Genomic DNA, 138,642 nt, shown 5'->3' with positions numbered 1-138,642 from the left:
ACCAAAAATTTGGATGATTTCGACTTTAGTCACCATCGTTGACAAAGCCCCAAAAAAGTTTTGTCCTTCAATTCCTAAGAAAATAATGCATCATTTGGTCATTTTACTTAACTTTACGGGTGAATTACAGATAACCTCCTTATACTTTTGCATAATTCCATATCAATATCCTTCTAAAGTTTCAAAATATCTACATAATTCCTTTGTAATTGCGTGTAAAGTGGAATTTGATGACAAATAACCTCCGTGACACGTTAATTGATAGGGATGGCAAAGAGGCGGGATTGGGGCAGGGAAGAGGCCCCCGCCCCCCATCTCGCTGCCCATTAATTCCCCCTGCTCCCGCCCTACCTCCCGTCCCCTGTTTCCCCGCCCCGCCTTGCTTCTTCACGGGATTAATAAAAATTTGTTATATAATTTTATTATAGTTAAATTTTAACAAATAATCAAGTACTAAAATATCAATACATTACAAAGTTATTATCCATTGTAATTTCACAATTGAAACTTATAAAAACAATCAAATAAAAGTTATTTGAATATAATCCAACATGACAAAACCAATACAACTAAAGTAGTTAAGTTTTTACTTTTGATACAAACACAATCACTAAATCATTATTTTTTTTTGAGAAAAAAGTGTTATTGTGTCGAGTGTACTTAGGAATTTAGTATAAATGTATTAGTAAATTTATTATAACTAATTAATAATTTATATTAGTAGACATGTATAATTATTAGTATAATTGATAATATCAATTATATTATATATACTAATATAAAATATATAATACATATAACTAATAATATTATTATTATAAGTTTGTAACTAATTAAGTTAAATATTATATACATATATATATTTATTAATTTTTTTAAACGGATGGCGGGGCGGGAATGGGGCGAGGGTATACTCCCCCACCCCAACCCCAGCCCCATTAGCCCCAATTGCCATCCCTATTAATTGAAGTGGATGTTTATGCAAAAATCATAAGGGAGTTAAGTGAATATTATAATATTATCACAGGCACTTTTGGAGTGCATCTCAATCAATCCTAGTAAGCAAAGATGCTTTCCATTTATTTTCCATCCTACATGAAATTATAGGGGTTACATGGATATTTTCAAACTTTAGAGGGGTCATGTAGTATAATGCAAAAAATACGGGGAGATCATGAACAATTTACCCTAACTTTGATGTGTCCAATATTGATCTTCCATTTCCTATATTACACATTTCATTAGTGCGCAATTGTATGTCGCACAAGAAGACTCAAATGCATTGCATACAGCTACTATCAATCCAGGAAAAAAAGGCAGTACATGAACATATCCACCATGCGCCCTGGAACGGCAGACCGAGTCCTACAAAACGGGACAAAAACTAATTCAATATATATATATATATTTTCACTGGTTTTAACGTAATGATTTCATCCTTGCATTTCGATTTTCGTGGTGTTGACATAGAAGAAGAAATACACACCTTCAAAGAGATATTGACAACTGACCAAGAAGAGCATGAGCTGAAAGCAAATAAATTGACCTATAAGCACTAGCTCAGTTCTAAGCAGTTCGAACCATGCAAAGTGAACAAATCAGATCAGAAACCAAAAGCAATTGGCCGTTTAATTGTGCTAACCGCATGATTAATGCAGAATCAACTATCCACAAAAGTGCAATAAAGTTTTTACTGCTGGCATGGGCTTCTGAACCGAATCATATGATTGGTGTAAAAAACAACCAATTTTACTTAAAGGGATCCTATATAGTGTTGTATGTGGAATACGTTGCTGCTAACGCTGTGATATCAATAGGAATTAGTTTCCATAGAGCTAGAAATTCAAGCGAATCCACTTTTCTATGAAGAAACAGAAGCAATGGTGCTTGTATAAGGTGGTATTTCTTGGTAGTATTTGTGGTCATTAGCAGGACAAAAAATATGTCAAGAATCTCTCTTGAAGTTATGCCGTGTTAGCGAAACAAGCATGGCGCTTGCTTGTTGATCCCCCACTCCCTATTGCACAAGATCCTTCATGCTAAATATTTTTCAGATTCTGATTTTCTTCATGCACAGTTGAGCAGCAGACCCTCATTTACCTGGCGCAGCATTCTTGAAGGCAGGAAAGTCCTCAAACAGTGTGGGCACGGGTGAATCGATTTGTATATGGAGAGATCCATTGTTACCAAAACGAAAACTTTCTATGTCTGTTCTCCACCTTCTGTCCATCATCGGAATGCCAAGGTTAGTGGCTTAATTGATGATTCCCACAACTGGAATTCCCTCTTGGTTGATAGCTTATTTTGGAAAGAAGAAGCTGAGATTATTAAATATTAAGCGCATCCCTTTATCCCGAACTGGTGGCAAGGACCGTAAGTTTTGGCACTACTCAAAAAGTGGCCGTTTCACTTTTTCTAGTTCAGTAGTGATCTTCATAGTGGCTTTAGTAGGGGTAAAGACAAAGTCTGGAAAAAACTTGGGGGCCTCAACATTCCCGGAAAAGTGAAGCATTTTTTATGGAGACTTTGCTACAACTCTCTGCCACACCCGAAAATCTCCAACGGCGAGACTTAGAAGTTGACTACACCTGTCCCAAATGTTCCGCACCCAGGAGAATCTTCTCCACATACTTTTTCAATGTCCTTCATCTATTCAAATTTGGTTACTGTCTTTTCACCCTAACAGCGTATTTATTAGATACCAGACTCCTAGTGCTTCTCTTTGGGTCAAAGAATTGATTTGATCATGGTGAGATATGCAACTTTTCCTACATATTTTGCTAAATTATTTTGATATCAAACATAATCTAGCAAAATATGTAGGAAAAGTTGCATATCTCAACACTCCTCCTTACCACTTTTGCTGCAGAATTTCTTACAAAAGTCTCGTCAAAAACAAGATTCAAAGATTTGAGAAGACAATTCAAAATCTGCAGCAAAAGTGGCAAGGAGGAGTGTTGAGATATGCAACTTTTCCTACATATTTTGCTAGATTATGTTTGATATCAAAATAATTTAGTTATTAGAAAAATAAGGATATTTGTTAACAAAAGATCATGTTGGTTTGTTAACAGATATTTTAGATAAGATTTGCTAGTAGAAGGAGATTATATTTTGTTGAGATTTCTAGGATAATTGTTAGTTGGATATTTTGCTAGTTTGTTTCATGTAATCACTATAAATAGTGAGTTGATGAATGTAGAACAATAAGCTCATTTTCTACCTTCAATACAAGTCTCTTATAAGCTTTTTTTTTTTTTTTTTTTTTTACAACAAAGTGGTATCAAGAGCCTATATCTTAAGGGCCTGAGTCTTCTTTTTTTTTTTAGAGTGAGTGCATTGGTGAGGATCCTTTATAAGTTCAAAGCCATGACAGGAAAGAACTTTTTGTCAAATATTTCAACTTTTAGTGGTGAAACTTACCAAATTTGGGCCATAAAATTTTGGACTTATTTGGTAGTCAATGATCTACGGGATATGGTGGAGACGAATTTTGTTTCATCAGCATTTGAAGAGCTGATGGATACACAAATTAGAGACCACAGAGTTGCAGTTAGACAGAGATCCAAGGCCAGCATTCACATATCAGTTTTTGATGCCGTTTTCACAAAGAAAATGGCTGATGATTTGATTGAGAATAAATTATTCTCAATTAAAATAGAAAGGAGAAGTTTCACTATGAATTGGTCAGATTTTGACAATTCTAAAGTGGAACATGATGATGAAATCAAGAATCCAGATCCTGAAAAAATTCAGGAGGAGATCATTGATAAGTCAGGAGATATCAGATTGATTCCTGATATTTATCAAGATTATAACATTTCTGTTTTTGGGTCTACAGATTTTGATGGTGATGGCAAAATGAAGAATCATGCAAAATTTCATATTTTCTATATAGGTTCAAACATCGTCAAAAGATGTTCCATTTTAAACCTATGAGAAGGTTATTTGGAAACATTAAAAAAAAATCATCTTTTATGTGGAGTTTGGCATGAGAAGACAAAAGAAGAAGTTCATTGCAAGGCTAATCATCAATTGCAGAATTTCTTACAAAAGTCTCGTCAAAAACAAGATTCAAAGATTTGAGAAGACAATTCAAAATCTGCAGCAAAAGTGGCAAGGAGGAGTGTTGAGATATGCAACTTTTCCTACATATTTTGCTAGATTATGTTTGATATCAAAATAATTTAGTTATTAGAAAAATAAGGATATTTGTTAACAAAAGATCATGTTGGTTTGTTAACAGATATTTTAGATAAGATTTGCTAGTAGAAGGAGATTATATTTTGTTGAGATTTCTAGGATAATTGTTAGTTGGATATTTTGCTAGTTTGTTTCATGTAATCATTATAAATAGTGAGTTGATGAATGTAGAACAATAAGCTCATTTTCTACCTTCAATACAAGTCTCTTATAAGTTTTTTTTGCAACACTAAGGTGTTGTTTCTTAGTTTATGCCCCAAAAAACCAACAGATCACTACCCACCAAGGAATGCCAGCTCTTTACAATCTTGAGCTATGCAATTTGGAGCTCACGAATACTAAAGTGATCAAAGGTGGGGATCGTGATCGATGACCCAAGTAAATGTTGCCATAGCTCTTTTGAATTCTTTTATCGATGCAAATGCTTGTCCAGAAACCTTCGTACTGGTCTGCTCCTCCCATGAACGTCTTCAAACGGGTTCGTCTCAAAGTTAAAGAATACTTCTGATGTGGGAGTAGTTATACGTAACCATACAGGAGAATTTATTTCCACCAAAAAAAAAAAAAAATACAGGAGAATTTATTGTGGGCTTGGCTAAACAATTTTCGGGGACTTTAGATGCTGAGTTAATTGAGGCTATTGCAGCCAGAGAAGCTATTTTACTTGCTGAGCTTCTCGAGATTCCATCTTTCATAATTGAAGGTAATTCAAGGATAGTCATTGACCTTCCGCTCAACAAGAAAGAAGGTTTTAGTTGTATTGGCCTAGTTGTTGATGATAGTAGAATTGCTATGGTGGTTTCATATGTTGCTAATATCAATTGGTGTCCCAAAGAATCGAACAAGGTGACTCATAAATTAGCATCTTTTGCTAAATCAGGAGTTAACACTCATTCTCTCTGACGCCATCCCCTGGATTTTGTAAAACAATCTTCCTTTTCCCCCGAATTGTCATTAATAAAATCTTCCTTTTTCTTATCAAAAAAAAAAAGAAGTGACTGGCTATCAGTGGCTAATAACAATGATCAATTGAAGAGTTGGAAAACTTAAAAAGAATTTGAGTAGGTATTGGGAGAATTGCTCTGTTTTTAGATTATCAAGATAGGTGATTTAACAATGTATGCAGGTACGCGGTATATCCCTGTTTTGTTGCATAATTCTGTTCTTACCTGAAAGTTATTAGCTTTCCAGTCCCATAAGTCACACACCCCAATCAGTAGCTATAGACCTCCCAGGTTTTTCTGCTTTACTAGTGTGCATGGTTAGCAAAATCGGCCGATTCCGATACAAATCGGCCGAGTCGTAACTGGAACGAAGGAAATTGTTACGATACCGATTTCTAAATCGCGGATATTACTATATCCTCAACGACTCACTCTGACTCGGCCAATATTAGCCGATTCGAATCCATGATGCATGGTATCGATCGATATATCCAAGTTAATTCGGAGTTGATTTGGATATTTTTTCAGATTGTACATTTTTTTGATATTTTCTAATTTTAGTGATTTTTTCAGATTTTAAAAAAAATTTTATGTGTTATAATGTGCGTATCACCCGATATTCAACTGATATACCGCGGTGAATGTGGAACAATCGAGATCGCGATGCGACCGCGACACGACCATGACTCGCGATGGCAAACCATGCTAGTATATAAGTAGAACATTCTTGGATGGAGTTATCTTTTTTAACTATTGTCCCCCCAACGTTAAAACCAGTGAAAACGAATACTAATCATATATACAAGCAACTACGGTTAAGTTGCATTAATCATGCATTATCCCTCAATGAAGGATCTGTCTATCATCATGATCAACAGCCACTATTTCTAAATTTAGCTATGTTTTCAATGTGATTAAGAAGAGCCATCTGGCGAGGTGAACACTGATCATCCTGATCTTTTCTGGTTGGAAGATATTTTAAGTGCTGGATCCTTGGTGTCTTTCTCTGCAAGTCTAGGTAGGCATTCCTTGAATCTGGAGCATCTGCAAGAAAGACCTCACCAGTAGGGCGGGGTTAATGACTCCAAAACGGAACCATTGAGTTGCAACCTTTCTGGATGGGAAATCAATCTTCTCCTTCACCAAAACCGCCCCATGATCCTCACATCACAATCCTCCTCCAAGATCCACAATGTGATGCCATTTTGATGTGTCCAATTATGTAAATTCACCAGATGCCTCAAAAATACACTATTAACACCTAAAAGTGTTTTTCTTTTTAATCAAAAGCGCCACTACTAATTAGGGATGGTGTTCAACAAACGTTTTAAAAGTACTTTTAACACCTAAAAATAATAATTTTTTTTTTATCAAAAACACCGCAATCTCAAATAGGGCTTAATATGTATATACCCGCATAGGTATTAGAAAGTCAACAGGCTGGTCCCTTGGTCAGTAACCTCGGAGTCGTTTGTTTTTTGATGTGTACAGAAGCGCAGCCCTCTTTGATTCATAGAAGAAGAAATTTCTTTTGCCTATTACTCAAAGTCTTGTAAATTTTTTTCCATGGTTTCATATTTGTTTATCTATTTGGGTCCATAATAGTCAGCAATCTAAAGAGAAACAATCAAAGAGGTTTTCTGTCTCCCAAAGACTATGAAGCGATTAATGTTCAAAGCCATCCTTAATTGGGACAAAATGGCATTTGCCATTTGAGAGCCTTGAATGACATGTCAATCCAATGCTGCTGTATCTTGTTATTTTAGGGTTACTTTCGCCACTTTGGCATCCCTTCCTCTCCTGCAAAAGATGTTATGCCATCCTCCACCTCCTACGTTAAAATCTATGGCATGGAATTTTTACTCGGAAGCTGCAGCAGCAAATGCAATCAACTCATTTTATAGTAATCTGTACATGTATACATAGACTATAATAAACATAAACAGCATTTTTTTACTAGCCACACGATTAATCCACCCATCATTTATGTCGACTTCTTCTTTTTTGTTTTCTTATTTTTGCTATATTGTAATTATAAAACTTTTGTCACACAGCAGCAGTCATATAATTTTTTGTTGGACCTTTTCATTTTCGTCTTTTCTCGTTTATGACAAATGTCAATTACTATTCATCGGGTGCTTTGCTTTGAGATCCCTAACAAAACCCCTAGGATACTGCTTTGAAGGATTGATGTTCTCTACTTACTCTTAATGTTGGATTGGACAACGGATTACTCCAAGTATCGTTTAAAAAATTGGCGTCTTTTCACCTTCTATCCGCAAATAGGATGGTAGGGAATCGGGTACCTTAAAAAATCCTTTTTACCAAATCCTAACTTGTTACCAAACCCTATCGAGTAATCCTACGGAGTTTAATTCCCATTACTAAACCCTCTTGCTCGTGAATTCGGATTGCCCATCAAATATCCTCTACCCACTATGTTGAATAGTTCAAAAAAGGAAAATTAAGTTTTATCAAACTAAAATCCATACATACATCATGTTAATTAACAAACCATGTTGAGTTTTAAACTTGAGTAAAACCACAGAACTTGCATGAGAAAAATCTAACATTCAGTGAAGGATTAAATCTACATTCTTCTATTTCTTAGAGTTATATGTTATCGAGTTACAAAATTAAGAAACATGTTATTGGACTCTAAAATTAGAATCTATATTGAGTTACCCGTTGATAATCTCTCATCAATACCAAACCCTAATGAATAACCCATCGATCATCTAATCGGGTTAATCATCAAGTCGGGTTTTATGCTACCCATTGCCATCTCTATCTCCATTTTCCAGGGACTCAGGTGATGACTAGGAAATTCTGTTTCTTTATTATTACCCATGGCTAATTCTCAATGGTACACTATAATAATGTAAAGCCTTATGAAGTGTAGTTCCATTTGTTCAAGCAGATCCAGCCAGATAGATTTTTGCAAAAGGGGTTGACTAGGACATGCTGGAGGCAGGAGAGAAGAAGGAAAACAAGGAAACGAAGCAAGTGTTTACAATAAAATTGTCAGATTAATTTACAATAGCTCGAGGATAGGTGCAAAAGCACCTGGAAAACTATTATGGGAAACTTTTGGCGAGTAAATAACATATTCATTAACCTATACTCTACATGCACTAATGGGTTTCAATGTACCAATTCCAAAAGAAATCCATTTCTACCATGGTCCTCGACTATCATTTTCCAAAAAGGAAACAGCCTCAGTTGTCCAGAACTCCATTTTCTCCTGCATCCCCAGCATCTGAGTACTCTCATCATCACCCAAACCATCTACAGTTACAAAACCATCATCAGATTCAAATAAATCATCCAAACTCTCACCATAATCATCATAGTCATCATCCTCTTCAGCATCCCAATTATGATGATCATGTTTATCAACAATTTTATCATTCTCAATGCAACTCCTCCTCTTGTCTCTCCTCACTCTTTTCCCTTCATTAACTAGTTCCATCAATTGATCTTTGATCACTAATATTTCATCCTTATTCAGAAGCAAGCCCCTATCATTGTATCCCTCCACAAGAAAAACAGAGTCTCTCTGCCCCTTTAGACTTACATAAAACAACTCAGGATGCCTCACCAGCATCCCTCTCAACTTGTTGGGCAACCCAAACTCCTTCCTGAAATGTGTCAGATGATCCACCAAAGTCCTCTTCTCAACAGTCATCCCCAAGACCTCTCTCACCAAAGCACAAGCTCTCTTCTCTGCCTCAATCGATTCTTTCTGCAAGTCCTCCACTTTGGTTTTATAAGGGCACACATCTGCTAACTCCTGAAACTTTATCAAATAATCCTGATGACGTCTCTTAAGATTTTGCCCCTTCCTAAGCTTCAGATGCTTAAACTTTAAGGGCCTGTCCACTATCAAATCAAGCTTAGCCTCAGACTTTGGTAAAACATTAGCCAAATCAGGGTCCCACTGGACAAGCTCAAGGGCACGGCCATAAGAAGTATCCACAATCTTAAACCTATCTGGATACTCGTTGCAAAGCCAGGAATGAAAGTTCAGAGGCAAACCAAGGTCAGGGGCAAGGTGAACAAGATTAGATAGCAGAAGCCTGTTGTGTGAAGCAAGCATCAAGAGTTTCTGTAACTTAATTACCAATGTCTCTGCCATTGCCCTCTTAAGGTCAATTTCTTTACGCGCAAGTGCAGCTGCAGCCGGTGTGAGGCGAATGCAGGTCTGCGAGAGCCACTTTGCAGCATTCATAGGTATAGGTGGTGCTGGGATAGTGAAGACCTCAAAAATAGTGGGGTACCGACGGACCATTGAAAGAATGGGCCGAGGCTTAGGTAAAGATAAGTAGGATCTACACTTGTACAAAATGTGCAGTGGCATGAAGTGTTTTGGCTTGGAGAGTAGCAAAGTTTTGAGCTTCTGAACGAAGCGGATTTTATTCTGCTTCACTACATGCTTATCCAACGACGGGTCTCGTCGTAGTTTAAGAGGATTTGAGGTGCACTTTATTGAAGTGAAGGAAATGTTTTTTCTGGGGTTGCATTTAAAGACACTGCCATAGCAAAGACTATGATGTGATGTTGGATCAATGTGAATTGGCGGGAGGAATTGGGAGTGAAGTGAGACAAGGGATTTGTCATTCAGGGGTTGAGGTTGTGCAGGTAGAGTTAACATCATATGAAAAAAAAAAACTCGTATCCTGAGAGCCTAGTTTAATAGGTACTGCTTACCAAAGTGGTATAAGGAACTTCAAATTCGGTTGGGTATTTCGTCAAACAGTTGGCGTGCAGTCTCCTCAACAGGGAAATGCACGGATGACATTTATCCTGGGTGAGAGATCAGATAGTTGAAATGCATCCCACAAAGATTGATGCTCAAAGTAGAGAATGAATTATCTTTGTAAAGAACTCAAGGAGAAAGTAAATTTTACAGAGCCTTCTTTTTTTTTTTTCCCAATTGATAGTTAGTTAAATTGGTGGCGGGAAGGAATGGGCAATGGCAACGAATTTCGGATTGGTAGGCTGAGAAAGCTACAGAATCGAGCAAACGGTGATAAGTCTTTTTTAATTATTTGAAATTTTGACAATATCAAATGGTAAAAAGAAATAGTGTTTTTTTTTTTTTTTGGCTCTGACTTTTCAAAAGAGTGGAAGATATATATATGGCAAAAATAAAGTCATTCTTTTTTTAATAGTATGATAGACTGAATTGGTGTTTTCATGTATATTAAATTATCCAAATTAGACAGATGAATAAGCGGACCTATCAATTTTTTTTTTTTTTCTAGTTGACAGATAGGGACCAGTTTTGTCACTAGATTGTAAATGTCACTATCACTTTTTGTCAATCCTAGTGTATAATTAACAACAAATTATTGGATTCCAAAATCAGGTAACCAAAAGTTTAAAAACTTGTTCTAAAAACAATTGTTTCAACATTTTGGAAAAGATATCGAGAATTAGGAAATGGATTTACAAACTCCCTCAAGAATATAATGACGGTGAAAAAACAAATACTAAACCATCGGACCCTAGTCACTTTTTCTTTCTTTCTTTCTTTCTTTTTGTTTTTTGGATCAAATTACAAGAACCCATAATGATGAGAGTAATATAATAAACAAACTGGTCACAAGTGGTGGAAATCAAAACTTATTATTACTATAAATAAACCTTCAAATAGTAAGAGAAGAAAGTATAGACGATTTTTTTAGATATTTCACTATTGCAGTTATTTAGAGATCCAGAATTCTATAATTACAATCACGATTATAGAGTGCAATTACTAATAGAAAATAGTTTGATATAAAATCGAATGAATGAAATTAACTGTGAGACTCAATTTACAGCAAATGATAAAATTTATCGTGTTTTTTCACGTCGTTGTTTTAATATTTACGAGCTTCATTTTACATTTTTTGACATACACTTCTATAGAAGGCTTACTTTTTGCAGTAGGACACAGTCAAACAATTAGTCTGCAACCTCTTTTAGACAGACAAATGTGATCAAGATCAAAACCTGGAGGGCAAATTGAATCGATTGGAATTTGAATTTAGTTTAAATGACCAAATAGAAAAAAGAGTTATCTTTTGCCATTTTTTGGGATGTAATTTGTGCAATTTGAGGAAGATGAGAAGGTGTAGGACAGGGGAAGTTGACTTGCTGTCTTTTTCAAAAGTTAGTTACATTTGGTGGCGGGAAGTGGCAACGGATTAGGCGGCTATTTAGTAGCAGATGTGAACAGGTGGAGCCAATGCCTCGAGTTTACAATGAGGTCCCTCAAGAAGAATCTATTTCAATTTAATTGCACCAAACCTCTCAAGCTCCAAGAGTACTATGGCTTTCGTCCCATAAGTTTTTTCTGCTTGTCTTTGACATAAATGTTCTTTTAGACATTATATGTGCCGGTGCTTTTGGCTAGAGGTGGCAATTTGGATTGAGATCCATTTATCCATCCATATAATCCATAATTAAATGAATTTGGATTATCCATTTATGATATTGGTTTTAAATGGTTGATCAAAGTAAAATCATTAAATTAAATGGATTTATATGGATTATCCACAAAAATCACATATATCCATTTATTTTAAAACCAAATAAAAGTAGCCAATCATGATCAAAACTTGCAAGCAAGAAATATATGACAGTGTAGTCCTCCATGCTCCCCAATCATGCGGCGGACCGCATCAACGAACTCAATTTGGGAACATCCCCCCCGCCCCCCCTTTTTGGTCCCCCACCATAACCTTCCCTCCTATTCCTAGCTGGGTTCCCTCATTGTTTCTTTAATTTAAACCCAGAAAATTTTCCAATCACTGGTTGTATTTGAAAGAATATTATAAATTTTTTGTGACATGACGTGTATGAGATAAAAAAAATTAAAAATTATATTTATGATATAGGTTAAATAACATTTGAAAATTTTATTTAAAATTACGGTAACCAAATTAGACCAATTGTTCTTAAATTAGACCAAAATACTACCTAAATTCTTAAATGAAAAATCTAAGTATTTTGCCATCTTTCTCATCCAACTACACCTAAAATTTACGAGTACATAAAAAAGTATACATAAAAAAGTATCTTCATATTACAAGAAATGGTAATACAAAAAAAAGTAACCAAAATATTTAAATGGATTATAAATGGATAATTGGATTTTATTTAATCCATTTAGATCCATCCATTTAAATCCATTTATTAAATGGATTTAAATGGATTGGATAAATTTCATCCACCATCCATTAAGTCAAAACCAATTATGAACCATTTATCCATATTGACACCTCTACTTTTGGCACACCCTAGGCGTGTGCTTATTTTAAGAAAATATATTATTATTCTTTTTCATCTTAAGTTATACATTATGGTAGATATATATATATATATATATTTATCTTTAAAAAAAACTAGTTACTACTTTAGAGGAAGTTACTGTATTTAAAAAATCATGGAGAAAAAAGTGTGGATGTGAGGGAATTAATGTGAGGGAGTTGTAATTCGATCTCAAAGAGATAACCCTTTGCTGATTATGGGGAGTTTTTTTTTTTCCTAGAATATATTAGGACCAATTTGCTCGTATAATCAAGGATATATTAGAAATTTTAAAAAGTGACACAGCATGTTTACCTTCAAATGTTGGAGTCATAACCGCGATTTGATTTGAGGTTCAAATTGCATTATTATATGAAGGTTTTTCTATAAGATAATAAAGAACGGATTCTTTCTATGTTGATGTAGCTTTGACAATTGAGGCCCTGTTTGGCACTTGAGTTTTTTGCCAAGTTTATCTGCTACAGTAATCTCAAAAACTTCTCAAAAATTTTAAATTATATACTTGAAACTATTAAAAAATTTACACAATTCAAAATTTTTTTTAAAAGCTTTTATAGTAAACTACAGTAAAGTTTTAGATAAATACCCAAAAAACTCACTTGCAAAATGGGCTCTGAATCACGTAAAATTTTGTATGTCACTTAAATTTTGTGTGTGTAATTTTAAGTTGGTTTCAGAGGCTTAAATGCAAAAAGCAATTGATGGTAAGTTAATGAAACTACTAGGTCTGACACTTGACTTTATTATCTCATACTATTAAATATGCTAATTAATGTGGCAAGATATATTGGTAGGTTAAATGCAATAAAATATTAACACAAGCATTAGGAGTATTGATATTCAAATGGTTTGGTAAACACTTTTGCTTCATTCCCGCGTAGAAATACATGCAATGCAGTGTCATCAACTTGGTACAATAGAATAGTCTCTATGATTTTCAACCATACCAATATTTGTCTACCACGATTTCCAGTAACAACAACTATTACAATTGTTGATGAATCAGAAGTCAAATACTAGTTAATGTAAATGATATCCGCGTTGTTTGGATTGTAATTTTCTGCCAAACAAAAAAGAAAAATTTACGTCTTGGGCGAACATACATTTCCAATCACCTTTTTATCTCGCATACATCAAATCGTTACAGTATACTTTTTTTTTATATATAAAAACTCCTAAAAATAGCAATTCAAACGGGCATGATTGAGTTTTTCCACTAATTGCGACGTTAATTTGCTTAAGAGTTCTTTTGTATGAAAACAGATATGACATTCCACAAAAGTCCTGGCTACACCACACCAGTTGAACAGAGAAAATATGGAATCCCTTCAACGCGTAGAAGTAATCATGGTCGAGCAGACTGGCTTAAGCCAACCCCAAGGATGCTGGCAAAGGAGTCTATGTTCTTTTGAACCCTTTAATAACAGCTAACAAGCATGTTACACATGCAAATCCATAGAATTGGTAGTTCTAATTCCAATTTCCAACTCACAAAAATCCTCTTTCATGAGGTGAAAGACCAGGAAAAGTCAGAAGAGTTGATTGGTCTTGGGATTCCTTTTCCCTGCATCCCTTTCAAGCTACAGCCTATGTAACATAAAATGGGGTCAGCTCAAATTCTCATATCTCAGATCAACTAAAAAAAAAATTTATTTTTTGGGTTAAAACACATATAGATTTTCTTTCATATCATTTTTTATCATATTATTTTTGTTTATCACTTTTTTCTTTCAGTAAAAGAAGAGGATCAACAATAATTCATCACCCAACCCGTTAAATGACTCGAACCCATGACCTGTGCTGTCGATTACAAGTGAAGCGTTTTACTTTACCGTATTATTCTTCTTTTTCACTTGAAAGGTGCATGATGCATCACGAGTTCATGGCAAAAATGAATTTTCTATTGGGTAAGCTTAAGAGGTCCATCTGATTTTTTTCGCCATTTGCCAATTGGGTGGGTACGACTTGGCTGGATTTTGTTTCCTGGATGGATCAACCTCCAAGGACTTTTTTACACAAAAAAATTAATAATAACAATAAATTAGAATTCTGAAAATGCTACTTTGGCTTCAAATATTGTTTGCCTCCTTCCTGACCCTATTAAGATACAAAAGAAAAAAAAACGTTTAAAAGGAAAATGTAAATGAGAATAATAAGGGATGCTAAAGCAGTGTCAAAATCGGATGAGTACATGATAGGATATGAAGCTACATCCACTTCTTTTGCCCCCATAACCTCCCATTTAACACTCTATAGGCGAAAATGACAATTACACATCAACCATCCTTAATTTGCCAAATATGAAAAAAAATCTGTTCTTTCCAAGTATGAGAAACTATAAAAAAAGGATAACTATTAGTGTGAATTGCCATGAAAGCTCTACAATTTGTTGGTGTCATCATGACTACATAGAAGGGAAAAAGTATATACCCATAGAAAAGGGAAAATTTTAATGGGTTCAAGAAAAATGTGTAAATATGATGATCTCTTGAGGCTGAGTTTATAATTAGCAAGTAAAGTGGAAACTGAAAGTGGAAGAGAAATGGACCAGAGTGTCAATGCCAACCAACCATGGCCTTATTCTCAAAGATTAATATTCAAACCAGCCAGTGGTCCTTTTATGTTCTAGACAACAATAATGAGAGAGTTATTGACTTAGAACTATTAAAAATCAAAGCCAAGCTGCTGTGGAAACGCACTTCCCTACCATTTCCTTCCCCACAAATTCTCCGAAAACGTCGGTTTCTTTCTCACATCTTCGACAGACTAAACACACGCACACACTCCATCACACACACACGAGGAATAACGTTTTGATCAACACCTGAAACAAAATTAAACAGCGTTTGTTACTTTTGGCTCTACCTTGAAGACATATAAATATGTATCTGTTATATACAAGTTCTTGAGAGGTGATGGAGATGAATACATATTTCCATTTCAGTTATTCATTTCCTTAATTTTCATGTCGTTTCTTAGTTATTATGGATGTGATCTAATCATTTATTCCCCTTGCAAATACTTTTTGTATAGGAAGACCAGAAGTGCAGGTGCAGTTGAAGTATCTGTTAGTTTATAGTCTACATACATGTTGGTCGTTCATGGAAAGACGAAGCCCTCAAGCATCTACGTAAGTTTGTTGTTTTTCCTCCACATATGGTTGTGTAAACTTGTAAACCTTTGACGGGTAGTTTAAACTTCAAAGGCATTCATTGATTACTGCTTGCTAATTGATATCCTGTTTCTGAAGATACCTGGTTCATTAGTTTTCCGGGATGTTGTTGCCTTTTTTATAAAAAAAAATTAGATTGCATAAAAGCAGTAAAGATTTTAATATTTGAAGAGGGGTGTAAAAGATGTTTAATTTTTTCCTCATTTTATGATTTACAGCTTCTCTTTTGCTGTCGAGGGATGGCCGTATTGGATGATACATTCTCAAATTTGAATTTCTGCTGATGTTTATTCTAATAAAGAAAGGAAGAGGACAGCTTCTGTTGAATTTTAGTTCTGTCTTTGTTATGTGGGGTAATGGAGCTTTCTCTGTTTTCGGACACTTAGTAGTCAGTCCATTAGAAGGATTTTCTGACTTGAGAATTTTCATTGGTTATATGAACTTAAAGTTTGTCTTACTAGAAGCATGATCAATTGGCCTTGGTGTCTCCATAAGCTGCTTGTTGGCGGGTGGTGAGTGATTACGACCTGATCTGCAAGGATCATTGGTTACTAGGGAAAACCACATCAGCCTATTATAATGATCACAAAAAGATGTTGATTACTTGTTATATGAGAAAAGTGTGTGTGTGTGTGTGTGGACTTATATAAGTTCAATTATCAGAAGTATATTTTGGTGCTGAGTACAAAGTTTGGAGTATATAAAATTTCACCAGCTGCTCTATGCTTGTTTAATGTTGTAGCAAAGTTGCAGAAAGTTCTCATGTTTCAAGATCATGTTTTTTCTGTGTACGAAAAAATACCTTATTCTGCAGTATCTGATACTATAACATATATATTCCACTTTACCACAGTACTGGGCGTATTTTGCTTTGTTCAAGTGTTGTTTGAATTCTTTCCACAAAATATAAAATTTATAGGATGTGCCTGTCCTCGACAGACTACAAATTTACAATGATGAGCAATTTCAGTGATCAATCTATAACCAAGAGGAGCATGCCGCAGTTCAGTGCATGTGCCTTTGTTCAACGGTACCTTAAACAGATATGTGCTGATATAGTACAAGTTTTTTCGTGCCATTAGAAGAGCGTATAGCTCTACCACACAATGTATGGCTCCCAAATAGGTTGTGTTGCAATAGAGGGCCATAAGACAAAGCAATGAAATAGCAGTGCAAGGCAGAAAATTGCTGGCTATCCTTTTTTAGCCATAAGTGTTTTGCTAATGAATTTTGTCATTTCGTTTGTGTACTACACTTCTAGTATTGGGGTTAATGTTACAGTTTGAAGATCATTCCTCGCATTCAGATATGAGCTAAGTTTGAAATATATAGGTAGATTTAAGACCATAGTTTCTCTGAGTTCATATGAAATATGAGCTGTCTTCCTATAAAAAGTGTGCATCACTGGTGTGCAGGCTTTAGCACTAAAGGATACAAATTTTCCTTCCATAGTACTGCTGCTTAATGCCCAAATTTAAACGAACTGACTTTGAAATCTCACTGGCATGTCAAGACTTTGAGTTTCTAGGCTTCATTTAATTGCCTGTGCCTGTAATACATGAACTGGCAAGTGCAATTAATGAACTTTGACCTGCTGCTTTATCCTGCCTAAAATGCTCAGATTTTGCCTGACTGTCAATGGGAGAGATGCCCTCATACTGTGTAGGAAATGCAGAAAGATAACTTTGCCTCTCATGTTGAAATGCGGAGCTATTGGGACAGGCTGAGAAGATTTAGTGCTGAATGTCTCTTTATGTCTGATACATACATAACGTTTTCTTTTGCAGAAGACAAAGGATAATCTGAGGCATTTATATCTTATTTCCCTTAAATCTCATGGTATTTGATACAACAATACCCACTCATTTATCTGCAAATTTATACCCTGGAATTTTTAGATTGTAGATGGCACATGCATGATCTTATAAAATTGTCCTAATGCTACTGAAATATGTTATCTCTTAAGTTCATACCTGTTCTTCATGCTGAGAATTCTGTTCTAATGCATTTTACCTTCTATAGGGATTTTTGCTCGCTTCACTTTATGTACTCGCTTTTCTCGTACTCTAATCCTGTGTGTCTCTGTTTTTCTACTGGTTTACTTAAATTATAAGAGATAAGTCCTCCAAGATATATAAATCTTTGCTAGAGTCTTGGAACACTAAAAAGAAAGAAAAAGAAAACTTTGAAGAACTTCTTTAGACTTCATTATAACGCTTTCAATTTTGAAAACATCATTTAGGTTCTGATATCCTGCTTTACATAGGGATTGATGCTGAGAGAACCTAAACATAGGAGATCATACTTGTGCAGCTTCTTTCCTACAGCTTCTCTGTTGTTTCTGGCAGTCTTAGTCGGAAGTATATATACGGCGCTCCAATACAAAGAGGTTTCCGTTATGCATTCTGTATTCAATCTATTATTTGGTATCTGGTATATTAGCTTTCCAGGAATATTTTTAATTCATTTGGATGAAAGTCTTATGTTTGGAAGATGAACTTGAAATCTTGTATAAGCAGATAACTTAGATATCTTTTCTGCAGAAAATTTTGAATTGGAAGTTGGAGGAAAATCTTCTGCGTACATGTGAGGTTTGTTTTTCTTTGTTTGAAATGTGAGCAAATTTTAGCATTCAGGTGGTAATTTCTGCAATTTCAGGTTGTAATTTGTTTCATATGCTTTAGAACCACTGTAGGCCTCCTGGAAGTAAGCCATTGCCCAAAGGTATTGTTGCCAAGACTTCTAACCTGGAAAGAAGACCATTATGGGGTTTGCCAAAGGTATGGTACAATCATAGACGAATCCTAATCCAAACCCTTGACTTTTAGAAACTAGAGTTCCAATTTTTGCTTGGATAATATCATTGCCTACTACACAGCCTCTTTTTTAACAATGGATTATTATCTAATGGTTGATCAACGAACCCTGAAGTATGTTCGTTACCAGGAATTAATAGATTTAGCTATCAAATATGCAATGCAACTCTCCTTTTTCTTTTCTGTCCGTGATGTTTCATTCATTTGAAGCTAAAAGAAAAGGTGGACTGACCTGAATAGTGTCAATACAGACACTAATAACTGCCAGATGGGAGTAAACGAGGACAGTTGATCTCAAAAATGGTCATCAATGGGTTAAGGGGCCAGTATGAAATGGCTTATTTTGAAGAGTAGTACATTTTGGATTCAAAGTGAGCAGAAGAATTTTTTGGATAACAATGCTTAGTTCCACAAAATCTTTGGAAGCGGCTGACTAAATAAGCTGTAACCATTATGGATTCTGGTCCACTTCATGGTTTTTAGTGTTATATGCTAATTCATGAAGCTATCATTTTGAAGTGCTTGGTTTTTGCATGTACCAAAGTCTTCAGATATTGCCAGAATCTGCACTTCCCTCTTGTTAGGAGTGTTAAAGAATTATTATGTCTAATTACCAGATGAGAATATAGCTGTCAATGTAACCTTGTTGAACTTGTCATTGTATAAGTACTTGATTGCTATCCTAATTGGGTATCTAAGCATCCCATTCTACACCCTTGCCTTTGGCTTTGATGGAAGACATGTCTCTACAATTTTGGTGCCACTTAGTAAAAAACTGGACTAACTCCATGAAGCTATATGGCATTTCCTTTTTGGACGAGCTGTAGCGGTTCTTAATCCATTTCATTATCACTTTTCATTGTTACCAAAACTCATCCAGTGTTTTTTCCGTTTTATTTGCTTTACCTTTTAATCCTTTTCTTTTTTCTAATAGTGCACCTCGTCATTTAGTCTTAACATTGAGGACTTTCGTCCCTTCATTTCAATCCAAGAATGGGATGTGTTGTTCATGACTTTATTTTGCGAGTCGATAAGGATCATTCCAGTAACTGTAACTCATTAAGTTAGAAAAGCAAAGAGTTTCCAGCACTTCCTGGCTTGGATCCGATCAGAAAACTTGAGTTAAATCTGGAGTGCAGCATAAATTTTCTTTTCTTTCTTTGACAAGTATGCCAAGAGATCATGAACTTTATGTTTTTCCAAACAGAAATCGAACTCTTCAAGGAGCTTGTTCGCTATGGCTGTTGGGTTAAAACAAAAAGAAGCAGTAGATCAGATGGTCAGAAAGGTGAAAGCTTAAAGTTCTAGGCTTTATCTTATGGCCATTTATCCAACTTCTAACAATCATAAATGATTTAATTCCCTTTGCAGTTTCTGTCGAGTAATTTTGTTGTGATGCTTTTTCATTATGATGGTGTCGTGGATGGATGGAAGGATTTAGAGTGGTCTGAAAGTGTGATACATGTATCTGCTTTGCATCAAACAAAATGGTATGTTGTCAATAATAACCTTCAAATTTGGTACTTCAACTGCTTTCAATTTTAGAAGCTAGATGTACTTGAGCTTATATTTTCAACTCATGCTTCAAGTAGGTGCTGCGTAACTTGCAAAATCTTCTGGTAACTCCTTAACATTCCGGTGCATGGTTTTAACCAGGTGGTTCGCTAAACGATTTCTACATCCAGATATAATTGCAGAATATGATTACGTTTTCCTATGGGATGAAGACCTTGGAGTAGAAAACTTCAACCCTGAGCGGTACGTCAAAGCTCCTACTTTGACAACCTAGGAAAGCACCACGAAAATGGAGGGGAAGATTAGAACTAGGAAAACACATATCTATACTCATGAAACAGTTCAGTTCTATTCATGCTTCGTTTATTTGTTGAACTGTTCTGTCAATTTGGTTGTGACTTCATCATTTGTTGGGAAACAGTTTTTACTCAATCAGAAAATCATCACGATCATTGCTCATAGGGCTTAAAAGAACTCTGCTGTATACTCTCATGTTGGTGCCATATGCACAACAGTTTTACATTTTTTCCAGTCTGCAATGTACCAATTACTTCATCAAATGTAGTGTTAGTTATATAACAAGTTTTAATCTGTGCAGATATCTATCAATTGTGAAGGATGAAGGACTTGAGATATCACAGCCAGCACTTGATATTGGGCAATCAGAGGTGCATCATCAAATTACTGCACGTGGGAGAAAATCGAATGTGCACAGGTTTCTTCTGTTCCTGTGTTTAATGGTCTTCCTTTTTCAGTTTTTAACTTGTATTAGACACAGAGGCAATACTTCGATCTGTTGTACCCAATATACACAAAATAATTCTAGGTGAACTTCTCCTACACTGTAAGTTGTTCTTCGCTAACATGCATCTGCTGGATCCTATACACATACAATACATCTGATTTTCTCAAGCTTTAGGGATGAAATATGAATATTCCAAAATGTAACTTCAACTTTCTTTCTCTTTTCTCATTTTGCTCCTAAAATGGTGTTTGAGTAATCCATAAAATGATTTACAGTTGATTGGCTCCACTTTTTCAGGTTTCTCAACCTCAATGTATTTTTGTCGCATGTCTTGAACAGGAGACCACTATTAGTTGGCTTGGGAACTACTCTGTAAACTAGACTGCTATTGACGTTATTTCCCCTCAAAACTGAAATTTCAACCATGGATTTATCAGCTATGTCCTAGATTTCTTTACTTTGCTACACGTAATCTGACTTATTTCTTTAAATTATCCTGCTATGTGACAGGAGGACATACAAGCCTGGTGGGAAGGGAATTGGATGTGATGGAAATAGTACGGCTCCTCCTTGTACAGGGTAGATATTTACTTGAACTTGCATCATTGCACAGCCATGCATAAGATGTGCTTATGCAGTAGAAAAACATCGAGTGTTCGACTTCATTGAAATGATCTTCATGTTGTGCTACCAAAGTTCTCTGAAATTTGCCGTCTAATATATTGTGGTTCATTTTGGAATTGATTTGAAGAATTAGGGAATCTGTATGTGTTTTACAGGTGGATAGAAGTAATGGCTCCAGTTTTTTCAAGAGCAGCCTGGCGCTGTGTATGGTATTTGATCCAGGTTCGTCATTGCCATTTGGATTGGTCGTGTTAATTGTTTTAATTAGCACATTGTGATTGTTCTTAAAGGATAAGATTGCTTTTGCCAATGCAATAAGGCACAAGAGAAATTCATAGGCATGGTGCTCATATAGAATATATGAAACAATTTGTGATCACTTAAAATTTGCAACTTAGAGTGGATCTGTTTTTTACCTGATTACTCTGTTAAACATGGCTTGAAATCATGCGATCATTCGAATTGTTAGGAATTCTGGGTGTGGTATTGTAGCAGTAATTTAAGTACTGCTGATTCTCTTGTATGTTCATAACCTGCAATATCACAAAGAGCAAACGATAAAGGTGGGGAATAAGTAAAAGATGCAATAACTGATCCTTAGAAGCGTTAAAACAATACCAATATTTCGATTCTCTTCCTTTCACATCACAGCTTTAAGATTTTAATAGCATATGAACTGTGCTAATTTGCATAGAATCTCATTTTTAACAGTTTCTTTCTGATATTCCTCACAGAATGATTTGATCCATGCGTGGGGCTTAGATATGCATCTTGGCTACTGTGCACAGGCAAGCTATCGATATTTCTTTTGCATCTCTCTCTCTCTCTCTCTCTCTCTCATGCCCTTGTAACATTCCTTTCAAAAGGGAGATCGAACTCAAAATATTGGTGTGGTTGATGCTGAATACATTGTCCATTATGGCCTCCCAACGCTCGGAGAGCATGAGAAAAAGGTACCCTTTTATGTCATTCTTGTTGCTGAAGCATACTAATGCAGGAATTGATGCATATGTCAATCTTCTTTCATCTGCTACACTTTCTCCCCTCGCTAGCAGAAGGGAAAGAACAATGTGTAGGTATTTGATGGGAAAAGAAAAAAGGAACAAAAAATGAATGAGAGAACTTGGAAGGGAGTCCAAAGGAAGAGATGCGCTCAGATGGATTAAAGACCTATACTCTGATATAATTAAAATTTCTTAATCAAATTTCATCAACAAACAATTCTTTTTTTTCTTCCTTATTCTTCTATAAACCTATCCAAAGAGAGGTGCATAATTTATTGTATGGCAAAACTAGAGTGCCACCTCTCTGTGGCATATGCCTTGGTTTTTCCAGAGTTCCAAGTGCAGGTTATACTCTTCTGGTTTGAGTACATTTGCAAACAGAGGCAATTGCAAATTTTTGCATAGACAATCCTCCCTCTATGAACACTACCATTAGCACCAAAACCTAAAATGCACCAAGAAAGACCTAAGATATGCATATAATGGCTTTATGAGCTTTTTACCATGTTACTGGGAACCTCGATGAAGAGTACTCCCCTCCTTTTTTTCTGTCTAAAAATAAATTTGTACAATAACATGCAATTCCCAGCAATACCGCAACATATTGGTTTTGGCTACGAGATAACAACGTAACTTTGGCGGGAAGAAGAAAAGGCATGCAGGGAATCAATCCAGATTATCTGTCGCAGAAAGAGTGCAAGAGAATCAAGTTTTGAAAGTTGGTGAAGCTACTTGGTGTGTAGCCACATCTAAAGAATGAATACCCTCAAAGAAAGAAATGATGTAGCATGTATTCTCATTCTTTGTCCAACAGAATATGCCTTTTCACAATAATTTTTGTTGACAGTGCTGTTGCAAAGAAGAATATGCTGTTGGTTTTTCTGCTCTAGATGTCACTAATCTTTTGTTATCACTAATATTCGTTACATGTCATGGTTTTATGTTTCACATACTAATTTGTGATCATTGTGCAGACAAATACTTCTGAATCCAAAAACTTGACCGATTCGGAAACACATGTAATCATCTTGAATCTATAGTGCTTGTTTGTGGTCATAATATACTGAATTTTGGCCCCAGTTTGAATGTCTATTGCTTATGGATTGCAGGTAGAGAGCCCGTCTAACCCAATCAACTCCAGAGTTGAAGTAAGTTCAAAATAAGCTTTTTCATACAAATTGTCTACGCTTTTCCTGTGTGTGTGTGTGTGTGTATATATATTGTCAAATAACACTTTTCGTTTACTTTATCTGAGAAGTTTTCTCACTGATTGCTTCTAGTTTCTGCATAGTGCATGCTGATCCATTAGAAGCATTGCAGTATATCTAGTCATTTCTGCATTGTCGGTTCTTTGGATCGGTATGCAAACGCAATTTCATATTCATCTACTAATAAATGAAAACGGGGATAAGTTTAAAGCAAACAAAGTAAATCCCACGTTGGCCATCAACAGGTAAAGTTGATCAAAAGAAGTATCACATTTTGACAGATTTAACTAACAAATGCAGCAAAAATAGCATCAACAGGAGGAGGATTAACTGATGCATCTCTACTCAACTAGTATAGAATAAATTTTTACACCTTGGCGGGCAGTAAACTTTGAACTATAAAAGGTTATTCTGCTTCGGATTACTGGATATTTTTATCCCTTTTCAGGTAAGAAGACAGTCGTTTAACGAGTACAAGATATTCAGAAGGCGATGGAAGAAAGCTGTTGAGGAGGATCGGTGTTGGACTGATCCATACACAGAGCCAATAAAGGAGATCACCATCTAAATGGAGTCTTCTTTCTTTTCTTTTTTTTTTTTTCTTTGGGAGGGTGTGTTCTTCCAAGGTTGTATTCATTGATGTCATTTCGGCCAGTTGAAACCAAGCTTATCCACAACAGGCCATAGGACTCCCCTCTTTAGTTTTAAGTCTTGCCATTGGATAGTAGACTTCAACATTTGAAGAAACTAGAGACAGGTACAGAGACTAGAGTCAGGAAACATGCAGGTTGGACACCTTCTATCTATACAAGAGAAAAAACAAGAAAAAGATAGCGAGAAAAGCCATAGTATATATTGTATAGTCTATGGTTAAGAGCAAATAATTTTAGATTGAACCATTAAATTTCTTGATTTTCCTTCCCAGTTTTTCCTTTTCGCACACAATCTGTAATATAATTGTAAAGGAACTCTGATATCGTCAAAGTAAAGTTAACATGAATTTATTCACCTACATTAACTTGAAATGTATTACTCTCTCTCTCTCTCTTTGTTCTTATTGCATTGATGCAAATGTAATCTTACTTAATCCAGAACACGCAAAAGCTTTCCGGGCAGAGACTTTTGACCTTTGTGAGTTCACGGTTCATAACTACATCTAATTATTGCAGCAACCAAAGCTACAAGTTGCTCAGAGATTCTTGAATGTACAGTTGGTATCAACTGCTAGACGCTTTTGTTGCCCATTAAGTTGGCATAAAATGATGTTTCATGCCCATCCCGAGGCTGCAGCAAGTACTGGAACCAGGACGACAAGGGAAACTAACTCGGCACTGTTTCTTAAATTCCTCTTGAATTTGCAGCTCGTGACTTTTTAAGCCCACAAGTTATCAGTTTGTGATTTGTGAAAGGCAGGTTTTCCCCTTCCAGCTCTGTTTCTTGTTGATAACAAAAGGAGCATTAATTAAATCCTATCGTTTTCCACCATGATCACACAGCTTCAGCAACAAAAGGAACATTATTAAATCCAATCATTTTCAACCACAATCTCAGGGCTTCATCCCGAGTTCACTTTTGTAAAGGGAAAAACTTTTGGGTGAACCTAATCTGATCTATGACCTCACTTATGCATCCTGTGTATGTTTAAGTGCCAAAATCATGAATGTGATCACCATGTCTATGTAAACAAATTGCTTTCCTTCGTCACATGTTCTGAATCCATTTGGTATTCCTTTCTTCTTGGGGTTGATCTTGAAATTTCGCAGTCAAAAAAACCGTAGTTTGAGCTTTTGTTGAAGTAAAACTATGATCTCTTTTAAGTTTCATAGCGTGATAGATTGATTACATAAATGCTAATATTAAATAAACTTGCAAAATGTTCTTGAAGAAGAGACCATTGAAATCATCATATAAAAATGACATAGCACAAAATGAATCGAAAAAGTTGACAACCAAAGCCATGTTGTATGTGTAAACACCAGAAAAGATGCACACACAGTTGTGCCACAACTAGGCTATCACAACAGAAGTGTAATGTCTTTCTTTGGATTTCAGACTTTTCCTTTTCAATTGAATCTAGTGGTCAATGTGCAGATTAAAAATATACTAGCTTTGGGCACTAAGGGACGGATTATCCCTTGCAAAGTCACTTAACATCCAGCACTTACATATAGAATTGGATGCAAAAATCTTAGTTGATATGCTGCTTGCTAATAACTGTGAGTCTCACTATGCCTCCCCTCTTCTCTCTGATTGCAGGACCATTTTGGAGAGCTTCCAAACTTGTACCGTTAGACATGTCTTCCGTGAAGCTAACAGATGCGCGGAACTTTTGGCAAAATTGGGCACCGAATATTGCGAAGAATTTGTTTTGTACCCCAGTTCCCCCGTGCCCTTAATTAGTCTTTTGAATGCTGATTGTAGGGGTCTTTTCTTGCCCCGTCTTGTAAACGTTTAAGCTTTATTTATTATATATCCCTTTTCCTACCAATATATATATATATATATAAAATATATATATATACACTAGCTCAAAACTTAACATCAAGGGGCAAAAAGTGAAAAAGAAAAGGAGCTCGTAAGGTAGTAAATTGGAGTCCCAAGAGAGAAGTCTACAAGTTTATACCATCTGCAGTAATAGCACCATTGATCAGTTGGTCTAGCTTGGAATAGAAAAGGTAGTCTTGCCAATATCTTTTTACCATCAATATAGAAGAGTTTCAACAAGACTTCACAAGTTTCCTTGCCATCTGAAAAGACCGAAGGAATGAAGGGACAAAGAAAAGTAGACACAGAGATTATCATGAAAAGAGAGAGAAACTTGGCTTCAATCACGTTTAAGCATGGCCAGCAAGTCTTTTTTACAAGCCAAACTTGAGCTTGATCTCAAACTTATCAATCCTTGTACTATCTATCTTCTAATTGCAGATTTATTTGTAGAATTCTCAAGAATTCTTGATGCCAAGATACAATGGAAGATCGTCCACTCACTCTTAAGAGATAGCTTAGAACAAGAAGTACTCAATCAACATGGGATTTTTTTTTTCTTTTAAGAACTATATTCTAAGTAAAAAATGAGCTCAAGCTGAGTCTATTTTAAATGTTATTGGACAATAGAAGGATTGAGAGTACCAAATGTTGTACCCCTTTTCTGATCACAAAAGTGTTGAAAGTTGTCAAGCATCATCTTTGGGACTACTAAGTAAACAGGAAGCACATGGGGTGTTGGATATTATATACATCATTCCAGCAGGAGATCACACGCTTAGATTCTCCATGCACTCTGCTCAACACATCAACTTCAGATTTGGTTGTTTAGCCAAAGTATGTGTCCAGTCCAGTTATCTAATCTAACATGTAAAGCATGCACATATTCACTACAGACACAAAATGCATAATGCAAACCATTGACTTCAAGCCTTTCCAAGAAGAAAATTCAATTCCAATGGGCTAAACTGAGAAAGACAGGAGGGAGAATACACAGAGTCATAGTCTTCATCTCACATCATCTCTAACTAAAAGACAATCTGAAGAAACATAAACAAGAAATAGATAATCAAGACACCACCACCCAAATACCAAATAATTCTAGCCTTAAAAGTCAAGAAAATGCACCTAGATGAGTAACTAGCAGCATGTTTTGCAAGTAAACATAATGAATCATCTGTCTGTCCATAGTTTTGCTCATGTCCGTTGTTTGGAATTTGTAGGTAGGTAAGCCATTGATGATGTGATTTTCCACTACAAAAAACAAGATTATTACTGCAGTAAATGGTAGCTGCCTTTGATCGACCCGGGCAACTGCCACCAACCTAAGAGTTAGGAATTAGGTTTGTTCACACTTTGCATGCATTTTTAGCAAATCATTTTCTCCTCCATAGTAAAATAAAAAATCCTCAAAGTGCCCCTCTCACCCACTTAAGGTAGCTCTAGCTACAGCAACCTTATTAATAACTAGTCAACAAATTTAACAAATATAGCAGCAGATTGTCTTGATCATGAATCTATAGAAGTTCAACAAGATAGTGCCATTTTCCTGATGACATACTTCCACTTTCTTAACAAACATATCACCATTGCCCTTTTCTGGGCTGCATTGACCAAATAACGGTAGGTAACAAGGGAATATATTAGGAACACAGATGGAACACACAGTCTACATGGTTGAAATCTATATGTTACTGCCAGTATTAAGCAACTGAAGAAAAATAATTAATGCCCAAAGATTCAAATAACAATAATCATATCTAAATCTGACAAACCATTAAGTGTCATAAGATAGACATATGTTCTAAAAACAATATAAAAATTCTAAAATTGACAGGACCATCATCATTAATATGTACTAACATTTTGGCCCACTAGCTTCACTTGGAGAGGCAAAACTTTCCTCTCCCACACTCAATGTACCATAAGTACCAATCTACAGGACTACAACTGACTACAGTGCTTCTTCCAGCCAAGTGTCTGCTACTAAAATAAAAATTAAAATTAAAATTCTCGTTCTACAGTTCTACTCATGAGCTATGAGTAATTATCCAGCAAAAAGACAAATATGCCATCAAGTAGCAAAAACTTAGCTGGATGTAGCTGTCCCCCAAAATAATTATAAACAATTAATAAGCAGAACAGATATTCTTCCCCTTTCTCACTCCCAATACTATCAACTGGTATCAAAACCCAAAAATAAAAAATTTTTGGAGAAGTTTTGATTTTGCAGCTCAATAATACTCCTCTACTACTAGTCCTAGATATGGCATCCAAAGCAATTACAGGTCTTGGGAAGGAAGGAGCAGAAACCAAAGGGCCTGTTTGGGATGTTGCAGCTGATGGCATAGCAACAAGGAGTTGGCAGGCAGTAGCCTCCTCTAGCCCCACAGCAAGTGCACAATGCACAAATCTGGAAGCTTCCAAGCTTCCTCCTGCTCTCGTTTAGCATGAGCATCATTTCTTTTCCTGGCTCAATCATAGGAACCATCTCCTCCCCGACCACAGTCCCATTTTTCACTGCCTCCGGCAACCCATTTGCCTGCACAGTTGAAAGAACAGAAAGGAAACAAGAAAAAAGAGCAATCAGTCCCATATGAACACACTACCAAGAAATTGATATACGTGTACATCTCTTCCAATTCGGCTCCAAAGTTCCAATCTTTCAATCATGGAAATGAAGGGATATCAATCAAAGTTAAAATGAAACTAAAATTGGAGAAAATCAAGACTTTAACTATCCATTTGCGCAAGAAAAATGATTGGATCTATGAAAGTAAGAAAAGGGCTAATGGGGTTTAAAAAATACAAAAAGGCAAGTCGAGCTGAAGCAACTCACATGTGAATATGTGGGCAGATTGAAGAGGAAAACAATGATAATGAACATGGACAAGAGAACCCTTTTAACAATAGAGGGCATCTTTCAAGAAATGTGTATAATCTTAAAGTCTTCAGAGATGTATGCTATGCTATGTTACAAACAGTATTCGGGAAGCAAAAGGCAGGGCGGAATGATGAGTACAGGTGTATGAATGACACAAGCTACTACTAGTGCTACTGGTGAAATAGCATGTGAAGAACTGAAGAATGGGTGGAGGGGAGTGATACTTGGGGTTGGGGACTGGGGGTTGTATGTTTATGATGCTGGAGTTGTTTGTTGTTGAGGCCTTGATTTGGTATTATTATCTCATAAATAGAAGTGGTTTGAGCGGATAGGGGTGTGGGGTTTAGTGGCTCTGAACTGTCTAGGTGGTGTTAAATTGGGAGGGTTTTGAAGCAGACATGAATGTGAATGTGATTTCATACATATCTTTGGAGGAAATCAAATGAAAGTGAGGGAAACTGGGAAAGGAGAGTGAAGAAAATAAGGGATTGTTGTGGGCAGTGGGAAATACCCTTTGCGGGATTCCAAGGGTAACCAGGCAAAAGGCTCATTTGAGTCTGTGTGAAGGAGTGTGAATCTCATTATTACAAACCAATTATAGGATACAAAGCTGCCATCTTTTTTTTTTTTTTTTTTAAAGCTACAAAACTGCAAAGATTAGATTTTCATGAGGCCTGTGTGCCACGTAAATAAATTTGTATGAATGCACCTCCAAATTAGATAATTGTACTATCACATTTTCTGAATTTTTTGCACAAAGGAATCTCAATGCTTCTTTGTACTAAATTTGCTTTACCAAAAGTCGAAGGAATGCTCATATTCCTTGAACAAACTTGAAACCACCCCTACGGCATATAATGAACTAGAAAGGTGGCTCATCTATTTCAAGATAACTGGCTAATTAATTGCTCATAATTACTATTATTATTATTGGCATTATTATTGTCATTGTGCCTTTTTGATACCAAGATGAAAAAGAAGTAAGAATGAAATTGCTTGTAGAGTACTCCTAGAATTGTTCTTTTTGTTAAACTTGTCACCCTGAAAAGTTTTGATTTCATTCTCGTCTTCTTTTTCTTTTTGAGTATTTTTTCACTTTTTTCTCTTTTTGACTTGTTTCTAATTTTCTACTCTTGGGACTGCCTCGAAGGTGTTGCAACCGAGATTTGAGTTGGATTTTCAATGTGTTTGAAATTGGATAGGAGATTATCTAAAATATTGTTTGAAATAATTATTGTAACACTTTTTGTGATGTAGTGTATATGAGATAAAAATGTGATTGAAAAGACAAAAAATGTATTGAAAAATACAGTTGTAATGCAAACGATTTTTTTTTTGATAAATAATTACTATCCAAACACATTTATTTGCCAAAGCATACACAATTTTCAATGTGAAACTAATATGATGGGCATACAGAAAAAAGAATAATATCCTAGGCAGCATTTGTGAATCTATGTCTGTTGTGTGCTAATCTGTGCCTGCATAAGTTTTTTTCCCTCCCTGCATAATGTCTTTCTTGTATCCAGGCAAATAGGTAAACTTATGCTGTGAAGCCTATCTTAATCATACAATTCGGCCTATTTGGGTCCAATCATATATAAGGTATACTTTGTGCTTATGGGCATGGTAATGAGACTTGGCTGAAGGACATCAAATGAATACACAGTGGGATTAAAGCATGAGGGCTTAGTGAGATTTGATTGTACAATTATCCACCCTCTAATCTCAATTTTAGTTGCCTATTAGTTGCCTTTTTCGCAACGAAAATAATGAATGATATTAGTTGCTTCTACTTTTATTTTATGTTCAATAAATTCTCTCAAGGGCATAGAGTTTTCTTTCTCTTGATATTTACTAACTAGAGTTTTCCTCTCTCCTAAGTTTTTTTTTCTTCTCTCGTGGAATATCTTAGTAGGAGTTTGGTTTAGTTTTTTGTTGTTTCTTTATTAAATTTAAGAATTTTTTTCAAATCTATACGTTAGTAAATCTGATGGTATTGGCGTGCACAGATATTTATTGGGCTGCTTGTGATTTATCTGATCCGTTTGAATTGTTATGATTCAACAGTGTTGGCATGCATAGATATTCAATGGTTGCTTGTGATTTATCTGATCCGTTTTAATTTCAAAGTGTAATTTGTTTGTTATGTTTTAGATATCAGATTACTTATATATGTGACATGTTCAATATATTTTCTGAATGATAAAATGAGTCAAAATTTGTAAATTAGAGCAATAATCTCATCCATTATTCTCACCAATGTTGCATATACTTTGATCCTATCTTTTTTTTTTATGTAAGTGGAACTGTTCGAATTTGAAATCTTTCACTTACACATCCTTCTCTTAAACCCCTCAATTCATTCCTCTCCCGACTTTGATTCTACCTTATTACCTATCATAGCACTGGTGTATAAAAAAACAACTAACATTGATCATACCATCTTGTTCTTCTACAAGTGTTACAAAGAAAGCCCATTGTACTAATCCTCATTTATGAACTTTAACCTCTTTCAAAATTTTCAACCTCAAAAGTAACTAAATAGAAATAAAAACACATTGGGAACCCCAAAGAACTACATGTTTTTTTTTTTGTTATGTTCAAAAGAAATTGCTCCTGTAAAATGAATAATATTTCATAAAGTGCTGTGTTGGTCCATAAAATTTTTTAAGTTTGTCACTTTAATCCTTTAATTTTTGAATCATGAAATTGCAATTGGTTTAACCGGACATTGATGAGGCTTGAAATAAATAATACATGCTAAAGATATTGTAGACTTTCAAAAGTCAAAAAAAAAAAAAAAAGAAGCAAAGGCACCATTGAGGACTGAAATGAACTTTTAGAAAAAGTTAAGAATCACTAGAGCAATTTTCCCAAAATATTTATACTTAAATCTTGGTCGAGTTTTTCCTTCTTTTATTATTACGGGGAGTCATTTGATTTGACCGACTGCTGGATGATGGCGAAACAGCGAGTGGGAGGTGGAAGACGGGATTACAATGACTCGCCGTCGCTGTTGACTCGGGCCGTGAACTCAGTCTTCGCTTTCGTCCGGTTAGCTGAGTTCGAAATCCTCTTCGTCCTATTCTTCATCATCGCTTATCTCATCTTCAAAGATCTTGTAAGCCCTCCTCTTTTTCGATTCTATTTTTGTTTCTTTTTAGGTAGCCAATATCGGGTTTTCAATATCATAACGTTATACTTTGATTCGATTCGATGCCGGAGATGGGTTTTGCATTAAACACTCGGAATTCGAGATTTTGCGAAGAAATGTAAATGAAAGATGAGTTTTTTAAGCTTTTTTTTTTTTATTATTATTATTAGGTTAAGGGCGGTGAGAGTTAAATTTGCACTGATGGTCGAATAAGGAATGCTTCTTGGTAGTACTCCATTATGAACAGCCTGGTAATGATTGTTCCCTAGTTTAGAATGCTTATGATGTTGTTTAGGAAGGTGTGATTTCTGTGGATAATAGGATAGATTTTAGCTTTGTTAATGTTGTACCTTGGCCAATTTTAGAAGAAGATGATGAATTGTACACACACCTTCCCCCAACAAAAGAATGTCCCTTCTAAAGGGAAGATAACAAAACAGAGAGAGAGAGAGAGAGGAAAAAGAATGAAGAATTCCATCATGTTAGATGTGACTTAGTTTTTGCTCTTTTAGGATAAAGTAGTTTTTGGACTTTTTTTTTTTTTGGTCGGGATGATGATTAAGCCGTTTATTTGGGATTTTTGGAACAAATGAGCAAACATAGTGCACCTTTACCTCCAATCTAAGGCCCGGGAAGTGTAGTTTTCGCTATATTGTCCTTCTCAATTCTTTTTAGTGGACCTGTGATCTTGTAACTAAGCATGAAGCAAATAACATTACTGCTCCATTGACAATTACACAATTTGATTCACTTATATATTTCATGAGAGGGGGATCCTTTCTTTTTGGATGGTCAGCTCAAAAGAATTTCGAATGCTGTTTATGGTAATTGGACTTTTGGAGGTGTTGCTTGTGTAGATATTTGTGCGGGTTTAAATCTGGTAATGTTTTTGAAGCAAGTGTTCGGCTGATGGGTTTTCTAATCAGGTAGCGGAAATGAGATGGATTACACATGTCGAAATTTCATAGCTGAACTTCCTTTAAACTTGGATAACAGGATCTTAATGCAGCCGGTATCTAATATTGATGGTTGTTATTCTTCCCTCACATAATATGGTTGTCAACAAACTAAAGATTTTGATGCCCGTAAGTGATATGGATCCATCTTGGCCTTTGTTCAGTATGTTTATAAAATTTTGCTCCTTAACATAGTGATAGAGTGCCTAAAGTATGGATATACCAAAACAACCTAATTTCGTTAGGCATTCTGAGAAGTATAGGTGATTGAGACTATTTCATTGCGCTCTATTAGTAAATACCCTTAGGTTACTGCAACCTTCAGCCTGATTAAGTGGTAAGTGTTTTATGGAATCAATTGTTGCTTCTGGAAAGCACCTTATTTATCTTTCTTTTTTTTTTTTTATGTGGTTGAAATTGTGAGATGTCTTGTTCGATTTTACATTCTCTTTCTTATGCTGCCACTCTGCATTATCTCCAATGAAAGAGGTCAACCTTTAACCCTCACCTGTATAGTTGTATGTGAAAGCATAGTTAATCCTCATTTTGCTTTACATAATTGTGCATACTGCTTTTGCACCCTGAGTACATCATGGACATGAAAACCCAATTGATCCTTGATTGCTGCTTAACTGTACAGTTGTAAACATGGTTGATACTTTCTTTTACAGACCTCAAGACCCGAATACAATCAAATCCTTGTGAAGAAGCCTGGTGGACCTGATTGGTGGCCTTACTAGTACGCAACAAGCAGTGGAGTTTTCTCTGTCCTTGCTAGGCAGAATGTGTTTATAGGGTGCCCACTGCCTGTGTGCGTCCAGTTCTGATGATAAGGACCTTCTTTGTATTTTATGCCTAATATACATGTGAAGAGTAGGGGAAGGACTGTTAGCTGACAAAGCTTGAGTTCTGAGAGAGGAAGTTCTTTTGATTGCAGAATCTGCATTGAAAGTTGTAGAGTCACCTGTTTCACACTGGATGTGTCTTTTTGTGTTCCTAATTTGCTCAATCGTTATTTGAGGCTGTCATACGTTTACAATAACTCTTGGCAATCTCCTCTAATATCCGATTTTGAGAAAGCATGAAATGATAATTGAAGAGCTTTCAAGAGTGTAATTTGGTCACTTTTAGATTTATTTTTATCAGAAAAGACTAAACCAAAATCTTTTTAATACTTCTTTTGATCAGCTTCCGTTCTTTCTAGGAGTGGAGAAATGCTATTGCAGAGGTCGGTCTCGTATTTGCTCTTCAAGGCCAAAAAAGTAATAGTAATATATAGTAGTAAAGAATAAGATACTGCTGTTGCTCCAGCAAGAAAAATCTGATATTAATATAAATCTGCCAAAACAAAAGCTTGTTATTTCTTTTTCTTTTTTTTTAATTCACTGTTCTTGAATAAGTTTGCAAAAAGTTTTAATTTTTTTGATATATGATGTATATAAGATAAATTTGTGTTTGAGAAATGTATTGGTAAAATATTCCTATAAAATCCGAAAAAAAAAAAAAATTTTCCACGAACCCATCAACTCTAATGAGGCCGTGCCTCTACCATGTGTAAGCAAAAACAACTTTTTGAAATACATCTCTGTTTGGATTAGCTGTTTTTGAAGATGTTTTTGAAAAATTCTCTGTTTAGATTAGCTGTTTTTAGAGATGTTTTTGAAAAATTTTACTATAACAGAATTTTTATAGTATATTTTGAAATATTTTTTAAACATTAAAAAAAATTCAGACTACTTTTTAGAATACTTTTTTAAAATTCTAATAATATTTAAAAAATTAATTTTTGAATAACTCTTGAATCCAAACAAAAAATCCAAGAATGAGTGTTTGGATAACAAATTATTTACATTTTTATTTGCTTGCATCACAAATACATTTTCAACCACATTTTTATCTCACAGATGCTACATTAAAAAAGTGTCATAGTATTTTTTTTTCTTTTCAAAAACTAATCCCAAATAATCTCCTATCCAAATGCAGCAATACATTTTTTTTTCCTCTCAAAGAAGTAGGAGCAGAACCTTTGAGCAGAACTTGTTTCTGAGCTTTTTACATAATTCATAAGAGTAAAAATCTGGAACAATTCATATACTCTTATCTCCAGAAATTTCATGAACTTTGCCGTCACGGGGTCACAGCTAACCCAAGCCCCTAACATGTCAAAATTATAGAAAGATGCACTTGCCACCACCCTCTTGATCCATAACATGTCAAATTCACCAGACAGAATTGAAGGAGTTTGCCCAAATGTTCCAAACAGCAAATAGAATAGTCTTGACTGGTTACAGCTACAGGTAAAAAAGCTAAGCACCCTGTCGATTAGCCAAAGTCAACTGAAGTTGTGCTCATAAGAGGCAGAGAGAACAAACTTCCCAGTTATAGTCTTCCATGAATGGACCCTATAGCAATGACGGAATGGGGACAACCAAATGTAGAAGAAGTTTGTTGAATATCCTCAATCAATTAATAATGGAAAAACTGGTCACTTGCGTTGGATTATCCAAACTAGAAATTCAAGTAAATCCACCCAAGTGAACAGTAATCCGGATACAGGAGTGACTACATTGTCAGCCTCTAATGCTTTTTCAGCTTTAAGGGCTGTCCAAAACTTGATTTCATTTAGCTAGAAAAATGAAGGTCTGGCGCAAAAGTTCATGCAGCATTCAAGACATGACATGACTTCAGCAAGAATACATTGCCAATGGTAGAAGGTAGAGGAAAATGAGAGACAAAATCCGTTGATATCCGTAGCTTCAAGAAAAGCAATGATTAACCTCAAGAAACTGGAATGATGATTGTCCAACAACATAAGACGTTATAATGAATTAATGATAGAAACCGTTGTACTACAAAAAGATCCAGCTTTACCAAAACTGAACTTCATAGTTAAAAGAAACAAGAAATTAAAGTGTCAGCTGTGCTGTATAGTCAATATGCCGGGATGAATGCATCCATCATTCAGGTTTTGTCATCAACCAAAGGTATAACCAGAATATAATTGTCTTTAAACTTCGAAAAGTAAAACAAAAACATTCAACTTCAATCAACTAGATCATACAGAAAATCAAACCCAATAGAACAGGAACCAATAAGGAATGGCATTCAATACAGCTCCAGCAGTTCCAGCTTCTCAAAAAAAGAAGATTAAGAAGCCTAAGTGTTTGGTGCGGATCAATACATCCAGAACAAGACTGAAGACCTGCGGTAGAAGAACACAAGTGACGTCAGATAGCATAGCACTATGTTCAGCAAACGTTGATAATCAGAACCTCTTCACAGAGAAATTCAGAACAATGCGTAAGCATGTGAAACTAAAAGGCTGCTGAATATTTTTTAATTGTTTTAGTATACTTCAGATTAAAAGGTCTAGCTTACAATATTGAGGTTTATGGCAGTATTATGTCACACTCTTGTCTCATTACGGTAGGGGATGGTCCAATATGTATTCTCAAAGTCGTTTACAACTTCAATTTCCAGGTCCACTATCAGAGAGAATATGGTTGGATATACCCTAAATTGTTGAATGCGATAAGACATTCTGGCAGAATATGTGATTTGAGATTGAATATGTTATTTTCATTTACACCTTCTGTCAGCACACAGACTTCAATGTTCAGACTCCTCAAAAACCAAATGCATCCCCACACACGCGTGAGAGAGAGAGAGAGAGAGAGAGTCAGAAATAGTTGAAACCATTAAAAAAATTTATCATTCAATCTTTCGTCCGTTTTCCCAACATACAGAAGTCAAGTTCTGGAAGAAATCCTTAAAATGATAAGTGTGCTAAATCGCATAGTTTTTAGTTTGTGGACATGATTGGAACAATATGAGTCATGACATGACGTAAAACATAATTACATTTCCAAACGCTATTTTACAATAGCCATCCAAGGTTTCAAAAGAAGTCACAATGTTTGCTTAAACTACTGATTAAATAGTTGAAAGTGTGCACACGTTTGAACTAGTACATAGAAGAGAAGAAACTTAGGTCCAAGTTATGCATGCCACAGTTGTTTAAGATAGACCCACTGTACCTGGAAACAGGGAGGATCCAGTATATTGAGCAGTTGTCTTGTGTCCTGAATTGAATGACCACCATGAAGATCTCTTATCCATTGAACTAATCCACTCTCTTTACCAGCCCATAGATTGGGTTGAACAAGAGACAAAATGTAGATCGAGCCATCCTCTGAAATGGAAAGAGTATCAATGTGAATTTTCATATCTTTTTAAGGGTACTCAAGAAAATGGTAGAAGAGGTTGGCAAAAAATACTTACATTCAATTGCATCAGGTTTGATCACTCAGAATTATAAGATAGAACTTGTTTCAGGCAAGTGATTACCAAATTGTTGCCCATATTTTTGAGGTCATATATGAATAGCAACAGAAGCATTTGAGATTATCTAACAGAAGTTATGAAAAATTTTCAAATGATAAGAAGCACTAGACAAATTTTAGTATTCCTTGCCAAAGGCTTAAAAAGGTAATCATTTTACATAACAATTTTCAGCATGCATATCTTCTAAAGTACAAAATAATCAAGTGTACTTAAAAAAAAAAAAAAAAAGGAAAAAAGGAAAGCAATTTTGGAGAAAATAATGAACTGCACATATATATCTCTGTAAAAACACTATTCTGCACAACCTAATTTCATATATCCATAACATCCTAATTGAAGATGGCAAGCCGATAGCAACTAAAGTGACACATACGTATCATGCAAGTCCATCTCACAGGCAAAATTCACTGAAGAAAGAATAAGGTCCTTTGATTTCACTAGTTCATAGACTTGTTGATCAAGAGAAAGTGGCAGACGCATTCCTCCCATGATGCATTTATATGCCAAAGCAATGCAGCACCAAACATCCATAGAGAACAGAAGTCTGTTTAATCTGAACATCCAAAATAGCACCATTCAAGTCATGAAAATAAGCACCGCTATATTACGACACAGATGAAGATGTCTGCCAACGATCATATCATGAAAATTAGAGGAAGCATGACAATAATACCGTAGTGCGGGAAGAGGTGAATACAACACTTACAGTAACAGTCCTGTAAATTCAGAGATAGTCAGTGATGATTATGATCATGACAAAAGGAACAATAGATGTAACAAAGGTGGCAAACCAAGCACAACCATCCGAAATAGGTTGTATGGAACAGAGATGATCCTGCAACTAAAACTGGGACCACTACAGGAGCCACATGAAGCCATTGCAACAAAGAAAAGTTTAAAAAGAGGCTGGGGTTAACAAGATTCACAAAAACCAGAAAGAGGATTGGTGGACTTTATCTTAACTGTCACAATTGGTTTCACCAAAAGTGATACATATCTGCAGATTTATACAATGCAGCAAAATGAAGTTTAAATAAGTCAACCTAGTTCATTTCAGAAGAACAGTTTGACTTCAACTGATTTCTGTACATCTCCAGCAATGGAGAAAATTTACAGAGAAGCACTCTTGTCCTCTAAAAGATGGAAAATGCTTTTAACTGGATCATATCTGGAGGAACTAGTCATTCCTCTGGATCAATGCTAGTATCACCAGAGGGTTTTCTTGCCTCTGACAATGGCAATAGCCTGCTCTTAGTGGAGCTTGCTTCAACAAGACCTTCTGATGCCAATGTTAAGGGACCAGTTCCAGATGATGAACCCAATAACCGCCGCACAGTAGGAGGCTCAGTTGAAGATGATGAAACATTATATGTAAAGACACCCATCGGATGGTCAAACTTGCAACTTGGGCCAAATTTGCAGATTCCATATCGAGAGTAAAAAATGCACAAAGGTTCTCCCTGCATGTAACAGAGAAGAATAGACAGATAAATCTTGTAGTTCATTCATAAAATATATGTTAGGAGAAGAACAATAAGAAAGATACCAAAAACGGGACTTATTACCCTTTTCTCGGCATTCTTTGACTATTTGCCCTTTGCTTCAGCTTTAGTATTTTCAATTTATTGTTTTATGCATCTCTTCTAGATCCAAATTTCTCAAGAGCACACATGCCATAAACATCTTTAGTAATCTTAGAATGCAGGCCAACTCTATTAAGAGATCTATAGACGCCAAAGATATATAATATATCAAATTCCGCCCAGGAAAAATAAAATGAACTTTCTTTAAGACAATATAACAGGAAATACTCAGATTTATTTATATGCCTTAATTGGAAAAATTCCGTCTCAATTGCCATATTTATGAAGCGTGACCTCAGTAACCATCTCATAAAGATGGAAAAGACACTTTAACACCAACTAAAATACCTTATTAGGCTGTGCAGAATCCCTTGAAAAATACATGAACAAAGGAAAAAGCAAGATGGAAGTTCACACAAGGATGGAGACTCATAATATTATAAGGACAGAAGGAACTGCATAAAGTTCCTCCACGTGTTTCACGTTCAACATGCATGTGTACCTATGCTTGTCCCAGAAAGGAAAAGAACAAGAGTAAGTTTGATGTGAGTAAATGCAGCCAATAATAACTTATTTTCAAAAGAATTGAAGCAAAAATTGGTGAATTAGTAAGGAAGCTTTCTTTCTTTTTTTTTTTTTTTGGTTCCCATCAGCTCTCCCAGGTTATAATATAAATAACTAGAGACCTGGTGCTGGGAACAAGGAAAAGGAAGACCGAAAGTTATATTACAATTACCAAGTTGAGTATGTAGAGTCAGTGAACCCAATCATATCTCAAGCAAGACAGTATTGAGATTTCCTCAAACTTAGTTCAGCTACAACTCATGGAGAATAACGATATCTATTGTAGTATCTCTTCTTTTCCTTTTCCATAATTCCCTTCTATAAGTAGTTGTTTGAATGTGATAAGTGGAGTTTCTGGCAAACGACTTGATAGTCCATCACCCCTTATCAACACCCTGCCGTAAAATGTGATCTAGAATATTAAGGTGTTCACATTAACGTACTATGTGGCCAATAGACTGTTACATAAATCGAAGTCCCATACAAACCTAAAAAACAAGGGCATCAAAAAGGAAAAGCTAAGCCAATCCACCAGTTGGAAACAGTTGAGAAGCTGATTCAACTGTTCTTACACACAGATTATGATAATCAAGATCTGAAATACATAAATGTTAACTCACAGGACGCAATGGAAGTCCAATTGGACTCAAGCCACAGTCTGGAGCTGGAAGAATCCTCTCTCTTGGGTGATGGAACTTGCACACAGCACCAAATTTACAGTCTCCAGTCTTCATGTAAAATTGGCACTCAGGCTGTCCAGGCCTCTCAGGAAACACCGTCTCCCTCTGTAACTGTAATGCATAATACCCAATAGGTAAAGAAGAAGAGCTATAAGAAGAATGTATCCCTTGTGATCCCACATTTGCTGCTTCAGATTGGCCTACCATTCCATGAGTTTGGTCATTTCCTGCTGTTTGCTGCTGGCTCTCTGCCGAGGAACCTGAACCCAGCTGACCCTGAAAAATAAACCATCTTCAAAGGTTTGGATAGCTAAGTTCAGATTACACATTTTAAATGTTGCCATAAGTAAGTTATACTAAATCTAAGTATGCCGACAGAAAGCAGCTAAAATAGTAATCTTTAGTATGCATCAAAAGACAAGACTAAAAACTTGACAAGAAGTTTTGCTGCAGCTAAACAGGTGCATTTTTAACAGACACCTTTCCTAATTAAAGTCATTATGGAGTTGCAGGAATCCAGCATTCTAGCAATGCAACTATTAGAGATGGTAATGATCACATTCCATGAACCTTAACCAACCACAGATGATAAAAGCCCATGCACTCTAACCAGACTCCTCTTAACACATGAATGAAATTAATCCAGATGCCTATAATATGAGCAACCAATTGATTAATAGTTCTGAGGCCACTTGCTAGCCTAGATTTGAACTGATAGCACCAGGAAACATGTTTATTTCATATGCAACCCACGTCCAGCATCTAATTTATAGCTTCTTAAAAAATTGATTGCTAGGAAAAAAGATTAGCTTAATGCAGAAACTCTGCTGAATCTTTTGGTCCAGTATACACAAATAAAGACCTCGGAAACTGTGCATAGAAAGAACAGCAGATTGAATGGATCCCAACCCAAGGTGAATTCCTTCATTAGTTCGTTCTCTACTTGCAGTTTTATAGCAAACATGTTGCATTCTACATAGTATTCCTCATTTTTTATGTTTTGTATTTTGATCCTTTTGAAGTAAAGTCATTGCTCCAGATCTTTTCATTCTAACACAAATCATACAAGTTATTTCCTGAAGGCAGAGACCTGTGCACAGGATGATAAGGTACCCTATAGCATTCAGTAAAAGATTTTGACCGTCATAGAATTTTAAGAGCTGAAAACAGGGACAAAGTTCGAACATGCAAAAGCAATCAGTCAGAGCAATGGGAAGAAAAAGAAATTCTCCAAACAGCAAATTTGATTAAAACAAGAAAAAATCTACATTGTTTTTAAGAAAACGTCACAGGAGAGCTTACACTGTATGCATTCCATCCAGAGACTGAAACCATGCTCTGAGGAACAAGAACCGGAGCATAACTTGAAGGACCCTGCCAGCGTGGATTGGGAATAAAAGAAGCTCTTGACAAGGGATATGACAGTTGTCCAGGATTTGTCGGCGAATGAACAGAAGGATAAACAGGAGAACCACGAACAGAGACCATCATATTAGCTGGCTGAGGATGGTGAAACTTACAGGTGCTTCCAAACTTGCAATGTCCAGTTCTCAAATAATAAGCGCATTCAATCTCATTCTGGAAATTACAGTACAAGGCCAAAAGAAACTAAAATTATAATATAAAAACTATATCAAACCTCTGAACATAAATTTAATTGCATAAACAGCTTTATTTTCAACAAATCATAAACCAGAGAGTTGATTCACAAATAAAGTGAAGCTGTGTGTCCTAGTTTTAAATTTGACAACAAGTGCATGTCAAAAACTTAGCCTGACAGGATAAGGTTGTCAAAAATACTACTCCTGTCATGTCATGACCATGAAGAGCTTCTCATGTTTTAACTAGGCCAAATAACTCCCCCCTCCCTACCAAAACAAACAAGAAAAGGGGAACAGAAATATAAAGAAATGGCATGATTGTGGAGTTATGGAATCACAACTGACAGTGTAATTTACAGTGTTCCTAAGTGGCAGCTGTTACGTGGCGAACCTAGATAATGCTGTGAGATTTACTTCTGGTTAAACATTAGAGCAAGAGATTAGGACATAATATACGTGAATTGGAAGAAATTCTAGTTAAAACACATACACGCACATGTAAGTGCGTGTGTGTATAGGTACATGCAAATGTTTGTGATTTTATTTGTGTGTATTTCAACTCAACTAACTAATTTTATGTGGTAAACTAGAACATTAGAATGCAGACCGGGCGAAGTGGGTAGCCCAAGGCGTTTAAGGTAACTCTTCCAGCAATCCCAGCTTTTTCTCTAGGATGATGAAACTTGCACGTGGCGCCAAACTTGCAAGTTCCTGTCTTCAAGTAATACTGGAGAATAAGACAAAATCTGGCTCAGCATCAAACTAAGAAACATAACATCCGAAAAACTAGCTAGACATGAAATAATACGCAAATACCAAGACATGACAATATGAACATGGAATGTTTGATAAATCTAGTTAATATTTAAAGATAATCCAGATGAATATATTTAAGAAAAGAATGATGCAAGTCTTCAACTTTCAGGTAAGTTTGGGTGTCTGTAGAGCTAAATTTATATGCAACAAGTATCTAATATAGAACAATTTTCAACCTAGTGCAACGTACTATTTTGACCAATTGAAAGAGCATTACTAGCAGTATCTGTCACTAAGAAACGTAACTCCATGCAAGCTTCATATTTTGCTGGTAATGTGATTTTGAGTTGTTTCAAGTCATTTTAATTCCAATACAACCAGAACAATAAACACATATGAGTGCATAATATCTCCACAAACATAATCTGAACAATAAAACAAATTTAAATAGCAAAAAGGCACCTGACAACCAACCAAGAAATTATAGAAGTGCTACATGTCTAATGAGGATGGAGCAGTTTCAAGCACATAAACAGCATAGAAACACAAAACTTCTGGTTGCAAGGTATAAGCTGAAAAGAAATATGAGCTTGACCAACTAATACTACAATTCAGAAAAGAAAGAAATAAAGTTGACGATGTTCACCCACTAAATTTTGGCACTCTATTTGAAATCCAGATCATAAAAAACTTTTAAAATATCAAACCTAAGTGGAAAAAGTTGCAGTGAATAAATGGTCTTGTTTAGAATAATAGCAAAACGTATCAGAACTTTGGCTAATGAAACTTTCTTCAAGCCCACAATGTGGAAACTGGAAAGTTCTTCACCCAAATCTAAAATTTCTAAGAGGTGCAGAAGGCAAGTCCCCAAGAACATTATCAGGGAGTTGATGATGCATCAAATTTTACAATGATATAAGACCAGGCCTCAGTATCTATCACAGCTTGATAATTCAGAAGGATAATGAAGACGTTCATTTATCAATAGGTCATTCTAAGGCTAAGAACAGCTGTTGATGAATCATGTCATTTGTGATAAAGGAATTACAGGACTAACAACTGTTGATTAATCATGTCAATTGTGATCAAGGAATTACAGGACAAATCTGTACACGAACTATGAAAATGTTCCATCAATTTCAAAACAGTACCTCTCCAAACAAAGTACTCAAAAAGGAAAAAACAAAAACCAGCAGTATGAATCTTAGCTTCTAAGGTTTACATGTTCCACCAACTTAAACAAAATTACCATGCAATTATTTTTACAAAGTTAACTTGAGCTATGTCCTGCAAGTTCACACTAAGAGTATGAAAAAGAAAAGCTCCTTTGATCACATAATAAACACTGCATCCAGCAATGGACTGCTTATCTCCGTCAGAAATATCTGCCAAGGGAGCCCCTTCAGGACAATGCATATCATGCACTATAAATATACAAGAAAGTACAACCAATCCCACCTTCCATGAAAGTAACCATATGAAAACAAGAAGGAATCGACAAAAAAAAATTAAAGAACAAGGACCTCCAAGCATGCAGAAAATAAAGCACAAAAGATACATAGAGGAAAGTGAACAAAAGAAAAAGGAAGAGAACAGCTCAATATCAAAATATAAGTACACTAGAAAATTAATTCCCAACAATTCTGGACATTATGACATATGGCATATTTTCCTGATTGTAGGAATTGAACTTTGCAGTCCAATGAAGAAAGTTCAAAAGTGAGGAAACATGGAGTATCAGAAGCATAGTAACATACCTGACATTCTGGTTGTCCCATTCTTTCTGGATATTCTCCTCTCATCCTTGCTGTGGCAATAGCCTGTGGTTAATATAGTCAAAATGTGATTTCCAGTGATAGTAAGTGATACATAGATTTACGTGGACACACACACAGGTGAAGGTGAAGAAGCTATTGTTTTAAAATCAACTCCACGTCTCCACCTATTTCATGTACAAATGGCCAACGTTATGACAATCCTCTAAAGGTTCAGAGTTCATTTCTTCATATTATTAATTAACTTAAATCACATCCTAGTTGCATTCTAATATTCATGCATCCTGTGGCAAGCATTCCTGCGATTATGACTAAGTGCTCTAAGCTCAATAAGGCACAAACAATCTAAAGAACTGAAACAACCAAAACTAACACGAGGTTTTTTTACCAATTTTCTATTAGGAGGATGATTAAATCGGCATGTTGCACCATATCTGCATAGACCTGTTCTGATGTAGTAAGAACAATCTGGTTCACCTTCACGTACAGGATAAGTCCCAGCTTCCATTGGTTCCCTTGACCTCAAGTTAATTTGCCATAGAGCATCTAAGATGCCAAAATCAGCAGTCAGTTGAAAGTTTAAGCATAATTCACCAACCAACTGCAAACTAATTCTAACTCCTAAACGCATCCCCTCTTCAACAAATTTCGATTGTGGCGTCCTTTTGATTAAGTGTTTTTGAACTTGAAAAAAGAGCTCCCCAACAGAGACGAGTGCGAGAAAGCAAATTACAGCAAGATCCAATCTTTTAATATATATATTGTCCCCAGTCATCTATTTCTGCTCATACAACACCTCAATCACGTGGGTTGAAAAAACCCACTTCTAAACTTGCTAATTGCTATGCTCAAGAGGTCGACATTTTCAGTTTCCATATTTCTCAATGATGTGCTACAAAAGGCAGACTCTTCATCAACTGCTATCAGTTTATCCAATTCTGTTGATATTCGCCCCAAAAAAAAGGTAAAAGATAACTAGTTATTTTATCAAAACGACCAGCCAAAGAGAAACTCAAAACATTTAACCTAAAATAAACACAGCTATGCAATAAAATTATAATGTCAGTTTCAATACTAAGATAACAAGTTAAAAAACAGCTGACCCATCTCAATTTCCTGCTTTTATTTGTTGAAGCCAGCACAACTTTTTAAATACATGGACGAAAGAAAATTTAAAAAGGAAAAAAAGAGAGAACTTTAAGAATTTCTGATGATGATAGAAATACTGTATCACGTGCATGCAAACTTTGATCCCTTCTGCACCCGGCGAAGATATTCAAAACAAAATTCCACCAAGCAGAAATAATTAATAATTTCCTTTAGCTGCACGTGGGCCACATTGAAAAAAAAAAAATCTTTAGTCATGGTACTAGATTTTATTTAACAAATTATAAGATATATTCTTAAATTGAAATCATGCAGAGACAATAAACCTAAAAGAAAGAAAGAAGCAAATCCCAGAAAAATAGCAAATTCACGCATGATCGAGCCACGCAAAAAATGGAGGTCGTAAAGCTCAGAAATTTTCCCAAGATTTTCCTTCGAAATTGGGAAAGGAAGCAAGGAAAGGGCAGAAAGGGGGTGGACGGTACCTTGGTCGAGGGAGGAAGAACCTTCGGCGACGACAGATGCTCGGGAAATGGGAATTCCGGAATCGAAATCCATGCTGATTCTGCTTCTGCTGCTGATTTTAATTTTATTAATAATAATAATAATAATAATACTAATAATTTTAGAAGAATCGCTGTGACGATGATTTCCATCACCAACGGCTAACGCTGGCATCAACAATTCCTCCTAAAAGAAGAATTGCTGCTGCCGGAATTTCCATTTTGATTCGGGTCCCAGTCCTACCAACCCCCCACCCCCGCCTTCCCGCTCTCTCCCCCCCACCTCAATTTGACTAGACTAGCTTATTTATTTATGATATTTAGAAAATGGGATAGAAAAAGAATAAGAAAATGGAAATGCAGAGAGGAGGGGGAGAGAGAGAGAGAGAGAAAACGGGGGGAAGGGAAGGTGGAGAATGGGAGAATGAGAGAATGAGAGAATAGAAAGAAAAAGAAAGACAGAATAGGCCCTTCTGATATTTCCCCTCCACAAAAACAAAAAGAGAAAAAAAAAAGTGTGAGAGAGAGACAGAGAAAGAGAAAGAGGTGTGAGTTGGGAGCAATTGCAGTGTGTGAGTGTGTGAGAGAGAAAGGAAAGAGGAAGAGGGGAAAAGGGGAGGGGACGAATCAGAACCAACCAAACCATCAAATTCCCCTGTTGATACAGCAGCAGCGCTGTTGGCTTTTTGCCTTTCTTCTTCTTGTATTTTACTATTTTTATTATTTATTTTTTCCGTTTCATATTTTGTTTTCGCGAGTGCCGACTCGCGACACGAGTCAGGTGGCCCCGCGTTTCTTACATCATGCTGGAACCGACGACGCTTCCGCTTGTGTCGTCACCCACTCGCGCGCGTACTCCATTTTCCCGCTACTCCAACCACCCGCTAGTTTTATTTTCCTCTTGGAAGAACATTAATGGCTCTCTTTGGATTGAAGTATGTACTTTTCATTCATAGAGATAATGCGGTAATAACACACTTTAGTATAATTGTATTTTGTGCAATTTTATTCCTTTTTTATAAAATTTTAAATTTTTTATATAAAATTACATCATAATATTATACTGAATATATCTCAAATATTTTATTAATATGTATCGCTTTTATTTTAAATACAATAATATAATATAATTATTATATATCAAGTAATACATCTCAATCGCGCTAGTCCCTCTCCTACCAAAAACGCATAATCCATGGAGTTTCAAATACAACTTACAAAAACACAAACAAAAGAAATTTCTACTACCATTTTTTTCCACCCATCACCTACCACTCTCCTTCTCTTTCCTCCACTGTCACCGCCATCATCGCCTCTCACCTCCTTTCTTCACCCCCTTTTCCGTCTTCCTTCTTTCCCATCTCTTCCCCCCGCCCTCCTAGGCCCCTCCTCTGGCTTGGACCTATGCGAAAGGTCTCGATCAGGAGGGAGATGGGTCTGATGGGCAGGAAGCAGGAGGGGAAGGGAGGGAGAGAAGGGTTGGTGGCATAAGTGGTGGTGGGTTGGGCAAAAATTTTTTTAAAAATATTTCAATAGAATATTAAATTTTAAAAATACTCAAAAAATACAACTACAATGTACAATACTACAATGTATAGTGTTTCAAAAATACCCCTCCCCAAAAAAAATAGTTAATCTATAGAGTTTGTCCAGTTGAATTTCCTACCTTTCTTCAACAGATATAATCAAAGCCAACTAGTTTTTCTTTACTCCATCTTTTTTCTTTTTCATTCCTTTCTTCTGAATTCTTACAACATTATATAGATTAAAAAAATTGACCATGAAGCAAAAAACGCTGAATGTATATTAAGTAACTTAGATTAAAAGGATTCAAAGATTATACAATGAAGTCTCCAAATTGAGCAATATCATCCCTCATAATTAGGGATGGCAACGGGGCGGGGGACCCCTCCCCCGTCCCTCGCCCCGCTGCCTACAAACTCCCCTCGCCCCCGACCCGTCCTCTGCTCCGCCTGCCCCGCCCCACCAAGCTTTCCCCGCGGGGTTAATAAAAATTTGTTATATAATTTTATTATGGTTAAAATTTAGCAAATAATCAAGTACTAAAATATCAACACATCATCAAATTATTATTCATTGTAATTTTACAATTGAAACTTATAAAAACAATCAAATAAAAATTATTTGAATACAATTCAACATGATGAAATAAATATAACTAAAGTAGTCAAGTTTTCACTTTTGGCACAAATACAATCACTAATTCATTATTGTGCTTGTTTTAAGAAAAAAATGTTATTGTATTAAGTGTAATTAAGGATTTAGTATAAATGTATTAGTAAATTTAGTATAACCAATAATAATTTGTATTAGTACACATATATAATTATTAGTATAATTAATAATATCAATTATATTATATATACTAATAGACATTATATAATACATATAACTAATAATATCATTATCATAAGTTTGTAATTAATTAAATTATATAGTATATATATAATTATATACATATATATTTTATATATTTATTTTTTTAAAGCGGGTGGCGGGACGGGGGACTCCCCCGCCCCATTTCTAAGCAACCCCGCGGGGGTGGGTGATTGCGGTCCCCAAGCCCCATTGCCATCCCTACTCATAATAGATCCTCCACCAACAAGCGAATGCTCTACTTTCAATGCATGGGTTAGTCCCAAATGCATACAAAGGTTATTTAATTAGATACAATTAGGACAAACGACTAAAGGTGTGTTTGTTTGTTCAAAAAAAAATGTTAATAATTTACATGGATTGCATTTAAAAAAACTAGTTTTTTCAAATAATACAACTTAAAATGCACTACAAATATACCTAATAAACACTAGAGCTACAAGCACAAACAATGTAGGAAGAGAGGAGAGCAACGGGAAGGAAGGAGTAGGAAAAGTAGGAGTGGAGAAATAAGGAGGGAGGAAGCAAGGAGAAGGATGAGAGAGAAGAGAGATAGGGAGAGAAAGAGAGAGAAGGGAGAGAAAGAAAGGAAAAATAATGGAGGCGTTGGCGATGGCGCTCGTGAACTTGTCGCCAGCAGCGGAAGTAGAGATGGTAGGAGTAGCGGTGATAGCAACGAAGAAAAAGAAGAGGAAAAAAGAAGAAAAGAAAACAAAAGAAATAAAACATTTCAAGTTCTCCACAAAAACTCTACTCCATACAATTTTCCTACAAGTGTTACAGTATGTTAACACGAAACGCCTAAAAAACTCACCATCCAAACCAGCCACCACTCTCAACCTTTTCTGCAAAAATTGCACTTATAGCTCTCCAATTCCTCTTTTACCCCTCACGCGGACCATTATTGTAATTTGCGAGTGGCCGCCGGCCTCTCCAATTTTCAACTCCTTCCGAAACTTTTACTAAACTATTCTTTTGTTTGTTACCCGTACTTTTTAATCCTTTTAAGAAGCAAAAACTAGCACAAGATTTATGAATTAAAAAGAAAAAGCTGGTTAATAAATAAACATGAGCTCTCATATTCAAGCCAGGCTTAGGGGAGATCTTGCTGGATGCCAGAGTTCCCAGGGTCTCCTCTCCTCCTTCTCCTTCTTAGTGCTGGTTTAGATCTTATGAAGATTCCTCGTGGATCCCATTTCCCTTCTTGATTGTTATTAATATTTAACTCCTTTTATCGCTTCGACAAAAGGGGCCCCAAAAGAGCAAGCAGACCGTCCTTTTTCCTCCTCATTAGTCACAGCAGGACTTGGAATCCCAGATTCTCAGCTTCTGAATCCTACCCTCTTCAAGAAAGATGAAAAAAGTCATGGGTTTGTTATCAAACACCCGAAAAAGAATTCAATTTGTTTGTCTTCCATTGCTCTTCATTGTGCTCTTTGTTTTATTCGCTCCAATTTCTGCTCAGGTAAGTGTAAATACATACTTTTACAGGTCGGCAGAGTAGATTGCTTGCTTAATTACTGTATTGTTTTGTGTAATGATGTTATTACTTGTCTGGATTTAGGAATCTGAAAGAGAGGAGGCAACACGGGCTATTCGAGATCTAGGCCGGAAAAGTAAAGTGAGTATATGTACTGGTCTTATATCTATGCTTCTGGGTTTCAATGATTCGTGGAGAATTGCCTTCTTGAATAGTTCTTGTGCTTTAGTTGATTTAGTTATACAGATGGACAGGAAAAAAAAGGTAAATGGAAATTGAAATTCACAAAGAGAATGAACTAAATTGAAGGGAGAAAGGAAAAATTTTCTTGTAGGGGTTCATAAAACTGAAGCTTTGACCCTCCTTTTCCTATATTTTTGTGTGTCAGCAGCTAAACTGTGCCATTGTTAACACCATGAGATCACAAGTAGGATTAGAGATGTGCACGTTTTGAAAGGAAGAGAGGAACTTTGTTATTAGCTCTGCTGCCTGGTGTTTGCAACAAACTTAACCATTTCAGATCGTACAATGATTTATCTGCCCACTACTCATGGAGGAAAAAAAGAAGATTGGGAATTTTCTTGCTTCTCTGTGCCATCCTTTACTCCTATTGTATTTCCATGTCATTGATTCAGCAAACTGCAGCTTTAGGTATATCTGGGCTGTTAGTGTTGTAAAACTGAGAGTTATCAGAGGTGTTTGTACAGGTTTCTATGTGACTATTTACCATGGATTCATTGCCTAGAATGGGAGCAAGGTGATTAAGTTTGAAATTGGTTTTTTTGTTTGTTTGTTTGTTTATTTACTTGTTTTACGTGTTAGGAGATATAATGTGTCAGGAGAGAGCGTTAATGCATTATCGATATTAAATGGTGGGATTGTGATTACAGGTTTCTAAGGAGTTCAATCAGCAAATCATATTTATCTTCAGTGTTCTTTTTGTTTCACTTAAAAAACAGACCTTGATGGTTTTTTAAAACTTTGTTGACAGATTTTTGTGGACAAACTCAAGACTGGTATTACAAGGGATGGGTACAATTCTGGTTCTGTTGGTCTTGGTGTTGAATTGGAATCCGGTCTTGGGATTTTTGATGCATTTTTTGCAAGTTTTTCCATGATTCTTGTCAGTGAGGTTAGTGATTTCACTTAACAAACTTCATTCTTTCTTGTTTTCCCTTAACGGCAATTCTCTTTGCCCTTACAATTTTTTATTAACTTCTCACTAGATTGGAGATGAGACTTTCATAATAGCAGCTCTAATGGCGATGCGTCATCCCAAGTCCATTGTTTTATCTGGTGCACTAAGTGCCTTGTTTGTGATGACAGTAAGTTTGCTTATTTACCCTTTCAGTCATTACCTCTGCCGTGTGTTCATTTCATCCTACATTCTAGGTTCTCATTATGTTGCATTTAGTGCTGCAAAAAGTCACCTTGATGGCGTCTTGGTTAAGTGCAATGTTCAGTAGTTTATTTACTTTTGAGTGAATAATGAGATTGGATGTTTTATGCCCATGGTTAGGTACTTTCGACTGGACTTGGTAGGATTGTGCCAAACTTGATATCAAGGAAGCATACAAACAGTGCAGCCACAGGTTTGTAGTTTTCTGCTTTTGATTGTGTTGCTATGTCAACTGGAATTTTATATTTTCCCTTTCTGGGTGTATAATTCATTTTGCATGACAAATTTTCATTCGACTTCTTTGACATATGCATTCAATATTATTGGAAACATTAGATTGCATGGAAAGGATGAAGCTTTAAACTGTTCTACAGTTCTATTGTAAATTTAATTTCTAGCTTGGTCGAATTACAAGATATTGATGCAAATATTCTAGTGGATCTATCATATTACTTTTCATTATTCTAGGACCATTTTTTGATGTTAGTTTTTCTACTTGAACTCTTTTTTTGATATATCTGGCACAATGATTGTTAAGAGGAATTTGGCAATGATTCGATGACTTGGTAGGATATCGTTCTCTTGTTTCTTTGACTTTGCAATGGCACTTTTCCTTTTTAACTGCCATTTGGTTGTTCAATCTTTATACTGTATTTCATGCAGTTACATGTCTATTCGTGATAAAAGCGATAAATCAGAATGTTAGAAACCTCAAGACCTGATCATTTTGTTGTTGGGATGCTTGTCTTCTTTTCTTCTTTAATGTGAAGTTAGTAACCTAGTTTTGAATTTGAATTTTCAATGTTTGCATTTCAGTTCTTTATGCATTTTTTGGGCTGCGGTTACTCTATATTGCTTGGAGGTCGGGTTCAAAATCTTCACAGAAGAAGGAATTTGAGGAAGTATGTTTTTCTGATCATTGACTGCATATCTGATTGCGTTCTTTTCCACTTTGGACCAATATTCTCTGCATCTCTTTTTTTAAATTTTATTTTAAGATCCATGCAACACTCAAATCAGCCTGCTGATTGTTGATTAGTTAAACCGTTTTGGTCAGTTTAAAGTTTTGTTAGACATTGTTGAAATTATAAGATCTTCTGCTTTCATTAGGTTCATTGGATTCTCAAAATCCATGAGATTTTTAGTTCATCTTGCCAACAGATTCAGGGTAAATTTGCTCAAAATTGCCCCCTTTTGTTTCACTTGCTTATTTATTCTCTGCCAAAGTAAACTCACCGTCATACTTGAAAACTAGTTATTCAAGATGACAGTAAGTTAGCAAAGCCAATGTTTCAGCATTAATTGATCTATTTGGAGATTGAACTGAATAGAAGAATTAATGTTTTGCTGTTGAGTTACCTACTTTTGTGGTGACAAAAAAAAAGTTATCTACTTTTGCCGTGTCTAGATTGAAGTATGAGTAGGATTCCCCTTTTGATTCATGGAATTTGATCTGGAACACGATGGTTGTCTGCATGCCTCAGTAGTAAAGCAATCACCTGAGTTAGCAGAAGATTGCTTTATTACTGCTTCTAATGGTTTGTTCTATGGTGAACAATATTATCTGTCCAGTGTTTAGTCTGTGTTTAAATGACCCAATAGCCTTGTTGTCTTGATATGAAAGATCAGTTCTTTGAGCTGAATTACATGCTATGTCCCCTCCCACTGTTGAGGGAAATAACAATGAAGAGGAAAAGTGGAAATCAAACATTATTCTACCATGACTTTGATATTCCAGTTGCGTCATTAATTTTCTGTTGTTCCCTTGTAAATATCAACATGACTTTTGACAACCTAAAATATGTCAGGTGGAAGAGAAACTCGAATCTGGACAAGGCAAGACAGCAGTCCGGCGATTCTTTTCTAGATTCTGTACACCAATATTTTTGGAGGTTTGTCTTTGATCTAGCTTCTGATGTACTGAAGTGGATTCTATCTCGGCAGTTCAAAGTGAATATATGATTCAGATGAGTATTGCTTTGTTTAAGACTCTTTTCTTTGAAATTTTCTAAAATGTTTTTCTTTAAAGAGAAAAAAAACTAATATATCAAGCAACTGAGGATACTTGGATTACTTGCAAAAAGAAAAATGGAAAAGAATTGTAATGAATTTGGATTCCAGTCTCTGGAGTAGTTCTTTGCTTTGAATTAGGTTTCATCATTCTTACAACATAGTATTTTTTTAAATAACTGCTTCCCTGCTGTTTTTGCGCAGTCATTTATTTTGACCTTCTTGGCTGAATGGGGAGACCGCAGTCAGATAGCAACAATTGCTGTAAGATTTCTTCATTGTAATGCTGTTTTGGTCTATCAAGGAATTGAATTTGCTGCCATGTTGTATTTTTAACTCATTATGATTTTTGGTGAAAGCTGACCAGATAATTAATTCTTCATCATTAGATAAAATACCGAACAATCAGTTACACAGAGGCCAGTACCTTATATAATATGCAATTGAAATAACGTTTGTGTTTGTTGTCACATATTCACATGCTTCTAATTGTTGCTTGCTTGAGGTGCATCTGTGACTTAGTTTGCTGTAATATGTTGATTGTGTGCCATGGTCTTCCTGCGTTTGTGATTGTGTCTGGTTTGTGGAAGCTCATCATCTCCCTGCATGCCTGTTTCTTGAGCTGATGGTATTTTGAGCTCTTTTCCATTTCTAAATTACGCTAAGCTTCATGAAGGGAACAGCATCTAAGCTAGCTGTAATGTTAAATCATGATGCTTGGTGATGAAAAGATCTCTTTTGGTTGCTGCAGCTGGCCACACACAAAAATGCATTTGGGGTTGCTACAGGGGCTACCGTAGGACACACAATTTGTACATCGCTGGCAGTGATCGGGGGAAGCATGCTGGCTTCCAGGATCTCTCAGCGCTCAGTTGCAACAGTTGGTGGATTGCTGTTCCTTGGTTTTTCCCTGTCTTCATATTTCTATCCTCCGCTATGACCGCACGATTTTGTAGATTAACTCAACTCTTTAGGAGCATTGAACTCACAAATAGCTTTGACAATCTATTTCTATTACAGTACCGGCAAAGTCTAGTGCCTCTAGTTTTAAAATGTAATCATTGTTGTATACATATCAGCACACGCAACTATGTTCATATTTTTCTTCATTCTTGATATTGCGCAGCAACATTTTATCCAAATGTGAAAAGAACCTCTTATCAACATCTTGTGATGTCTGTTTCTTCAAGTTTTAGTTGGCTTAAATTTAGTCGGCTAGTCTAGAGGTTTCTTGGTTTCCTTCCTGCTTTGGATCTAATGTTAAGCAACATTATTGGTTTCTGTTTCTATGCAAGCAAAAGGTTAATAAATCATAAGATCAAGCAAGAAACGATTATGAAGTGCAGAAAGGCATTTCCAAACTCCCAAGGGGGCATTTTCAATAATGTTCGTTTGTAGGCGGGACTGTTGATCTTCTTCATTGAACTCACGCATCGTGCATTGAGCCCAGGATGGTCTCCGACATTTTCTAATCGAGGGGTGATTATTCACCTTTCATAAAAAACCTCGCCTTGATATAGGTCTCCTGGGTCCGTCCTCGTGTATTCCTAGAAGATTTTATAGAGCAGTAGCAACTACCGATTTTTGCCATTTGCAGACCAAATATTGCAAAATCTAGTACTTGTATAATGAGATGGAAAAATCATGCAGCCAGTGGCTGCTGTGTGTGTTTGAAAAAGAATCTCAACGCAGCCTCCAATTGCCCCTTAAGGAAGTGTATTAGTATTACAAATCCAACGCTGCTAAGTCTTCACCAATGTCATCAAAGTTGCAGCTACTCTACCCAACAATGCCTTCAATTACCCCGGGCTGATCTTGTTCATGCTAAAGCAATGAAGAATGGTACTTCCCAGTACTTGAATGTGGGTAATACAATCATGGATCTTTATGTGAAAAATCACTACTTGCGCAATGCCCAGAAGCTGTTTGATGAAATTCTTCAAAGGGATGTTCGATCTTGGACCATTTTAATATCGGGGTTTTCTCGATTTGGCAATTACAGAACTGGGTTGGATTACTTTGGCAAGATGATTAGCGAAGGCATTGTTGCTCCAAATCGGTTCACCTTGTCTTCGGTTTTGAAGTGCTGTTCTGGTGTTTCTAATGGGTTTTGGCTGGGAAAGGCCATTCATGGGTTGATAATAATTAATGGAATGAATTTAGATGTTGCCTTGGCGAATGCTATTCTTGACCTTTATGTGAAATGTGGAGCTTTTGATTATGCGGAAAGGTTCTTTGAGACTATGGATAATAAGGATAACTTTTCTTGGAATATAATGATGGCCTCTAGCTTAAGTAAAGGAGACATGGGCAAGTGTCTAGATTATTTCAAGAAGTTACCCGATAAAGTAGTCTCCAGTTGGAACACAGTAATTGATGGATTTTTGCAGCATGGGTATGAGGGAGTTGCATTGGAGCTGCTTTATGAGATGGTTAACTCTGGACATGCTTTTGACAAATATACTTTCTCCATATCACTGGCACTGTTGGCTTCTCTGAAAAATGTGGAACTAGGGAGGCAAGTTCATGGTCAACTTTTGAGGGTCGGAATCAGCGGAGATGCATTTGCTAAGACTTCACTTGTTGATATGTATTGTAAATGTGGGCAGATGGGGAAAGCTAAGCTAATTGTTCAAACTTCGCATCAAGATGTTATGAAAAGTCAATTTCTAACAATTTCTTCTCATGATCATAGAGCACTATCGATTTTGTGGAGTACAGTGCTTGCGGGTTATGTTAAATATGGGATGCTAATAGAGGCTTTGCAGAGTTTAAGATTCATGGTTCATGAAAAAATTTCTGTCAACATGGTAACTTTAACAAGCATTGTTACTGCTTCAGCCGATGCTGGACTTCTGGAGGTTGGTCAGCAAATCCATTCCCGTATTCTGAAATCTGGACATAAACCAGATGTTTTCTTCAGTTCGTCAATGGTTGACATGTATGCAAAGTGTGGAAAGTTAGATGATGCGTGGTCATTTTTCATTCAAGCTGAAACTCGCAATGTTGTGCTCTGGACTACTATGATATTTGCTTATGCAGTCCATGGGTATGGAGAAAAGGCTGTTCAGCTTTTTGACTTAATGAGAAATGACGGTATAACACCAAATGAAGTGACGTTTGTTGGAGTTCTAACTGGTTGTAGTCATGCGGGTTTGATACAAGAAGGCTGCAAGTATTTTAGAATGATGAAAGAAGTTTATGGTATCAAGCCTGCAGATGAACACTTCACTTCTATGGTGGATCTTTATGGTCGAGCTGGCAAGCTGAATGAGATCAAGGATTTTATTTTTAAGAATGATATCTCTCACATTGGTACAGTTTGGAATGCATTTTTATCGGCTTGCCATCTCCACAAGAATGTTGAGATGGCAAAATGGGTTCACGATAAACTGCTTGAACTTCAGCCCTCTGAACCTGGTCCTTATGTTCTCTTGTCAAATACATGTTCAGACAATTACATGTGGGACAAGGCATCTGCATTAAGGGGTTTGATGCAGAAGAGGGAAATTGAGAAACTCCCTGGTCAATCTTGGATTTAAGTAAAGAATGAACAGCACAGTTTTCCATTAGCAAGAATTATGTGCCAGGAGAAATCAAGATTAAGTTTTATTTGACAAGCACGTTGACGATTGTAAGCACATTGTGAGTATAGCAAATGACCAGCTGCTGCTATTTGCAGAAGAAGAAGAGCAAGGAAGGTATGTTGTTTTGTTTTTGCACCCCCGCAATGGTCGACTCCTAAAGACCTTGTGCAGTGCATCTCCTCCAAGCCAATGCAAAATATCAGATCCCTAAGTATGTCAGCTAGTAACAAAACCATTCATGACGGGGACACAGCATTGTTTGCTCCGAAATTTGATGCATTATCTGGAAACCAGTCACTGATGGCTTGTTCGGGCACCTCGTGCAAGGACAAGAGACTTCACAAGTGTCTCAGTTGAGATGTCAAAGTCAAAATGTATATGTTTAGGTATTGCTTCCGTAAAATAAACTGTATATGTTTAGGTATTCTTTGTTATGTGAGTGTCACAGATGGAAAGTAAAAAGGGGGAGCCATCACTCTTTTTTACAGATGGACACAAAAGATGCAGCGTAAGCTAATAAATACCATTCCATGAGCTTTTTTGTGTGCATTCCTTCTATGTTGCAGTTCTTTTGTCAAAACTGTCAGCCTTCTAGCTTCTGTCATTGAGGACTGAGAGCACGCATACAACCTAAGGTTGTATTGGACAACTTTACTAGGTCCTTGGGCATTTCAGCCTGAAACATTCGGGTTTGTGTTTTTCTGTCAAATTCCTGGGAGTTGGGAGATGAAACAATTAAACTTGGTTGGTTGGGGTGCATCAAATGATTGCAGCTAGGAGGTTATGGACGAGTCTTGCTGTAACATGCACTGAAACTTTGGCTGCTTTACTAACACATGCCCCTAAATGATTTGTACAGGAAGCTGCTCTGGCTAGCAAATGGATCAGGCCATGCACACTGACAAAGTTTGGCTTCTCAATTTGCTGGACTTTGCATTTGATACATAAATCAGCTAGGGCTGGTCACTGGTTACCGAGTAAGCATATTTAGCCAGGTTCCATCGGCAAGGTTTCATCCGAAGTCCAAACAGCTACAACTTGGTTATCCTTTGACACCCCTAATAACTGTGTACAGCAATTGGACTGGTTTTCCATCTTCCTGGGTCCTAGACGAAGAGGTGGAAGTTAAATTAAATTGGTTGGACTTCAAATTGAATCCGGGCCAGTTGGTCATTTTGAGCTGATGTGATCCTCATTCTAGACTTCACCGGATGCCGTAGTATGTTGTTCCCCTTGTCCGCTTGAGGAAATACTATCTGAATCTTGTGGGGTTGATAATTGATTCAACCGAATTCACTAATTTGCTCTCTTGCGAGAGAATGAGGATCGGAGGTTTTTGCTCTAACCTTGAAATTATCAGGAAAAGAAAAAAAAAGAATTTCGTTATTAACTATTTCGAGTAGCTAATGTATGCAGACTTTCTTAGCAGATTCAGCTTATGTTAAAGAAATTCCCTCCCTAAAAGAAGAAGATTGAATTGCCTCTTCTTAATTAAATACCTTCTGCAAATGATCATGTGTAGTTTGATTAGTTGCTGTTCGGATTTATTTTCTTCTAAGGGAACAAATTCCGTCCCTTGGTGAGCTTATGGACGTATTGACATATTTGCCCATGTCAAAATTGGTAATTTGGTGTTTCATTTTTTTTGGTATTTTTTCTAAAGGGAAAATTGTTCAAAACATTCATAACATTTTGCAAAATAACATTTTTCGTCCCTCACTTTTAAAAATGTAATTTTACGTCCTTTATAAATTCATATTGGTCAAATTTGATCCCTACTTAGGTTTCCGACTAGTTTTTTGTCGGAATTCACTACGTGTCTTGCATGTGATCATATTTTAAGGATAAAATTGTCAAATCAAATTTTATATAATTCGAATCATAACCCCTCACATTTCATAAAATACATTTTTTTCGTCCCTTACATTTCACAAAATGAATTTTTTCATCCTTCACATTTTTCAAAATGAATTTTTTCATCTTTTATTGATCATGTGTGTGAATAATTTTTTTTTAAATCCATGTATATATCTATTTGATTTCACCTGAACAGTACGAATAGCATGTGAAATCAAATAGATATATATTACATACTATTCGTTCTGCTCAAGTGAAATCAAATAGTTATGTACATGGGTTTAAAAAATTTGTTAGTTTTTCACTTATATTCATTTTCTTTTACTCGAAATTTGAAAATAAAAAAGACTTTTAATCCTAAATATTATCGAGTGTTTATATCGAATTAAATTTGGACAGAAAAAATAAACAAAAGAAAAGTATGACAAAAAAAAATAAGTGATTGGCATTTTCAAATTTTAAGACAATCATAAGGCAAGTAATTCAACTGTTGGTTTTAAAAGTGTTGAGTAGAAATTTCATATTTAAACTGAAATTTGTTAGTACAATTATAGAATTCGAATTAGGACCCATTAATTAGATGACCTTATTATACAATTCAATAAATAAATTATTACCAAAAGAGAAATGTCACAAATATTGAATAGGTTCAAATGGTGAAATCATGTAAATATATACATCGGTTTCAAACAAAATTATTAGTTTTAAACCCCTATATATATCTGTTGAATAGCATGTGTATAACTACGATTAGCATGTTTAGATGAAATCCAATAGAGATAAATTACATGTTATTCGTACTGTTCAGGTAAAATCAAATAGACATATACGTGGGTTTATAGAAAAAAAAGCTATTCATACACATGATCAATGAGGGATGAAAAAATTCATTTTGAAAAATGTGAGGAATGGAAAATTCATTTTTTGAAATGTGAGGAAAACAATTCATTTTGTAAAATATTAGGGACGAAAAAATTCATTTTGTGAAATGTGAAGGATTATGAATCAGATTATGTAAAAATTTGATTTGATAATTTTGCCCTTAAAAAATGATCACATACAAGTCACGTGGTGAATTCCGGCAAAAAACTAGTCAAAAACCTAGGTAGGGATCAAATTTGGTCAATGTGAATTTGTAAGGGACGTAAAATTATACTTTTGAAAGTGAGGGACGAAAAAAGTCATCTTGTAAAATGTGAGGAATATTTTGAACGATTTTGCCTTTCCTAAACTAAGTGGGGAGCAAAAACTTTTCTTGTGCTAGGGTACACAATAGCTAATATCCCCATAATAACACTTGGCCAAGATGTGCTCTTGCCCAGAATTTTCTATTGAATTTTAACAAGTTTTAAAGAATGAATGAGATATCTTAGCCTGTAAGTTTAAACCTCGTACACGGTCTGATTGGTTAGAATTCTGGTGAATATGTAAAAGAAACAAATATGGTACGAAATTTACCAATTCCGAGCATGAAAATCTTTTAAATCAAATGGTAGGAAACACATAGGAATGGTATGAGGATCAATTCTCGTCCAATAACGTTAATTTATTAACTTCATCATATAGCGTTTGAAAAACGATGAAGAGATACCTTCTGTTCATTAAATAATAAAAAATTAATCAAAAAAAAAAAACTTAAGGGTGGAATTTTTAAGCAGTTGAACAGGGGTAAAAATTGTGTACGACTTGTCCAAGTTATGTTGTTGACAGAAACAACTAATCAAATTTATCTATTTTATGTACCTAGTTTTTTTTTTTTTTTTTTAAAAAGAAGAATATATGCTTGATTTTGTTGAATTGCTGACTAAGCCGTTAAGGTGAATTTATTTTTTTTTTTTGTCGGTACGATAGAATTCCTATAACCTAAGTTAACCTATTCTGTGGGGGAGGGGGGACTCGATGTGAGTAAAAACTCCATCAAAATTGGTTAATGAAAATCATCACATATTGTGACTGTGACAATTTTTCTGAGAGGTAAAGTTCGAACCCTTGATCTCCCGCACCACCAAACCTAACAAGGTTTGGGATGACCGGCCGTTAAGGTGAACTGGGGAGCAAGGAACTTAGACCCCACTCCTAAGTTTCAGCACCTTCCTTATTCATGGGTCAATGCGGTTGGGACGCGGTTATTATACTTTTTATATTATTTGGGATATTATTACATTTATATTATTGCATTTATTCGGGGGTAAAAATAATGCACAAGAATAAAATACAAATATTTAATATATTTTTTGAGTAAAAAATATTTAAACATATACAAGACTGAACGGAACTGCACAAAACACAATTATACTGGGTACTTGTCTTCCCGAATCCTGTAGGGAATAGGAGAAGCCTAACCCGCAATTATATATATGATGGAAGCAACCACGTTTTCTCCGGTTTCCATATTCGTGTTCACACAATTATCTATGTTTGTCATGGTTCATCATTCAGCAGCACTGCACTTGACATTCTCGTTATTCTCTTTTCAACAAGAAGAAAGATAGGATTCAAGAAACCGCCATCAAGAGAACAAGGATGGATAATTTCATCGTATCCAATGTTGATCGTAGCAGAGAAGGTTGGACTGAAGAGGAGATGGCCTTTGATCCAAGAATTTTGGCAAGCCAGCGTCCGTTGTGGGATGCCTTGAAGAAAACCATCAACAGGCTCGTGAACAAAGTCACGGTATCCAACGTTAGGAATGTTGCAAAAGAATTGCTGTCCGAAAACTTGATATGGGGTAGAGGTTTGTTTTGCTCTGCAATTCTCAAGACCTCCATAGCATCCCATACTTTCACACCTGTTTTCGCGGCCTTGGTTGCAGCGATCAACTCAAGATACCCTGATGTTGGGTACCTTCTGATCAAAAGAATTGTGGAACAGTTCAAGATAGGTTGCAAGCAAAACGATAAGCACCAATTAGTGCCGCTTGTGAAGCTCTTGGCTCATTTAGTCAACCAAGGAGTTGTACATGAATTGCTGGCAGTTGAGTTTCTGTTTGTTCTTTTACAAGACGCTACAGAGGATAATATAGAAGTTGCTGCTATCTTGGTTCGACAGTGCGGTTCTACAATCCTTGAATCCAATCCAAGAGGGCTCGCTGCTGTTTTCGAGAGGTTCAGAGAAATACTTCAGGATGGGGATATGGATAAGCGTGCTGAATCCTTAATTGAGAGCTTGTTTGCTATCAGAAGTTCCAGGTTTTCTAGTTACCCTGCCATGCGCCCTGAGCTGGATATTGCTGAATCGGCTGATCAAGTCATCCATGAAATCTCTCTTTGCAACGACTTGGATCCAGAGATGTACCTTGACGTGTTTCACCTTGATCCTCAGGTTCTGATGAGCGATGAAGAGAGGTATAAAATGCTCAAAGCAATTGTGCTTGGAGAAGAGGACTATGAGAAGCATGCGGATGATGGAGCAGCTAAATCCAACCAAGGTATATCTGAGGAGGATTCAAGCATTGAAGACAAGACTGAGACTGATGTTGAGAACCTTAAAAAGACCATCTTTCTCACTATGATGTCAGGTATTGATTTTGAGGATGCTGGACACAAGCTCCTTGCCATTCCATTGCGCCAACATCAGGAGATGGTAATCTGCAACATGCTGCTAGACTGCTGCTCCCACCAGAAGACGTACAGCAGATACTTCACACTGTTGGCACAGCAACTTTGCCTGCTCAAAGAGGTATATCGTGAGAATTTTGAGAACTGCTTTCTCCTGCAGTACTCCATTGTTGACAGCCTTAAGACACACAAGCTGCACAATGTTGCCAAATTTTTTGCCCATCTTCTGTCCAGTGATTCCCTGACATGGCATATATTAGGCTGCATTCGCCTCACAGAGGAGAATACTGCTGCTACTACTTCATCATCAGGGATGTTCATCAAAATCTTATTCCAGGAGTTGGCAAAGGAGCTTGGTGTTCCCTTGCTCAAGAAGAGGCTGAATGATCCAACTCTACAGGGATCGCTTGATTCAATATTCCCCAAGAATAATAATACAAGAAACTTGCGTTTCTCAATCAACTTCTTCACCTCCATTGGGCTTGGAGGCCTAACAGACAACCGCAGAGAAAACTTGAGAACTATGCAAAAGCAAAATCACCAGGTCTCGTCTCATTCTGATCAGGGAACTCAGAGCTTTGGCACCGGTGGATCAAAACCATTCCAATAGACAGGGAAAACGAGGGAGGACTGGTTAAGATTAACTGAAACCTTTGTAAATAAATAGATGTGTTCAATGTTTAATCATTTCCCCAAAATTGCAAGTCACTGTGCTATTGGTAAAGGGTAATCAGCTGATATAGCGCTCAAATAATTAGGTAAATAGCAACGTGGGACTAAAGTTGTCACATCGATAATGTCTAGAATTTACTAACTTCTTTTGGACTGCTTCCAATGCCCCTATTGAGTCAATCTGCGTGGATATGAATGTTCGCTGTTTCTTTTTCTTGTTTTAGCTCCAAAGGTCTTTCCACGGAATTTGTAGCACAAGGAATTTTCAAAATTGACTTGTCTAGCGTGCTCTTAAATATGTGGTCATCCTTTGTGAAAAAGAAATTTTAGGGACTCGGTGTTCTGTGGGAGTTGAAGAGATTCATTTTGACCAATTGAGTTTTTTGAGTTAAAAATTGCCAATGACCAAGTTAAAAAATTGAGATATTCTAAATCTAGATGGTATCAATTGAGTTTTTTGAGTCGGGCTTTAGCAAGCTTAATTGATGGGATGTGGGGGGGGGGGGGGGGGGGGGAGGGGGGAAGGGAAGGGAGGAAAGAGGAAGGAGCGGTGGTAGTGGATGGTGAAAATTTTTCAAACATTTTAAAAGTATCCTCATATAATTTTAAATTTTAAAAACATTTCAAAATACATCTTGAAAAAATACGTAATACACTTTTAAATTTTAAATTATAAAAATATCCCAAAATACACATTTAAAAATATCCTCAAAAACACCTCCAAAAAATAGGGTTATTATCACTTTATCCCCTTAAACTATATCACTACTATCAGTTTACCCTCTAACGTTATTTTTTAGTCACTTCACCCCTATAAGTAATTCAACTCAACATGTGAAGAAATTTTGGACAAAACTACCCTTTTATTCTATAGCATTACTACATTGTTATTATTACTTTATTCCTTTGAATTATAGTGATATAATCGATTTAATTCCTAACATTATTTTCTTAAAATTTTATTTCATCGTTAAACTAACTAGTATGGTCAAATATTTTTAAATATATTTACCCTTATATAGATAATTAAAAATAAAAAATTTAGAATGATTATTCTTCTTTTTTTCACTTTAAGAGATCTAAAAATATAAAAATAAAGGGTTTTCTCAAATTTCTTTTTTCACACTTATTAATATTAGGAAAAGAAAAAGAGATAGGAAAGAAAGAGACAGAAAATTAGATTTTGCAAAGAAAAAAAATTAAAAAAAGTCTAACATTATCATATTAATTTAAAGTTGTTGGGATTAGCATTGAAATCTAGTAGTAAACAGCAAAGTGAAATAATTTTAAAATAATAAAAGTATTTAATTCTTTCTTATTTGTATTTTCTTAAAAAAGAATTGAGCTCTCTCCGTCTATCTCTCTTTTCCCCTCTCCCTCCCCCTCCCTATCTTTCTATTTTTTTAATATTAATAAGATTGCCAAAAAGAAAGAAATTAATATTTTGACTTTTTGTCTTGATACTAAAGAGGAGAAGAGCTACTCTAAATTTTTTATGATACAAAGATGATGGTACTTTCTTCTAAAGTTTTTTAACTTGTTAAGTTGGTTTAATGGTTGGATAAATTGTCTAAAAAATAACTCTATGGGATAAATTGATAATGAGACTATAGTTTATGGCGGTAAAATAATAATAACTTTAAGGGCTAAACTTGTCTTTTTACTTTATGTGGTGGTGGATGGTGAAAATTTTTCAAATTTTTTATAAGTATCTTCATATAATTTTAAATTTTAAAAACATCCCAAAATACATTTTGAAAAATACCTAATACACATTTAAATTTTAACATATAAAAATATCCCAAAACACACATTTAAAAATATCCTAAAAAACATCTCCAAAAAATATCTAATCATCTACAGTAAAAAATTTTCACATACACCGCTACATTAAATTTTTTTTTTTTAAATACCCTCTGAAACACTTAATTTATACAGAGCGATAATAAAGCTTCTTTCTTCCCATTGTATTTGTACTTTTATGGGTCAAGTAATCGAGTTTTCGAAGCTCAATCTTGTCTCACTTCTTAACTTTTTTTTTTTTTGGGGCCAAGATCATCCTAATCATCGGATGCTCTTCATGACTTTCAATGAAATCAGTTCTCCTAAAATGTCACATATTTACTATGTGTATAAAGTTTTGACGGTGAAAAAAGTTAAAAATTAGAGTTGTCCAATCAAGAGTTGTTATTCAGTTGAAGAAATAAGACTGAATTCTTATTTTTCCCTAAAATAAGGCTGAATTCTTTTCGTATAAAATCAAAATCAAACTCATGTTAGTTGATTAAAGATGCTCAAAGTAACTACAAACTTAAAAAGACCTTACACATGGGAAGAAATATATTGAACTGGTGAAACTAAATGCTAATATATGACTTCAATTTGTAACCCCAATTCATATTTCATCCTGCAAACTCCAACCCACATGGGATCTTCAGTGTCACTTTTCCTATGGCAACTCAGTGCTACTTCTATATTTTATATCAATTGTCCTGTTCATTTAATTTATCATGTATTATTTATCTAAAAAAATTTTGTTCTATTCTCATATGATAAGTGAGATTGACATTAAATTTAACACCGAATAGTAGCACAGATGATCCTGCGGCGGAGTTTAAACTCTAAAGCAATGATGAAGGGCTTAATACCATATTATGGGATCAGTCTGGTCGCTGGTTGGTGAGACCTTATCTGCGTCGGGTAAATAGTTATACATCCATTTCTGAAGCTTTACTTTGAATGAAATTTGAGTCCACAAATGTTGCATCCAAAGCCTTGAAGGACAGAGGATGGTAAGAGCTAAGAATGGTACGAGGAGACACGTAATTGGCAGCCCTTTTCCATCCTGCGATCATCACCTAACAAAGATGGCCATTGATTTCCCCCAATCCGAATTTTTGGTATCACAACCATTTAACTGTACATAATAATGGTACCCGTACCACAACTTATAGCACTTGTTGCTGTGTGGGACATGGCAACTAGCAAGGTGCAAGGATATTATGCGATGCGTCTTAAAAGTACAATTGCTACTATAACATTATTAAAATTTGGAATGTGGCAATAACACCAGCCAGCAAAAATGCACTAAGTAATAGCCACCGCCAAATTAAGCTCAGTGACCACCAGAGACTTGGGCTGTAGGCGAGGGTTCAAGCCTCACCTGCAACAAAAAAAAATCTAAAGATAGTGTTATAGCACTCTTTCGATCTAGTTGTATTTGTATATCCATTAGTTCTTAACACACAAGCCTCCTTAGGTTCCCCCTTCCCCTAGATTAGGATAGAGTAAGTTATACAATATATCGTTGCTGACAAAAAAAAAAAAAAAAAAATAGCCACAGCCAAATTACATGTACATAATACACTTCTTGTTTACGGAAAAATTCTTTAATCAATTGGCTAACTCGTGCATCAGGTGGATTGTGGTGCGTGACAACTTCGAGTTAGTTGTCAATTAGATGTGCTCCTGTTGGAATACACCACCAAGAGTCACGTAATCACGAATTAAAATTTGGGGTTTGAGACAGTTACTGTTAGATTCAGGTGCAGTACGATTATTGTGCTTTTTTTTTTTATGATTTGATGTACAAGTCACGTAACTTTGCTGTATTTCTTGGCATACAGTCGCATCGATTGCATCCAAAACTATTCCCCTAAGATTGAAAGTGTGTTCATTGCCTAGCTTGACATAGCTAGGAATGATTGTAGTCATCAGTTCGTTATCCTCCGTGTAGAATGAAACCTTCCATCAGCTACACGCCTTCAAAATCAAGAAACGTCCACATTGGAGTTCGTGTATTTTCAAATGCTAACTTGTCCTAAAAAATTTTGCTTGTAATACACTCGTTTGAGATGGAGTTAAATTTAAGATTTCATGGACTATGAGAAGACGAAACTGAAAGACAATAGAAAGCTACTGAAATGGGGAGAAACATTCGTCAAACCAGCACTATTTGGTGTCAAAGAAAAATTGGTCGCTTCTCTTCTAAGAGAGGCAGGTGACAGCAAGAGCCCACCATTGATAGCTAAATACAGAAGAAAACAGTCACAAAAGTTTTTTGAGTGTTATAGTATACATCACTACACAAACTAACATTTTCTTGTTAATGAAATATCCACCACGTTCCTTGTCATTTTCATACAACTCAAAGTAGATATTGACTTTCTATACGTAGTATCATTTTAACTTAGTGACAAAGGCTGAAGCTGTATAACACACCACCAAATTTATCTCTTCTATTTCATTTCCTCAACAACCATCCACCTTTCTCTTCCCTGCTTGGCACCCCCCCATCACTTGGCATTCTGCTTGTGCATGCATTTCTGAGTTCTCCATAGCTTGGAGATATGAGGGATCGAATAGAAAGATTTGTTCTTCTTCCCTTCTCAATGGGTTGTGTTTCTGAATCCAGCATTGCAGTTGGACCACGGTTTCCTGATAGACTAAAGAACATTAATGCATACTCAACTCCAACAAGTCTCTCTCTCCCTCTATCATAAAGCATGATGCACACACTGGAGCACCATGCCTGATGCACATAAGTTACATTTAGAAAGTGTTTTCAGCTATCACATTCGACAAAGGCTTACTCTCTTCTTTAATTTGGATTATGAAGGAACTCCAGAAGATGACAAGGAGGGAGAAGAGGAATCTGAAGATGACGAAGAGAGCTTGTCAGATGATAACTTGAAGAGCCCATCAGGCCTCCTCGCAGCTCCCAAAATCCAAAAGCTGTTCAAGAATTTTAAGAATTTGTCTCAACTATTTGGTAAGTTTTCAGCAATATCTGGATATCAATGCCAAAATCATGTCCGAATGTGATTAATGCTTAATATATATTAACAAACCAGCATTTTAAATGGCAATTATGATGTCTGAGAAAAGGAAGTTTTTTCTGATAATATTTCCATAACTCCCTATCTGGTGCTTCAGCATACAAGGATGATGAAATAGAAGAAGAAGGCACGGGCATGGAAATTGGATTACCAACAGATGTCAAACACGTCACTCACATAGGAATAGATGGTTCTGCAACTTCTATTCTGTCAAAGGGCTGGGGTAATCCAAAATCACCTGGCTTGCCTGCTCTGCCATCTGCTAATTGCCCACCATCTGCCTTTGCATTTGCCATGCCAGCACAGGCTGATAAAGCTAAAGTCAGTGGTCCATGAAAGGCAAATCAAGATGAATATGGTGCTGGCATTAGATATCAAAGGCCAACGAGGAAGCAAAAACAGGCCAAGATACATTTATGATCTACCAGACAGAACCATGAACTTGAAAAAATACCTGTTCCTTGTGTGAACTCTTCATTCTCAAAATTACTGCACTGAGATGATTTGTATGCCTAATATTGTGATTTTAGAAATCAAATGTACATTTGGCATATATGGATTGTTTGTGTATCAATAAGACTCTCTTAAATTTGGTGTAGACTCGTTACTTCAGTGAAATTATACTGCTTATTCAGTACTCAAGAAACGCGCCTCCACTGATGTTAGGATGGATGATCAGCATTCTCAGGCCGCTAGGGTCAAAATGGTTCTTCTGTTATCCCCTTTCAGATGTTATTTATCTGAAGCTTTGACTATCTATACTTCAAGTTGGTAACTAAGAAAAGAATCAAGACTGCAAAATATTGAAGATTTGGCAGCCAAAAACATAGCTTGCACAGTTATAACGTTGCCCATAGTATTGCAAGGGATTTCTGGTGTTCAATACGTCTGAATAATCCAAACAACATCAGCTATCAATCCAGTCCCAAAACAGGGAAAATGCAGTACCCAGTCCAAAAACAGGGATTTGCTTGAAACAGTACCCATATAACAATTAGCAGTGGTTTAAACGCTACGCTGGCGTCTTCTGCGTAATGCAGCTAAAAGTAGACGAAAAGCACATCCATCTATGAGAAAGCAATTTAACCTTTGAACTAGAAAACCAAAAATAAGAAGATAATTTAGATACTAGTACAAGTAGAAATGATTGGCCTTCAACAGCCCAGATGAGAAATAAATGGGACGACTTCCTTCTTTATTCTGTTCTAGTATAAGAAAGCATCAGATAAATAATAATGTCAATCAAGATGATTTTAGACTAGGCAGAAATAAATTTCCAAACATCATCAACAAAATTAGAACCCAAAGGCCTATTAGCCCTAACTACATACTTTCCCCCCATTTCCTTGCTAAACTCCCTCAACCCCTTCTCCCCATTCTTCCTCCACAACTCCTCCCCAAAACTCCGGTGACCAAAATACCCCTCCACCGCCACCACTTGTCCATCGCCAGACACTACATCCACCGGCAGCCTCTCGTAATGACCCGTTTCAATTCCTTCCAACTCATCCAGCCGGGCCAGCCCACGATCCGACACAGCATACAGTTCGCCCGGGATCCTGTAACCGGAACCCAGATGATTAATCAGAAAAGGGATCCCGTAGGGTCCAATGACGAGCGGAAAAGACTCCTTCGTCGTGCATTCCCTGATAAAAGAAGCGTCGCCCGTGGAAATCAGGCTTTCCATGAGCCTGTGGTTGTAGAATCCACGCTTTAGCGTGCCATAAGTAAAGATGAGCCAGGTCCTGCTGGTGGTGGAGGTGTTGTTGTTGTTGTGAGGGGTTAGTAAATCTTGGCTTACAGAAATGGAAGCCATTGTTGCAGCACCACAGGGAGAGTATTGATGAGGAAGAGAACGGGTGAAGGTGCGAGGGTGAGAACTGATGATGGAGTCGAAATCGGCAGGGCGTAGAAAACGGCGCATGGGAGAAGAGATTGGAGAAGGATTAAACTAAAGGGATAATTTCAGAAACCTCCCCTGAGGTTTCTGACATTTACACTAACCTCCCCTGTGGTTTGAACAATTACACTGACCTCCCCTGAGGTTACTAATCCTTTACAAATTTAGTCCAAATGATTAAAATATTGTTTTAGAGAGTGAAATTAGAATTTTGTACCTGATTTGCCATTTATGCTACATCTCCAATGAATGACAAAGTATTACAAATTAATTAATAATTAATAAACTTTAAGGAGCGTAGTTTATAGGTAAATATGTATTACTTATTTAAAGTACCAACTCTTTACGAGTATTTTACTTTCAAACATTTACTTTATTACAAATATTTATTCTCAAATACAGATTTGTATTTACTCTCAAATATTTAATTTTTGTTAAATACAAAACCTACTAGTTTTTCTTCCATAGAAATATTAATATAACACTTTTTCAATTTTAATTATAAATATTTATGTATTTAACATAAATTAAATGATTCAGGATAAAATACTCATAAAGAGTTAATACTTTACTCATGTAATGGATGAAAATCATAAAAAATTAATACTTTATCGGCCATTTCTTTTTTAAAAAAATATTTAATTTATATTAAATAGATAACCTACTGATTTTCTTTTTGCGAGAATATTACTGTAACACTTTTTAATTTTTAATTACAAATGTTAATATATTTATCATAAATTAAATATTTGAAAATAAAATATCTGTAAAGAGTCGGTACTTTAAATAGGTTATGTGTATTTGCCTATAAACTATACTCTTTAAAGGAAGGAGTGTAGTTTATTGATTTAAGTAAGGAGTGTAGTTTATAGGCAAATACACATAACCTATTTAAAGTACCCGATCTTTACAGATATTTTATTTTCAATTATTTAATTTATGATAAATATATTAACGTTTGTAATTAAAAATTAAAAAGCGTTACAGTAATATTCTCGCAAAAAGAAAATCAGTAGGTTATCTATTTGATATAAATTAAATATTTTTAAAAAAAGAAATGGCCCATAAAGTATTAATTTTTTATGATTTTCATCCATTACATAAGTAAAGTATTAGCTCTTTATGAATATTTTATCCTGAATCATTTAATTTATGCTAAATACATAAATATTTATAACTAAAATTGAAAAAGTGTTATATTAATATTTCTACGGAAGAAAAACTGGTAGGTTTTTTATTTAACGAAAATTAAATATTTGAGAGTAAATACAAATCTGTATTTGAGAATAAATATTTGTAATAAAGTAAATGTTTGAAAGTAAAATATCCGTAAAGAGTTGGTACTTTAAATAAGTAATACGTATTTGCCTATAAACTATGCTCCTTAAGTTTATTAATTATTAATTAATTTGTAATATTTTGTCATTCATTGGACATGTAGCATAAATGGCAAATCAGGTACAAAATTCTAATTTCACTCTCTAAAACAATATTTTAATCATTTGGACTGAATTTGTAAAGGATTAGTAACCTCAGGGGAGGTCAGTGTAATTGTTCAAACCACAGGGGAGGTGAGTGTAAATGTCAGAAACCTCAGGGGAGGTTTCTGAAATTATCCCTAAACTAAATTGTATTTACTGTCAAATTCAGCTAATTATTTATTTATTTTTGATAAAAATTAATGAATTCAACCCTCCCAAATCTTGGATGAGCTTTTATCAAGTACTATTGATTTTTCCATTTGGATATTTTTTTATAGAAAACTACGCCATAATGATGTTGTTGTGCCGGTGAGATTAAAAAAAATTGATTGAAAAATATATCAAGGAATATTTCAAAAACAAAATTTTTTTTACAGCTACTTGTAGTCATTTGTCAAGAAGTCAATTGACTTTTACTGACTAAACAAACCTAATCCCCAGAGCATGCTCCAAAAGCCGGCAACTCTTGGAGCAGCCCCAGGAGACTTATCTACCCAACAAACCCCAACCCCCTCCCCGATGTGGGACTATAACTCACTCAACCACCCTGCTACTAAGAGTGTACTAACCCCCAAGTGAAATTAAGAAATGAGCTTCGTCTTGCAGCTACTTGTAGTCCAACCACCCACCATTGCCCCGATTAATAGTTGTCATACTTAAATTAAACTCAACTTACTGTGTTAATATGTAAAATCATATTTATTGCATGCTCGTAAGTACACATTATCTCGACAAAAATTCAGACACTCTCCCCACAAAAATTAATTTCTACGCAAAAAAAAAGATTAACACTCCTAGCTAAGGTGTTGTTGAATTGAAGTTTGAACTGAAGTCTAAACTTGATAATAAAAATAATGTGAAGTGTATTTAAAGATGTCAATGGGCGATAGTTAAGAAGGGATTTTTATTTTGCCAAAAAAAAAAGGGTTAAATCTGAAAATATTAATTAATATTTAGAAGGAACAATGAAATAAAGAGTAAATTATAACCAAATATAACCACTAAACTTTTGCAATCGTCGAGTTTTGGTCACTCAACTATTAAAAGCTCGGTTTTGGCCACTGAAATGTCTAAAGTTAAGATTCGAAACCATTTCATTAGATTTAGTCGTTAAGTATACCAGATCTAATTGCCTATGCGATTTCCAAGACAAAAGAAAGGAGCAATTTAGGAAGTTTGACATGCATCTTCTTCTTTTTTTTCTTATTCTATAAATCTAAAGAAAGAGTAACCATGAAACCACAAAATCTACTGCTGCTGCAACGAGGAAGGAGGAAATGGAAGAAGCCCAGCTTGGATTAGAGGAAGAAGGAGCAAGCTGAAGCCTTTGCCTCTGCCTCTGCCGCCGACCACAACCTCCGTCCTCCAGTCTATTTATTAGTCGCGTACATCTATCTCGATGGTTTCAACCAGTCCTACTTCTCCTAAAGATAGAATCAGCCAAGCAACAGTCACAAAAGCAGTAAAAGCTCTTATAAAATGGAGAAAACTCCACCCCAGAACAATCCATCATAAAACCAGCTACAGGAGAAGAAGAAAAGCAAGAATTTCTCGAAAATGAAGATGGTAACGAAGAAGAAAATTTCATTTACCTCCTCTTGACCCTCAAGAAAATCCCACCAAAAGATTCATCCAAAATACCACACAAAATTTCACTCTCAAATTTAGGGGTGTGCAATGAATTTGAATTTGGTAATTTGAAAGTTTGAATTTGGAATTTTTTGAAATTTTGGAATAAGAATTACCGACCGATTTCGATTTCGAATTCACCAGTTCCGATTTCGATTTCGATTCTGAATTCATCGAATTCGGAAACCTTTTTTTCTTTTTTGTTAGATGTATTGTTATATAATATAAATTTTATATTACATATATTATAAAAAATATTATTATATATATATTAATATATATATTATAAAATGAAATTGAAATAAAAATATGATTATAATTTTTATATATATTTATAAAATGAAATTGAAATAAAAAATATTATTATATATATAAATAAATGTATATATATATTATAAAGTGAAATTGAAATCAGAAATTTCGATTTCGATTTCCAATTTCAAAAGCTCCATTATCGAATTCGAACCAAATTTGCTTAATTCAAAATCGAAAATTACTATTTCAGTACCAAATTCTGAATTACCGATTTCAAAATTTCCGAATTCAATTCGAATTCGATCAGTAAATCGTAAATTTTTGATTTTGCACATTCCTACTCAAACTCGGTTCACTCTCTGGTTGACGACAACCTTAGCCTTTGCTTGATTATAGACGACCGGCCCATCAAATCCCCGTATAAAATTACTGCAGAATTTGCTCAAAATAATGTGAAGTCCGAGGATATTTCCATTGATATGGTTGTCAAGCTATCCAAGTTGAAATTAGATTGCAAGACTCTGGAGGGAAGGCGAAAGCTGTATCAATCATTAGACATGTTTTTTGCGGATAAAAGGGTTGTTTCGTTGCTTCCAAGAGTTTTAGGGAAGCATTTTTATAAGAAGGAGAGGAAAATTCTGGTGCCATTGGATTTGAGAAGTGGGATAATTGGAAAGAGCTGATTGAAAGGGCAGTAAATTTGGCATTTTTATGCTTTAGGAATTGCGCAGGCACTTAGATCTAGCATACTTAACGACTAGATCTAACGGAATGGCCTCGAGTCTTAACTTTAGACATTTCAGTGATCAAAATCAGACTTTTAATAGTTCAATGATAAAAACTCGACGATTACAAAAGTTTAGTGTGGTCCGGATAATTTCTTGTGGCCAATTAGTTGTGCCAAAACATAGATGGTACTTTATCTTATCCACAAATTCTTGTGAACAAAAATGCTGGACTGGCGTAGTTGGGCCGGACTAGAACTTAGTTTGGGCTGAGCAGGCACAATGGAGTTATTGGTCCAGTTTTGTCATTACCAACAAGTACTGCCCCAAGATTAGTAGTTAAGGCTAGGTAAGCCCCAACAAATTATCCTTTTGAACTTAAACTCGTTAATTGCACCCATTGGTTGGAAGAGGAAAAAAAAAAAAGGAAGGAACCAAAATCCTATTAGATCTTGTTTGGATTGCTACCCTTTGAATTTTCTATGAAAAAAATATTCTCTCTATTCCATTGTTATTGTAATGTTTGCACTTTATTGATGTTCTAAAACAAAAGTCATCGTTTCAAATTTAAAACATAATTTTCAATATCGACGTTTGAAAAAAATAATTTTTTAAAATCTCAATACGAGAATATTTTGAATTCAATAAATACATACGTAAATTTATCAATGTCAACTAATCTAAATATAATGATGACCACATCTTCGTAAAATTTTTAAAAAATTGGATTCCTAAAAAATGACTCTAATATTGAGACGGAGAAATTATATTGTAATAATTTGATGTATATGAAATAAAAAATATTTGAAAATATATGATCACGAAAGAAAAAAAGTACTAAAAATTTTTCTATGAAAAAATTAGAGCAGTTGGCCATCAAAAGAGATTTAAAACTTTATTTGGATGTAGTTCAAGTGATCAAATCCTTTGGATGGATTCTAAAAAATTCAGACTTTCTTGAAAAAATTTGCCAGCGAATGTGTAGACATCCATTTGAGTTGACGGTGGTTTAGTCCATTCCGAATCCTTAAATCTCTTTTGCATCCACCCCTCTTGAGGCTCTTTTAAGTCCTCCTCCTTTTAGATGTCTTTTGCGTCCTCGCCTCTGGAGGCTCCTTTAAGTCCTCCTCCTCTTATACAGAGTAGAAGTAAATCTAGAATAGATTCTATCGTAGTCGGAAAAAAAATTAAAAAAGTTTTGCGTGAATTGATTGACAAAGAAAGGCAAGTGGATTCGAAAAAGTGCGTCGTGGAAGGTTCGACCATGTAGGGGTAGGACCAAATCCAACGTAGAAAGTGAAGTCAATAACCGCCTCCGAGTCACCCCTTGCATCATCCTGATTCCGTCGGCCGCAAGCATGAGTAGGGCCATGACTGAAGTGGAAAGTCACAGCCTCCTTCGTCCCTTTGACCACTTGTTTTTTTCCTTTTTTTATTGAAAAACCTTTGACCACTTGTTGGATGCATGAACGGTGGCTTTATTCTTTACAAGCCAATAAAAATACATTGCAAAAGTTTATTTCTTGTTAATTTCTTTGTCTTCCAAATTTTCTATTCTAGTTTAAAATGGATGTTTTATTTCTTAGTTAAATGTTATTTTTTTTTTTTACATTTTATTATTGCAAAAGTTTACCATACTAGTAGTAGACATCATGACAAGTACTAACTTGTATATTTAAACAAGCAAATCTCTTTACACTTGCTATTGTAAAAAAAAAAAAAAATTTTATGATAAAAAAAGATTAATTAGATTTGTTATGTTAAAAATATTTATATAGTTCTTTTGATAGCTGAGTGAGTGCTGTATTTAATAGAATATATAAGTATCTTCTTCTTTATAAATAACTTTGAGAAAAATGGTGGTGATGTATTATCTACATCTTCCTAGTAGAAAGCTAAAAACTTTTTGCAAAATTCCTATTATAGTCCGTCAAAGTTAAATACTAGTAGTTGTCGAGATTAAGCTCAATTGGTAAAAGATATTACTAGTTTGGTAAAATTTGACTTTTTAGATATATACAGTGTGCAGGCAGAGATAAGACTTCAGAAGAATTTTATTTGATGAATGAGAGCTTTTGTGTTATTCTTGCTCTTTCTTTGAACAACTTTGAATGCAAATGAAATGTGAAAAAACCATTAAAATTTGACTTTTAATATCTTTCCCTAGTATACCATTACTACTCTATTTCTCTTCAAGTAAAATGTTTGAAAATCTAAAAGTTTAAGAGATATATATATATATATATATATATATATATATATATATATATCATACACACTTGGATTGTAATTTTTCATAAATACATTTTCGAATCATTTTTTATTTTGCATACATCAAATCGGTACAGTATATTTTCTATAAAACGCTTACAAATAGCTATTCAAACGGAAAATTTTCACCTTAGTAAAGAGGAACTTTGAAAGGAAAATGAGTTTTGAAATTACATAATATCGAAATTTAGATGCAAAATGCCTCTTGATTTTTCAAGCAAAACAACCCTTAAAAGGATTGATCATTTTTTCTTTCCACTTGGTCAATAGTCAATATTCTACCATAGGAAAAATCCAAAACGTGGTAAAACAAACAAGACTACAACCAAAAATGAATTAAAAATGAAGAAGCAGAATTTTCGCCCAAAAAAAAAAATTTAAAAAAGCCCATAAGAAGTGAAAAAGGTGGGCAATTCCACGGGCATCGTAACTCGTACCTTTCATTGGAATCGGTTTCTTCTTCTAGTATATTAGAGTTGTTCTTTCCAAAATCTTTCAAGATATTCCTCAAATCCATAACACCCATCTTTTAGATTCGTCATCAGAAGATCAGTAGATACTGAATTTTGTATCAATTCTTCCCAGTGGGCCAAAAAAAAAAAAAAAAAAAGGCAAAAGAGAGCTACATCCACCCTAACAAATTGAGATGGGTGTGATTCTGGAAGAAGCGGAATCCGAATTCGACAACGACGTCGTCATGGTTCCACCCCCAAACTTTGCAACGGTGGAAGATAACAGCATTTATCGCTCTGGGTTTCCTCAGCCTTCCAATTTTCCCTTTCTGCAATCCCTCCAGCTCAAGTCCATACTGTAATTGTCGTTTCTTTTCTTGTTCTGCGTAATTTTTCGTTAATTCCTGTACTTTAATTGACGGGTTTGGTTTATTGTTAAATTTTATCTGTGGGTTTTCGAGGTTTCTTATTAACTGTTGAAATTTATGGGCAGGTGCTTGTGTACCGAGCCGTATCCAGAAGAGAATTTAGAGTTTCTCAAAGCCAACAACGTCAAGCTTTTTAAATTTGGAATTGATGGCACTAAGGTGCTCTATTTTGTTACCTCTTTTTCTGTTTCTAGATATATAATTTTTTGTTTGATTCTATCATATCTTAACCACCATTTGCAATTTTAAGTGGAGGAACCTTATTCTTGCACTTGAAGAATATTTGACTGAATGTGTAGATTGTGTTCTTAATTAAGGACTCTTTAAGAATATTCACTTTTTTTTTTTTTGGCGCATAAAGGAGCAATCTTTAAGGGTTATGGTGCTGATTCTTCTTGGGGTTCCCTTTTATTTAGGATACCCACGAATTGGTGATTAATCTGATGCTATTAATTATAGTTTCAATATCTGAAGGACTAATGCTATTCATTACGGGTAATATATTGGGCAAGGATGGATATTTCACACCGTAATTGTTAAGGCTATATACGTGTAATTTTCTAAAGTTGAATATCTCCTAGGATTGTCCATATTATTAGGCATATCATGACTACTGTTGTTATTATGACTAGTGGAATTGTGTTGTAAGTGGAGTGGCTTCGATGGAGCTGATACTGGACTTGATATAGTGAGGAATATTACCATTGGGGATCTTTTGAGTGGCTTTTCATTCTGCAATACATTCACGGGAAAGTTAATAGCTGCTTTCTTTTTTCCCCCTAAATAACAATAGTTGAGTATCGTGGTAAATTGGAGTTTTATATGTTCTGAATTGATTTTTTATTATCAGCAGCCTATGTTGTAATGTCTGAGGGTACAGCTTAATACTTTCTGGTTTCTTCACTCCAAATGTTAAATTGCATATTTCTTGTGCTTGCAGGAACCAACAGCCATTCCCAGGAGTACCATAACAGAGGCTTTGAAAGTTCTAATTGGTATGATTCTTGACAGGATGAGGCCATGTTTAATTGGCTGCAACTTTTAGTTGATAACACTCATTTAGCTCTTTGCTATGTATCCAATGTACTGACTTTATTGATTTGGATTTCAGATGTACGGAATCACCCAGTACTGATTCACTGCAGACGTGGAAAGGTATGTTTTTTTTTTAATGCATTTAGGAGAAGAAGATTAATTGTCTGTCGCCTTCTGCTTTTGGCTATTTATGCCTGAAAATAATTGTTTTGGGATTTATTTCTTCAAATGATTTTACCATTTTCCGGTTTCATGTTTGTTGTTTGCTTGATTGGTTCTTTTGCAATTGTTAAAGAATAAGTGCTAGCATTCTTCAGGCATTGTCCTTTTGGAATCATGTTTTTCTTGAAATTCTCTCCTGTTGTAGCACATGGAGTGCCTGTGCCTGTTTTGGAGTTAATGTTGATGGTGTTGTCAGTGGTTATTACACATTTTGAAGTTAAACGTTGATGTTATTTCTTTCTGGACTAGATCATCGAGATCGTAATCTTTTGGTACTCTGAAGTAAAGTTGTACTATGATATCTAGATATTTTGTTTCTTCACATTAATTTCCCTTGTTAGTCAAGTGAAATTCAATGATTCCAAAGCGGTTTTAGAATGGCTTTGCTTAAGCTAGCCTTGAGAAGAAGCATAAAACTATATGTTTTTATCTCTCTCTCTCTCTTTTGGTTGTCTCTCATCCATGTCTTTTGCACCCTTCAGCTCTGTGTGATTGAACTCTTGATGCTTTTTTAAACTCGTTTTATGATCTTTCTAATGTAGTTCTAGCATCTCACATTTCTTGCTTGTTCTGCAGCATCGAACAGGTTGTCTTGTTGGTTGCCTTAGGATATTGCAGAACTGGTGTCTGTCATCTGTTTTGGAAGAGTACAAGCATTATGCTGGCACAAAGTCAAGGCCAACTGACTTGCTATTTCTGGAGAAGTATGATGCCTCATTTCTGAGGCATTGTCTTCAGAACCTCATATGCCAGTATCAAGGGTACGGTTCAAGGAAAAGGCGCCTGCTTTACAAAGAAGATTTAGTACAGAAGCCCCGGATAACTTCTGCTTAGTGGTGATACTCCCGTCCTGGTTTTATTTGGATAGGATGATTTTCTTCCAAGAATTAGCACCACCTCGAGATTCCTTATCCGTCTCTCCTTTTTGCTGATTCTTTTGCACATACATTTTAGTCAGGGTGCTTTTCTGTGAAAAGCATCAGACAGCTTTGATTACTTCTTTTGTATTTTTTTTTTCCCGCAATTTGGATTAGAGGTATTGCTGTTGGATTTCATCTATAAAAATTCTATGGAGAAATCTGGAATTGGATTTTCAATATCTTTCGTCTCTGTCTTGCACAAGTATAAGAGGTTCGGACTCTTTGCTCGCGGTATTTGTATATCTTACTTGGTCTGATGTTTTAATGACAATACGACGAGGCTTCTACTTGGATACTTTTCCAAAGTTTTGTAAATTAGTTGTTATCTCAAATCCAATATTAAAGCAACAAAAGTATTTAGAAACAAAACTAAAAAAATTATTCCATCAATTCCATATTACATGCCAAAAGAAAAAGAAAAAGAAAAATTACTCATGACAAAAATTTTAAAGAAATGTACTACTACTAATTGTAATCTTTTTTTCTTTAGAAAAATGAAATTTCCAAATATTCTAACTCGATCTCGATAAGTCTCGCTTTGATTCAAACCCATGCGAGTTCAAGCTCGAGTTTTACGAGCAATGTATCGAACTCAAGTTCAAACTCCAGTAATACTACTCGCTCGGGCTCGAACTCGAGCGTCTTTTCTGAGTATGATGATACTCGGGCTAAACTCGACTCGATTATATTTCCCTTGCATAATTACGTTTGAATTCTTTTCCCATGCAACTTTAATTGTCCAAAACACTATTAGTATACTACTTGAAACCTCTTTACCCTATTCCTCATTGGGCACCTATTAAACAAACTTAACACGATATTAGTACCAATAATTACACATTTACAGGGGCAGAATTAATACTGGCGTCGCCACAAATACTGATTAAAGCACATTCAACTATTACTAATAATAATAATAAAAACTAGTACTAACAATACAACTTTATTACTAGTATATAAAAATTGGATATTTAATCTGCTTTAAAATAGTACTCCACTAGTTTATTAATTATTAGTAGTAGTATCATATAATCTAGGGTTCTTCCGTCCTGTCGGATTCCATTATTATTTCTCCCCAATTCCACCAGCCACCCAAAAACGCACTCTTTTCTCTCACACGCCAAAAGCCAAAGGCTCAGCCAAATTTCCGCCAATCAATCATGACGGGGAAAGCCAAGCCAAAGAAGCACACGGCCAAGGAAATAGCGTTGAAGATCGATGCAGCAACCACCAACAGGGGCGGAGGGAAGGCTGGTCAGGCCGACAGGTCCGGCGTGGAAAAGGGCGGGCACGCCAAGCTCGAATGCCCTCACTGTAAGATCACAGCTCCCGATCTCAAGTCTATGCAGATTCACCACGATGCCCGGCATCCCAAGATCCCTTTTGATGAATCTAAGCTCAATAATCTTCACGCTAGCAATTCTGGTGCTGCTGCTCCTGAGCCTAACAAGCCTAAACCCGGCGTCCGCGGCAGCTTCAAGAAGTGAACTTTGATCGCATCATCAGCAGCAGCAGCAGCAGCTTGATCATCGAGGAGTCTGGTTATGGCGGTAGTAATACTACTACTACTGGCAGTAGTTATGTTTGTGATGACATCAATATGAATAATGATTTTAGTGTTATGATGATGATATTTTTCCAATCAGTTGTTGTTTTTAATGGCGTTTCTTGTTGGTGTAGCGTTGTTGTTATGATGATGATGATGATGGATATCAATGGTAATCAATATGTGCCATGTAATTATTGACGATTATTTTACTGCTGCCTCTATTGTGTGTTTGCTGACTTGCTTGGTCTTAATTTAGTTTTGCCTCATTATGTTATATAAGGACGTTGATTTTGTCCAAATTCATCATTCAGAATTGTGTCTTAGTGTGGTGTCGTACAAGTCTAAGGATCATAATTTTGGGCAAAGTGTCAACATTGTTGTGTTCTAGGGTAAAGTCAAAGTCTTAATGTGGAAGGTTTCTGCTTTCTAGTAGTGTGTTGATGAATTTGGGTGGTTGTGAAGCTTTCTCCATTTTTCTGTCTTTGAATAAGTTGTGTTGCCAGGGATGCTAGTATCCCAAGTAATACTGATGTAATTGGCCACTGTTAGTTCTGTGATTGTGTTCTTTGGGAAAGGGCAGAGGAGGAGGAGGGGCCTTGTTAGTCTATGATGGTTATGAACCTAGAAATGGCACATTCTGTCTTAGTTTTTAGGTTGTCTGTTAGATGGGATGCATGTGTCAGACTCATGGTTATTTGTGCATCTTGACATTTTATGCTTATCTTGCTGTGAGTTGTAGATCCTTGTAAAGCTTTTCATGGTATGTATATGACATGTCAGTATCTAATTTCATAGGTCAATGCTTCTCCATCTATCCTTTCTTGAGATTTCTTATTTGAAGTAGTAATCTGTCTCTGTTGTGATTTCGAGCAACTTTGTTTTTTGGGGGGAGTAGTTGAGTTCCTCATTCCGATAAAATTGTAGTTTCTGCCGATGAAGATTTGTTGATACTGTTGGTTTTTACTTAGATCTCATACGAAGACATGTCTACAATTTTTTGCATGCAGAATAATGATATCTTGTTCATACTGTGTGTGGTCCATGAGTCACAAACTGGACCAAATATGTGTAGCGATTGGTTGGATTGCTCGTGTTTACTTTGTCAACTAATAGTAGCTGAATGCTATGGATGAAGTTATGCCTTCACATGCTCGTCTTATGTAACTAGCTTGGTTGGTGTTTTTTACATGCCTTCCGAGCATTGCCCTGTACATGTGGTTCACTACCTGTTTTCCTTTTGCCTCCCTCTCATATTTCTGAAATGATCAGTCAAGGTTGCTGAATCGCAGCACAGCTTTTGTATTTTATTAACTTATTTGCTTTTGTGTCCTACTAATCTTAGTTTATACCTTTGTTTTGGTATTGTTTATAGATGATTCTTAAATCCTTGGGCCCTTTATTCACAATTCATTGCTTGATAAATTAGTAGGTACTGTGGCTGGATTGTTTGTTTCCCGTTTGTGGATATTGAAAACCATCATAGATTTCTAGATTATTCAATCCAGCTCTGCTACCCCTTTTTATTTTTTGCAATGTCAAATCTCTGTTGTACTGGTAGTTAATTGTTTATGCCACGAAATATTTTGACTCCACAATTTTTTGTTCTCTGAGTGTGATGGGAAGTAGTGATTACTAGGAAGTCTTAATTTGACATACATGTCAATGGAAAGCGCATGTGGTAGTCGGGGTATCTCATTTATTTTTTGTCTATTGTGATTATACACTAATTGGCATTAGCACGACTGGACGGGCTACTGAACTTCTTGTCAGTTTGTTAGAACATTTGCTTAATCAGGTTCAGCTAACACTTTGATTGTATTCTCCATTGCTTTCTCTTCGGGGTGCTGCGTGGATTGGGCTATTTATTTGGAAAGCTTTATGACAGTTCTTATTGTTTGTGTCCTCAGCCATCTTGTTGCATCTCTTCTTTCTGGAGTTGAGCATTATTTACTTGGCCATGGTATATTTCCCAGTTTTGCTTGATTAGTGCTACAAGGTTCCGTAATGGTACAGACAAATATGATAATGGGCAGCAGTGGAAACCGGTTATAAAGTTATGCGCCTTCTTTATAGTGCACATCCTGAAGGCCATATCTATCTTGATGAATGAATGATACAAGCGAAAGTGCATGTAATACTGTATGCTTCCACAACATGTGAAATATTAAAAATCGAATTTGAATTTGAAATCCAAATTTTGCATAGTGCATCTAACCGTGAAAGTGTATATACTATTATTGTGTATAAGATGTACTTTAATAAAAATTTGTAATGTGTTTTCGCTCAAAGAAGATGAGAAAGAAAGATATAAAGGAGGTAAGATATAAGCGAAAATGTGTACTGGAGGAACGAAAAGGGTATCAAATCACCATTTTTTAATTTATAAATTGTCTGACAATATATGAATTGGTACATCAAACAATGGAATTACGAAGTTTGTATTCGAGGAAGGACTTGGATTGGTTCCATTCAGTTGAGACTGCCAGAAAGCAAATTTCTCCAGAAAAGCAATGAGACCTGTAGTGCTGTTCGTGCTTGGGGCTGTGAAAAGCCCAAGCTTAGCCTATATTATACGTGTTCAGTTTACTCAGGTTCACAAACTATAGACTTTAATTCTTTTTTTTTTTTTTTAAAAAGGCTGTTAAATGAAATTGACTGAATATTAATTAATGGTAGCATAGAGGTTGAAACTTGTATAAACGTATATTAATCATTTTCTATTTCTTTAAAGTAAATATTAGCAAATAGAGAGATGGGACATCTAACATAGATAAATATAGGTCCTGGCATTGTGTATTTTTCGGGCTAATCTAAGAATGAACCAATCTTAGCAGCCCCTAATGTTTAGGTCCCGACTCAGATAAACTAGGCCGTGGACAGAAATATATATATATATATATATATATTTGCCTGTAACGATAGACCTACATTTATTTATTCTATATTATAGGGGAGGAGAATCTGAAGAGGTCCAGAGAAAAATCGGGGCAACTAAATCACTTACCGGCCCAAACAAGTGCACGACGCAGTCGTTCGGTAGCCACTTGAAGTAGCCTGCCACATTTAGTGGCAAATGGTGGGACGCAGGGTTTGAACCCTGACCTCCCACCCCACCAAGCCGTAGACAGAAATACGAGGTTACTTCTTTGCTTTTTTCCCCTAGAGTCCTATCACTAATTATTTAGGCGTTAAATATTTTTAGATTGTAAGCCCATTTGGGGCCTGAAACTTATAAAAGAATTGCGTGAGCAAAAACAAGAATAAAAGCCCCCTAACAGGTGATACACTGCAGAAGCAGTACATTAGGGTTCTTATTATTTGCAAAACCTAAGAGAACCAATTCCTGCAGCCCTCCGTGTACTCGAAAACAAAAGCAGTTTCCCCTTTTCTTACCCCAAAGAGAGAGAGAAAAAAAAAGAAGAGAGAGAGAACAAAAGCAGAGCACATCATAGAGTGCTTTTGCGCCATATAATCATCCAATATCAAAGAGTGAGTTACAAGCAACTTTAAATCCAGATTAAAGAGGCAGTAAATTTATCAAGAAATACTTCTCCGTCTCCATTATTGTAAATTATGAACTGTACAATCCTTACAAAAAATCATATAATTCTTAAAAGAAGAAGACATTTATACTAACATAATCTAGTCTGCTTACTCGTAAAAAAACTACTACTACTATACGTAGATGAAATCAAAAGAGACAAGACTCGTTAATCTATTAAGACCCCTTCACGTTCCCTCATGCATGCATGGATGCATTCTTGTTCTTGCACTGCGGTGGTGGGATTTGGGTGTAGTTCTGCAAACCCCAGACATCATCTTGCCAAACAATCTCTTCTCCATCTCCATAGTTGAGAATATGGTGGTGGATTTCGTCCAACTTCTTGCTGTTCTGGTATTGCCAGTTCTGCAACTCCACCTCATTGCGCACCCACCTTGTCCAACTTTTCATACCCCAAAGTATTTCTTGTCTGTTCTTCTCAAACTCGATGTCTTCGGGTGCCCATTCCCTTGAACCATTCTTCTTCGCTGCTGTTATCTCTTCTGATTTAGACCCCATTAATGCTGTTTTGGCTGTTGTATTTTGCCCTTCTTTTTCTATGGCTGACATTATTGTTCTCTCTTCAACTCTTTAGTATGGAGGCCAGGATGTGTATGCGTTATTGTGTGTGTGTGTGTGTATATATATATATATATTTGCTAAGCGAATTTCAAGTCGGCATCGTTCCCGAATCCGATATGTGCAAGGAAAACTTTTTTCCCGAGAAATTAGAAAACAAGGAAACTAACAAAGTATTGCGGAAGACTTCGTAAAATAAATAAAGACTTAACATGAAAAGAAAGAAAAAAAAAAAAAAAGAGCTGCCTATTTTGCAAGTTTGCGATTAACTACTAATGTGTCAGGACTAGTAAGGAATTTCATAAGTCGAAACCAAATTTATTACAAGTACTAGTGGTAATTTTTTTATACCCATTTTCTCACTATTTGATGTCTTTTCAAAAAACTATTTTAAACTTTTGAGAATTGGCACTTTGAATTTGAGGATGTAGTGCTACAATATCGTTTATTTTTAAGGTAAAATATATAGTAAATGCCTTCTTTGATTTACCAAAAGGACATAGAACCCCTTATTATTCAAAAACACCCAATAATTCCCTTGCATTCTCAGTTTAACTTCTACTTTTAAAAAAAAAAAAAAATAGAACTAACACTTGTTGCCTCTTAGCAAATGCCTAACTAGACAACCTTTTCCGTGTCAAAATTATCGAAAATAAATTGAAACCCAAATCATTAAATTGCCCTAGAAAAAAAAAATGGAAATATTGATAAGATCATTTTGATTAGGTATTTTGAGGCAATCATTTTTTTAAGTGAAAGCAAATTTGGAGAAGGACAGGTTACACATTCTAGCTAGGGTGAGGTGAGACATGCAATTTTCAGTGGCTTGCAGTAGTTGACTATGATGACAAAATTCTCACCATCAGAAAATATACACAAAACAGCTACTAACCAAAAGTATATTAGATTATAACATCTCAAGAAGTCAAAGTACAAAAAATTGAATTTTGGATGATTCAAATAAATCAACCGAAAACCAAAATCTACTAATCCTAGACCATAAAACTAACAGCTGAAAACTATCATGGCAGATCTTCTCTATTTTGGATTCATGAGCTGAAAATCACTGAACCCATAATTTTCATCCCTTTGAGAAGCATACATCTGTGTGGGAGCTCTGGATTGTTGCAAGGAATATTGCAGGTAGAGCGGCATCGGCTGCATTTTGGGAACGTAATAGCAAAATTGATTCCCAACAGCATTATTGCCTAAACTAGAAGTAATATGTTCTGCTGCTGCTGCTGCTGCTGCAGGATCCATATTAAACTGAACAAGGCTCCTACGATCACAGTTATCGTAGCTTATCAGAGGAGCATTAATGCTGCTGGAGGCGCCATTATTCATCCACATCATCATCTGTGGATTCACCATTGAGTTATAATTGTATGAATCTTGAAAGGCTGAATCTAAGCTATGTCTATTTTGATCAAAGGAAGACAAGGGCTGTGGCTGAGGGATTTCGAATAGTGTGCTGCTGTTTCTGCTTCTGCACAAGTACTGCAGGTTGCGACTTGTTTCAGCAAAATAAGTTTGAGTGCCCTTCATGAAATCAACTCTAGCCTTCATAATATCAACTTTTTCCTTCAATAGGTCATCAAATTGTCTCAGTTCTTCCAAAGATAAAAAGTCATATTTTTCGTCCCAGGTGGGGTGCTTGGTTTCAAGATTCTTTTTTCTCAATCTGGCAAGTTCTTCTTCAGCTCTCCTCTTTCTGTTCTGGTAAAAGAAAGAAAAATCAGTGGTTCTGCCCCTGCGATCATCGAGATTTGCCTTCTTAAAGGAGTCAACGAGGCTATCAATCTCCTGAGGATTTTGAGGCCACACTCTTGGTTCAATTGTCTGGTCATCGTCTACGGGGCCAAAAACTATCAAGCATATTCTAACACCACAGAGAGTTGATAATTCACGAGCTTTCTTCTCCAAACCTTTTCTCCTCTTCTCAAACGTTACTCGACGTGCTTTCTTGTTAGTTATCATCTCCATCCGTGCCTTTGCTCGTCCCATCCCTGGAATCATTCATCAGCAGAAGTTAGTCTTTATAGTTTATGCATACTTGAATGTGCCAGAAAAGCACCCAGGCTGGCATTTGTTCCTAATTTGCTCTGGGCTTTCTTTTCTCAGTGAGAATTCTCAAGTTGGAAACTCTTTATTGGTAAGATTCCTGAATTGGGATTTTGGAAGTACTCAGATTGAACATTTAAAAGAAGACGATATATAGGCTCCACAGGAGAACGAAGATAGAGAAATCTGCAGAGATTATATTTGATAGAGCCTGTGTAAAGCAAGGCATCAAAATTCAAGTCACCGGATTTATCAATTGTATCGGTCCTTCTTCCTTTACAATTTTTTCAGCCTCCAGAAACTGGGAAAGGGAATATGGCGTCTAGGCAAGGCAGAAAGGAAGACGAGGAGGATCATGATATTAGGAAAGTGTAGAGACTATAACGATATAAGAACCTTAGAAGACATTAACACCCTTCCTCCTACTATAACATAAGATTAAGAGAATAAGGATGCAGTACAAGATTGATAAATAACAACTGCTACAAATTATTGAAAACTTTAGTTGCTTTTTTGATTGCTTTCCACTCAAGAGAACTTCGTAAACTAGTCATAGTATAAATACACAATTAAACAGGGACAAAGACAATAAGAAAGAAGTTTTTTAGTCTAGAAACAAAAACTAATCTTGAGAAACAAAATCCCACTTGCATAATTAGTACAGGATGCATTAACAGAAGACAGCACTTGACTGACCATATTAGCCTGCAGAAACTTTTCTACATGTTGTTGTGGGCACCAATGTACCAGTGCAACACAGAATCTATGAATTTGTGCAACACAGAATCTAAGAACTTATGCAAGAAGAAGAAAACCAGGGCGAATAATGACTAGTTTCTTATGAATAGACAGGAATGTATAAAGGAAGAAGTCTTGATTACCTTAACTCCTTTCTTTCTTTGTTCCTCGTATGGATGTTGGCTTTTGGTTAGTCATGATTGATACTTATATAGGTGTGTGTATTTGTGCAAGAGAGAGAGAGAGAGAGAGAGAGAGATTTTGGTATCTTTCGATGGAACCCAAAATTATGGTAAGATTGGGAACAGAATCGAGTCAATTACAAAATTGAAGGAAAATTTCTTTGCTTGCCTATTCAGAAATTGTTTCCGTAAAGAGTTACATACCAAAAAGCTAAAAAAGATATCGATTTTTCGGAGGGATGACCCAAATAGGAAATCACAAGCAAAGGGCCTTCGTCGGCTAAATTTTTAGAAATGTGCCGAAAATTAATTAAGTGCTTAACATCATACCCAAATTTGGAAACTTGTGGTCATGATTTGGCCCGTCAAGACAAAATTGGAAAATGTGTGGTCTAAATCTCTTGATCAGAATCTACGTGGATCCACATGTATGTCGGTTTATTCAAATTGTACACAAATTTTACAAGTTTGCCAAAAAAAAAAAAAAAAAGCTTAAAAATTGGATTTGATGATGTACAACTTACCAATATGGTGTAAATCGTCTAGATCAATTGTGCTTGACCATTGTCTCGCCCCGAATCCCTAGTGGCTAGTTTGGAAGTTTTGGAAAGGGGAAAAAAAGAAAGAAAGGAAAGAAGAGAAAGGTAAAGGTAGAAAAGGGCCAAAAAAAAAAAGAGGAACATTTATGTCCATCTTCTTCTCTTTTTGAACTATGCATAAAGTAGAAAAGTGATATTTTATCTTTGGTTGCAAGTGTTTTTAAGTTTTCCTTCCATTTCATCCCACTTTTGGAGGTAAAGAGTGGGAGTGTTTGAAGATGTGGGAGGCCAATTCTGCAACAAGATTAGAAGGCAGAAAATTAGAAACCAAAACTGAAAAGATTGATCTAACTGGTAATTACATAACTGGCAACGACACCTTGATTAGAGCCTACAAGATTAGCATCTATCTTGAACTCCTATCTGCTGGCTACAGAAGCACTTCACTTAAATTGAATTACTGGCATCTGGGGAATGCTGTCCTCATGTGGTACAAAGTTATCATTTAGTGCAATAAACTGAAATCAAATACGTGATTTCACACTAAATAAGGAGAGCAGATGGCTCACCACCAATGTACATATATCAAGACTCTGGGGAAGTCGATTAAGATGGAAAATTTCCATTGGCCCGGCAAAATTCTGTTGAAGATGTCACATTTGAATTATCAGGGGTTGCCAGGCAGGTTTCATACAAGTTATCCTCCTTCTCCTCTTTAGGCCTGAGGAACCTCAAATCACCCTCTGTAATGTGCTGGCATCGGACTGCAGTGGCATTAGGAATTGTCTGGTTATGGTTATAAGAATGAAAAGCATTATTCAGGGCCATGTTTGGTGATGATCTTGGCACATTGATGGGTATTGACATAGGGAAATCGGGCACAACTGGAGGAAACTTCTGGCATGATACGCGACTATCACTGCCGCTGGAGTTCATCAGGAATGTACTATATGATAAAGGATTCTGCAGGGGAGTAGGAGGGAACTTCATTTGGTAGATGGGCGAAGCTCCAATCTGCATATGATCAGTCACAAAATCACCTAGCAAGTTAGACCTCAGGAAGTCATGATTTCCTAATGCTGGTTTCATTTCATAGTGAAGAGGAAGATCCTGAACTTGCAATTCCCTGTTGGAGATGCTAGGATTTCTGGGCACTATCAGGGAAGAGTTAGGATCAGAGACATCAGGGGGCGAATTAGAAGCACTTGGGAGTCCGCTAGTTTTGTTTGTGGGGACTTCATGGTTGTGTTTCCCCTCATATGTTGTTAGTACTGATTTTATATCGTCAGAGGCCCTTTCAACATGCTTCCTTACAGGGCATCCTGCACTCGTGCATTTATAGTAGCTCCTGTTTGCAGCAATGCAATTCGTGTTACATGTAAATACCGAGTTAAAAAGCAACAATACCACTTGTATTATCAGTCTGAAATGGAAACAAGAACTTCAAATTTCCAGTAAACTGGCAAAAAAAAAAAAAAAGAGAGAAAGAAATGATGTAGACAGAAGTCGGAGAGTTGCAGATTCATTACATTGCAGTAAAATGTTATCAAAAGCTCATTTAAGCGTACGAAAAGAACGAACATGTCCAACAACTGAAATGCCTTCTAGTTCAGTAATTTTCTTTTGCATGTCCCTACGTACTTCTTCTAATGAAACTTCACTTACCTTGGGTTTGGATTTCCTTTTACAACCTTTTGTCCATATTTTCTCCAGCGGTACCCATCATCCAGGACATCAATTTCACTTTCTATCTGGACTATGACTCTGGGTTCACGGGTAGACCTCGATGGCAGATATGCTTCTGTTGAGAAGACTTCTTTCTTCCTGATATAAACAAAAGATTGAACAACAAAATGTGCTTATTTTTGTTGCTTCAATAAATAAATGTCAGTACACTAACATGCGAATTCTGAGTTTCCAAGTTCCAACTACTACACGTTAAAGGTTGTAAAACAGAACTGACATTGGAGAGTACAAAAGTAGAAGATAACTTGCCTCCTTTTAGGCTCAGATTCATCTGCATCAGCTTCATCACCCTGAGATGTGCTTCCTTGGGTTGCCCGATCGTCATCTTCCCCATCTTGGTAAGCAGCAGTTAATGCAATCTCTGGAGTTTCAGTCGATCCAAATGCCTTGGCAGATTTTCCTTGAGTGGTTGCTAAAGGATCCAAAATCTCCGTCAAAACAGAAGTTGAAGATGTTCGTTCCATGCCATTTGGTCTCCAATCTGAAGTAATTCTAAAATCCTTACTCCTGATTAGTTGATTATTGAATCTCCAACCTGTCCTGTTTTCAGCTTTTAGACCAGGTTCACTTCCTTCACTTGTTTCCAACATTTCACTCGATTGAGATGGAGGACCTAGGCTTATGCGAGGGTGAGGTTTCGGATGATTATGAGCACCCTTATAAATGATTTCTGTTATCTCGCCATCGTGGGAACGCTCAACCTTCTTCTTCACGGGGCAATTTGAGTTATTACATTTGTAGTAGCTCCTTGGATATTCACTTCCTTTAACATGTTTCTGCCCATACTTCCTCCAACTGTAGCCATCTTCTGCATTTCTGGACATTTCGGCAGCACCTGGATATGTCCCTTTTTGGTCCTCCCGGTGTAATTCTTGTATTCCTGTTTCTGATTTGATACCTTCCCTGAGATGAGGTAATTGATTATTCACGACGCTTATATTTGGTGTTTGCGAGTTCACATGGTTAGCCTTCTGAGGCATAGTCTCGAAAATGTTTGTTTTAATTGATCTTTCTAAGGCACAGCTCTTTACAGAAGCTTCAATTCTAGACTCTGGTGGAGGTTTTGAAGTCATTGGTAGCTGGATACAAGAAATATTTTTTTCGTCAGCTCTAACCATGAATTCAATTTAGTCTATGGAGGAACAGAAAACCTTCCGGAAGTGCATCAAATTGGTGCAGTTTAATAGACATACCTGATTTTCTGAACTCAGGGGACCTGATATAATAGGAGTTGGATCAGCAGGAGGCTTGAAAGGGTTCGAAGTATGAATGGCACTGCCCTTATCCCTATCAGCAGCAGGACTGTCTGAGTTAAGCACAAAGCTGTCATGGTTGGAATGAAGTAATTGAAGGGTTCCAGTAGTGGGAGATGGCTGTTTACATACAAATGAAGAATAAATAAACGCAACGCCAAGCATATATCACAAGCATCCAAAACGCACGTCCAAATAACAATTCATAAACTGTAATCTTTCATCAACATTGAAGAATGTATTCATTTGTTCCTTTCAGGCCCTGATAAAAGAAAGGGAGGGCTGGAGATATGCACCTGAGAATTGGGGAGCATGACTGGTGAGTCTAGCAATGCTGCAGGGCTGAGCCCAGATGGTATAGTAAGATAGGGTGATCGAACAAGAGGCGAAGATGGAGAAGTGGAAACTTCAAACTTAGCCACATTGATTCTTGAAGCATCAAAACCAAACTTCGCAGCCCTTCTTTCTGCAATACTTCCTCTGAATTCCACCTCTGGTGAAGATGAAGAAGATGATTTCTTGGACTGATCATCCAAATGCATGTCATTATTACAATTTTCATTATTGTTAATATTGATACTACTGTTATCTGAAGCGCCATTTACACCGTTAGTGCAAATATCACCAATGTTATTCCTTTCTGTCTCACCATAATCCTCTCCGGGCTTGGACTCGAATTCATCGACAACCACCAGAGCTCCCCAGTCATTAAAAGTTTCCCCATTCACTTCCATCTCCAACAGAAAATAATGGTCTACACTTCTACCACATCCCCGTACACCAAAGTCTTTCTGCAGGGCAAAACAGAAAGAAAACAAAAACACAGTATCAATCAAGAAACCCCAGCTCGGAGGGTTTCAAAAATCCGATTGATACTGTGTAATGCGATTCCTTACTAGCTCGCTAGCTTAGCTAGGGGTTTCTATGATTGGCGATGGCAACGTATGATGTCCCTGTGTGCTGAAAAGGTCGAAACAGGCACACTACTAATCAATCACAATCTGTAAATTAGTTTCCTCAAGTCAAGAAAACAAAATTTATATGAACAAATGGTTGGCCTTAAAAAAACTCTTAGCTTAACCCCATTTTTACGCATTGACAATCATTTTTGTTGTTCTTTTTTCTAGAAGCAAAAAGAAGAAAGGGGCCTGTTTCTCATGACTTCATATTTATGTGATATTGACAAGGAAATAGAGGTGTCGTGAGCTGCTTTTTTCCCTGTTGCAGATACATTTGTGCTTCTTTATCATGGATTTAGTTAGGGATGAGCGAGTGATATGGAGATTGTATGGCCACCCGGGATACTGATGAGGGGAGGTTTAGATACATAAATGTAGGTTCCGGACTTGTTGGCATCTTGTAGAATCCAGCCCACATGTAAAATATTAGCCTCCTAAATTTCGGGTTTTGTTGCACAAATGTAAACCTTGAATTCGAGGATTTTGTTGCACTAATGAAAATCTAAAGACAATTGGTAGGAATATGCTTATATACCCAAAAAAAAAAAAAAAACAAAGGAAAAAGAAGAAGGAGCAATACATAATCTACCGAATGACTGTCAATAGGATTATAGGGAACCATTTTTTTTTCTTTTAATAAAATATAGGCTAATATTATTAATAAACTAGTTGAAAATCGTTTAACATGATTTTTTTAATAAAAAAAAAAGCTGTACTAATTGCAGAAAACAAATAATAAGAAATAGCTAATATGGAACTCTATGATAAGTTTTGAAATTAAGACTTTTCATTTTAAGAAAACTAACTTTGATTAGCAATATATTGTAACCTTTCATAGATTAAATAGTGGAACTTTATCCTTTTCATTTGGTCATAATCCAAAGTGAATGTGCATTAATAGGACATTAATCTTACGTGCACGCGTTGGAATTGGTATGAGTATTTACTTTATCATACACTGTGCATTAATTTTGACTTGTGACAGTTCTTCTTGGAGTCACTTTTACTTTTCAGTAGTATTTCTTCAATGCATTAATGTGTTGAAAAATTCTCTAATTACTACAGCTCATTTAATTGCTAACAGCTCCATACATAACACTTTCGCATCAAAATCCATTCAAACGGATTAGGGATAGATACAATTGTACTTTTTACATGATAGAGCGTATATTTATATAGTTTCGTTGTGCTTCATGTAAATTTTATTTGTGTACGCCATGCATAAATACAATCGCGTCTATAAACGTACACTAAATTGTAATTGAAGTATGATAACCATATGCCCAAATGTGCCTAGCTTCCCAAATTCCTATTCAAACAATGAAGAAAGACAGAGATCTTAGGCCCCGTTTGAACTTGTGTCATTTTTCGTGATCACATTTTTCTATTATCTTTTTTCCTTATATATATCAAATCGTTATAATAATTTTTTTAAAAAAAATCCAAGAAAATGCATTCCAAAAAAGGCCTTAGCTACCCAGCTAGCCGAAGACTTTCGCTTTCATTACACGTATCAGCTGTTCTCTTGCATGTTGTACAAGTGGTCTCAAGTGTCAGCCCAAGGCGGCTAAGTCAGTCTGGTGTCCTTCTTGCTCAAAAAAGAAAGGAAAAAATGAAATTTTCCCTCTGGCTTTCGAACGGAGTAACTGTGGGATCGTCTTGATTACTGAACCTTATATATCAATGTAAGCAATCCCAAACAGCTTGGAATTGGATCGCTGTTCTCCAATAATATTGATGGAAGAGGAAGAAGAGGAGGTATTGGTGAAGAATTGTTTTCCCATCCCAAATCCTACGTTGTACTGGTTCACAAAGCTGGTAATCTTGCAGGCAGACGTATTCTACAACTGCTTGGTTGTTCTGTTCTCACCCTTCCTCTTTCTGCTATCCCTAATTTCTGAGACCTCCCAGTCCCACTACTATCCACCTCAAGAAAGTAAAGAAAGTAAATTAACAGCAGAATCAGCCGTGCATGCGGCCGCTGGAGTCCCTTCCAAGCTGTTCCGCGGATGCGGCGTCTTGCTGAACAAGGTGTTTCTTGGCTTTCTTGGTGCAGTTCATGTTTGCAAGATTCTGATGCTTCTGTTAGTCGTGGCTGTGATTTTGGGAGTTGGGTTGGTGCGATTTTGGGCGGAAGAGCCTGTTTTTATTGGGGAAAGATTGCATTTCGACTACACCAAAGCCCATCCGGTGGCAGCCTTCTCTTTTCACTGCGATAGCGGGTGTCAAGGATATACGCATCAGATTAACTACAAGAGGAATATGGGTGTGCCCGTTGGGCATACCTTTTATGTTTCTTTGGTATTCTTGATGCCTGAATCTGATTACAACAGAGAGATTGGGTTGTTCCAGGTGCGTGTACATATATCCACCTCTTTCAAGTTTTCCCGCTTAACTCAATATATTTCTTGTGGCTTTCTATTTGTTTTGTCCCAAGGATTAGTACGTATTTGTTCTTTATGCTGCGAAACCCTGCGAGTGTGCATGTGTTGTTTAATTACAATACATAGAAGTTTAGGGTGCATTATCAAGGACATGTATGGGGCATACATTATGCAATTGCTGTCATCTTGAACTAAACATATTTGTTTGTTAGTCACTTCTTAGGTGCATTATCGAATGAAATTTGAAACTAAACATGCAGTGAGTGAATGACTTTCTTAATTCACTCAGGTCACTGCAGAAGTCATATCGAGGAATGGAAACATAATGGCAAGATCAAGCCATCCTTGCATGTTGCGGTTCAGAAGCTGGCCAATCCGGACGATGCAAACATTTCTTATGGGCTTACCCTTATTGTTGGGAATCAGGGCCGAAACTCAAAAAGTAACAGTCCCAATGTTAAAGCACAAGGAAGATTTTCCCAGGACTGAGGCCATAAAAGTAACTTTGATTCCCAGAGCTGGAACTGATTTTCTTCCACAGTTATACGAGGCCGAAATCCTTCTGAAATCTGAGCTTCCCTGGGCTAAAGAGCTGGTTCATAGATGGAAGTGGACATTTTACGTGTGGACTTCCATGCATATATATGTCTTTCTGCTTGTGATTCTCCTCCGCTGCTCTAGACCTCTCATTTTACCGGTGATGAGGAAAAGTCCCAGCAGTACGAATAGTAAGCAGGAGTCAGAAGTCAAGGCATCTTCGGAACAAACAGAGGAAAGGTCGTCAAGAGATGAAAGGTATGCGTCGGTTACATTGAGAAGATGGCAGGAAAACAGAAGCAAGAGGAAAGCAATGCTTCCCCACCAAGACATTGCGGAAACAGAAGTATCATCTGCTTCAAGCACTAGATTAACCAGGGAGGAAACAGGTGCAACATTGGAAGATGATGATGAAGATGATACAGGGGATTCAGAATCAGTGTGCTGTTGGTGATCTAGAAGAATAAATACAAGAGGTATAGAATTGAGAGTCTTCGCGCTACTGCAATGTGTAATCCAAATTCTATTCTCCAGGAGATTGTATTAGTCGAACTTGCTATATATCTTGAGGCATCTCTTCAACCAAGAAGCAGCTCTGGGAATCAAAGGTATATTCCTGAAGCATTATGGCGATATGAACTCTTTAAGTCACATGCCTATAGAAAATTTAGAAAAAAAAAAAAAAATTACCGAAAACACAAGGCAAATAAAAAGAGGAAGACAAGTTGAGAAGATTTGTGATGGCTGGTGAGAGTAGTAAAGTTAGTCGTGCATGGATAGAAATAAGATGAAAGTCAAAGAGAAATATGAAAAATATGGAGTTAGTGGTACATTGGACTATGTAGTTTCCTAATTGAAGTTAGACGTATGCCTAAGGATGGGTTTCAGGCTTTGTGTCTTTAGATTTTTCTCAAAGGCAAAAAAGATAGCTAAAAATCCTAAAATATGAAAGAATAAGAAATAGAAAAAGGACAGAAAGGTCAAAACTATGAGAACAAATTTCTTCCAAAATGTTTGAGTGCTTCATTTTGTAAACTTTTGAAACATATGCATTTGAATATTTTTGTATTTAATTAACCCATTTGCAACTAAAAAAAATTAATCTACATGACCTTTTGCTTGAATCTTGAGCTTTTCTAAACTTTTTAAAATCTTAGAACATATTGGACTAAACATTTTAATAGCATAGCAACATCAAACTTTTGCACATCTACAAGAGAGATTGACAAGATAGTGTCTAGAGCTCTTTATTTGTCTTATGTGTTACTAAAATATTTTTGAAAAACCAACAATTTGTTGTTTCCATATTTTAAGAATTTTTGTATGTTAAATAAGTGAAAATCAATCTGCAATCTTTGTACTTTAAAGAGTTTATGAAGTACTTCTCTTCTTCTTTTTTTTTTTTTGTTTAATTAGCTGTCTTTTATTCGTAAAACTTAACAAAAATTGGAGTTAGATACTCTACGAAAAAACCCTTTCATTGAACTACTTTTTACATTTTTCTAGAAAGAGTAAATGTAATTTTATTTTTTCATAGCAAATATATACAAGAATAATTTGGTTCTACTTCTGGCAATGACTCATATATAGCCTTACAAAGAAATTACATGCATTTTTTTTTCCTTTAGCAGCAATTCTAGAAAGAAATACTAAGTAAAACTCAGCACCTATAATAATCTTTTGCTGCAATAATCTTCCATGGAGAAGAAATATGTGAATAATAGTGCAATGAGGCAAGTAAAATGAAAAGCATATCCATTAGCAAAGAGGAACTGAAATATAGATCTTCTCATGTAGGAAAGGAAAAAAAAAAAATAAATAAGCGATTAGGGCTCTTGAATATATAGGATTATGATTAAGCAAATATTAGCAAGCAATTTTCCTGAGGTAAATATAATATAACATTAAGAAGCCATTTCATTTGACGGCACAAGAACTATTTGGTTACAAAGTATGGATGAATTCAAACTCAAGAAATTTGTCAATTAGATTGCGAAAACAATCCACATAATTAGCTAATCAATTTCTATGCTATAGCTTACCATATCAAGAACATTATCCATGCTAGCACACAAAAACTCAATGAAATCTTTCTTTTTCCTTTTTTTTTTTTTTGCTTTATCGATTTAAATGTCTCCAATAAATATGTCTTAAGTGCCAATTGATCAAAATTTAATAAAATTTGGTAAATCATAAAATTAAGGGTATTGGTGGCAAGCTTTTTAAGCTAAAGCATGAACCTAGATAATAATATATATTTTTCTTCTATTGTTGAAAATATATATGATTGTAGTTACTTCTAAAAAGTATCAATCAAGTTAAGGTAATCAGCAAGGAAAAAAAATAACTAAATAATAAAAGTAGAACCTAACACTAGGTTGAAAAATGGAGAAGACTATGGATCAATCAACTATGAGTTCAATGAAACATATAACAGTACAAAATTGCTATAAAATAGTTCAACAAAGGACAAGATAGATAACAAGAAGAGGAAGAAAATAATGCAATGAATTATATTGTCTTTACATAGAATGCATATTTAGAATATTTTCTATTCCTGAATAATATACACTAAAATCTCTGATCTTATTGATTTTGTAAAGCAAAACGTGCTGGATGATTTTCAACATATTAAGTAATAAAATATCTTTTTTATTTTTGAAAAAAAAAAAAAAGTGAAGAAGTCCGGTTTCAATATCAAACACGTGCAACGCACGTGTATTTTGCTAGTCTACTATATTATATTTGGAAGAAATCACACCCTAAAACACAAGATTTCTTATGTTGACTAAATTAATTACTTACTTCTTACGGTGAATATTTTCTTGCGTATGTCAAAGTGCTGGAAAATATGCCATTGCTTCCATCTACAAATATTATAGCATTCATTCACCGTGGGAAGTATACAACCACCACCACCACCACAAGAACACACCTAATACTCGACAACAACGGTCATTATTACAGAAGGGCATAGATTAGAAAACTTCTACATATATATACACGTAGCTTTTGTTTAACTTCAGTGATGCTTTTACATCAAACTGCTTATTTATTCCTCCCTGAGTCCATGTTTGGTTGGTTTTTTAATTTGAGTAAAGCAAAGCTACCAATGAAACGCATATCTAATTTTTCCGGGACAAATCATGTAATGATGATGCCCTCTTGAGTGCGAAGACGGCGCATTTGGAAAGTCAAAAAAGTTGACATCACACCAAGAAGATAAGATTTCTAACAGGCCATGTGTACAGAAGATAAGATTTGCTTAGCCAGAAAGCCGTGGTAAGTTTTTTTACAGACCATGATTGCTTTGCTTCCGTCCAAAATCTGTGGAAGTGTGTCGTTATCATCGCCACAGGATGCAAAGCGCTTCTTCTAAGACTCTGAAGTGTTTCCAATTTCCATAGAGCTAAAGAGGATTAATGAATCCTCCAGAGATGAAGAAATCAGAGTTAGTTTTTGTCCCTGCACCGGCAAGAGGTCATATAGTATCCACCATCCAGTTCGCAAAGCTGCTTCTTGAAAGAGATGAAAGAATTTCAATAACCGTTCTGGTCATAAAGCGCCCACATCCTCCGAACCTTGATTCATACATTGAAGAATTCGCAGCCTCCCATTCTAATATTCGATTCGTTCATCTCTGTGACGTCGATCCACCACCTCCGGAGTTGTTGAAGTCAGCTGAGAATTTCCTGTCCATTCACATAGAGAAGCACAAATCCCTTGTCAAAGATGCTATAAGCAACCATGTTGTGTCAGGTTCAAGCACTAAACTTGCCGGGCTAGTCGTTGATTTGTTTTCCACCCCAATGATAGATGTGGCAAATGAGCTTGGCGTTCCTTCCTACGTTTTCTTCCCCTCTAGCGCTGCTTTTCTTGGACTTATGCTATATCTCCCAACTCGACATGCCCAACTTGGGACTGAATTTAGCATTTCCAATCCTGATTCGACTATTCCAGTCTATGCCAACCCGGTACCCTCGAGGGTTTTACCATCTTTTCTGTTTGATAAACAAAATGGTGGTTATTCATCAATGCTACATCATGGCACACGGTTCAGAGAGACGAGGGGTTTCATCATAAACACCTTTGCAGAGTTAGAACCTCATGCGATTGAGTCGCTGGAATCCCGCAAGGAATCAGCTGCAATTTACACAGTTGGACCTCTGCTCAACCTTGAGCTTCAAGAGCATTCCCAGTCTGATCAAAAGGTTATGAAATGGCTTGATGACCAGCCCTCTTCAACTGTGGTGTTTCTCTGCTTTGGAAGCCTGGGCGGTTTTGAGCCACCCCAGCTTGCAGAGATGGCAACTGCACTCGAGCGAAGCGGGCGTCGATTCTTATGGTCTATCCAGGCACCTCCGCTGAAGGACTTGAGAGTAAAACCGGCTGCGTATACCAATTTTTCGGAGATCCTCCCAGAAGGGTTCCTAGAAAGGACACAGAACAGAGGATTGGTGTGTGGTTGGGCACCACAAGCGGAGGTGTTGGCCCATGAAGCAGTTGGAGGCTTTGTGTCTCATTGCGGGTGGAATTCCATACTGGAAAGCTTGTGGAATGGTGTACCAATTGCTACATGGCCTATATACGCTGAGCAACAATCCAATGCATTCCAGCTGGTAAAGGAATTGGAATTAGCAGTGGAATTGACACTAGATTACCGAATTACGAGTTCTGATAAGCTTGTAACGGCGGATGCAATTGAGAAGGCAATAAGGCTTCTGATGGATTCTGAAAACCCTGTAAGAAACAGAGTCAAGGAGGTTGGGGAGACTGGCAGGAAGGCGTTGAAGGATGGAGGCTCTTCCTTCCTCTCAGTTGGACGCTTTATCGAAGATGTGCTGGTGGTAAAGAAATGATGAAGAATTCACGTATGCTCTGAAGTAGCTCGCTTTGAAAGGTATCAAAAGCCCCAATTTGGGTGTTGGCCTTTCGTAGTCTGTAATAGAATAGATGCCAGATTAAGATGCTTTTTCTAAGTGTCAAAACTCAATAAGTAACGAGTGGGAATCTGTTCAAAAGCCCCAATTCGTCTAGTGTTTTCCCCACGAAAGCTTATGCCACACCTCAATTGTTGAAAAACACAAAAGTCTAATTCAACATGTCTGCGTGTAGAGCAACCAAGTTGCTTCAGGATAACAAATCAAACGAATTCCAACTTTTCAAAACCGCTCGAAATTGCGAAAAGCCAACAGAAACTTCAGTGATTTTTTTTATTTCATACAAAATCAAGAAACATATATAATACAGTTCGTACAGTTATTAAACTCACTCAAAGCCTGAAACAGGAAAAAGATATAAACTAGCAATGTAAAGCCTTATGCATCTTCCTACAGTTATCACACCTTCAAACTTATTAGTCACGAACCAGAGCTAACAGCTCAAGTCAGCTTGTGAATGGTTTTCATATCAACTGCATCCAAGAGTGTCCCTTTCTCAACATGTTCCCACCACTTGAACAAGAAATTGTCAACCACCAGTCTGAACCAAGGGGACAGCTTGAGACCCTCCTCACCAGCATCTGCTTTTCTCAAAAGCTCTTTCAACTGCTCCCGATTGATGTACTTCACATCAGCAACTTCATCTGGGTTGGGATTCACCTTGACATCCCGAACAATGAAGAGAAGGTAATCAACTGCAAGTTACCAGAGATGTATTACTAAAAGTACACAATTGTAAGAAACAAAAGGATGCAGTGGCTGGTTGAATAACAGATTGACACGAGGCAAAATCTGAGGAAGCAGAAAATCAGGTAAAAAATCTTGAAAAGTTACACGAGCCAAACTTCCCCAATAAAAGGAGATGGTTCTAAGAAAGAGAACATAGACCTCTGAGTCAAGCTTGTCACCAGTTAATCTACTGCATTAGGATATTTTGATGCGACACTTCAGATGCAATAAAAATGGTGAACTTGGACAGAGAAAATCACTGTGGAATGTAGACAAAACATACTACATGTACTCACAGAGGGAATGACTGATCAAACATGCTAAGCGTCATTATAAAAACATTTCTTACGTTCATGCTCTCCCCACTTCCCGTCAGATGGGGCTTTGTAAAGCATACGACCCAAAGGGGTAAACTTATCGACTGGCAAATCTTCAGCTGGAATACCCAGCTCATCCAAAAGCTTCCTTTGTGCAGCATTCCTCACTCCTAAGAAGTTACTACATACATAAGATTGAGAAAAAAGCTGAATTGCCAAATTCACATCTCAATTAGAAATAAACAATAGATGTACCAAGAACATTCTCTTCAATAAGTTCTGATTCACGGTACAGTGGATGGCTGCAGCAGGTGTTTGTCCATACTAGAGGAAAAGTTACCTTGGTTGCAGATCGTTGCTGCAAAAATAAGATATTTAGTCCAAGGCCTAGTGAAGACGAAAATGGACAAATGGAGCAAGCAAAGAACTGGAATGCTAGTCAGCATACTTAGGTATAGTCATGAAATGGATTAATACTTGCACAAGATCAAAGTCCTAGAACATGCTGAACGTAAGCACCTTTGTTTACACCACATTAAAATATAACTGTATCCCTTATAAGAGAGGATTGCAACCCCAAAAGATGTTCCAAAGAAATGGTAGGACAGAATTAAAACACCTGAATTGTTAATGATGCATAGATACTGTTTGAGGACTAGAGTTTTCACAATGGCCAGCTCTTGGTTGGTTATAAACGTCATCCTTATCAGATTTCCAAGATCTCTCAATACTTCCAATCAAGGCTGCCAGTTGAGGAAGCCCATCTTTACTGATTAAAATATTTGGCAAGATTTTAACTAAAATGCCTGAAATGGTGTTATGTTACCAAAAGCTTGTATAGTTTCACCCGCTATCACCACCTTTAGATTTTTGAGATTATGTGAATTTTCGCATTATACAATGCATTCTTGATGGATGACCACAGGTAAGAAACCTGATCCCAGGATCTGGGAAGTAACATTTGAGCTCTAACTTCATTGCATGCTTCTCTCTTTTCATTTAAATGCGAGTCAAAGCTCAACTACTCCATGATTACACATAGCAAATAACAATTTTTGTTCTTTCTTTAAGCACGTAAAAACTTTCAGATAATATGAGCATGAAGTTGAGTATCTTAGAAGTTATTTTCTGCATGAAAATAACTGACAACACATGCAAGTATGTATCCTATTTCCACTATGAAGAGAAAAAAGTCCTATTTCCATGGAAATTTTATAATCATTTGTAGCCCGCCTTGGAATCTGGCAAGATTCTTAACTTAAACATGGATCGAACACATGAATAGAATTATTGCTTATTGTCTGTGAGTGTCTCAGGTACAATCAGTAAGGAGGCAAGTGCATATAGGATTTCACCTCTTGGCAGCATATGTCGTCATTTTGTAAATTACAATTGATAAATGTAATACGTATGCTGGTCCCTGAATACTCATGAAATGAGTGATAACAACGACCCACTAAAACCATTGAGACATTGTTAAGGAGGCACTAGGCACATTGTCTCTAAAAGTCAGGATTCAGGAGAGAACAGGGACATTAAATGGAATCTAAATTTTTTAAAATGCAATGTCAAAGATGTTCTGAAAATGGAGAGGGGAAACAAGTCCCAATTGACTCTTACATCACATGAACCAGCAAACATCATTTGCAGTGCATACCTGAAGAAGTAACTCAAACTTTGAGTTGAATAAGAATACGCTAAAAGCTCTGTGCAGCAAATTTTCAGATTCAATTTTTTCCATCAAGTGGCCTGCATATCAAAAACTACCATATTTTAATTGTCCAGATAACGTAAAAGCATCCTTAGCCTACACTATAGTATGTGAAACTAACAAAATCTTAATCATACAGACTCAAACTACTCCACACAAGGCTTTGTAAGTTTCTGTGACTTCAGAAGCCCATCATGTGCAATTAAATTTTGTACAATGCATATGACTGAGATGAGATCTCAGATTTTATTGGACTGCCAGATCTCGACTAACTACTAATTATCCAAGTGATGAGATATTAGCAAGAAAGTGAACATAAGAGGGAATTAGGATCAATGTTAAAGAAGCTGGAACTCAAAATAAACCAAAATAATGCTAATGCTTTGACGGTAAGCCATACTTGCCACAAAGTGATGAGAAAATAGCACTATTTCTGAAGCATATAAAACCATGGTTACGAACAATGACACAGAATCAACTTGGCAAGACAGGAAATCTATTGTTAGCCAGTGAATTGGAACCATCCAAATATACATAAATATCTAGATTTAGCAGGTGAATGTGATACAGGGAGAGAGGGCGGAGAGAGAGAGAGAGTAAAATGAAGAAAAGCACCAACTTACAATTATATTTGGTATCATGACCAACAACACGATCATTCTCATCTACCAAAATGCATCTGCAGGATCAAGAATCATACGATTGGGTCAAAACACTGAAAGACAGAAAGAAATGGGAAAGAAATAGGATGCATGGGAATTGAAAGTTAATGAAACTCATCCACATTCAAAATTTTGACATAAACTGGGAAAATTTTTCATTTTTTAAATTAAAAATTTCAACACAACTAGTCCACATCATGCCATCATGTTGATGAGGCATTTCATCAAATTAGAGCACAAAATTTGTTAATAAGAACTTCTATCTCATGACATGCCTTTTCTCATTTGCTTTAACGATTTAAAGTAGCTTTACAAGGAAAATATTTCTGGAAAAAACAATTTTAAAAAGATAAAAGGCTACTTTTGTCTGAGAATACTTAAAAAGCAAAACAAGAGGTCCTTCTTAAAGCTCAAACAAAATAAAAGCAACGATTAGGGGAAAAATATCAGCCGACTGCAGTAGAGGAAAAGTAAGCAGTAAACAGCTATCGTACACAATACAAACAAAACCATCAGGAATGATCAATATGCCCAGTATCGTTCTGTCAACTTAACCATATTCAGATTTCCAAAGAGTGAGAAAAACAAAAAAGAACAACAGAAATCTGCAGAGACTTTTTACAGTCAGATTTGCAAGAGTTCTTTTCCAAAGATAAAATGCTGGATACTTGATATTTCATCATATTAACCCAGAAAATGGTATAATAACCTTACGCACTCTAAAAGTGCGCTGATTTCTATATACTGGGACAAATCACCTAACAAACTTCAGATTGGGAATATTCACGAGTCAGGAAAAGCTCATAAAACCAATTTCACCCAAACAAATTTGATATTTCTTCCGTTGTACATAAATCATGAAGAACAGCAATAATGTAAAGAAAAGAACTTCCTCCTAGAGGAAAAAAACTGCTCGAGTGAAATTAGTAAAGTTTTAGCTCCATTTGATTTATAGGTCAAGAAAAGAAATCAAAGAAGGGCTTCATTTCCTTCTTTACTTTTTTGGCCCGTCTTCAAAGTAGCATATGTCAATTCAGATTTGTCCCATCAACACGGATCCGTGTATCCTTTTTTTTCCCCTTGACAAAGAAATTTCAAACAACAAAATCTCTGCGAACCTAATTCACCACTTTCAACCCAAACACGGATTAGACTGTTCATTAACTTTTATTCGTGCAAGACAAGAAATTTAAATTTTTTCAAAAGACTTGTTGGAGATTCTAATTAAAATTCAAAACACTCTAATAAAATCACAACCAAAACAACAATGAGAACAAAATGAACGGATGATGCCATTCCTCTCCTCTTTACACGGATTCAAATCTAAAATCTCAAAACTGACCTAACTAAGCCACATGAAAATCGTAAGACTTACGTCCACACAGCACGAATATATGATCTTAAAAAATTCGAGAAGCTATATTAGAACCCAAAAAAAAAAGCATCCGAAGCAACTTCCGCGCTCGCAGGCAAACCGGAGACCACATAAAAGGTAAAATGTTAAAGGGAACAGGCGTAGAGAAATAAGAAGAAGGTTATTAACTCGTCTTCGAACATGAGGCGTCTCTGGACGACGTCCATTGCCGCATCGGCAATTGCATCACCCATGACTGTGGAGCTGCTGGTGGATGCTGTAACTGCGGACATGCGCGAGAACGAGGAGGAGGCAGAAGAAGACAGCGAGCTCCGACAGAGAGGTGATGCGGCAGCGGAGAGAGTTTGTTTGAGGAAGGAGGTAGCAAATGGGGAATGAGATCTGAGGACTGGAAATGTCGAGGAGGAAGTGGGGGAAGAGGAGGAGAGTGAGATCCTCTTGAGGACGGTTTGAAAACGAGGAGTGGTGAATGTGGAAGACATTTTCTGATTTCTCTCTTTCTGAATGGCTTTTGTAGCCAAGAAAAAGGCCAAAGTCTGTTGGGTGGGACTGTGGGAGGTTGGAGGTGGCTCGGCACCTACCTGGCCGTTCGTCAGGATATAAATGAGGGGCAATTTCAGAAGCCTCCCTCGAGTTTTTTGACAATTTCACTTTTAGCCCCTTTGAGATTTTGAAAATTATACATACCTCTCTTTAGATTCTTATTTTAATGACAAAAATTATTCAGTGGTCAAAATTTTTGAATGAATTAACCATACAACATCACAAATCCACTTTCAATACTCATCTCTACTATTCTAAACCTTTCATATTCTCGCATCCTAAATCATAATATCACTATCTTCGTTACCATCACCATCATCAACTCCTGAATTCTAAAACCTCAATTTAAGTGAAAAGAAAAAGAAAATTGGCACCATTAGGTTCAAAAAAATCTCACCAACTGCATTAATATGACGCCTTATCCTTCAAATATTGGAGCACCGACATCAGCCTTGTCCCGCTTAAACACCTTTCAGCCACATATTCTTTTATTCAATTTTAGATCCTCTAAGCAAAACTTAATTTTTAATATGTTTAAAAATGTGTTTATGACATAATTGATTATTCCATGAGTGAACATTGTCTTTGTTTCCGTTTCATGTCTAATTGTGTGAAATGCGCATTCATGTGCACAAGATTAGGAGCATATTATTTTATTGCATGAAAAATATTGATATGCTAAGGTTATTATGATCATTTTATAAGATTAAGGGAGTTAGGTGCAACATTAAAAATTTTAAAGGTATTAGATGAAATTATTAGAAACATCAAGAAATGTTTCTGAATTATCCCTGTCAATAATACTACATAGATGTACACCGTGCCAGAACGGTTGATAGGAGAATCGTACGAGCTGATTTTATACAAAATGTACAAGATGTAACTTTATATGTACACGATGTAATTCACTTTCAATAACGTTTAACTATAAAACAAAATTTTATACTTTACACATAATGTAAAAAATAATATACAAGATACAATTTGAATCTTACATTTTTTTTTAATCAAATTTTAGCCATGGTAGTTGCATCTTACAAGCTTTCCTGCCCCTCCTCCTACATAGACAGAGACGAGAAAGTAAGAAAAGTTGTAGACCTTTGATAGTTTAAAGGCGTAGGTGGGGACAATTATAAAAAAATGTATAGGTTGGAACAATTATAAATTTAGTTTTGTCAAGAGGGAACAATTATAAATTTTTTTTTTGTCAAAAGGGAACAATTATAAATGGAGAATCTTTTTCTTTCATCCTAGCTTATTCCCCCGCCGCCTCAGTTCGTCAAAAGAAAATGGTGGGAATATATTCATTTTCTGAATTTTATTTTATCTTCACTAACACTTTTTCGAAGATGTATATAGTACTAAATACACAACGTGAATTAAAGTTATAAAAAAAACAAAATTACCACTTTGAATATCATTACATGGGTTGTTTAATTTCTATGTTATGATCAAATGCTTCGTAAGAATCATATTTAGGTTTCGGTCATAATTTCAGACAATTATTTAAGTTTAACACGTTTAACACTTAAACGGAAATGAAGGAAATTGATATTCGTACTCCTCATTTTATGGTTAGAAATGTTAATTTACATCATCGCTCGCTCGCACGTCTTGACTCACACCACCCACTTTTCCACATCATAGAGCTCGAAAAAACTTAAAAAGAAAAAAAAATGACCCTGATAAAATATTTTTTTTTTTTACTTTTTTCTGTGGTATATTTCTTTTTTCTATTATTATTTTTTATTGTGTTCAATTTCAGAGGATCCTAAGCCCCTTGTATTGTTCCCAACGACATGATGGGTGCATGTCAATTTCGGACTGCAACGGGAAACAATTTGTGTATTTTTCACAAGGGCATCATGTGCATGTGAATTTTTTCAGACTAACTGCGAAATTTGTCTGAACCTGTTTCTGGGTTGATTGAAGAAGACATCAATTGCCGTTTGTCCCAACAGGTGCCCGATTTTGGGTCAGCCGGTGCCCGATTTTTAATGACAAGAAAGGGACGAGATACATACGTCCAATTGCGTGAGCCAACCAACAACTGGACCGCTGGCTAGAGAGAGCTCCTTTAAATCCTCTATCTTGCGGGTCATGTTAGACGTACACGTTTCTTGTTCTTGAGAAAAAAAAAAAAAATTAGGGAGTGCAGCGTGACACGAGAAAAGATTAAAGGCTATTCTCTTTTTTAAGGACATAATAATAAAACTCACTTATCTCCTCGAAGATACAATAACCAAAAGAGAAAAAAAAAAAAAAAAGAGTAGTGAAAGAACAAAATGTATAAGTATGTTTCTTATTTAGATATCTCAATTTTTTTTCAAAGAACATTTAAATGATATGGTCGTGTACGTCATATTTTATGAATACCTATATGTGACAGGTTATAAGTATTAATTGTTAGAAAATTCTATACTAAGCGATATACGATTTTATGGGATACAAACAAACTAAATTAAATGATGGTTCAGATTCTTGATTTTAAAATTTCTCATATTCGTCTCTATCGCTAAAAAATATCATCATGATTCAGGGTTGTTTGTTTTTCTTTATAGGTGGAAACTGAATTGCTTATTGAAATATTTGCTTCTGCCAATGCCTCGTGTGCCACGAGGAGAATTAGGCACCATATTCATCCAAAAAAAAGAGGACACCACGAAATTAATCGAACCCGGGGGGAAATTTTGGAAATCACATCACCAGCAAAGACAGCCGATACACTTAATAAGCAGGTGGGCCGGGGAGCACTAGAATTGTGTAGACTCTTATTGGCATTTAGTAGATTAGATCACTACGTAGTTCGGCGAGAAAAATGGCTCTTTATTTCATCCTTCCTCTCTCTTTTTTGTCCAAAGAAAAATGATGGTATATTGTTTTATGAGTTTGGTTTTATCCCCGTTTCAATTCCAATCGTTGGCATGCAGGTAATTTGCACTATTCCTTGATTGAAGCATGCATCAAACCGTTTTGATACCAAGAGGGCAACAAAATTTACCAAGTCCCCTAGGGCTCTACATGCAATTTCTTCTATCCGATGTAAACTAATAAATGACAAATTTAGCTTTTATCTTGTATGTGTGTATGAGTAATATATGAGTTGGTCGAATTGTATTTTAGTATGGAAAATATAAGTGAAACATTACAAAAACCACACAATTTAAGGCATAGAACTTTCACAACAAGATGAAATAAAGAGAATCTTGAAAGGAAGTTCACATAGACAAATCACGAAATAAAAAACTAAAAGTTCGAAGCGATTTAGGTATAACATAAAGTGACATTAGTGCAATTTTTATCTCCATTAAGGTACATTAGTAACATAGAAGTGAGTGACAAAAGGGTGTGTTTCTAGTCTGCAGTTAAACTTGAGAGGCTAGAATACATAAATTTATGGATAAATCTTTTATATACTGACAGTGTATATACTAGCGAGTTTAGATGCATATTATATATATATATGTAATTTGATATTTAAATTCAAATTCAAATGATATGACATTAATCCAACTCCGTTAGTATATACCTGACAGTGTAGGAAAGATTAATCATAAATTTATATCCAAAATTTAGCTATGGGTAATGATGCAGATTAATGTTGATGGAACGTTAAGACTTATGCGGCTTATTTTCTTGTGCCAGTGCCTCGTGAATAACGAGGAACATTAGAAACCATGAAATTGATCCAATCTGAAGAGATATTAGAAATCATGCGAAGAAACATGCGAAGAAACAAAAAAAAAAAAAAATCATGCGAAGAGACAAAAAACGAGGATCTATTTTGGTTGTTGAAAAATGAGAATGGATCGTGATACAATTGGGGAGGGGGCTTTTGTCTCTACGTATTATAGTACTGGACACGAGAGGCATGCATTTGCAAATTTTTATGATAAACGTTTTCTCCACATTTTCAGAGACTAAAACAATTACTATAAGAAGAGACAATTATAACTGTCACTGTTGGTTTGACTAAATGATGAGAGATTTTGCTTGAGCTGGTTGAAATATAAGTTTTACATAAATATTAGTTTGCGTAAGGCAAGAATAACTATTGTTTTAATTAATTTATGATGAAAATATGAGTAGTACATGGTAGTTTCTTTTAAATGATTGGCTTAATTAATAATTACTGCATTTTTTTTTTGCTATTAACCATTTAGATAGCTTTTTATGAAAGAATTGTTACCAAAATATTACTCAGCATTTTATGAATGAGAGAATATATATATATATATATATATATATATATAATAAAATTCAACAGAGTATTTTCAAAAACTGTCATCCAAATAGAAATCTACAACATTCTTTTTTGTTTATCTACAAATGTAATATGAAAAATATCTAAAAAACAATCGATAGTGTGTTTGGATAGGAGATTATTTCAAAAAAAATATATTGAAGTACTGACTATAATGTGATACATGTCAGGTTTTTTTTATGATATAAGTAAACTAATATTTATTTATTTATTTTTGTTATTCTTCATCACGCACAGGACTTAACACTTAATCACAATTTTTTTGCGATTGACAATAATGAATTTGTTTGAAGGAGCTATATATTTTCCCACTATCAAAGTTCCTATGAAACGAGGTAAAATTCCTAATTGATGCTCAACATCACTAGGGAAAAAGTAGAATATTTTGTTTGCTTTTTCAAGAGAGGACAACAGCAGAAATTCACAAAGAAGAGAATGCAGAGATGAACTAAACGCTCGCGCAGCAAACAAATTAATGCAGCACACTTAGATGTGGGCATAATCACAAAAAATTGACACGTTCTCTAAAGAAAGTGATAACGCTGATAATAAAATGCATCTGCCTGCCCCTTACGGTATTGAAGCATAATTATTGCACCCAACTCTTTATTTTTTATTTTTTACTGCAACGATAATATTTTTATATCCTAATTTATCCTATTTTATAGGGATGAGAGCCTAAAGAGACTATATAAGAGGTTAACAGGTATACAAACTTAATTAGATTAAAGAAGTGATTCGAACCAACAACAACTTTCGGTTCAAAGAGTGGCTACTGAGTTTCGGCTCGGTGGTTACATAACTCTTATTTGGACCAACTCCACATTTCCATTTTATGAAGGTCAATGTACCACCATATTTGCTTGTCCGTCGAGTTGCAGTTTGACAATAATGAGTCGACTAAAGTGCACTCTCTAGTCCTATTCCTACGTAACCAACTACCTTTAGTGTAATTGGCTGTCAAAAGATCAAATTTCTTAACTTGTATTTTTATTCAAAATTTTTTAGATTTTCACTAGCGATGAAACTCGTCTGATCCGATGGCAATTCAGTTCCTTTTAAATTATCTATTGATCTATCCCTTCCACTTAGTGTAGAGTAGGAGCAGGTATATAGTAAAAATTATTATATCGACAAAAGGGGGAAAAAAAAAAAGTCCTACTCTTACCAACTTTTGGCGGCGCCCGTAGCAATTTCTAATAAGTAATCTAGTCATTTTTGTCACGAAACCTATAGTCAGAAATGCTTGTGTATTTCGGGTTTGACAATGATAATGCCAGAAACGTTGCGCTTGGAATTATTCAAAGTTCAAACCGGCCAGTCACTTGCAGGATGAAAATAATAGAAATGATGGGCTTAACCTGGTCTAATCACTCAGGCTATACTTTGGCAGGATCGTTCTGACATTTTATGGATCAACCTAACCTGGTCAATTTCTTGTTTCCAGCCTTTAAGAGTGAGCCGAATTTTTCTGGTAGGCGAGCAATTGAGGCTGACATTTTTGTTGGCGATAATTTACAGGGGATAGCTGGACTATCCAATCAGAGAACGCCGCAGCTAATGGTCCGTTAGATCGTAATCAATCAATCACGTCATACATACGGAACAGATCCTAGAAGTTGATTGATGGTTGATAAAAAAAAAAAGAAAATAAAGAAATGGTGGTGGTAATTTCAGAGCGACTATTTTACTAGCCACCCTTCAAGTTTCGAAGATTATATTATTGATTTCTCTTGAAATTAATTATCTTGTAACATTTTGGCCCAATTTAATAATTAAAAACTGTATTATGAAAAGAAAAATAACATGATTTCATTATTGTCTCTCATTTACTACATTATTTAGTTAGTTTAATACCAATTCACACATTAAAGAAAAATTCTAAAATTTGCTGTTTATTATTAGGGGGTCAATCACATACATCATCAAAAAATAGTGTATATTATTCTATATTTTTTAATTAATGCAAGATCCAATTTACTCTTTTTAGTTAAGTACCTATTACCAAACATAATTAACAATAAATAATCAAAAAATTTGCAACCAAAATATTACAGGGTGTGAAGAACTTTAGCATCGCAAATATACTTATCAACATATTCAGATTAGTTGTTGAGATTTTTATGGTATTAAAGTTTGCTTTTTGTAATGTTTCGGTTTTAGATTTTTTTTAATTATTTATTGTTGATCATGTTTGACAATGAATCTATAACTGAAAAGAATAATTTGGATCTTACATTAAATGAAATACATAGAATAATACACTATTTTGTGATGCTATATGTGTCTTGATCCTTGATGATAAAATAGCAAATTCTAGCGTTTTTCTTTAATATATAGGTTGGTATTAGATTAACTAAATAATATAGTAGATGAGGGACAATGGAGGAATCAAATTATATTCTCTCCCCTAGTATCATTTTTTAATTACTGGTTAGACTTAAATGTTATAAGATAATAAATCTCAAAGAAGTTAATGTAATTTTTGAAATTTAAGAGCGATCAGTGAAATAGTTAGAAACCTTAGGGGAGGTTTTTGAAATTATCCAAAAAAAAAAAAAAACTAGTCGATTAGAGTGTTCATGGCCGAGAACAATCGAAGGGATTTGGGAGAAATTATTACTTTTATTATACCAGTTTCAAACATGTCAATCATGTCTTCGTTTTGGAACTAGCTAGCTGGTATGGCATTCAATTTTGTAGGGTATGAAAAATTTATTTTGAATAATACTATAGCACTTTTTATAATATAACATAAAATGCTAATTAAAAAAACATATATATAATGTGACAAAATAGTTATAAGAACAAACCCCCAATAGAAGGCAAAATACCTACTGTTAAGAATACGGAGAGGGAGCTGCTAGCCAGAAGTAGGGGGGGGGGGGGGGGGGGGGGGGGGAAGCACGTAGTCATTCTAAACTGGTCAAAAGTGATACTACTTCACAGGACAAAATACTTTTGCCTCGTCTCTGCGAGATGAAAGCTTTTAGGAGGATGAAACGAAGATGAATCTTGCTTGCCTCATAATAATCAGAATTTGGTGGTATAGTCATCTTTTCTAATGTGATCGCATCAATTTTTAGAAAGCCTTTAAGATCTTGTCTTCAGTAGGTGTAATACAGGTTTCATTAGGTTCAAATTAAGTGATGAATGTTTATTTTTTTTTTTTCCAAGAAAATACCCATTAGGTGCAATACATTTGTGAATTCTTCGAAAATGGTGAGCATTCATCTCTTTCTATCCTCATCTAAACTATACAAAGCTTCTCCTCATGCATGCATTTCTTAAAACATGAAATTCTGTCGGTAAAACATGAAATTCATCAGCTTTCCTCGTGTCCAAAGTAGAAAACAAGAAAAGGAAAGCTGGAAATATCAACCCTTAACAGTCCACGGATCTTTCTGTCCGTCTGCTCCATATCATCTACTCTATGCTAAAGAAAAAAGATTGTGGACCCTCTACATATTCTTGCTGCACAACTCTTCCCTTATCGTCCACAAATTTTGTAGGCCCTTTTAGATATTATTACAAGATTACTGCTTCCAACCCTTTTTGGGCAGCGGACATGGTGATCATAGTTTCTGCATGGTTGTACTGCATTGCAGTAATATACTGATATGGTAATTTTGCTTTTGGTTGGTGTCAGTATTCAAGAGTTTTTGTTCTTTATTTGCTGGTCCTCCTGTGCTCGTGAAGAAATTGAAAATTCGAGTGGTACTGGTGCCTGTAGATCCCACTCCCCATATCCAGTGAGAACCTATCGTCCTTCTCAAAAACGCCTTGTTTTCGTTTTTTTACCCTAAAAAACATGGAGCTGGAACAACACTTGCACACAATAATTAGATAAACTGCACTAGATTGCAAGCAAGATTGGTTGAGGTAGATGTCTATAGATGTATTTGGCATATACAAGAAGGGCGAAGAGCAAGTTTTTACCATTTCTCGTTTTGTTAGCTTTCTTAATCTCTTTTTACCATTACACGCAAGTGATGTACAATGGAATTGCGTAATGGCTCTCTTTTATTTTTCTTCTTTTGTTGGTAAAAAAAAAAAAAATTTAATTTAGGTAGACTCGATTTTTGTTACTATCATGAATCAGGACATGCATTCAGGATCATACACCGTCCATCAATACAGTCGTCACATTAATAACGAGATTTGTATACGTGACCTTTTACGAGGAAATAGTCCATTTTTACCGACTCATATTGACTCTTGATTTTAGGGGTTGCAAACTTGCAATAGCCAATCTCTTGATTTTACTGGTGAGTCCTGCACTATACTGCCACAAAATTCGAGTGAGCAAGTGCAAGATGGTTGAGAACTATTTGGTTGGTTGAGAGGTTGAGAACTACTTGGTCCACTCTCCAATTGGCAATCATCCAAAATAAGGCATTAATCAAAGATCCAGGCTAGGAGTTCCGTTCAGGATGACAATGCTCTCCAAGTCCTTCAAAAGTAATGATGTGCCTAAGGTTGTAGCCCAACAAATTAAATAAGGGTTACCAGTGGTTTGATTATACATTGAGTTTTTATTGCCAAAGCTTTCGCAGATTCTTCATTTCCAGTACAGAGGAAAAGGCTTGCTAGTACATGTCTAGGCCCCTTTTCGGCCTTGTTCCTCGGCCTGCAGCCTCCAGTGAAATTTCTTGATGATTTCACGAAATGGGCTTTCTTACGACTACAATCATCGTTTGACAAATAATTTTAGAAGAAAAGATAGAGCCTGAAGATCGGTTTGAAAATAAGAGCAACTGCGAAACTATAACTTAATCTTTTTCATTTTTTTTCTTACCGAAACTGAGCTAATCTTTTTTTATTTTTTACCGAAACGATAACTTAATTATATTGATTTCAAAAGCTGTGCAATTGCGAGCAAATATTCGATCAAACTATACAATCAGTGCACTTGAGCATTGACGAATCAGTAGTTCCTCATCTTGTATTATATTTAACGCATAGCAGCTAATCTTATTACTTATGTGATTCTTATTCCTAATTACTAAACAAAAAGAGCACGTTTGAAACAATAAATTTAGATGACGAATGCCTTCCACCAATGTAGCTAATCTAATATCCCGAGCCTTGTGAGAAAAATGTACCTGAGAAGCTGCTTGTCTTGTACTTCCACCTCCACCTTCTTCCATTGTGCTATTACAGCTTTGCTCATAGCCAGCTTTAAGACTACTGTCTCATAGCAATCTGGATGTCATGTTCAATTAATCATCACAACGATAATTATTAATTAGGATAAATTACTCCTCTGGTCCTAAACCTACTCCATCTGGTTCGTATTCAAAACCTCATCCTTAAGTCCTCGAACTTCATTAGTTAAATGGACGTTCAGGTGAATCAGGTCCCTTGATACTACTATTATTTAAGCTTTTTGGAGCCAGTTAAAGAACAAAGAGGTTTTGAATCCCAAACCTTTAACTTTAATCTCATACAGCCAGTACCTTCAAGAAATTTCTAAAATCCAAGTCAAGAAGCCATGGATTTCAAATATTTGACCAGTTATATAATCTTTGTAAATTGAGATATATTTTTTGACATGATTTTGGAACCAAATGCATGTAAGCTTGTTATTATTAATGGAGATTTGACCTAATAGCATATAAAGATATTGTTCGAGGAAAAAAGGGAGAGAAACAAGAAATGTCTGTGAATTGGTACTCATCCATATCTTGGTTCAAGTGTAAGAATTTGTGAGCTAATTAATCCAATCAAATAAACCAAGAAACCCCAAAAAGAGGAAAACTGAAACAAAAGACACATTCATTGTGAATTTGGTCGAACTTGAATTCGATACAATTGTTTTTTACAAGAAACATCAATTCAGGATTTTCATGAAATTGCCCAAAAAAAAAAAGAAGATGAATCACAGTTGAATTTATCGAGAAATCACTTAACAAATAAGCCAAAACACACACACAAATTCGAGCTTCGGGCCAATTCCATTTTGAGCAAAGCCAAGTGGTAACTCAGTTCACGAAATGGCAATTTCTCCTGATCTCCCCCACTTTACCAGTCAGCACATCAATGGAACCCATATGCACCATAGCAGCAGCATATTCGGCAGCCCAGGCAGATCCATATACTGCATTGTACCAAACCTGCTTAGCAGTCGAGGGACTACTCAATAATGTTTGATCAGATGTCAATAACCCACGATGATATTTTAAGTTCACATAATATTTGTTGTCCAGGCGAAAAGGGGTTGAAACATCAAGATTAGCAGTTGGGTTACTGCTGCCACCGTTACTTGGAGGAGGGCAAATTGTTTTCAAGAATGCTGCGTATTCGGAATCCAGCGCAGGATCTTGAGGATGACTAGCACTAAAGTTGTAAAGCCTGTTTGAGAAGGAAAAACAATGTGCAACACCAATGGAGTGAGCACCGGAAAGCGTAACCATTTCATCCAGGGACAATCCCTTTGCTTCGAAATTTTCTTCGAGTTGCGTGACGTTGAAGAAAGGAGCAGGAAGATTTTGTATAACTTCATCACTCAAAGAAACACGGCCATCGCGACGTCCAGCAGGCACTTGATAGCTTATCCCTCCAGCAATTAGGGCGCTGTCTCGTGCAGCGAATGCTATTATGTCCGCACATGAGACAGTTTTAGCGCATGTAGCTTCGATTTCGGCTTTGGCTGCATCAATTACCTCGAACCCATGAAGGCTTGGGTTATTGACAATACTATCTTTCTCAGCTGCAGGGCTCCCAGGAACTGTGTCTAGCAGCACAGAACCATCGCAACCCTGAATTGTCATGACAGAACTTAACAATTGAAGATTTAAAACAATCAAAGACTTAGATTTGGTGAATATATCTTGGCTAGAATTACGGTACAATAACAAGTCAAGTGAGTTGAGTAACTTCATTCATTAATTTTTCCAGATCATTGTTAACAACTTTAACATATATATAGCCTGAACAATTGCTGAATGTGAAATAAGATTGACAATTACTTCCATTTAAATGGTTTGGGTAATTTTCATCCGTTACAACAAGTTGACATGGCATTTGCACGATAAAATTATAAATAGTGTAATGCTGATATTATTTAGGGTAGAAAGTATAGGATACCCTGACGAAGCAATCATGAAAATGCATCCGAATGAGCCCAGCAGCCGTTCTTGGATTGCTAGCCACAGCCTTGTAAACAGCTTTTCTGACAATTTCCTCAGCAGGAGGGCAATATTTGTTGTAAAACCCGACTTTAAGTAGTGGGGAAGCCAGACTGAACTCAAACTTGATGAAAATCAAACACGAAAGCATCAAAAGCACAGCAAATTTGGAAGTCAAAGAACTCATTGTGCTTGCTAGTCACTTTGTGGTTATGTATGTTCGTCTTTTTGAGACAGGGAGAGATTGCAATGTCCAGAGACCTTTAACAATGAAAGATTGAGCTAAGTGTTTGACAAAGTTCGAGTAGATTATTGGAGATTTATAGGCAGAGAGATTTTAGAAGCTCGCCTGCATGCATGATTATATTATACTGCTTGGAAATGCAAGACGTGCGTAGTTGTTGAGAACTAATGATGCGAGAGTTTTGAAGTTTTCTTCAGGCTTCTGACTTTGCACTGTTTTCTGCCGCCTTCCCATTAAACATTTACCTGAGCTCTCTCCCATCCAAACGCCCTTAAAACATATTTTACATCTTCATTAGTTTCCCTTTTCTCTTCATTTTTTATTTTTTACGTTCTTCAATTATCACTTCTCCTGCTGGCATAGATGGATTATATACCCTGCTATGAATGTGATGTTCGTTATTTTTACCTGATGTGTCCATCCAGTTATACAAAAGCAACTTTGGCTTGAGTCATACTTGCAGGCGAAGAAATTTTCTCCGTCTCCAAACTTTGCATGGTTAATTTTGTGCATTTTTTATATAACTGGAATTGACCAAAATACGCAGTATTCTACTGAATCAATGATCAATAGCATCCAATTAATGATCTAAGACCCTTTGAAACAATACAAAGGAAGGGCATTATGCTGGACATACCCGAATATTTTTTCTCAACTCATCAAGGAAAAAAGTGAGTAAATGGGATGCTTTTGCGATAGGTTTGTAAATACTATAGCATCAAGTGTACAACGTAGATATTCAGGCTATGGAGCAGAATTTGGTGAAAACATATAATATGGTTGCAGCTGCACACCAACATTAGTCCCAGAAAACTAAGGTACTATTTCATAATCCAATTCAGTATTTAAACCTAATGGTTGGGTTCAGATTTTAATCTATTCATATGTATTTAATAATAAAAAATAAAACAGCTCGGATGTCACTCAATTTTCTAGGCAAAATTTATTCCAAAAAATAAGTGATAACTTATTCACTTATCATTTAATATAGATATATTCGAATGATGGGATTTTAATAGTTAATAATTCAGTAATTTAATGAATTCACATTTTAGATTTTAATTTTTGATACTTCAATCTTATTAAACGCATCCGAAGGTGATTCTGGTGTTATTGTTCACGTTAACAAATGAGTGCCCCGTCTGGATTGGCTATAAATAATCAATTTTATAGATTCACTGTACATTCTCAAGTTGTATATAAAACAACAAATTATTTCATAGTACTTCTCAGGTTGTATCTAAAGAATTCGGTTGGACGATCACATCAAATGATATTTTGAGTAGCATTTGGTATGATGGATTAAAACTGGAAAGCTTGGAATGCTTCCTAGAACTGACATATGTCTACAACTGGAAAAGCAACAATTGCCTGCACCAATAATAGAGGTCGATCAGTGTTTAGAAAAGTTGATTTCTGGTGGAACGAGAATAAGCCATATGTACCAAGTTATCAGCCTACAAACGATTAGTGATTAAACCATTCGGGATCGCCGAGAGCTGTTAGAGTTAGAATTAATGAAGGTTGAGAACGTGAGATTGAAAATCCACCTTACGTTTAGACCAATTAATTATGTGTTTGTATCCGAGTTATACCAAACCAAATAGGGAAAAAAAATGCCATGGAAGATGCACTGACGCCAATTAAACCACCGAGTTTTGGTTCAGTGGTCACTAAAAAGAGATTAAATTCTTCTTTGGACTATAAGTCGGGGTTTCGAACCCACCTATAGTAAAAAAAATCCAAACTCTTTTGATCTATTTGAATCTGTATACCTACTAACCCTTATACAACCTCTTTAGAATAGATTAGATTATAAAATGTTATCGTTGCGACCAAAAAAACAAAAAAAACTCTTGCACATTAGTCCCTTGCTCTAATTCATTTCATATTTGCAACAACCATTAGTTTCAATTTTGATTTAACCCCTATTGAGAACTAGAATATGGTAATCAAAAAAGAAAAAAAAATTGGTGAAACTTGAGAGCTTGTGATTGGAAAAATGAATATGGTCAAACATGATAATACTCAATTATTCAATTTAACATTACTGTTCTTGTGTCGAACTATGTTAATGGAGTTATTAGATTCAAACTTTTCATACTCCAAGAAATTAAAATGGAGAAAAAGGAAGACCTTTTTTTTAACCGATCACAAACGAGGCCTAAGCCCATTTACATATTCACAATTGTTTTGTTTCCTTCACCAATCTTATCTTGTTTGGAGTTTGGACTGATACCCTCCTAGGCCCAACAAATTGGATTGAAAAGGGCGCCAAATGCCAATCAAAGACGTACAACTTGTTAAACTGCAATTGAAGCTAGCAAAGTCTAAACCGTAAATCAAGAAAGAGAGAGATGTGGAGAGACAAGAGTCCCGGAGTTAAGATCCTCTGGATCTGGACCATCGGAACTGCCGCCGGTACTGATTGCTACCGTCTCTCGTCTCTCCTTTGTCCACCACTTCCGTCCCTCCATGAAATTCCGCATTTCTGCTAAAATGGGTTCCTGTTTTTGCTTTGTTTTGTTGCAGTTTTGGTGACAAATGTTGCTAGGACTAGGATGAGGGACATGGAGCAGCTCATCAACTCCCAATCCCAAGAACAAGAGCAGCAGCAACAAAACCCTCGTATCATCGACTCGGTTATAACTGATCAGCCATCTGATCCTGCTTTTGAAGCCATTCGAGAAGAGAAATCGTAGCTTTTGACTAAAAGTTTTTTGTGAACCTACTAGTGTTGCTTTCCCGCCTAGGATAATACTAGGTGTTTGATGAATTGCCTGACTGAGATGTCTACTTCCTCTTTCAAAATCCATATGTTGAATGCTTTGCTTGTCTTGCTCCTTCCAACCATTTCAAGAGCTCAAATACTATCTTGCAGGCGCGATGGGGTGACAGTAGCGAGTTTTTGAATTCAAGACTTCCTGCTCGCAATCTCTTCTATTTTACCATCCAACTTGCCGGAGCGAGAGTGGTTTTTACACATTTGTCGTTCCTCTTTCATCTTCGTTTAACTGAAAACATGCGTGTCTATGTTCGGAATCACAGGAATTGATTGGTTTTGGTGACTCCCAAGAATGAAGGCATTAGGATTTACACTCTTTATTATCATACTTGATTCTGGTTTATGCAACTCCCAAGAATGAACAAGGCCAGGTAGCAGAACTAGTTAAGTCATTTAGGTTATGCATCAAATGACAAATACTGAGCCTCAAAATCTGGGATGATTTCACCATTTTTTTGTTTTTCTTGTCTGATAAAAATGAAAGGCTCGTCAACTAGATGGTTGAAACCGTCCACCACCAACACCACTTGCTTAACAATAGACAAAAGGGAAATTCCAATCTCTAATTGGCGGAGCAATTGCTTGAAAACAGACAAGGAAAAATCCCACAAGAGTCAACAAAGTCGGACAACTTGGCAAAACGAGCCAATTCATGATCCGCAGCCCGCTTTGCCTGCCTTCATTGGAACCTAAAGTTACATCAAAATTGGAAAAGACTACTCGCACTTGTTTTCTACTATTGGTCAAGTCCTCACACTTGTTTTCTGCTATTGGTCCTATTGCACCTACTTCAAGTGTATTCTTTGAGGTCAAAGAAAAAAGAATTAGCTATGGAGCTCATATCTTGTAAAAAATATTTCTATAACCCAAAGTAATTTTAGAAAATTTTTACATGTTTATTAGTAATTGAAAATTTTGGATTGCTGATTAAATTTTAAATTAGTAAATATTCTTAAACCCCTTGTAAAATGTTTGAAAATATTTTCTTTTACAATGCAATCATTTATTTTTTTTCTCTTTTTTCATTGTCTAAATACACATATTTCTTGAAACTACAAAAAAAGCATCAAATAAACTTAAAATCTAAGGGCATATAAGTGTTTAATAAGTGTGTATTTAGTATCGACGCCCCTCCTTATTATACTTTCTAATAGTTAAACAACAATTTTGGTTCAAGAGAAAAATTTACTTATCAAACTAAAATTTTTTTAATAATTTAGTGACTAGTTTTGTTATTTACTTGCTTGCTTGCTAGTAGTAATTAAGAAGCTAGTCACAAGTGCATGCAATGAACTCACCCGGAATTTTACCCACACATGAGTATGAGTTATCCCCCCCCCCCCCCAACAAAACAAAGATTTAGACAAGGCAATTGACTGCTGACTCAATCCGTACTTGAAGATTGAAAAGCAGGTGCTTCTTTTTTCCTTTTCTAACGACGGCAAAGCAACGGATGATAACGATATTGCACTACTTTTTCAGTGGCTCACATGCATGACGCTACTGTGGATGCCAAACGCGGAACCCATAAGCAGCGGAACGTGTAAGCCACTCCTGGCCCTGGGTGCATCTACAAAGCAACCGCTTCCGTCGGACATTCACTTTTTCTATCCCCCACTAACTATCCCTATAATCATCCTATCCCACCTCCACAACAAAATGTCACCAAAATTCGAGAATTATGGAATGACAAAGTGTTGTTTGGATTGCCATTTACATATTCGACAACCATCACTTTTTTATTTTATATATATTAAATTATTACAAAATAATTTTCTATAAAAACAAATAGGCTTTCATGCTAAGAACTAGTCAAGAGTGGCCGGTACATCACACCCTTGCTTGCATGAGGTGTGAGTCTCACGTACGGACGGAGCTGCATCCTTACTCACCTGGTGTCTATTGTAGAAATTTTAGGATCAATGATTGGACCACGGAAACTAGAAATATTTTTTTTGGGGGATAAAGGAACATATTAATTATGTTGAATGCCCTCATAGAATTCATAATTGCACGAATCAACTTTGGTTAACCATGATTTGGAAAAAAAATTTATTTGCTTATATTACAAACATAATTTTTAACACATCTTTTTATCTTTTCAATCACTTTTTTATCTCACATATATTATATCATAAAAAGTGTTATAGTAATTATTTCAAATAATCTTCTATCCAAACGCATGTATTAATGTGTCGAGTTGCTACTATCCCAAGTATCAATTGTATGACCCATCTTTTTATCAAATTGTATAACCTTTCTATCTTGGAATTGTAACCTTTTTTCTCAAAGAGATTAATTGACCTTTTTAATTATTAGTAATATCTTACAAGATTAGATAATTATTGTACTGACATGCAAAGCAATGAATTTTATTATTTTGTTGTAAATCATTGAATACACTATTTCATGCTGTTAATTATTGATTCAAATTTGTAAGCAACCAGACAAGAATAGTTTATCATGCCTTTTTAAGCAACTTGATTAGGCTTACAAATCACTTATCCTTTTTTTTCTTGTCATTAAACCACTTCCACTGGCTAGGGTCTCATATAAAACCAAATAATTTGTAAATCTAAATTACCTAAGTTATCCACTATATAAGAGGTCAAAACAAGATATACCACATAGGACTGAATGATGAATCGAGTTATTCGATACCCGATTCGAGTTTGATTTGATAAAAGTTCGTTTGATTCTGGTTTGCCAACTAATTAAGTGGAGTTTGACTAGCGTCTTATATTCAATAACTTTTAAATTCGATAAAAAAAACTCGTTCAAATCTGATTCATCAGATAAACAAAGTTAAATTTAAATAAAATTTTAAACTTGTTAAAATAATCAAACAAACTTGAATATTAAGATGTTCGGTTTCGTTACACACTCATTTACAGCCCTAATAGCCGACCTCATAAGGAGGTTAAAGTTTTTTCAAGGGAAAAAAAAAAACAAAACGGAGAGAGAGAGGATGTCAATGTAATAACCAAAAGTTAATGAGGGAAATTTCTATAACCTTGCTAAAAGTTGGAGAAAGTTAGTATATAAAATACCCCGACCTTTTTGGGTAATTGTAAGAAAGTCTCAGGCTATAAATAATTTCCTGCGCGTTAAAACTAACCATATTGGTGCTCTCTCTCCCTCTCTCTCATCTTCCCTTTCTCTCTCTACGTTTCTATCATCGCACAAAGCAAAGAGTCTCTCATAAGACTCTAATTCCTCGATTTTTCGACATCTTGGTTTATGAGGTAATAATGAATTGATTTTGAGTTAGCTTTGATGAGATTTGCAGATAGATCTGATTTTACTCTTTAAGAAATTGCTGAAATGGAAAATCTGCTTATTGTTTTTTTTTTCCAAAAATGTCAATTGAACAATCGGTGTTAATTGTTCTTTCAAGATCGAATGATTCGTTCATTCTGATGTGTTAGGTGACTAATCGTCTTCCAAAACAGGAAAAGATTGGAATTGATTTAACAAAAGCTAGCCTTTGTTTTTTTTTTCATATGATTTCTTGCTGTAGATTTAGCTGAGAAGACGTTTTATGGTTCAGTTATATATATATAGATCTAGAAGATGGCTGATTTTATTGTTTAAAAATTTTATTCACGAATCACGATGGAGTATTGAACTTATTGATCTGGTGTGATTTTGCAGCTCGAAGGAGAGACCCACTCTTGGGTAAGTTTCCTTTAATTTTTAGGTTTTCATGCATAAATCTGTAAATAGGATGTTCATTTGCTAGTACTAGCTATTGATTATGTTTTATTATGATTTGACGTCAAATTGGAATATTCTGGTGGATAGTTATTGATTTCCTGGATATTAATTTTAAGAGTTTGGAGAACTGAGTTTTATGATGTGATATAAAATGAGGCTTCTCTGATGGTGAAGCTAAATTCAAGTAACTGCTTTGAATGTTTGGGACCTTTGTCATTTAGAACGCAATATTAAAATAAGGTTTCACTTTCTGCAGTTTTAAATGCAAGAGAACTAGTAATTGACAGCAGAATATGTGACTTTAGCCCCAAAAGAACACAAAAAAGGAAGGAAGAATGAAAGAACCAAAGAAATGTTCCAACTGGGAATTTATCCTTAAAACACAACAGTTACACACTGCTTTGCTGGTTTTCTGCAGTTTCTTTAGACTTCAAAACGCCTATGGTTTTGTTTCATCAAGATGATGCTATTTTGGTTCTGAAATTTATGGTTTTTTCTTGTTTTATTTGCACTTTTGAGTTCTATATGTTGTTGCATCATTGCCAAAGTGATAGGTCATGCTCCATAGAGAGTGTGATGCTATAAGTTTTCTTTCATGCATGTAAAAATTGCTCTGTCAGGTTGTTGATTTTAGCCTGTCAAGACTGAGGTTACTCCCATCAACTATTTTTCATTTATCCTGTGGACAACTCAATCAGAACTATCGTGATTTGTTCTCTCTTATATGTTGTCAACTAAATCAGAAGCTTAGTTGCTTAATTGACCTGATTTTCTTTTGCAGTTGTATATTTGTTTGGCAATTAATATGATTATATACATAGGTAGTACAAATAAAATTTGTTAATCCTGAATATTATGGCCTGCTGTGTTTGTTTTAAACACTTACCCTGTTTAGAATTAGTTGACAATTTGGTCTGCCGTACAGTGGCACGCGGATTAAGACCCGCAAACGGAATATTGCGGCACCGCTGGACCCTGCAGCATTTGCGGATGCAGTGGTCCAGATTTATCTGGATAATGCTGGTGATCTGGTAAATATTTTTTTGATCCATACTAACTTCATTTTCTCCCTTTTTCTTCTGTTTTTCTTTGTTTATATTCTACCTGCTTGTGCATTCTTACAAGTTTGTACGCATGTTTGGCTGGTGAAGGGGTCAAAGAGGTTCCATAATAAATTTTGCACTTCATGCAGGAACTTATTGCTAGGAGCATTGAGTCCTCAGACCTTAACTTCTCAAGATACGGTGACACCTTTTTTGAGGCAAGTATCTCAGGATTTTTGTAAAGCTCTTTATATACTTGATGCGTGTATTGCCATTAGTTTTTAATATTTCAATTTCCATCTCACAATGACTGCAAACATTGTCAGTGGGAAGTAAACAAGAATGTCTGTAAGGTTTGATAAAATTTATGAATTTTGAGTGGAAAGAACTGTTCCTGCTACCCATGAACTTTTTTAAATGAGATTGTACAGCTAAGGATAATTGAGACTTTCTTGTGCTTTAATTGGATGGTGATGTTGTTAGCATTGTGAATGAGTCTTGTTTACCATTGTGCTTGAAGAAAAACGAATGAAGCTCCTATCATCATTTAATTGTATTATTATCATTTTGTACTCTACCCACTGGAAACATGACTGTTTTCAGACTCTGAGATGTCAAGTATATGCTCCACAAGTGTAGCCCCATCCTTTTTGTGGATTGCCTATTTAATGCCAATGGATGCATCCAGTTGCTAGATATGTTCACCTAGCACAAATTTTGGGGCATCCTAAATTTTGATAGTGGTTCTGTATGAGTATGTGAAGACCTTTTTTTTAAGTGCTTTTCTGGTTGGTTCCTTTTAACTTGAGCAGTAAAAAGGTTGTCTGAAGATCTTATTCTTTGGTAGTTCGAAGTGTGTGGATATTAAAGTACTTGCGGGGGTTTACATAGGCAAGCTCTTCTTTTTCTCTCTTGGGTTACTTCTTTCTCCATTTCTCTTTGGGAAGTAGTGCTGGAATGGAAAGAGGGTTGGTAAAAACAAATCTTCCAATGGCACCTGATGAGGATTACTTACCATGTTATATTGTCTGAGGACTTTGAGGCTGCTGTGCTCTTTGATCTTACTCCTTGTAAATTTTCAGGTCGTCTTCACAGGGGGCCGTACACAACCTGGAACGACTAAACCTGATGAGGGGGACCGCCATCCTTACTCTATAATTGAGTGTGAGGCTAAGCGTGATGTCATTTTACCATCTGTAGTATACATACAGAAGATATTGCGAAGGAAACCTTTCCTTATAAAAAACCTTGAAAATGTTATGCGAAGATTTTTGCAATCGTTGGAGCTTTTCGAGGAAAATGAAAGGAAGAAGCTTGCTATTTTCACTGCTCTTGCTTTTTCACAGAAGTTGTCAGGTCTCCCACCTGAGACTGTGTTCCAACCCCTACTTAAGGATAACCTTGTTGGCAAAGGGCTAGTTCTGTCATTTATCACAGACTTCTTTAAGGAATATCTGATTGATAACAGCCTTGATGATTTAATTTCAATCTTGAAGCGGGGTAAGATGGAGGAAAATCTTCTTGAGTTCTTCCCCCCTGCAAAGAGAACTCCTGAAGCTTTCTCAGAGCATTTCACGTAAGTTTTCTCTTTCCCTTTTTAAATTTGGAATGGCCTTCAGTGGCAGTTCAGTTTTCCTTTTTGCTTTTGTAAGATCAAATTTAAATATTTTAGGTGCTCCTGTAAAAATTCGTGATAGAAAAGATTTGAATTGATTTGGCTTTTGTCTTTTTGTTCGTTCTATTTTGAGATTGCTTACAGAGCGGTTTCATGTTTACAGTATTATGGAATTTGAATCGTATGATTCTACCATCCTTTTTATATGACCTAGCTGTTATTGGATATGCAAGTGCCATTGTGTTAAGTCATGAAGATAAACCGTCTTTTCTTACCATTGGATATACTCTTTTCGAGTAACTTGATAACGTCAAGAAAATATTTGGCCTTAAGCAAATGCCATGATTGTACTGTGTCCTATGAACACATGAAGAGTTACTCCGTAGATTTTCTGAGAAAGGTTTAAGCTGCTTGTTTTACTTTTTAGTGTTTGTGTATGGTTTACTAATGTAGAAAAAAGTTCTTACTTAGTACATTATTCTTGGGAAGAAAGAAGTTTCTGAAAGAAGTAACTGACAGATAGCAAAAGCTGTCTTAGTGTTTTTTTTTTATTATATCCTTCAGTATACAGGGGAAGTATAGAGAAATTGAGAGACGCCATCAACTCTTCTTACCATCACTATTTAAGATGAGAGCAGTATGTATTTGTGATGACCCATGATATGTGTGTGTGTATATATGTTGATGTCAATTTCTTCTCTCTTTTCTTCTTTGAAGAGGATTTTGGTCTTTAGTTTCAAGTAATATCTTTATTGTTGTCACTGCCATCTGTGCTTCTTGAACTCTGTCATGTTTCATTTCTTTCCATATATTAAGTTTTGTCACTTTTTGCTTTGAACTTTCCTATGCTTTAAGTTGGGCCTCCTTTCTAATTAATTTGTTGACTGGTCTGAGAGGAATGAAATGAGGGCATTGAAAAGTTTATAAGCAAGATAGTTTGGAATTTAGCCAAGCCAGAAAAGAAAGTAAATTAGTAGTAATACGCAATCCACATCAAACATGATATTTTTCTTCTCTCCAAAGAAATGGAGGAAAGACTTAGGTAGATTTTTTATTTTTATTTTTTGTTGGTTAGCTTTGGCCAGTTGAATAGGATTATATTGCTTATCTTCAAAGTTCCAAAAATAATACAAGAACCCATATGTAAGAATGATGATGTTTAAGCAGGCAAAAAGCGTAGGCCTGCTTTGGTTTTTACTCTTTCCCCTTCCTAAATGTGCCCTCTCTCTCTCTCTCTCACACACACACACACACATTTTTTTTGGGTTTTATGATATAATGTTGATTCTCTTTTCTTAATGCCTGTTGCCTAGTTCCCTCCCTTTTTCTCATCTACTTGGAAAATCAGTCACTTAATAAACACGTCTCTCAATTCTCAACAGTATGCATCAATTTTACTTCAATGTGCATGTATATGCATTAAGGGGCAATTTTCAATCATTATATTGTCTGGTTCTATGTACATGTTGCTAATAGTAGTTATATTTCTATTGTTTTATTCATTGGTGGTGATCTGAAACTCAATTTGTCTCTAGGTCTTATTTAGTTGATAGTAAGTCCTAAACATTGTAATTCTTTATTATCGTCTGTTTCCAGAGTTTAGTCAACTGTACTGAATTAAATGAATGTTTCAGCAAAGAGGGGCTTCTGCCGTTGGTTGAGTACAATGACAAGAAGATATTTGAGGTGAAGCTGAAGGAAATGAAATCTGCTCTAACAAGCCAGATAGCAGAAGAAGCAGGCATATCTGAAGTCATAGAAACAGTGAAGCAGCATGTAAAAGATGCTAAATTTCCTGACATTGAGGTTGTTCGGATTCTGTGGGATGTTCTGATGGATGCTGTTCAGTGGTCAGGCAAGAACCAACAGCAGAATGCAAATTCAGCTCTTCGTCAGGTATGACGTTTGATTTATGTATGGGGACCCTGCATAAGCATTGTATGTATTTAGCTACAACTTGCTAAATCACAGATAGAGTTTTGAACTATTTTGACTTATGGAGTTTTGCATGGTGATTCTGTTCCTGATTTAGCCTGCTCTTCATGTTTTAAAGAGAAGGAAAAGCTTCGCTACTGTTTGCACTGGCTGTAATGTTTACATAATAGTTACTGAATATATTTTTTGAATGTTTTTCTATGTTTAGGTCAAAACATGGGCAAAGTTATTGAATACCTTCTGCACTAGTGGAAAGCTGGAGCTGGAACTTATATACAAAATCCAAGTCCAGTGCTATGAGGATACAAAACTGATGAAACTATTCCCTGAAATTGTGAAGTCCCTTTATGACGAGGATGTTCTAGCTGAAGATACCATTCTTCACTGGTGCCGAAAGGGAACCAATCCTAAGGGCAGGTATTATATTTAATTGGCATTTGATACTGTTTTTAGGCAGATATCATGTAAATTTCTCCTGTTATTTTTCTATTTTCTAGAATCCTCCAGGAGAATGTCACCTTTAGTCCATCAAAGAGCTTAATATTTGTCATTTTACACTTTGATTATCTTCTTTTTCTTTTCTCCCCTAGAGATGCACATTCTAGATGGAAACCTCTTCAGAACTGTAATTTCCGCTTCATTATTAGTATGGAAATCAGTTACCGTCTGCCTTTGAACCCTCACCTAGCTGCCTTAATTTGTTTTATCTTCCCAGCTTACTGCTCATAGGGTGTAGTTACCTCTTGCTTTCCAAAGGTGGTACAAATATATTTACTTGTAAACATGCTATAGTTAGACAGAGGCACTATTTGACATATTTGATGTACTGCAAAATGTGCCTGAAACTGTGATGAGCTTTAGAAGTGATTGAGCATAAATATTTAACAAGCAATCTGAAAAGGTTTGTTGTTTTAGCATATTGTTATTATTCTTTTGGCGGCTGTAGTGTGGTGGTAGCGGTGTCCCAAAGGGAAAGTATCAGCTCTTGCAGCCTATCCAGTTTATTATTCATCTTCTGGGATTGAACAATTTGGCTGACCTCCTTATAGTCTGGTTTCTATCTTTTCTGAACGAGCTTTGATTTTTCTGTGATTTGGAGAATCAGGGATAAAAAAAATTAATCTGACATCCTTATCATCTTCTGGGATTAAACAATTTACCTGACATCCTTGTTACTAACTGGTTCCTATCTTTTCTTAATGAGCTTTGATTTTTTCATTGTTTTTGGAAAATCATAATAACATAGAGTTGCGAAACGTATAGTTTAGTCTTTCTTAGAAACTGTCCATTAACTTATCTATGAACACTTTGGATGCATGATCTAACTAGTAACTTCTGCATTTTCACTTTGGGAGCTGAACAAAGTTCTGCTTACCGAATGCTGGGGTAGACTAAGGAATATTTGTCAGATCACTACTTTTGATCATTTGATTTTTCAGGTCAAAGTTGTTGGAGCTAATATTTACTCTTGAATGCAGGCAAACCTTTGTCAAGGCATTGGAGCCATTTGTGAAATGGCTGGAGGAGGCGGAAGAAGAGGAGTGAGTTTCTGGAGACAGTTCAGCTGTTGAGTTGGGCAATGAAGAGGAATAAAACTCCGGTGATGGAATTGAACCTGGCCCTGAGAACTCACTGTTGTCTCGAATGTTGACTCGTGGCTTACTATTTCTATAAAGGATATTGAACGTCCCTAATGTCATTTATATTCTTGTTTTCCTGATTGTTAACAAATAGTAATACTCTCTTGCTTTATACCTTCAGACAATCTTATGCAAGTTTGCTTTTTCTTTTCTTTTTTTTAATTAACTTAATTATTATATCCTGGTAATTGATCTGTGTCCCAATAAATTTTGCTTTTCGACTAGATTCTTGCTATATTTTGCAGCTCGTTTTCTTAGGGAGAAGAGTTGTTTCGAGATAAAATCTTAATAAGTTTTAAGATTTTGGATTGTGCTATTATCATTTCATCTGCTATCATGTTTGTTGTGCTAATTTCTTTTAAGAGCCCAATAAGATAGTTCATGGTGTTCCTGTGGCTAGAGAATGTTTAGGTCTTGAATCGCAAAATGTTGGGTAACCGTCGTCAGGATATTCATAAGCAATTACAATACCTGTCATTATGTCACCAAAAAATGCATGATTTCGGAAGAACGACTTTTAAGGGATTCCTTTGGCACGTTTTCAAAGTTTTACGAAAGAATGTACAAGTCGATTTTGACTTTCAGGGGAATGGATCTTCTAAACCCAATAGAGGTTGAGTCAATAATTGTAAGAGTAACAAGATTGTATTGGGCATCCATAGCACAATTATGTCGTGAACCCGATCACAATTCTCGACAAATAGTTTGCACATATTTACTGTAATAGTAGAATTTCGTGGAGTAAGCTTGGGCTTTATGTTTCAGATTTTGTTCTTTGTTGACACATTTTGAAGAACAACAAATAAACCACGACGGTGACAATGGCGCGCGTCCTTAGGTCCGTGCATGTATACTGTTTTGGTCAGGCCATGATGCCCTCAAAACTAGAGCACTGAGATTCACTCGGATTTGGTTTGCCGTGCTGCTCTGAATTTCTACAGTCATGCGTGCACAATTCCCCATTGAAGAAAAAAGAACTGTCCAGTCCAATGCCAAGAATTGAGGTGCACTATCCTATCCACTGTCATATCGAAAAGTCAGTTGAACCATTAATAGATGGATGGCATTAATGGAGTCCTGGAAATCAAGCATTGGGATATGTGAACAGACCTTCCGGTCCTTAAGTCCTTACCCCTTCATCATATGCCATCATAACTAAGACCACAAGTCTTCTTAGCATCAGTTTAGCACTAGAAGGAAATATAGCAGTAGAATCCCCACACCCAAATCCACCCATAATTAGTCGGTAGTGGTGGGTGGCGATGAAAATGCAGGATGAAAAGCTAGCACAAGGAAGCGTCACACAGGACACAGAAGCCAAGGAGGAGGAGGAGGAGGAGGAGAAACACCGACGTCGCCATGTAACAATTAGGGTGCAGAAGGAGCACGCAAATGACATTGTTATGAAAATCAAACGGGATGTTCGTCTAGGTCGGATGATGCTTGTTTATTGCGATCATCTCCGGCTGGAGGCCGCTGCTCTAAGGTTCAGTTTCGAGGGGAGAAGGGTTCAGGAATGGGACACACCAGAGGGGATAGGCCTCGAGGATGGGGATATCATCGACGTCTGGTCTGATATGTCCGGGGGTGGCGGTGGTGGTGTCATCTCGCTGTAAATCACTCACGTACTGCTTCTGCTTCATTCCCGTTCTCATTTCCTTCTCGTTTGGCCTGCATTCTGTCATTTAGTTTGATGTATATTGCCAGTAGCATTTTTGGGTTTTCGATGATGTTCATGTTTGTACTGGTGGATTAGCGTCGTCACTTTGATCCCTATGTGTCGTAGTGGTGTAATTGCATGAACGCATCAAATTCCAAGCCACAAGCCTTTTGGCCTTCTTAGTTGGAAAAAAGCCAAAATCTTGCAGTAGAGTAAGCAGCACTCATAAACATCATTCGATTCTGTGATCTCAATCCATACGTTTAATTGTTAAATACATGGGAAGCTACACCACTATAAAGAAAGAAGGATGATTTGTTTTAAATGTACACCTTTATTTTGCTATTATGCTATACAAACAAGAAGAACAATAGTAAGAATCGCTAGAAGCAGATGGATGAGAACTGCAGCATATGACAGCTCCGCTACAAGCCTACAACGTTGAGCACTAGCACTAGCACTAGTAGTATGCTGCTACTTGCTAGTAGTAATGACTTGCCTACATCTTTCGGCCAAACTAGAAGTGCTGCTGGGCTCGAGTAGCATCGTACTTGAGTTCATCATCACTCACGGGCTAAAAACAAAACATCTAAGCAAGCGGGTCAGTGTTTACACCCATGGCCCAACTAGTGACATTTTAATTTATTCCAATAACATTTATTTTATCCACTTTTATCCTCAAACTCTTTAGCTCTGCCACAGCAATTATTGGCCAAACCCCTGAAATAAATGCAATGAACTCTTTTTTGGTTTTGTTTTAATTTACGAGTTATTTATTTCCACGGTTTATACATTACTTTATATCTGCTCAGTTAAAAAGAGAGTTGGAATTTCAAAGACGCCTAAAATTCAATTAGAAAAATCGTCCCAATTTGGACATAGTTTTTTTCTCATTGCATCTTCTTCAACCTTCCTGTGTGAAATGGCGCTATCATTTTCGTTTGGAGGACTTCCTATTCCTCCTCTTATCGATAGAACTGCCATTGCTTGCTCATCCAATAACTCATCCTCATCCCACGCTTTTGATGCTGCGTATATCAAACGCGCCGCGGAGCTAGCCGATAAGTCCGCCGGCTTCACCGCTCCCCATCCCAACTTGGGCTGCGTCGTTGCCACCACCGCCAATGGCTCTGGAAAAGAAGGACGACCAGGAGTCGTGGTTGGGGAAGGTTATCTTTACGCTGAGGGTACCTCTCCGGCTGAGCTCCAGGCCGTCGAGTCCGCCGGTGAACTGTCCAGAGGCGCCACAGCTTATCTCAATATGGAGCCCGGCGATTGCTACAGTGATCGCACCGCCGTCTCTGCTCTTGTCAACGTATGCACTCTCTCTCTCTCTCTCTCTCTCTCCTGTTTATATATATTTTTTACCGGTTAGAAATTGATGATGTATGTGTACGTCAGTATCTGCTCGACATTGGCTTTTCAAGTGAGCTTAATTAAATTGTGCTCATAGTTAGTTTTGTAATTGGAGTCTTGTATTCTCAAATTTTCTATTGGAGTGAAGATTTTTCTAATGCGAGTAATGTGTGTGGATTAGGCAGGAATTAGTAGAGTTGTAATTGGAATTAGGCATCCTTTGCCACATCTTCGGGGGAATGCTATTCGAGCCTTGAGAAGTGAAGGACTGAAGGTTGATGTTCTTGGGGAAGATATACAAAGTAAAACTATTGAGGTACCATTGCACTATATGATTACTGCTTTAAAAACATGCAACGAATGAGAATTTTTCGGCATACATGATTTATTATGGCATGGTTAAGAATTAATATGAGCTTGGCAATTTGAGGATGCTAGTATGACCATTTACCAATGATAGTGGTACTATTGACATGTATATGCTTTCTTAGCTAAACAGAGGAAATAGTATGGTTGTCTTTCTCTATATGCATTCTAAGTTTAGTTGCCAACCCTCCCATCTTCTAGAAAAAGGTCCTTCCTAATACACAATGCAGTAGAATTACGTTGCATCTGGTGTTATTGACACTGTGCACGGTGTGCTGCAGGAGGCTTTGAAATCCTGTCTCCTAGTTAATGCTCCTTTGCTTTATAGAGCTGCTAATCGAGTTCCATTCTCTGTTCTCAAGTATGCAATGACCCTTGATGGTGAGAAAATGCAATTGTTATCAGATTGTTTGGTGCTTTGCCTTAATTTCGTTTAGTACTTGTGATTGAACGTCCATATGTGGTCCTTACAAATTTAATTGGCCTATGTATGAGGACAGGAAAAATTGCTGCAAGTAGCGGGCATGCATCATGGATAAGCAGCAAAAAGTCAAGAACTCTAGTTTTTCAATTGCGGGGCAGGAGTGATGCTGTAATTGTTGGAGGAAACACTGTACGCAGAGATAGTACGAACCTTTGTTAGCCATTTCTTTCCCTGTTGGAGATGATTAGTATCCTAATGCTATCATAATTCAATTTGGCAACTCAGATCCACGTTTAACTGCAAGACATGGAGGTGGCCATTTGCCTAGACGAATTGTAATGTCAAGAACTCTTAATCTTCCTGAGGTAGCAAATCTTTGGGATGTTGCTGAGGTACCCACTATAGTTGCAACACAAAGAGGTGCACGAAAGAGTTTCCAAAAATATCTTGCTTCCAAAGATGTTGAAGTGGTGGAGTTTGACATTTTAAACCCAAAAGATGTTATGGAGTACTTCTATGACCGTGGTTATCTCTCAATCCTTTGGGAATGTGGAGGCACATTGGCTGCATCTGCCATTACATCTGGTGTCATACACAAAGTATGCCCAATTTTCTGTTGTTAATACCATTAGAGTAGATTGATACACCTAGTGCCACATGCTCCATAATTCACTTAAGATGAAAATATTTCATTAAAGGATGTGAATATCTTCAATAGCCTATTTCATCCATCTTTTGCTTCCTGGTTGGTATAGGATCATGTAAAACAAACTTTAACTAACAGACATTTTGAAAAGTTGTCCATTGATGGTCACTAAATTTAGCTATGTAAATGCAGGTACATGCATTTGTTGCTCCGAAAATCATTGGAGGAAGGAATGCCCCTTCTCCTGTCGGCGAACTGGGGATGGTTGAGATGTCACAGGCTATGGAGCTGATTGATGTTAGCTATGAGCAGGTTAAAATATTTTTTTTTTGTAGTTGTGATTGCTGTGTCCATATTATATTTTGCTGTACAAACTTTTCATTGAATTGGTTATGGTATCCTTCTGATCTAGTGGATATCATGACCTGTAATTTTTCTGACTTTTATCGGTTTTAGTGAAAAATGGGCATAGGCAGTTACATGAGTAGAATGCGACACTTTTAGGTGAACTTCTTGTTTTGCAATATTGCTGATAATGTCCCGTGAACTTGTGCTATTTTGTTTTCATATCACCAGGAAATGCATGAAAAGTTATAATAAGGAGAGAAATGTGAAGAAGAGAAAAAGTTAACTCTACGCTAACTAAATTAAGTTCTTCTCCTCATTGTCAGATTGAAAGAATTTGGATTCTTCTTTTCCATTTTAAGTGAATATGTTATGTATCAAAGCTTGAATATAATGGTCATATGCTTTTCAACTGCACAGAATTTAGAAAGAATAGACATACCTTAATTTTAAGTTCTCAATTTTGTCTGAACATGAAAACATTTGAAAAAAGAATGGTACTTTCGATTTAAGGAGTGCAACTGTTCCCTGAAACAAATAAATGGTGTTTTTATCTTCATTTGCAAGTGGTAGTTCAACTAAAATAGTTCGTACGAGATCCTATTAAGGGACTAAAACTGCAATTCTCCGTTGGAATTGACTCTAAAGGTGGGTAGGATCAGGAAAAATGCACTCATGGACTAGAAAAAGCAAATGCTGTAATTTGTTGTTAAGTCTTCATAAATGATCCTTGAAGATTTTTATCTTAATAGCCCAAGATAAGCTGCATTTTTTCTTTATGAGCTAATAAAGAGAACAATTTACCTGGAAAGAACTTGAGCTAGAGAAAAGAATTCATCTGATGTGCTACCTGTCATATCAAAATATGACGAAATGCAAAAAGCATTTGATGCTAGAACTTGTGTACATCCTTTCTGTGCTAAGGGATTTGTATGGGCTACACCTGAATGTTGTAAGAGCTTTTAGCAGGAAAGCATGTTGGAATATTAGCATCAGTTGAGCATCATTTATCTTTTTGCATATTCTTCCTAAATTTTTTATGGAGATAGTATATACTGTATGAATAGGGGAAAGAATTGGGTGCAATCATTTGCTGTCTGTGCCTTTGAATAAGATTTGTGACTCCACCCCTAACCCCTAACATTCTAAGAAAGATGAAGATAATACTTATTTAGGGAGATTGCTTCTTGCCTGACTGACTTTTTGTCTCTCCTGAAACCAATACAAGTTTTGGTTTTTTTTACTATACTGGGGAGGCCCATGTCAGGATTATGAGAGAAAGGATGGTATAACCACTGGCCCAATTCTTGCTCTCAGCTTATAAGCTGGTTAGTTTGCTTTAATTGCATTACATGTTACAATGTTTAAGAATGCAAATGAATTCCTGAAAACTTAATTGTTTGATAACTATTTTCATGAATAATGGAAAATTTCCTTTGGTAATTTCTTAATATGAGTTTATATGATGAGTCAGGCCCTTATGGATGAATTGGCTGGATAATTGGATTACCTCGATAATCTAAAATGAACATTTGTATTGGTTGGAGAAAAGTCTGCTGGTGATAATGTCTGTCAACCATTGTTGGTAACAATTATGAATTAAAATGCCTTTCCTATTCATACGATAGTGTTTTGCTATTGTTTGCTTGTTCTGTTATTGGTTGAAGAATTTCCTATGCTTGCTTTCCCATGACATTTTCAGTATGCTTAGTTCTCTAGGTATGATTTCATATGTTGATAATGCTTTTATCGAAAGAAGAGCAAAGAATTAGACTAATATGAAGAGCTGCAAAAAGCAGAAATGGTGTAGTACTCATTTGTTTGCTTGTTTTGCCTTGATGTTGTCTGCTTCACTTTTCTTTTCTTGTTTTATATCTTCACCAACTTTTGGTGCACATGTTGCAGATTGGGCCTGACATGCTTATAAGTGGATTTCTTCAGCCAGTCCCTGACCTGTCCCCTACTATTCCATCAATTGAAGAAACCTCTGCAGTTGATCCTAGCGTCTCTCCTTATGAATCAAGTATCATATTCTTCTACAAAACATGGGATCCTTATGGTGCCTTTTCAAATTTCTCTCCCCATGCAATTCGAATTCCTGATGAAAATGGGGATTACTTCACCTGGCCAAGTGTAGAGCACTATTACCAGGTTGCATGCTTGCTTCATTTATTTATTAATGCATAAATGGACTTGAGAGGGAGAAAAAAAAAAAGAAAAAAAAACAGAGGAGAAGATGCATTGGCTGCCACGTTAAATTCATACGAAACATCCTCCCCTGGACCTGTCTTATGAGTGTGGTTTTCTGACCCTCTATATGTAGGCACAAAAATTTATTGGAGTGACCGATCCTATAGCTCAGACCTGTTTGGATGAAATAAAATCAGCTAGAAGTCCTGAAGAAGCAGCTCGGATAGGGAGGAAAATACAGAGACAACACCCTCATCTGGTAAGAATTTCTAAACTTAGGAAGCTCATAGCCTGTTGGTACAGTGGCAATAGCAGCCAAATTCCTTGCCCACTTCTTTGCAGCCATCCTTTAAGAAATAATTGCACTCTCCATGAAATTATAGCAGTTCTACTGGCATTTGCTTGTACTTCAATTATCTAGGCTTAGTCAAGTGTTTTACAAAACATGCAATTCAACTCGCATTTTCTAACACCACATGTTGCTTTTTTTTTTTTCCCCAAGTCATTGAACCTGGTGCAGGGACTGCTCTAGGGGTCACTGGTCCGACCATGAGGTTTTGGACAGTGTGTTACATGGTACCAAAGTCATCTAAAAATGACTAAATGTGACAACACTATTTGTTTCTGCAGTGTCTAGATTTTAAAATCGCGCATATCACTTGGAAAAATAATTTAATGAGACAAATGACTGAAACCAACATTTTTAGCCCTCAGGGATTAAAGTTGATACCATTAGATGTTTATGTAGCCGATGACCTTATTCTGTTAAAGTAGCATCCAAGTTGTATCTATATTTACAAACAGCCCCTGAACATGCTAAACACGGCACTTTTCTCAAATATTGGGGTCTGAAAATGCCATTAGTAAAGACTTTTGGGAAGGTACTGAACATGTTAGAAAGCTGGTTGTGCCTTTGCGCCTACTTCCTTTGTGATCTCTTAGCTTCACCTTCATTTTATTAAGAGTTTAGTTACGTACATTCTGTCATTATCTTTATTTCATTATGAGTTTTTGGCTGTGCGATATTCTTTTCCCTTTTCTCTGTTTCAGGTGAGAGATGATTGGGAATCTGTCAAGATTAATATCATGTACAAAGGCTTAAAGTGCAAGTTCTCCATATACCCACATCTAAATTCCATGCTGCTCTCAACAGCAGGTTCTGTTCTTGTAGAAGCTTCACCCCATGACCTGTTCTGGGGTGGAGGTCGAGATGGAGAAGGCCTGAATTATCTTGGAAGGCTGCTGATGCAGCTGAGATCTGAGTTTTTGGGTGACTTCTCAGCATCACACGATCAGTCTACTACTCACCAGGAAAGAAAAGATGAGCTGAATAGATTATAGTTATATATATATATTGTAGGATTCACATGTAATCTCGAGTTGTGCCAATAGTCAAATAATATTCTTTTTTAATCTTTTTGGATCTGGTGCTATACAAGTTAAATTGGGTGCCATGTAGAATATTACCTAGTATTAACTTTCTCATATTTGATGCCTAGTTTCTGTTTTCCAATTATTCCTTATGCTTATAGGAGCATTATTATTAGAGTGAAGTGCCTCTCTTCGTGGAGAGTTGACAGAACGACGGGCAGAGATTATTTTTCCTGGGTAGAGATTTGGATACCTTAAATGCTACACCTATGCATGCTGTTTGTTGGAATAAATTGATCCACAGGGGGCAGAATTTTGCCGTGCTCCTGTTCTTTGAGCGGGTTTGAGATTATGTGTTGGAGGAGACACGGTCAGATAGGTTGCCAAGGGGCTGCGCCTGCGCCGCCTTGTACTTTTTCTTTCTTTTACTTTTCATCCTATGGTCATTCAACGACATTATTATGCTACGTCAACAAAACAGACTGAAGTCAGTTCAGGCTGCCTCTAGG

At 36.0% G+C, this 138,642-nt stretch overlaps 19 protein-coding genes and 2 long non-coding RNA genes across 28 annotated transcripts; 11 read left to right on the top strand and 10 right to left on the bottom strand.

The window, feature by feature from the left end:
- Positions 1 to 8,141: 8,141 nt before the first annotated feature.
- Positions 8,142 to 10,220, bottom strand: LOC113709645 (protein WHAT'S THIS FACTOR 1 homolog, chloroplastic-like). Its single transcript, XM_027232457.2, has one exon. The coding sequence runs from the start codon at positions 9,802 to 9,804 to the stop codon at positions 8,323 to 8,325; it is 1,482 nt and encodes a 493-aa protein (XP_027088258.1). The 5' UTR covers positions 9,805 to 10,220; the 3' UTR covers positions 8,142 to 8,322.
- Positions 10,221 to 15,106: 4,886 nt separating this feature from the next.
- On the top strand, positions 15,107 to 24,560 carry LOC113710541 (uncharacterized). Of its 6 annotated transcripts, XM_027233598.2 has the most exons (18): positions 15,107 to 15,376; positions 15,498 to 15,594; positions 15,855 to 15,989; positions 17,424 to 17,475; positions 17,903 to 18,025; positions 18,180 to 18,227; positions 18,321 to 18,416; positions 19,660 to 19,740; positions 19,824 to 19,942; positions 20,109 to 20,210; positions 20,566 to 20,682; positions 21,223 to 21,291; positions 21,492 to 21,558; positions 22,071 to 22,124; positions 22,203 to 22,289; positions 23,315 to 23,359; positions 23,450 to 23,488; positions 23,997 to 24,560. In XM_027233598.2, the coding sequence occupies exons 4-18, from the start codon at positions 17,473 to 17,475 to the stop codon at positions 24,114 to 24,116; spliced, it is 1,170 nt and encodes a 389-aa protein (XP_027089399.1). In that variant the 5' UTR covers positions 15,107 to 15,376; positions 15,498 to 15,594; positions 15,855 to 15,989; positions 17,424 to 17,472; the 3' UTR covers positions 24,117 to 24,560. The 6 variants fall into 6 exon arrangements, with proteins under 6 accessions (XP_027089399.1, XP_071922361.1, XP_027089398.1 ...); XM_072066262.1 differs by lacking the exon at positions 17,424 to 17,475 and having other exon boundaries at positions 15,108 to 15,376; XM_072066260.1 differs by lacking the exons at positions 15,855 to 15,989; positions 17,424 to 17,475 and having other exon boundaries at positions 15,502 to 15,594.
- Positions 24,561 to 28,101: 3,541 nt separating this feature from the next.
- LOC113710516 (uncharacterized) lies at positions 28,102 to 29,336 on the bottom strand. Its single transcript, XM_027233567.2, has 2 exons — positions 28,872 to 29,336; positions 28,102 to 28,574 (listed from the first exon to the last, which is right to left on the bottom strand). Exons 1-2 carry the CDS (start codon positions 28,950 to 28,952, stop codon positions 28,293 to 28,295), a joined length of 363 nt encoding a protein of 120 aa, XP_027089368.1. The 5' UTR covers positions 28,953 to 29,336; the 3' UTR covers positions 28,102 to 28,292.
- Positions 29,337 to 31,819: 2,483 nt separating this feature from the next.
- On the top strand, positions 31,820 to 34,071 carry LOC113709389 (uncharacterized). The gene is made up of 2 exons (XM_027232139.2): positions 31,820 to 32,040; positions 33,701 to 34,071. The coding sequence occupies exons 1-2, from the start codon at positions 31,876 to 31,878 to the stop codon at positions 33,767 to 33,769; spliced, it is 234 nt and encodes a 77-aa protein (XP_027087940.1). The 5' UTR covers positions 31,820 to 31,875; the 3' UTR covers positions 33,770 to 34,071.
- Positions 34,072 to 35,932: 1,861 nt separating this feature from the next.
- LOC140014773 (uncharacterized) lies at positions 35,933 to 37,310 on the bottom strand. Its single transcript, XR_011821449.1, has 2 exons — positions 37,067 to 37,310; positions 35,933 to 36,231 (listed from the first exon to the last, which is right to left on the bottom strand). It is a non-coding gene; the product is annotated as an uncharacterized lncRNA (long non-coding RNA).
- Positions 37,311 to 38,294: 984 nt separating this feature from the next.
- On the bottom strand, positions 38,295 to 46,326 carry LOC113710222 (zinc finger CCCH domain-containing protein ZFN-like). Of its 3 annotated transcripts, XM_027233106.2 has the most exons (8): positions 45,925 to 46,326; positions 44,721 to 44,878; positions 44,315 to 44,377; positions 42,409 to 42,528; positions 41,503 to 41,778; positions 40,405 to 40,476; positions 40,141 to 40,311; positions 38,295 to 38,833 (listed from the first exon to the last, which is right to left on the bottom strand). In XM_027233106.2, the coding sequence occupies exons 1-8, from the start codon at positions 46,115 to 46,117 to the stop codon at positions 38,555 to 38,557; spliced, it is 1,332 nt and encodes a 443-aa protein (XP_027088907.1). In that variant the 5' UTR covers positions 46,118 to 46,326; the 3' UTR covers positions 38,295 to 38,554. The 3 variants fall into 3 exon arrangements, with proteins under 3 accessions (XP_027088907.1, XP_027088906.1, XP_071922254.1); XM_027233105.2 differs by having other exon boundaries at positions 40,141 to 40,476; XM_072066153.1 differs by lacking the exon at positions 44,721 to 44,878 and having other exon boundaries at positions 40,141 to 40,476; positions 45,925 to 46,229.
- A 3,045-nt stretch (positions 46,327 to 49,371) lies between these two features.
- On the top strand, positions 49,372 to 56,845 carry LOC113710271 (pentatricopeptide repeat-containing protein At1g06140, mitochondrial). Its single transcript, XM_027233184.2, is given in 10 exon segments — positions 49,372 to 49,804; positions 49,904 to 49,960; positions 50,811 to 50,951; positions 51,046 to 51,144; positions 51,339 to 51,411; positions 52,035 to 52,120; positions 53,027 to 53,110; positions 53,433 to 53,492; positions 53,980 to 54,161; positions 54,976 to 56,845. Coding segments are annotated over 10 exon segments (2,763 nt in total). The 5' UTR covers positions 49,372 to 49,693.
- Positions 56,846 to 61,195: 4,350 nt separating this feature from the next.
- LOC113710680 (uncharacterized) lies at positions 61,196 to 62,839 on the top strand. Its single transcript, XM_072065806.1, has one exon. The coding sequence runs from the start codon at positions 61,196 to 61,198 to the stop codon at positions 62,837 to 62,839; it is 1,644 nt and encodes a 547-aa protein (XP_071921907.1).
- Positions 62,840 to 66,837: 3,998 nt separating this feature from the next.
- LOC113710550 (uncharacterized) lies at positions 66,838 to 67,634 on the bottom strand. Its single transcript, XR_003452909.2, has 2 exons — positions 67,494 to 67,634; positions 66,838 to 67,338 (listed from the first exon to the last, which is right to left on the bottom strand). It is a non-coding gene; the product is annotated as an uncharacterized lncRNA (long non-coding RNA).
- On the top strand, positions 67,247 to 68,337 carry LOC113710549 (CRIB domain-containing protein RIC4-like). The gene is made up of 3 exons (XM_027233613.2): positions 67,247 to 67,380; positions 67,520 to 67,672; positions 67,837 to 68,337. The coding sequence occupies exons 1-3, from the start codon at positions 67,251 to 67,253 to the stop codon at positions 68,073 to 68,075; spliced, it is 522 nt and encodes a 173-aa protein (XP_027089414.1). The 5' UTR covers positions 67,247 to 67,250; the 3' UTR covers positions 68,076 to 68,337.
- A 660-nt stretch (positions 68,338 to 68,997) lies between these two features.
- LOC113710548 (putative gamma-glutamylcyclotransferase At3g02910) lies at positions 68,998 to 69,555 on the bottom strand. Its single transcript, XM_027233612.2, has one exon. The coding sequence runs from the start codon at positions 69,553 to 69,555 to the stop codon at positions 68,998 to 69,000; it is 558 nt and encodes a 185-aa protein (XP_027089413.2).
- Positions 69,556 to 76,419: 6,864 nt separating this feature from the next.
- Positions 76,420 to 79,234, top strand: LOC113709434 (inositol diphosphatase DSP3-like). Its single transcript, XM_027232198.2, has 5 exons — positions 76,420 to 76,810; positions 76,946 to 77,039; positions 77,821 to 77,875; positions 77,992 to 78,035; positions 78,714 to 79,234. The coding sequence occupies exons 1-5, from the start codon at positions 76,647 to 76,649 to the stop codon at positions 78,969 to 78,971; spliced, it is 615 nt and encodes a 204-aa protein (XP_027087999.1). The 5' UTR covers positions 76,420 to 76,646; the 3' UTR covers positions 78,972 to 79,234.
- An 827-nt stretch (positions 79,235 to 80,061) lies between these two features.
- Positions 80,062 to 80,810, top strand: LOC113709236 (protein METHYLENE BLUE SENSITIVITY 1-like). The gene has a single exon (XM_027231957.2). It carries the CDS (start codon positions 80,218 to 80,220, stop codon positions 80,542 to 80,544), a length of 327 nt encoding a protein of 108 aa, XP_027087758.1. The 5' UTR covers positions 80,062 to 80,217; the 3' UTR covers positions 80,545 to 80,810.
- Positions 80,811 to 85,656: 4,846 nt separating this feature from the next.
- Positions 85,657 to 87,968, bottom strand: LOC113709271 (uncharacterized). The gene is made up of 2 exons (XM_027231994.2): positions 87,669 to 87,968; positions 85,657 to 86,732 (listed from the first exon to the last, which is right to left on the bottom strand). Exon 2 carries the CDS (start codon positions 86,728 to 86,730, stop codon positions 85,765 to 85,767), a length of 966 nt encoding a protein of 321 aa, XP_027087795.1. The 5' UTR covers positions 86,731 to 86,732; positions 87,669 to 87,968; the 3' UTR covers positions 85,657 to 85,764.
- An 852-nt stretch (positions 87,969 to 88,820) lies between these two features.
- LOC113710682 (WRKY transcription factor SUSIBA2-like) lies at positions 88,821 to 92,215 on the bottom strand. The gene is made up of 5 exons (XM_027233804.2): positions 91,542 to 92,215; positions 91,186 to 91,365; positions 90,210 to 91,071; positions 89,912 to 90,044; positions 88,821 to 89,594 (listed from the first exon to the last, which is right to left on the bottom strand). Exons 1-5 carry the CDS (start codon positions 91,977 to 91,979, stop codon positions 88,853 to 88,855), a joined length of 2,355 nt encoding a protein of 784 aa, XP_027089605.2. The 5' UTR covers positions 91,980 to 92,215; the 3' UTR covers positions 88,821 to 88,852.
- Positions 92,216 to 93,807: 1,592 nt separating this feature from the next.
- On the top strand, positions 93,808 to 95,758 carry LOC113710166 (seipin-1). The gene is made up of 2 exons (XM_027233012.2): positions 93,808 to 94,556; positions 94,878 to 95,758. Exons 1-2 carry the CDS (start codon positions 93,942 to 93,944, stop codon positions 95,577 to 95,579), a joined length of 1,317 nt encoding a protein of 438 aa, XP_027088813.1. The 5' UTR covers positions 93,808 to 93,941; the 3' UTR covers positions 95,580 to 95,758.
- Positions 95,759 to 98,267: 2,509 nt separating this feature from the next.
- LOC113709313 (UDP-glycosyltransferase 71K1-like) lies at positions 98,268 to 100,153 on the top strand. The gene is made up of 2 exons (XM_072065605.1): positions 98,268 to 98,407; positions 98,533 to 100,153. Exon 2 carries the CDS (start codon positions 98,548 to 98,550, stop codon positions 99,982 to 99,984), a length of 1,437 nt encoding a protein of 478 aa, XP_071921706.1. The 5' UTR covers positions 98,268 to 98,407; positions 98,533 to 98,547; the 3' UTR covers positions 99,985 to 100,153.
- Positions 100,154 to 100,303: 150 nt separating this feature from the next.
- Positions 100,304 to 105,442, bottom strand: LOC113709314 (isopentenyl-diphosphate Delta-isomerase I-like). Its single transcript, XM_027232055.2, has 6 exons — positions 105,028 to 105,442; positions 103,446 to 103,501; positions 102,769 to 102,860; positions 101,367 to 101,469; positions 101,144 to 101,281; positions 100,304 to 100,760 (listed from the first exon to the last, which is right to left on the bottom strand). Exons 1-6 carry the CDS (start codon positions 105,339 to 105,341, stop codon positions 100,507 to 100,509), a joined length of 957 nt encoding a protein of 318 aa, XP_027087856.1. The 5' UTR covers positions 105,342 to 105,442; the 3' UTR covers positions 100,304 to 100,506.
- A 10,091-nt stretch (positions 105,443 to 115,533) lies between these two features.
- Positions 115,534 to 117,072, bottom strand: LOC113710683 (peroxidase 5-like). The gene is made up of 2 exons (XM_027233805.2): positions 116,756 to 117,072; positions 115,534 to 116,427 (listed from the first exon to the last, which is right to left on the bottom strand). Exons 1-2 carry the CDS (start codon positions 116,981 to 116,983, stop codon positions 115,651 to 115,653), a joined length of 1,005 nt encoding a protein of 334 aa, XP_027089606.2. The 5' UTR covers positions 116,984 to 117,072; the 3' UTR covers positions 115,534 to 115,650.
- A 5,848-nt stretch (positions 117,073 to 122,920) lies between these two features.
- Positions 122,921 to 129,963, top strand: LOC113709383 (uncharacterized). The gene is made up of 8 exons (XM_027232131.2): positions 122,921 to 123,070; positions 123,480 to 123,503; positions 124,468 to 124,573; positions 124,735 to 124,803; positions 125,668 to 126,161; positions 127,835 to 128,096; positions 128,344 to 128,552; positions 129,614 to 129,963. Exons 1-8 carry the CDS (start codon positions 123,066 to 123,068, stop codon positions 129,678 to 129,680), a joined length of 1,236 nt encoding a protein of 411 aa, XP_027087932.1. The 5' UTR covers positions 122,921 to 123,065; the 3' UTR covers positions 129,681 to 129,963.
- Positions 129,964 to 132,124: 2,161 nt separating this feature from the next.
- Positions 132,125 to 138,278, top strand: LOC113710645 (riboflavin biosynthesis protein PYRR, chloroplastic-like). Its single transcript, XM_027233761.2, has 9 exons — positions 132,125 to 132,750; positions 132,973 to 133,107; positions 133,439 to 133,538; positions 133,658 to 133,783; positions 133,867 to 134,180; positions 134,420 to 134,539; positions 136,478 to 136,723; positions 136,896 to 137,021; positions 137,813 to 138,278. The coding sequence occupies exons 1-9, from the start codon at positions 132,358 to 132,360 to the stop codon at positions 138,101 to 138,103; spliced, it is 1,851 nt and encodes a 616-aa protein (XP_027089562.1). The 5' UTR covers positions 132,125 to 132,357; the 3' UTR covers positions 138,104 to 138,278.
- Positions 138,279 to 138,642: the final 364 nt, after the last annotated feature.

The sequence above is a fragment of the Coffea arabica genome, chromosome 9e, assembly GCF_036785885.1.
Source record: "Coffea arabica cultivar ET-39 chromosome 9e, Coffea Arabica ET-39 HiFi, whole genome shotgun sequence".
In the NCBI taxonomy this organism is placed as follows: Eukaryota; Viridiplantae; Streptophyta; class Magnoliopsida; order Gentianales; family Rubiaceae; genus Coffea; species Coffea arabica.
The sequence above is the reverse complement of the archived record's forward strand: the minus strand, read 5'-3'. Positions and strand labels throughout refer to the sequence as shown.

What these genes read in the sequence shown, in the direction of transcription:
- LOC113709645 (XM_027232457.2), bottom strand. Translation starts at nt 9,804, where the DNA reads ATGATGTTAACTCTACCTGCACAACCTCAACCCCTGAATGACAAATCC.
- LOC113710541 (XM_072066260.1), top strand. Translation starts at nt 15,553, where the DNA reads ATGTTGGTCGTTCATGGAAAGACGAAGCCCTCAAGCATCTAC. An exon ending in GCTTTGCATCAAACAAAATG is followed by an intron (nt 19,943 to 20,108) that starts GTATGTTGTCAA and finishes GGTTTTAACCAG; the next exon opens with GTGGTTCGCTAAACGATTTC. An exon ending in ATCTTGGCTACTGTGCACAG is followed by an intron (nt 22,125 to 22,202) that starts GCAAGCTATCGA and finishes TCCTTTCAAAAG; the next exon opens with GGAGATCGAACTCAAAATAT.
- LOC113710516 (XM_027233567.2), bottom strand. Translation starts at nt 28,952, where the DNA reads ATGCCCTCTATTGTTAAAAGGGTTCTCTTGTCCATGTTCATTATCATT. An exon ending in ATCTGCCCACATATTCACAT is followed by an intron (nt 28,575 to 28,871) that starts GTGAGTTGCTTC and finishes TCAACTGTGCAG; the next exon opens with GCAAATGGGTTGCCGGAGGC.
- LOC113709389 (XM_027232139.2), top strand. Translation starts at nt 31,876, where the DNA reads ATGATGGCGAAACAGCGAGTGGGAGGTGGAAGACGGGATTACAATGAC. An exon ending in ATCTCATCTTCAAAGATCTT is followed by an intron (nt 32,041 to 33,700) that starts GTAAGCCCTCCT and finishes TTTCTTTTACAG; the next exon opens with ACCTCAAGACCCGAATACAA.
- LOC113710222 (XM_027233105.2), bottom strand. Translation starts at nt 46,117, where the DNA reads ATGCCAGCGTTAGCCGTTGGTGATGGAAATCATCGTCACAGCGATTCT. An exon ending in ATCCTCCTAATAGAAAATTG is followed by an intron (nt 44,378 to 44,720) that starts GTAAAAAAACCT and finishes TATTAACCACAG; the next exon opens with GCTATTGCCACAGCAAGGAT. An exon ending in TGGGCTACCCACTTCGCCCG is followed by an intron (nt 41,779 to 42,408) that starts GTCTGCATTCTA and finishes TGTAATTTCCAG; the next exon opens with AATGAGATTGAATGCGCTTA.
- LOC113710680 (XM_072065806.1), top strand. Translation starts at nt 61,196, where the DNA reads ATGGATAATTTCATCGTATCCAATGTTGATCGTAGCAGAGAAGGTTGG.
- LOC113710549 (XM_027233613.2), top strand. Translation starts at nt 67,251, where the DNA reads ATGAGGGATCGAATAGAAAGATTTGTTCTTCTTCCCTTCTCAATGGGT. An exon ending in TGCATACTCAACTCCAACAA is followed by an intron (nt 67,381 to 67,519) that starts GTCTCTCTCTCC and finishes TGGATTATGAAG; the next exon opens with GAACTCCAGAAGATGACAAG. An exon ending in GAATTTGTCTCAACTATTTG is followed by an intron (nt 67,673 to 67,836) that starts GTAAGTTTTCAG and finishes CTGGTGCTTCAG; the next exon opens with CATACAAGGATGATGAAATA.
- LOC113710548 (XM_027233612.2), bottom strand. Translation starts at nt 69,555, where the DNA reads ATGGCTTCCATTTCTGTAAGCCAAGATTTACTAACCCCTCACAACAAC.
- LOC113709434 (XM_027232198.2), top strand. Translation starts at nt 76,647, where the DNA reads ATGGGTGTGATTCTGGAAGAAGCGGAATCCGAATTCGACAACGACGTC. An exon ending in CTCCAGCTCAAGTCCATACT is followed by an intron (nt 76,811 to 76,945) that starts GTAATTGTCGTT and finishes ATTTATGGGCAG; the next exon opens with GTGCTTGTGTACCGAGCCGT. An exon ending in TTCACTGCAGACGTGGAAAG is followed by an intron (nt 78,036 to 78,713) that starts GTATGTTTTTTT and finishes CTTGTTCTGCAG; the next exon opens with CATCGAACAGGTTGTCTTGT.
- LOC113709236 (XM_027231957.2), top strand. Translation starts at nt 80,218, where the DNA reads ATGACGGGGAAAGCCAAGCCAAAGAAGCACACGGCCAAGGAAATAGCG.
- LOC113709271 (XM_027231994.2), bottom strand. Translation starts at nt 86,730, where the DNA reads ATGGGACGAGCAAAGGCACGGATGGAGATGATAACTAACAAGAAAGCA.
- LOC113710682 (XM_027233804.2), bottom strand. Translation starts at nt 91,979, where the DNA reads ATGGAAGTGAATGGGGAAACTTTTAATGACTGGGGAGCTCTGGTGGTT. An exon ending in CCCTGAGTTCAGAAAATCAG is followed by an intron (nt 91,072 to 91,185) that starts GTATGTCTATTA and finishes TCTTGTATCCAG; the next exon opens with CTACCAATGACTTCAAAACC. An exon ending in CTACTTTTGTACTCTCCAAT is followed by an intron (nt 90,045 to 90,209) that starts GTCAGTTCTGTT and finishes TCTCAACAGAAG; the next exon opens with CATATCTGCCATCGAGGTCT.
- LOC113710166 (XM_027233012.2), top strand. Translation starts at nt 93,942, where the DNA reads ATGGAAGAGGAAGAAGAGGAGGTATTGGTGAAGAATTGTTTTCCCATC. An exon ending in GAGAGATTGGGTTGTTCCAG is followed by an intron (nt 94,557 to 94,877) that starts GTGCGTGTACAT and finishes TAATTCACTCAG; the next exon opens with GTCACTGCAGAAGTCATATC.
- LOC113709313 (XM_072065605.1), top strand. Translation starts at nt 98,548, where the DNA reads ATGAATCCTCCAGAGATGAAGAAATCAGAGTTAGTTTTTGTCCCTGCA.
- LOC113709314 (XM_027232055.2), bottom strand. Translation starts at nt 105,341, where the DNA reads ATGTCTTCCACATTCACCACTCCTCGTTTTCAAACCGTCCTCAAGAGG. An exon ending in CGCCTCATGTTCGAAGACGA is followed by an intron (nt 103,502 to 105,027) that starts GTTAATAACCTT and finishes TTGATCCTGCAG; the next exon opens with ATGCATTTTGGTAGATGAGA. An exon ending in AGTTTGAGTTACTTCTTCAG is followed by an intron (nt 101,470 to 102,768) that starts GTATGCACTGCA and finishes TTATTTTTGCAG; the next exon opens with CAACGATCTGCAACCAAGGT.
- LOC113710683 (XM_027233805.2), bottom strand. Translation starts at nt 116,983, where the DNA reads ATGAGTTCTTTGACTTCCAAATTTGCTGTGCTTTTGATGCTTTCGTGT. An exon ending in TTCATGATTGCTTCGTCAGG is followed by an intron (nt 116,428 to 116,755) that starts GTATCCTATACT and finishes ATGACAATTCAG; the next exon opens with GGTTGCGATGGTTCTGTGCT.
- LOC113709383 (XM_027232131.2), top strand. An exon ending in AAGGAGAGACCCACTCTTGG is followed by an intron (nt 123,504 to 124,467) that starts GTAAGTTTCCTT and finishes TCTGCCGTACAG; the next exon opens with TGGCACGCGGATTAAGACCC. An exon ending in GGAACCAATCCTAAGGGCAG is followed by an intron (nt 128,553 to 129,613) that starts GTATTATATTTA and finishes TCTTGAATGCAG; the next exon opens with GCAAACCTTTGTCAAGGCAT.
- LOC113710645 (XM_027233761.2), top strand. Translation starts at nt 132,358, where the DNA reads ATGGCGCTATCATTTTCGTTTGGAGGACTTCCTATTCCTCCTCTTATC. An exon ending in CCGTCTCTGCTCTTGTCAAC is followed by an intron (nt 132,751 to 132,972) that starts GTATGCACTCTC and finishes TGTGTGGATTAG; the next exon opens with GCAGGAATTAGTAGAGTTGT. An exon ending in GTGTAGAGCACTATTACCAG is followed by an intron (nt 136,724 to 136,895) that starts GTTGCATGCTTG and finishes CTCTATATGTAG; the next exon opens with GCACAAAAATTTATTGGAGT.